At 39.7% G+C, this 144,179-nt stretch overlaps 2 protein-coding genes and 2 long non-coding RNA genes across 5 annotated transcripts; 1 reads left to right on the top strand and 3 right to left on the bottom strand.

Annotated features, from left to right (window-relative positions):
- Nucleotides 1-24,705: 24,705 nt before the first annotated feature.
- On the bottom strand, nucleotides 24,706-41,844 carry LOC133825380 (uncharacterized). The gene is made up of 3 exons (XM_062258333.1): nucleotides 41,397-41,844; nucleotides 25,211-25,388; nucleotides 24,706-25,105 (listed from the first exon to the last, which is right to left on the bottom strand). Exons 1-3 carry the CDS (start codon nucleotides 41,842-41,844, stop codon nucleotides 24,706-24,708), a joined length of 1,026 nt encoding a protein of 341 aa, XP_062114317.1.
- A 26,291-nt stretch (nucleotides 41,845-68,135) lies between these two features.
- LOC133821521 (uncharacterized) lies at nucleotides 68,136-68,604 on the bottom strand. Its single transcript, XR_009887641.1, has 3 exons — nucleotides 68,545-68,604; nucleotides 68,348-68,449; nucleotides 68,136-68,251 (listed from the first exon to the last, which is right to left on the bottom strand). It is a non-coding gene; the product is annotated as an uncharacterized LOC133821521 (long non-coding RNA).
- A 1,215-nt stretch (nucleotides 68,605-69,819) lies between these two features.
- Nucleotides 69,820-70,699, bottom strand: LOC133821520 (uncharacterized). Its single transcript, XM_062253763.1, has 2 exons — nucleotides 70,507-70,699; nucleotides 69,820-70,422 (listed from the first exon to the last, which is right to left on the bottom strand). The coding sequence occupies exons 1-2, from the start codon at nucleotides 70,576-70,578 to the stop codon at nucleotides 69,844-69,846; spliced, it is 651 nt and encodes a 216-aa protein (XP_062109747.1). The 5' UTR covers nucleotides 70,579-70,699; the 3' UTR covers nucleotides 69,820-69,843.
- A 2,595-nt stretch (nucleotides 70,700-73,294) lies between these two features.
- Nucleotides 73,295-74,761, top strand: LOC133823405 (uncharacterized). Of its 2 annotated transcripts, XR_009888302.1 has the most exons (5): nucleotides 73,295-73,444; nucleotides 73,652-73,754; nucleotides 73,914-73,966; nucleotides 74,181-74,221; nucleotides 74,368-74,761. It is a non-coding gene; the product is annotated as an uncharacterized LOC133823405 (long non-coding RNA). The 2 variants fall into 2 exon arrangements; XR_009888303.1 differs by lacking the exons at nucleotides 73,914-73,966; nucleotides 74,181-74,221 and having other exon boundaries at nucleotides 73,297-73,444; nucleotides 74,368-74,650.
- Nucleotides 74,762-144,179: the final 69,418 nt, after the last annotated feature.

Here is a 144,179-nt window from a genome sequence, read left to right as displayed (position 1 = left end):
CATGATGCAATAATGCTGAGAGGAGTTAGGAGGCTTCCGTATGGTAAAAGGTCTCTTGGTTACCTTTTACATGATACTCAACTCCGCGAATGTGGTCTTCTATGTGATGGAGAGACTACGACCGACCACATGTACCCCAAGTAGGAGTCATGGTCCGACATCCCTATCCCTACTCTGTCGAAGTCCAAAAAGAGATCCTTCAATCGACCAGGTTCCTCCTCTAAGAGACAAAAAACAAACTCGGACGAAGACGACACCACTCAAGATGAGTCCATGGCCAAGCAGACATACAAAACCCCTCCACCTCGGGTGAAGGTAATTTCAACACCCGAGCATGATGGTCTCCAACCCTACTCGAACATTCCCCTAACCTTTTAGTATCCTTTAGATATTTTAACTGTAATTTTCTTATTTGGTCGGAGGTAGATCGTATAGTCCATATGTACGTAGTGATCTTGTAGAGAGACAAGTAAAATACACCTCGAAGGAAATTTGGGAGTGGCCAGGTTATCAATTTGGGTCAAATGATTGGAGAGATTTTCCGAGCTCTCTCCTATTCCAATAGAAGAGGAATCGAGTGACCTTGGTATTCCTCCATTAGTAGGAATTCTAAAACTCATTCCCTTTAGAACCACTAATGTCAATGCGAGCTCTAGTGACCAGGGTAGGTCTTTCTAACAACCCAAGACAATTTTACTAACATTTTTTATTATCTGTCAAGTTTCATTCTCTAACCTAATCATTGTTTTGCTATGATTGCATGAGCTGAAATGCAGCCAATGGCCATCTCCATGGCCAACTTACTCAAGAATCCACCCCGAGTTAAAAGTGGAAGAAGGGGTCGAAGCAAAGAAGACACAAGTAAAATGCCTCAACCTCCTCCCAACACCCTTCATATCTCTAGCTCTGGTACTAAGAAGACTACACCCAGGTCGAGTCCTAAAAGGGCAAGGCTCCTAAGGCTACTCCTTTGACAAAGGTCCTCAAAGGCATGGATGCCTCTGTTCCCGAAAGGGTCTTAGTGGTGCCTCATGAAAAGGCTTTTATTCTATCCAACACTACTGAAGACTTCAGAGCAAGGCTAGGGTCCAAGCTCCTCTCCCGATTTGGTCAAACCTTAAGTGGTCTGACTTCTAGGGACTAAGACTTCCTTAGGAGTGAAACCTCATTTTTAGTTCAAAATTAAGCCTTGGACTTCACTTCTATGGTAAAGTATAAGTATATACATACCACCTACATTTTTATATTCATGCATGTCTTGACATATATCTTTTTCCACTTGTATGGTCTGCTCGGAGTCCTCTGATTTTTGGAGCAAATCAATGGCCTCACAGCTGTGAATGAAAACAACATAACTTAAGCAAAGGAGGTTTAATTCAAGGCCAAGTTGGAGGTCAATTCTCTGAAGAATGCATTGGAAGATGCCAAGAACAAAGGCACCTCGCTTACCCAAAAGAATAACCAGCTCGAGGAGGAGAAGAAGACATCCTTTGACCTAATGGACTAGTAGAGGGCTTAGTTTTGAAAAGACCACCTGGCTAAAGAGGATGAATACTCCAAGCTAGCCTGCTACCGAGTCTAGTGCTTTAATCTTGATGAGAACTTCTCTTTCCTAAGAAAAGTTCATGACGCCTTTATTGAAAAATTCAAGGTCCAGCTTGCTGCTAAAGAGGCTTCCTAGACTACAACTGCGGAGGGTAACCCTAATGATGAGCTCAAAGATGAAGTTACATTTGAAGGAAGAGCCACCTCTAAAGGAGGAGCTACTTGGGGGATTCTTCATCATCATCCTTTTCTCATTGGTTTGTTTTTTTTCATCTTTTTTGTTTAAGGCATTGGGCCATCATATAATTAAGGCCCCTGGTGCCAAGACAAATATGCTCGAGTTTATAAGCATTTACTTATCTTTTTATTTATATATATATATCACTGCTTTTATAATAGTTTACTCAAATTTACTAAGTGTTTAAATTTTTTGAGCTCTTATCATTTATGGTAGCTGTTATACTTGCTTAATTCATACAAATACTATTGAGTTCTTTTTTTTTTATATACATTCCTACACTTGTTATTCATTTAGTTTGTATGTATAATTATGCTTGAATTGCATGCCTGTTAAAACAACCATGCCAAACTTAAAACGATGACTACTTAAATTTGCTTTGAACAAAAATTTGCAGTACACATGAAAATGAAATCAGCTCAGTTTATATACATACATTTTGAATTAGTAAACTTTTTATAAGTCTTACACTCGGTTAACACCTAAAGCAGTTCGAGTTGGTACTCTTAAAGTTTTTTAACTTAAAATGTATTAGTATTATTTTTTATGAGCTTGCCAGATTTTACTTATCATTTTTTCTAATTTTTTCGAGCCCATGGTATGGTTATATCCAGTACCATATGTACCCCCCTTAAAATCCTAAGATTGTGATCATATATTGTTTTGTAATGAGGTGCGAGAAAAAAATTATAGAATATATACGAATAGTGCAAGTGATATTTTTATTAATAATAATAAAAAATTACATCACAAATAATAACCATCAATCCTAAAATATTGATAATTAGGTCGTAGATGTTCACTATTCCATGCTCATGGGACAAAATTTCCATTTAGCTGAGCCAACTTATACAAGCCTGGTCGAATTATTGCATCAATGATATCCTTTCCCAATTTGGCGAGAGCACTCCTGCTGATGGATCCTTTGTTGCCAAGAATACTTTCCTTAGCACCAAGTGTCCAACTTCGAATTTCCTTATCTCAAACTCACTTGTAGCTCGTTGTTGATACGAGGCGTTCCTTATTTGGGAGTCTTCTCATTTTTCTTTAAGTAAATCCAAGGCTTCTTCAAGATTTTTGTGGTTTAAACTTTTGTCATAGGCTTTGTGTCGTAAGGTTAAGATTTACACCTCAATTGGTAGCATTGTCTCACTTCCATAGGCAAGCGAGAATGGTGTGTGTCCTCTTGAGTTCCAAGTCGTTGTCCTGTATAGCCACAAAACTTGTGGTAGCTTATCAGGCCACCTTTTTTATTCTTCAAGCTGTTTCTTAATGGAACTTTTCAAGGTCTTATTCACGGCTTTGACCTACCCATTCGCTTGTGGGTGTGCCATAGATGAAAAACTCTTGATTATCCCATTCTTCTCATAGAATTTTGTGAACAACTGGCTATCGAATTGAGTTCCATTGATAGAAACTATCTTTCTTGGGATGTCGTATCGGCATACGATGTTTTTACTACGAAATCCAATACCTTTTTTGAGGTAATAGTAGCGAGTGGCTCTGCTTCGGTCAACTTTGTTCAGTATTCAATTGCAACAAACATATATCTCACTCCTCCTCATCCCATTGGTAATGAGCCTATCAAATCTACTCCCCATACCACAAAGGGCCATGGGGCGGTCATTATATTTAGCTTGGTCGGAGGAGCTCATGGTATGGAAATGAATCTCTAACATTTATATTACAGTGCTTTACATAATTGAAGGCATTGACTTTTAGAGTTGGCAAGAAGTATTCTTGCCTAATGATCTACTTTGAAAGGATATGCTCCTCAGCATTATCTCCACAAAATCCCTCGTCGATTTCTTCAAGGATGTCGCAGTAATGGCATGGAGTAAATCCTTTGGTACAATCTCCCATGAAGAATTGTACATCTTGGGATTTTGTAGCATAATTTTTTAGCCTCGTTCCAGTTTTCGGCTGGGCTTTAGTTATGAGGTAATATAGTATTTGAGTCATCCAGGTCGGTTATGCATTGATCATTTTGACATCAAACAATTCCTGCGGGGTGATACTGGGATGTGGTAGGAATTCCACAAGTACCACATTAAGTGTATCAACTTCCCTAGTTGTTGGGAGACCGGCTAGTGCATCAGCGATCAAGTTTTGCTCTCTTGGAACTTGTTCGATTGTATAATACTCAAACTGCTTGAACATTGATTTGGCTTTCTCTAGGTATGCTACCATTTTTTTCCTCGAGCTTGATATTTTCCTCGTAGTTGATTAACTACGAGTTGAGAATAACTGTAGCAATGTATTGCTTTGGCTTTCAATTCTCAAGCACCTCGAAGCCCAGCTAGTAAAGCTTCATATTATGCTTCATTATTGGAAGCATCAAATCCAAATCTCAACTCATAATGGAACCTATGTTTTTCAGGGGTTATAAGTATAATTCCTGCCCCAAGCCATTATCATTCGATGATCTATCGACATAGAGTTTCGATAGCTCTCGAGCTGGGGTTATCACCTCTTTGTCAGATATACTAGTGAACTCAGCTATGAAATCGGCTAGTGTCTGGCCCTTTATTTTCTTTCTCGAATGGTACGTCATCTCGAAGTGTCTGATCTCAATAGCTCACTTCAATAGCCGACCTGATGCTTCTGGTTTTGCTATCACTTGTCTTAAGGGTTAATCACTGAGAACATGTATGAGATGAGCTACGCATTCACAATGCATAATGAAAGCTTCTCAATTAGTGGATATCAGGATTCAGCTCCTAGTAATATTTTGCTGACATAATAAATTGGTTGTTGTACCATTTTATCTTCCCGAACTAATTCAACACTAATTGCATGCTCGACTATTATGAGATATAGGTACAGGACCTCACCCATGAGAGGTTTAGATAGAATGGGTGGTTCTGTGAGATGTTTCTTTAAGGCTTGCTCGCATTCCTTTGTTCACTCAAACTTGTTGCACCCTCTCAAAAGGTTGAAAAATTTCAATTGTTGGTGGACTTCGAGACGAATCTGCTTAAAGCTTCCATTCGTCTTGTTAAACTCTGAACATCCTTGTGCTTTCAAGGTAAAGGCATATTTATTTGGTTCTTTATTTTGTCAGTATTCTCCTTGATTCCTCGAGCATTCACTATGAATCCGAGGAATTTTCCAGAGGATAATCCAAAGGAGCACTTCTGCGGGTTCAACCTCATATTGTATTTCCTTAGTATAGCGAAACATCCTGCCATGTCGACAACATGGTTAGTGGTGTATTTGGATTTGACTAACATATGTCATCAACATACACCTCTATGTACCATCCTACCTGCTCAGCAAACATTCCGTTTACTAATCTTTGATATGTGGCTCGAGCAATTTGTTAACCCAAATGGCATTACATTGTAGCAACATAACCCTTTATTTGTTGTAAAGCTCATGTGCTCTTGATCCTTGGCATGCATTGCTAACTGGTTATATCCAGAATATGCATCCATAAGGGACATTATATTGTGGCCCGAGGTGGCATCTACGAGCTAATCAATTGGAGGCAAGGGAAAAATGTCCTTTGGGTAGGCCTTATTAAGATCTGAATAATTAATGTAGGTTATCCACTTCCCATTTGGTTTGGGTACTAAAACCGGATTTGTTGTTCTGTCTGGGTAAAACTCTTCTCTTATAAAAGAATTGGCTTTTAACGCATCTACCTCTTCCAATAGTTCTTGCCTCCTCTCGTCATCGACCATACTCCTTTTTTGTTGCTTTGGGGCGAAATTCTTATCCACATCAAGGGCATGGCTTATTATAACCAGGTTGATTCTAATCATGTCTGAATGCGACCGGACGAATACATCCTGGTTATCTTATATGAATCAGGTTAATTTTTATTTCGTATCTTTGGTAAGATTTTTCTCGATCTTTACAATTTTAGTGGGGTCCTTATTATCGAGCTAGACATCTTTGAGTTCTTCTATGTGTCTGAGCATAGCTCGGTCTTCACCCATGAAAGGGTCAATCTCATTTTTGATCTCAAAAACCAATTCCTCAGCTATTTCTTTAATTATGACCAATCCCGAGCTACCAATTGGTCTCCCTTGAGAGTTTAGATTACTTGTTATTATTTCTTTGAGCTGTAATACAAAACCAAAGTTTTAGGCTCTAATTACCAACACCTAATAACAAGGAAATTAAGAAACAATTCTTTTATGAGGCACACGATACCCCTTATTCTATGCACCCGAGTATTTTTTTCTAAAAAATTACCAGGACTTGAAAAAAATCTTTCTTCTTTCCGGGAATGAAGAAGAAGATAGTGAAATATGTGACCCATTGTCTAACTTGATAATAGACCAAGGCAGAACACCAAAGGCCAGCCAGTCTACTACAACCATTAGAGATACCTGAGTGGAAGTCGGATATGCTTACGTGGATTTCATCACAGGTTTACCAACCACTTCCAAAAGGCAGGATGTGATTTGGGTCATCGTGGATAGATTGACCAAATCTGATCATTTATTGCCAAATATGATAACTTATTCTGTGGGTAAGTTAGTGGATATATATATAAGGAGTTGTGAGATTGCACGGAGTACCGATATCTATCATATCTAATGCGATAGACGTTTACATCATCATTTAGGGAAAGAATGCAAGTGGGATTGGGTACAAGGCTAAAGTTTAGCATTACCTTTCACCCTTAAAAGGACGGTCAAAGAGAGCGGACGATTCAGACCCTGGGAGTTATGTTAGGGGTTTATGCACTCAATTTTTAAGGATTGTGGAACAAGAAACTTTCATTGATAGTTTTTGCTTACATAATAGGTATCATGATTTGATCAAGATGGCTCCGTATGAAGTACTCTATGGGAGGAATTATTGATCTCCAATTCAATTAGTATGGAGTCGATGACAGAAATTTTTTGGGATCTGACAAAGTCGATCAAGTCACCAAAGATATCTAGAAGATACGTAAAAGGTTGCAAACTTTGGTTGATCGACAACATAAATATCATTATCGACGAATGAGACCTCTAGCATTTCAGATTGGCGATAAGGTCACTTCCTCTCCCAGTATCTATCCCTTACACACCCAACGAAGGTTCCAAATCCTTGGGTGGTGTCTCATTTTTCGGCTGGTCATTTTCTCTCTAAACACTAATTCTCTCCACCTTCTCTCTAAGAAATCCATGAAGTAACTCACAAGCTTAAGCTTATGTTGCAACAAAAGAGAAACAAGGTGAGTCATATAAGTTCTTTCTCTCCTCTTGGATGAACCCCTATAGAGTTATTCTCTACTATTTTGTCCAGTAAACCCTTATTTCCTCACTTGCATGTAAAGTTCAAGGAGTAGAGAACACTCTAGAGGCATAGAAATCAAAGCGTGTCCATGGAAGCACACTTGAAAGATAATCATTTTAAGCACCAAAAGTTAACTTCCATTTTCTTTCTTTCCATTCCTAAAGCTAGTAGGATATCTTCTTTATGTTGTTTGGAGAGTGTTGAAGGTTTTCAAGAGCTTGAGTAATGGGAATCCAAGGAGTTAGGGCCTAAATCAAACTTTGAGATATCAAAGGTAAGAATTGTGATTTTGATGTGTAGAGAAATTTATAGCGTATAATTTGAGTTGCATGTATTATTTTAGTGTTTAATTCCTTTGATGTAATGTAATAAGGTAGATTATTATTTTAGTTGCATGTAATGTTTGATGATGCATGTAAGTTTTTTGTGATGGTTGGTTGAGGAATCCAAAGATCCTCTAGGGTTTGCACAAAAGGCTTGCTGCAAAAAATTTAGTCTTGACTTCCAAAGGGCCAAGCAAAATCTTGAACGTATTGTCACTTGAACTTGATGTTACCATAGTATTATTTGGAATCAGTAGATGATTTTATTCACTTAAAACATTCAAAAATATTTTGTATTCAAAAGGATATGGTCATTTTAGAAAGATTATGTAATCTTGAAAATTTTCGTATATTCACTTTTAGGTCCAATTTTGGAACATCAAATTCACTAACCAATACAACTTATTTTTATCTGAAATTTTGTAAGAATGTTAATAATATATTTAACATTGACTAGAAAGTTTTGTAAAAAAAATACCAAGGAGTTAGAAAATTATAACTTGTCAAAATTGATGGAAAAGTCTGGATTTTTAAAATTGGCCAGTTTGACCGTCGAGTTTTGGAAAGGTATTTTACTAAGTAAAAATGTTATTTTAAACCTAAAAATTTGGGTGAGAATTATTGATATATTGAAGTGGTAATCTAGAAACTTTGGTAAATAATTACTGAGCAAATTTTAAATTATGGATTACCAAAGTTTTGGCTTTTAAACTAAAAATAAACAAGTTTTACACTTGGAAAAATTTGAGGATTTTGACATTTAAAGTAAGAAACTTGTTGATGATTTATCATAAAAATTTTAGTGACCCAAAATTTACCACTTTAGACATGGTTATGATTAGTTTGGAAATTAAAAAAAAAACTTTTAGCTAATTAATTTATTGAAAAATAAATAGAATCAAACTTATTTTTCTAAATTTAAGCATGGATTTCTAAAAAACATATAATAATCATTTTCTTTGAAGTTGTATTCTTCACTAAGTAAAATTACCTCATTTTTCTAAAAGAGCTAAATTAAATTTTTTTGGACTTAATGAATAATTTTTTTTCTACAAAGGAAATTTTAAGTTTATCTAACTAATCCAACTTAATAAAATGGTTAAATTTTTATTAAGTTTGTCGACCCTTGTGTATTTTAATTCTATTGAAACTTAGACCTTAGAGGTCTATTCAAGAATATTCACTAAAAAATTCGAGCTTAGATACCGAGGCCATAAGGTAGGTCTCCCCGAGATTTATATTAATGGTCTCAGGTCCATGAGTTTATGTTCGATTGTGCCGCTAAACCAAGTAAGGATTTTTAAATCCTTATTAATTGTTAAGGAAGAATTAAGTGCCCATATATATCTAACAAATGACATGTGTATTGTTTGCTAGATTTAAGACACATGCACAAGTATACACATTGTTATAGAAAGTTTACGAGATAGTTATTATTGACGCGGTTTTTCACCAACAGTGTATTAAGAAATAATAAGGCAGATTAGTGCATAATAGTAAACCCTAATGAATAATAATATGAATTCACTCAAGAACACATAACTTTTACGTGGTTCAGTGGTTAAAATCCACCTAGTCCGCGAGTCAGTATTATTGATGCTTCTCTCTATTTTGGCAGAGTTTTGGTATTACAGAATAATGGTCCCTCTTTTCCTGTCCAACATTCGTAGTATTTATAAGGGAATTTCATGGACAGGTTTGAGTAACCGTGTGAGTCAATCACACATTTACATAATAATTACATTTAATACAAATAATTCCCATTTATATTGGGATATGATTTGCTAATACAACAAATAGGTTCTTGCTATCTCGGATAATTCCTGGTCATAAATAAACGTATAAAGGGATCCCGAGTCTCTAGGGATCCACGGGTATGCAATGTGCTAGAATTACCATGAGCTGGATATCTCCTCCAAGCTCGTGCTTCGACAACTATTAAAATTATGAGGTCGCTCTTCACATCCATTGCATCTTTAGTTCAAGATAAACTCAAGACACCTTACACCGCGTATGACCACTATGAATCTCGAGTTGTCCACGTGGATAAAAACAGATATCATTCTTGGCTATTTCTCTGTATATTTATCTGCCAGTTGTACCCGACCTGTGTAACACCCTGCTAATTAGGGTATGTTACCATGTGTGTTTATAATAGTGTGAGACTCGCTAAACGAGTCATTTGGAGTAAAACATGTGATTAAGCCACTAAGGTTTCATGTATTAAAATCTTGGTCAAAAAAATAAACATTTCCATTAAAAGAAAACTTTAGTCTTTACATGGGATCCCAAAAATACAAGTTTAAAAATTTGTTTACAACTCAAGGATTACAAGATAAGTCGACCTAGGCAGCAAAACAGGGTCCAACCCAAGTTCCCCTGCTATACCTCAGCCGTGGCGGTTGAGCAGACTGCATATGTACACATCGCACCTAACGCTCTCCAACTCATGGCTTGCCAAGGTTCTCCTTACCCTTACCTGCACCACAAAGCAGCCGTGAGCTAAAAGACTCAGCAAGAAAACACATTAGCAAATTCAAATGTCCACAGAAAATAACAGCATGCTCAACAGTAATAACTGGAACCAAGCATACACACGTTGTACAAGTAAGTGACCATAGGGTGACACAAGTACGTATCTCACTCCCGTCCATTCCTATGGCATCTGAGCCAGTCAAGTGCATAATGCACTCCATTTCATTCCTTTGGCATCCGAGCCAGTCAAGTGTATAATGTACTCCCTTTCATTTGTTTGGCATCCGCGCTAGTCAAGTGCGTGTTGCACTCCCTTCGTTTGTTTGGCATCCGAGCCAGTCAAGTGCGTGTTGCACTCCAAAGGTGGCCCAACCATGGTGGCCTGCACTCCTCGTGCATAATGCCAATCTCAGCTCATAAGTCGAGTCCTACAAGTCCTTGACTTATAAGTCAAGCCTCACATGCCCCCGACTTGTAAGTCAAAGCTTTAAGACCCTCGACTTGTAAGTTGATGCTTTAAGACCCTCGACTTGTTAGTCGATGCTTTAAGTCCCTCGACTTGTAATTTCTGCTTCGGAGACCCTCGACTTGTAAGTCAAAGCTTTAAGACCTTCGACTTGTAAGTCGAGCTTTGGAGACCCTCGACTTGTAAGTTGAAGCTTTAAGACCCTTGACTTGTAAGTCGAGCATCGGAGACCCTCGACTTGTAATTTGAAGTATTAAGAGCCTTGACTTGTAAGTCAAGCTTCGAAGACCCTCAACTTGTAAGTTGAAGCTTTAAGACCCTCGACTTGTAAGTCGAGCTTTGGAGACCCTCGACTTATAAGCCGAGCCCCTCGGGTCAGTTATGCCTTCGACTAATAAGTTGATCTATAACTAAATATCGTAACAATTCCCTGTGTCACAATCAGATCGACAGGCGCAAAGAGCTAGAAATGGTGGGGTGGAGCGATCGTGGGCTAATTTAGTTTGCCTTCATGGGACAAGAATTGTCTAACCAGTCAAGCATCCCCCATCACCCATAAGATATCTGACACCGCCTCGTTTTGCGCGGGACATTCCTGTTTATGGAAACAGCAGGAGAAATCCTCCTCCATCTGTGCAGGAAATTCCTGCTTATGGGAACAGCATGAGAAATCCTCCTCCGCCTGCCCCTACTTATGTCCTGCGGACCCATGTCAATAGTCCGGATCCTCAGCCTCAACCATGAGCAGTGAGCTTCGCTAATGGAAGTTATTGGACTAGGAGCCATCAAAGTGGCAGGTCCGAAGGCGATCTGAGAAATCACCTGATTTTGGCTCAGAGTCCCCAATTCGATCCACAGCCTGATCTGCGAGATCCTTTAAACTCATAGAGAACAAATTCATCTCAAAACAAAGGAGTTAGTTACACTTGTCACGGAAGAGGTTCTTCCGAGGTATGTGATAACGGGAATGTCCCACAAAACAAATCCCGAACTTGGAGGGACAAAAACCCTCCAAATGCGTAAGATAGGACGAGAGTTGTTGAACAACCCCAGAATGACCAAGGGACCAGGGACCAGGGACCAAACCCTCAAAAGGATAGCCCAGATGGAAGGGCTGATGAAAAGGCTTCTATCGGAAAAAGAGAAAGATGAGTGTGATTTAGAGGATGAGCTCGAGCTTTTCGCCCCGAATATTACGGCAACTATATATCCATAGGGTTTCAGAATGCCGCATTTGTCAAAGTTTGATTGAGATGGAGATCCGTCTAACCACTTGGGGATGTTCAACACCATGATGATGGCCCACAACATCGAGCCTAAGCTAAGATGCATAATATTCACCTCAACTCTGATTGGGCCAGCTAGGCAACGGTTCAAATAGTACAAGAAGCATTCAATCAGCTCGTGGAAGAGCTTTTCCGGTAATTTCAAGAGAGCATTCGGATCTTCTCAAGCAGCTAGGATTAAAGCTGACTCTCTGGAAAATGTAAAGCAACAGCCTGGTGAACCATTGAAAGCATACCTAAGTAGGTTTGTCAATGTTGCTGCACGAGCTAGAGACACCAACGAGAGTTCTAAGCTCTTGGCAATGAGAACGGGAATCCTTGTTGGAGGCGACCTGTGGCAAGAGCTATAGAGGAAAGGAGTTAGTATTGTTGATGAGTTCTTGAACCAAGCTCAAAGGTGGGTTAACCTAGAAGAGGCGCGATCTTTCGTTGCAGGAACCAGCCAAGTCCTTGTCCAGCCCGTTGGAGCGGTAACGGAAGTAGCGGCTACGGCTCAAACCATTGCCCAAAATAACCAAGGGTGGAATAACAAGAGAAAGGGAAATGGTGAGGGTGACTAGAATAGAACAAAGAAAAACAAGTTTGTGGAGAAATTTAAACCGGTCTACACAACATGTACCAATCTCACGGATACTAGAGAACTCATCTTCTTGGAAAATTCTGCTCGCCTTCCATGGAAGAAACCATAATCATTAAGAAATCAATGGGCGAAGAGAGACCCTTCAAAATTCTCTCAATTCCACAATGATATCGATCATAATACTAATGACTGCAGACACCTGAAGGATGAAATCAAGACTCTCATCAGGGCAAGACCTTTGACTCAGTACGCCCAGAATCGAACAACTCCCAGTCAGCCCGTTGGACAAAACACTTCGTCAGCTCCGGAAGTTCCAATGAATCAAAATGGAGCTCAGGTGAATCAGGACAATCCTCCTCCGATAACAGAAGGAGATATAGCCACCATATCGGGAGGACCTCATTTGGCAAGCACGAGCAGAGGTGCCCAAAAGAGGTATATCAATGAGCTGAAATCCCATAATGGAGTCGAGTTTGTCCCGGAGCAATAGTTGTCAAAGCAGCAGCGATTGGAAAAACAACCAATCGGTTTTACAGAGGAAGATGTCAGCCATGTCCAGTTCCCACATAACAATCCTCTAGTGATAATCGTTCAGCTAGACAACTTGAGAGTTAGGAGGATGCTAGTAGATAATGGAAGTTCTATGAATCTACTCTTTAGATCCACCTTAGAAAAAATGGGATTGTCTGTAACCAAGCTGAAGGCCACCTCCGTGATTCTAGATGGGTTTTCTGGTGAATGGTCGGTAGCTATAGGAACAATCGAGTTAGTGGTAACATTGGGCGAAGGTCCACGAACTGTCTCCAAGCTTCTCGAGTTCGTGGTCATCGATTGTCCAGCCGCATACAATGAAATTTTGGGCCGACTTGCGTTGATGGCGTTCGAAGCCATAACCTCTATCCGCCACCTGGCAATCAAATTCCCCTCATTCGTGGGAATATGCACTGTCAGAGGCAATCAACTCGCTGCCAGGGAATGCTATAGCATTTCCTTGAAGGGAAAATCACAACCTGGCAGCAAGCAATGGCCATAAGTGATGGAGGTGAGGAGTCCCCAGAAGTGGAAGTTGCCTCTGGGACAGAAGAACCTCAAGGAACAAAGGATGGAGACATCGCCCCAAATGATGACATCGATCCACGAATAGGCGAGGACAAGTCAGAGCTCCAAGCTGTTGAAGAGCTTGAGAAGGTAAAAATAGATCCCACGAATGCTTCAAGAGTCGCTAAGATTGGAAAAAATCTTGGCGATGATAGGAAAAAGGAGCTGATTAAATTTTCGCAAAGGAATCTAGATGTTTTTGCCTGGTCTCATGAAGACATGGTGGGAATAAGCCCGAGTGTGATCATGCACACCCTAAACTTGGATAAAAGCGTGCCTGGAAAATTCCAAAAACAGAGACGTTTGGGAACAATTCAAGCTGGGGCATTGGAAGAAGAAGTAGCTCGGTTATTAAAGTGCGGGTTCATTCGTGAAGCAAAATACTCGATCTGGGTCGCGAATCCTGTCCTGGTACCAAAGTCGAATGGAAAGTGGCAGACTTGCATTGATTTCTCCGATCTGAACAAAGCTTGTCCTAAGGATTGCTTCTCATTGCCGAGAATTGATCAATTGGTAGATGCCACCGCGGGACACGAACTCATGTCTTTTATGGATGCGTACTCTGGATATAACCAGATCGCGATGAATCCTGCAGACCAGAAGCATACTAGCTTTATGACTCCAACGAATGTATACTGTTATATAGTTATGCCCTTCGGGTTGAAGAACGCTGGGGCTACCTACCAATGGCGAGTTAACAGAATGTTCGTTGATCAGATCAGGAAAAATATGGAAGTGTATGTCGACGATATGCTAGTCAAATCCAAGACTGTCGATAACCATGTTTCCAATCTAAGAGAATGTTTTGAAATCTTAAGTGAATACAAAATGAGGTTAAATCCCCATAAATGGGGGATAGAGGCGAACCCACAAAAAATCAGGTCATTATTAGAGATGCCTTCGCCCAACTCGCATAAAGAAGTTTAGAGCTTGACTGGAAAAGTGGCAGCATTAAACTGATTTATTTCAAAGTCCACTGACAAATGTTTGCCCTTTTACAACTTGCTCAGAGGAAATAAGAAATTTGAATGGATTGAGGAGTGCGAGCTGGCATTCCTCGCCCTAAAGACACATTTGACTGAACCCCCAGTATTGTCTAAGCCTATATCTGGAGAGCCCCTATTCCAATATTTGGTCGTGATAGGAAATGCAGCCAGCGCCGTGTTAGTTCGAGAAGAAGACCGTGCTCAAAAATCGGTGTACTATATAAGCAAAATACTTCTTGGGGCTGAATCACCATATCCACTGATAGAAAAGATAGCATTCTACTTGATATTAGCTTCTAGGAAGCTTAGACCATACTTCCAGTCCCATTCAATCCACGTCATGACCGACCAACCTCTAAGACAGGTTTTGAAAAAACCTGAAGCGTTGGGACGTCTTTTAAAATGGGTAGTAGAACTCAGCCAGTTTGAGATACGATACACACTGCGGACCTTGATCAAAAGCCATGCCCTTGCTGATTTTGTTGCTAAATACACCAGATTTCAAGAGGAGATTTTGAAGGAGCCAGTGTAGGAGTTATGGAAAATATTCGTGGACGGCTCATCTAATGAGAATGGATCTGGAGCTGGGATCATATTGATCTCTCTTGAGGGGCATCAATTCCATACAGCGCTGAGATTCTGATTCGAAGCATCAAACAACAAAGCTGAGTATGAGGCTTTGTTAGTCGGGCTTAGAGTGGCAAAGGAATTGAAAGCAAGGGTTGTCCAGTGTTATAGCGATTCCCAGCTCGTGGTCAATCAAGTGTTGGGGGAATATCAAGCGCGTGGTGCCAAGATGGCAGCTTTCCTAGCTAAGGTGAAGAGAGAGCTATCAGAATTTGAGTACGTTACCGTCGAACAGATCCCTAGCGAGTAGAACACTAATGCTGACGCTTTGGCAAGGTTTTCCATCACCAAGGAAGCTGAGACTTTGAACATAGTACCGGTGGAGGTTTTGGAGAGTCCAAGCGTGGAAGAAAAAATGATAGAGGTCGAGATGATTGACACAAGACCGACCTGGATGACCCCCATAGTGGAATACCTTACAACAAGAAGGCTTCCTTAAGAAAGAAAGGACACGAGAAAGATACTCTATCAAGCTCTTAGATATGTGATAATAGATGGAACGTTATATCGATGTGGTCATTCACTTCCTCTTCTACGGTGTGTTCTGCTTGAGGAGGCTAAAACCATTCTGCAAGAGGTGCATAAAGGCTTTTGTGGAGATCATGCTGGGGGAAAAACCTAGCATTGAAAATATTAAGGCATGGTTCTTTTTGGCCCACTTTAACAAAAGATTCCATCTCCCATGTTCAGAAATGCGACAAATGCAAGTACTTCACCACAGTCTCCCGAGCTACTCCAGTCGAGCTGACGGTGATCTCATCCCTGTGGCCATTTGCAGTATGTGGCATTGACTTAATATGATCCTTGCCTATGGGAAAGGGAGGAGTTTGCTATGCAGTGGTGGCAATTGATTATTTTACGAAGTGGGTAGAAGCCGAGCCTTTGGCAATCATCACTTCAAAGAGAGTCCTGGACTATGTGGTGAAAAACATTGTATGTTGATTTGGGCTCCCTAAAAAGATCATGTCAGATAATGGAACCCAGTTTGACAGTGATCTCTTCACCGATTTCTGTGAAAAGCACGGAGTTATTAAAAGTTTTTCTTCGGTTGCATATCCACGGGCCAATGGACAGGTCGTTGCTGTGAATAAGACTCTAAAGGCGAGCCTTAAGAAAAGGTTAGATGAGGTCAAAGGAGTATGGCCCAAGCTGCTCCCGCAAGTACTTTGGGCATACCGAACTTGCCAGAGGACTTCCACAGGACACACTCCTTTTTCCTTGACTTTCAGAAGTGAGGTCGTCCTTCCCGTCAAAGCAAAGGTAGCCACGCACAGGCTAAGGACATTCAGCCAGGAGCAAAATGATGAGTTGCTTAACGCATCTCTCGACCTAGTTGATGAGAAACGAGAGGATTCACAACTACAGCTCACACATTACCAACAGAAAATCACTCGTTATTGTAATTCCAAGGTCAAAAGATGTAGTTTTGGTTTGGGAAATCTAGTTCTCCGAAGGGTCTTTTTGGTGAACAAGGACCCTAAAGACAACGCTTTAGGTCCACACTGGGAAGGACCCTATCAGATCGTGGAAATTTTGCATGAGGGAACTTTCAAATTAGCTCGGCTTAGTGGAGAAATAGTCCCACGGACCTGGAACGTGATACACTTAAAGAAGTATTATCAATAGTATTACCAACCATCTATGTAAGGCTTAGTTATAAAAGCCATTTAATTAAATAATGAGGGATTTTTATGTAGTTTTTCCTGTTCGTATGGTTTTAAATATTTTTCCATTATAAGGTTATTTATAAATTAGTTCGTGTATTAATATTTGTAAAAGAAACCAAGAAAGTCTTCACATTCTGATTACTTGGGGGGCATATAACCCGAGGTGAATCAGAGCAAGGTTGCAGATTTAATAAATGAAATCTTGGATATAACCAGGTCAAAACTTAGAAGCTTGGAAAATTGATTATCCAACGACTTTCCTAAAAGCTCGAGGTGTCAATAAACCTAGCACAAACTAAGCTTAAATTACTTATTATCCTGGATACAACCAGGTACAAAAATATCATGGATATAACCAGGTCAGAAACTTAGAAGCTTGGAAAATTGATTATCCGACAGCTTTTTAAAAGCACGAGGTGTCAATAAACCTAGCACGAACTAAGCTCAAATTACTTAAAACCCTGGATACAACCAAGGCCAAAACTTAGAAGTTAACAAAAATTGAATATTTGATGGCTTTCGTAAAAGCTCGAGATGTCAATAAACCTAATGCGAACTAAGTTTGAAATATTTAAAACCTGGGATATAACCGGGTCCAAGGCCTGACACATAACAGATACGATATAAATAACAACATTAAATTTGGAAATAACCAAACTCGAAATATCTATCCCGATCTAATGATCGATTCCTAAAATCCTGAATGTGCAAGTATAAGAAAGCATAAACATGAGGGATAATCAAGGAAAAGACAAATAGATTAAAAGTTAGATATATGAATTAAAATTCAAGTTGTCCCGAGGAGAAAAACCTCGAACTAAGCCCAAGGGAAATTGTTTACAAACACATATAAAAAAAAGGAAAGAGAAGTAAAGAAGGCTTCATCAAGCCCCTCCAGGGCATTCTGAGGACGTGACCTCCTCAATCTCCTGCTCGCCCGCAATTGAAGCTTCCCCTGTCTCCGACGACTCTTGCAAGATCCGAGCTTTGAATTTCTCGAGGTATGGATCCCATTGCTCGGGAGCAATGAAAGAGAAGTTGCCATCCTAGTTAAATGCCCTGCAATGATACAACATGTCTTCCATGGCAGACAGTGAGGCCGCTTTCTCTTCTTTAACTGCAGCCTCAGCCTCTAACTACTTTGCTTTGGCCTCAACAACCTCGACCTGAAGAGCAGCCAAGGCTATCTTTGCGGCCTGCTCTCTTTCTTGAGACAACGCAAGGGAAAACTTGGCATCATACTCACCCTTTTGAGCAGCTGCAAAGGCAACTTTGGCAGCCTGCTCGCCTTCTTGAGCAGCAGCCAGGGCGGTCTTGGCAGCTTGGAGCTCAGCCTAGAGTTCATCATTCCTAGCCCTAGCTCAGGCTATACTGCAGTGTTGAGCCAGGGCCGACTGCAAAATAAAGAGACAAGGTAGATGCATACTTGGGCAAAATGAAAAGAAGAAATTCTCTAAGGAACAATATCTTACTGTGATGGCCATCCCCAAGGCTAACTCCAGGACGTTCTCCAAGCTCCGCTCTTCTATCGTCCTCAGATCCCTCAGGTTGGCTTTGTAAACATGCTCCACCATGTGGTTCGCCGTCTCATAGAGGGTCCCCCAAAAGGTATGGAGGATCTTCTCCAAATCCTGAGGATTGACTGGAATGTGCACAGTAGCGGTAGGGACAAGAGGAGCTGGGGGATCAGCTTGTATTACCTGATCCAGAGTAGTCGCAAATCGAGGAGGAGGAGGTGGAGGAGGAATCCTTTTCTCCATCACGGTGGAAGCTGAAGCTGCTGAGCTCGTACGTTTCCCTTTAGCAGGGGATTTGGAGGTGTTTCCTGCTGCAGGATGTGTTTTCATCGTAATCCGGGGCTTCTTTATGACAGGACCCGAGCTGGACTTTCCGCCCTGGAAAGCGGTACTGAGGTTAGGAGCTCCGGATCGATCCATTTCTTCATCTGAAAAAAATAAGAAGGGAATTAATACACAGGTAAAGTCAGGAATTTACATAAAAGAAAAATATGAAAGTCCTACCCTCTGGGCTTGGGGAGGAGTCTATTATCATGACCTTCGACCTTGGGATTACTGGAGGAAAAGGGGAATCTAAGTCTAGAATTTCGTGGATTATGGGAGGTTCAGGCTCAGGTTCAGGTTCTACCTCGGGGCTAGACTCGTCTACATAGTTCCTAAAGCCAGGGGCAAAGGCGCCCTGGAGCAAAGAAGGCCGCGACCTACGATTGGTCCCATACTTCTCAAAAATGGCTGACCTAAAAGTAGAGTTGTTATCTACGACAATAGTACCTCTAGGGTAACTCATATCATGGCACAACACTAAGTGGTCCACGCACTGGAGCAGGGTAATGTTACGTTCTGGATTGGTAGGGTGGCGATGGATGAGCTAGTTTGGGTTAAATCTAACTAGCTTAAAGTCAGCAACAACCTTATCTAATTCTCTATAGGGGTATGGGTTACTTTGGCCGGAAGGGCTGGTTGCTGCCACCATTGCAGCTCATTCTAGGTCAAGACCCCAAGCAGCCTCGGCAGCCTGCCTCTTTCGCACAAGAGGCATCTTCTCGTTCCTTGCCTTCAGTGGCCTCAGAGTCTCCTTTTTGGGGGAGGCGAGAGTTCGTGGACTACCAGAAGGCTAGCCCGTGTCCTAAAGGCCAAAGTCTATCCTTCACCGATCAATTAGCACGCCAGCATCGTGACGTCATTCACAAGCTGGCAATAATCCTTCTCACGAGGTGGGAGCCCGGACAATGTGTCATACTGACCCTTGAGGGTTGCAGACTTCTCCATCCTCGCGAATATGGCTGCACAAAAAATGGTAAACTCAATTAGTATAAACACAAGGAGTGTGTCTACTAAAAAGAAAGAATGACTTTGCGAGCTGAGAAAAGAAAGAAGACTTACGAGGATGGTTGAAATATCGATGCTCACAGTTGAGGAACCCGTTCGACATAAAGAATTGATCCTTATAGTCATTGGGGTGGCTGGGGAGCTCGATAACCGAGGCTGAGTTCGGGAATCTTGTGAGGTAGTAGAATCTGTCACCTCGCCCTCTTTGCTCCGGGTTGACCTTAAGGCAGAAGAAGTAGAGGATATCTGCCAGAGTGGGGACCTCCCTCTAATGCTTTAAAAAGAGGTATTTCAGCCCCGCCAAAAGTTAGTATGAATTTGGGGGGAGCTGAAACGGTGCCAATTTCACATAGTTGAGGAAAGTAGCAAAATATTGTTCTAGGGGAAGGAAGGCCCCCGCCTTTAAGTGTTCGTCACACCAGGCCGTGAAGTAATCCTGGAGGGGTGCACAGCTCCGTTCCCCTTCGAACGGAGGTCGGGCAATGAGGACCCCGAACCCGACCTCTATGTTGTGGCTTAGCATTATTTTATTGACCCTTCCTTGGGTCGTGATCTTGGAGACGATCGTCTCTACCTCGAAGAACACGTTGGGGTCAATCACGATCTCCCTCTCTACCACAGGGCCGAAATGAGGAAGAGGAGATTCAGAGGCGATCTTTTTCCCTTGTTGGTTTGTTGAGTTGACGAGCCAGGTGCATTTTGCTTGGGTACGCTCTTCTTGGGTGCCATTAGATTGCCTAACGAACAAGAATGATGAGTCACTTAGTAGGCGGCCTAAGATTTTGTAAAGGTTATGACATGGATGTATGGGGGAGAATGATATCTATGATATACGAGCTGAGTTAGTCTCAGCCCGTTGCGTGATCCCACGCGCTACCCTATGCTACGCCCCTCGGTTTCCCAACAAGTCCCTGATGTTTAGGGATTCGTGTGTCAGAAAATTCGACCACTACTGTCCTTGGGGCGGTTCAGAAAAAACAAACCACCCAAGAAACGTGTTCCCTAAGCAATCTGATTTTTTAACCCCAACCTTTCATCTTCTATAACTCGAATGGGTATTTCCTAAAATTTTCCATAAATTACCCAAATCTACCCAGAAAATACCCAGTTTCGTGAATGTTATAGTTTTGACAACACAGAAGAAAGAAAATGAATAAAGATTTCGAATAAAAGGTGATGAACTGTGGAAATTGTCTATCCTATTTATACGTAAATAGCATATATCAATTTGAGCCATCCGATTTGGTCAGTACAAGATCCGAGGGCTGTGTTTCAAAGGAAAAAACAACAGCAAAAAGTTGACAAGACAATTATTGCAGTCCTCGAAACCCGATCAGACACCAATTGTATTGTTCCACGTGTCCAATACTCAAGTAGTGGGCAGGCATGATTTATTGATATAGAAGTCTAAAAGTCCCTACTGTGTAGGTCAGAAGATGACTTCATAAACCACGAGCAGGGACTTGGGGGCAAATGTGTATCCCAATTTTAGCACGGGTCTTTCACTCAGATCGTGTGATGCTGGCAAATAAATGCATGGAAGAAATAGCCAAGGAGTCCATGTAATTTCCATATAGAAAGCACAATTTTCATGATGGTTGTACGAGCTAGTGATGCATAAATTGATAAGCGTGAGCTTACATTATTTATAAGGCATGGCCTCCATGATACGAACTCGTCGGTGTGTTCAGCTCGGGGTGAATTGAATATATGGCATGTCCACGAATCCTCGAAGACCCAGATACTTTATATGATCGTTTATGGCCAGCCTGTGATAGTTAATGCCCCAGATATTAGGAGTCTATTTATTTCATGATCAGATCATATCCTAGTATAAATGAGAATATTCCATAATAAATGTAATGAGTACGCAAATCCGTGATTGACTCACGGGGTTACCCAAATCTGTCCAAGGAATTTCTCTATAAATACTGAGAATATTGGACAGGAAAAGGGAGGACTATTCTATAATACCAAAACTCTATCAAAATAGAGAGAGAAAAGCAGTAATAATATAGACTCGTTGACTAGGTGGATTTTAACCACTGAACCACATAAAAAGACTAGTGTTCTTGAGAGTTATTTTCTTACTTCGGTTTACCATCAAGCACTAATTCAACCTTGTTATTTTCTTAATTCACTGTTGGTAAAAAACTGCGTCAACAGAAAGAAAGTACGTAAAAATGAATGAAGAGATAAAGATTGAGAAATCAAAGAACTGAAACTTACACACAGAAGCTGGCGGATATAGAAAAATTGTCGATTGAAGGATCGGTTGCAAGAATGATCTCACAGAGTCGAAAATGCCAAGATTATTTTGTTTGTTCGACTTGGAGAACATATAACAAAGAGGAAGAGAGTTCTGGTTCATTTTCTTCTTTCTAAAAATTGGAATATAAAAGTGAGGAAGATGAAGATGACACGACTATATATATGTCCCAGAGGGAGGTCAAAGGTCGAACAAATCAGGGCCTTTGGTTGGATTTGGTACTTGATCTAACGGACAGGGTGAAAAAATGACAATGGCAGCAAAAAGCTGAGATACAAAAAGACGTGGGCAGATGAAAAGAGTACTTGAGTACACTGATGGCGCAATCCATGGCTGATGGGTGTCCACACTTAAGTGTGGTGGGTGGCTTGGTTTTTGGAGGTAGCAGTTCAAAAGTTTCCTTCTCATAAGATTCGAACTGATACTTTTGAGGGGGTAAAATGTTACACCCTAATTTTGAGAATAGAAATTTTGATCTCAAAAGTTAGGCTCGTAAAGTGTATGCTTGGAATAAGCAGGTTCGTTATAATCGACTTTCATGAAAATATCAAGAACAACCTTGTTGTGCAGTAAGTACGACAACATCGGAATTGGTGACCTCGGAAAATTACGTGGTCTCAGAGTTGTTCCGAGAATATATGTCAAGCTCGAAGCTAAATGACAGTGGTTCAACAATTGTATAAATTCTCCGATTCCTTTCCTGCTATCAGACAAGACGATTCGAGCTCGGGCATTGTGAGCTCGAAAAGGATGTTCTGAACAATGTTGCTTGTCAAAAGTCGAGGCGAACGAAGGTAGCGAGCTCGTGATGGTTGATCGGTCTCGAAGGCGTGTGAATTGAATGTTCAAGGTCGCGAATAGAGTGTGAACATTTTTATCGTTATAAAATCCCTATGTTTAAGTGATTGGTTGTAATTTTTTGTTAAATCCCAAATATCATGGGATTTATACGCGTACGTAGTAACTACACGCATTTAATTACATTTATTTAATTTATTTGTATAATAACTCCCCGAAATATGAGGGGAGATATTTGGTAAACCACTCTATAAATAGTGTGGAGCAATTCATTTGTAAGGATTGGGAAATTTGTATTGGGAAGACTATGTAAAATTGCTTCCAGAAAGCTTTGAGAGAATTCCATAAATTGAATAACACCGACTCGTGGACTAGGCAGATTTTAAGTACTGAACCACATAAAAATCGTGTCTATTATTGGTTGTTCCTCTGGTATTTTGTTTAATTATTCTTCATTTCTAAGTTCATGAATAACGACGTCATCACTAGGGTTTACACAAACTATGGTAACTATCTCCTTACTTTTTTCTTTCTTTCCTTTCTTCTAAAACACCAATTTCATTGTGTAATTTATTTATCCCCCTCTTTTTATTTGCAGCCTTTTCCCACTGCACTCATAAAATCAATCATCCCTAGTTATTTCTTTCATACTATCGGGGATAATTATGATGAGTTTCTTGCTAAGTTCGTTAAAAACTCAGACTCCCCTATTATTAGCTCAAATCCTAACGAGCTTCTAGCTGGCTGAATGTGAGACAATTTTATCAAGATAATCCTCAAACATCTTCCCTTCCCTTGGGGAAAAGAGGTCAAAACAAAGAAAGGACCAACCATTCTTTCCAAAAAGAATGCAAGACTAGTATTTAGTTCTTGAGAGGTCACATATCTAATCTTCTCCTTGAATTTCTAAGAGATTTATTAAGGATCTTCTTGTCGATCCTACCAAAAAGAAGCATAAAATAATCCATCCTCCAGTCGATCCCAAGGTAGTATTTTCTCTAAATCTTCAAAATGGTGTTGCCATTGGTTCAATGGCCCATGTAATACAAATTCTATTTTCCCAGCCTACTGTTCTAATCCCCGCTTCTTCTTTCAAACCAAATAGCCAACATGATCCTTCTACCTATCCTATTATTCTAATCTCTGCTTCTTCTTCAGATTCAGATAACCAAACTGATCCTTCCTTGCTCAATTTACTTATTCATAAAAAAATACCCAAATTTCATCCTTCAGATCTTTACTTAACCATTAAGAGTTCATTTCCTTCTATGACACCCCTGAAACAACTTTCTTGAACTCTTCCTCTTGACCTACCCTAGATGGGTCTTTATTTCCAATCTCATACTAATGCCCAAGCCCTTCAGGTCCTTCCTCTATTTTTCCCTAAAGTTCTAATGCCACTCTTCAACCTTATGTTGAAAGAGATGCACTCTTTCCTTAATACACTATTCCTAAGTACATCCAATCGAACGCTCTAATCACCCAACTGGGTTCTTCTTTCAATTTAAGAAGCATTTCTAACATTCTTTTCTCGGTAAGTACCCTCTAATTTTTTCTGTAAAAAATTTTCTATCACATTATATATGTTTTACTTACTTCATATTGCTCGCAATCCCATACCCATTATGTTATATGCACACGTTCCCAAAGAGAGGTTGACCTTGCCGATCAAGTAACCCAATTATCCTCTGAGCTCTCTGTTTCATCCAAATGTGAGAGTTTAAAAAGGATTTTTGTTCATTCTTTGAAAGGTCAACTGGATGATTGTGTGAAAAAGTCAAAAGAAGTTGAACTTAAATTCTTGGATGTGCAGACTTGTTAGAGCGAGAATGACATCACTTTGAAGAGAAAAAAATGAAGAGGATGTTACTTTGTTGACAACTAATGTTTCTTTATCAAAAATTAATGATGCTTTGTTAGTAGATGTTAACAAGCTAAAAGTGACTACCCCATTAGTTGCTTAACATGTCCAAATCATCCCAAAATATAATTTTTTTATTTTCTCTCTCATCCACATCACTTTTGGCAACTTTTTTCATAAAAATGCTCCCGTGCTAAACCACCCCAAAAGTTGTCAACTATGGTCTCACACATTATTATTTAATATATTATTTTGTAATTATAAATATTGTTACACTAAAATTTTTAAATCCATATATTAATATAAATAAATATTACATGAAATTTAAATTTGACGAAATTTAAAAGAGCTTATAAAATGACATAATCATAATTAATCAATCTAACATAATTAAAAAAAATGTTAATTAAAATGATTTCCAAATTTTGACCATATGTACTTTACTAAGTCCGCGTGAAGATTGTGATGAATGTTTCTATCACGAATTTCAGCATTTCTTTGAAGCATTGTCGAGAAGTCAGAAATAGGTCCATGCAATACTTCAACCATTAGGGTGTCGGCGGGGCTGTCATCATAATTAAAATCAAACAAACTCTCATATGCATCTCTTTCATCCTTGACAATAATGTTGTGCAATATGATGCATGCATACATAATATCTTTGAGAACATCTTTTTGCCAAAAACGTGCTGGTCCTCGTACAATAGCAAAACGAGATTGAAGTACTCCGAATGCTCGCTCAACATCTTTGCGTACCGCTTCTTGGCATCGAGAAAATAATTTTCTTTTCTCTCCTTGAGGCAGTGGGATAGTTTTAACAAATGAACCCCACTCTGGATAGATACCATCTGCTAGATAGTACCCCTTGTTGTATTGTGTGTCATTTATCGTAAATTCAACTCTCGGAGCTTGCCCTTGTAAGATATAAGTGAATAATGGGGATTGATTTAACATGTTGAAATCATTATTCAATCCTGGAACACCAAAAAATGCATGCCATATCCAAAAATCTTGTGACGCAACTACTTCGAGCATGATTGTTGGTCTGTCATGATCACCTCGCGTGAATTGGCCTTTCCATGCAACTAGGCAATTTTTCCATTCCTAGTGCATACAATCAATGCTTCCTAACATGCTTGGAAAACCACGCACCTCCCCCATTTGAAGTAAGCGACGAATGTCCCCAGCATTGGGCCGTCTTAAATATTCGGTCCTAAAAATATCATTCACTCCTCGAACGAAATTGACTAGGACATTCAATAGCAGTGGTTTCACCAATTCAAACATACTCATCAACATAATTGGCAGGCGCTCCATATGCCAATATTCACATAGCAGCGCTGCACTTCTGTAATGGCGAAAGCCCCCTTCTATCGACTGCATCAAACCTCATATGAAAATACTCCGAATGATTTTCTAGAGCTTGCACTATGCGTAGGAATACGTGTCTACGCATTCTAAATCTTCTTCGAAATTGATATTCTGTATACATCGGTTCATCAGAAAAGTAATCATCGAACAAACGTTGGTGTCCTTCTACATGACCCTTCACTACAAGAAAAACTGCATTCCATAGCGTTTTTAAAACGCTGTCTTTAACAAACGATAGCGTTATTACAAACGCTATATTATCCCATGTTATTAAAAGTCTAGACCTTTTCATAGCGTTTTTAAATTGTGATGTAAAAATGCTATTGAAAGATATATAATAGCGTTTTAAAAATATAATTAGATGTCAGTCATAGCGTTTTATGTATGTAGTCATTGATTATGTTAAATTGAAAATACTTACTTTTAATAGCGTTTTTCAAACGTTATGCAGAAATGATGTTGAAAGGTATACAATAGCGTTTTTAAAATGTAATTAGTTATCAACCATAGTGTTTTATGTTTGTAGTATTATTTACTTTTAATAGCGTTTTTAAAACGTTATGTGAAGATATGCAATAGCGTTTTTAAAATGCAATTAATTATAAGTCGTAGCGTTTTATGTTTGTAGTCGTACTTACTGTGAATAGCGTTTTTAAATTGTTATGTAAAGATATACAATAGCGTTTTAAGAATGTAATTAGTTATCAGTCGTAGCGTTTTATGTTTGTAATTATCCTTACTTTTAATAGCATTTTTCAAACGTTATGTAAAGATATGTAATAGCATTTTGAAAATGTAATTAGTAATCAGACATAGCGTTTTTTGTTTGTAATCATCCTTACTTTTAATAGCGTTTCTTTATTGTTATCATTAATCATTTTCCTAACATTTATTAATTGTCATATGAACAATTTCATGGCATAACAAAAACTTTTATATTTTTTTATCTTTTAACATATGAATAATTGCAACAAATGATAAACATATAACACATTAAAAATTATACCTTAACATAAATTCAAATATTCTTAATATGTTCGCTACATAAAGCTAAAATATCAATATCCCAAAAGTACGAGTATATTGCAAGACAAAATACATAAGCAAAAGTTTTAAAACAAACTGATTCATAATTTGTTGATCATGGGCGTCCCTCCAAAATATTACACTTCATTCATTAGTTGTGCACCTGTAAGAGTGAAAAATATATAAAATTAAGAAAACAAATGTAGCCAAAATAGTTGAAAACACATGTTCATTCATTAGTTAATTTTATGCAAAGATACGTACCAAAGATATCTACCAAGAAACAATTGAATTTCATCCATTATGTTCATTTCCTATATATTTTGATGATATAATTAGTTACTACAGCTGATTTGTTGTACTATTTATAAATCATTTTTAAGTTGCATGAAATTTTACCTCATTGTAACTTTATTAGAAGGCCAAGCAACAGTGCAACCAACCGCTTCTTCAATTGTACTCATATGTGATGTTGGTCTCCATAAATATGCAGTAGGTTTCTTAGCAACATCAACCCAAACTCTCATTGCATTAGGCCCAAGACGAAGATGATGCACCTCACATAAAGGATCACTAGAAGATCATCGACCTTCTGCAACAATTTCTCCACTTCCATTCCAATCAAGTAAATTGCAAGCATTGTTTTCAGGAGTGAACTTCAGATTATTAACACTCTGTTACATGATAAAACATATATTTATTTATAGATAATATTGATACTTAAAAAATTAAAAGTGAAATGATAGGTAGTAATTAAAATTGTAGTTACCATAGGAGAAGGCATGTGTGACTCCGCTTCACTTGGTTGAGTAAACCCCTACAAGTTTGAGAATAATTTAGTCATTTATAATTTTCAATGAATAGAGTAAAATAAACAGAAGTCAATTAATTTAATTTACCTGAATGTTTACACTTTTTGCAATAGTATTAATAAGATTCATCATCTCAGACATTTTATTCTTCATCTCACATTGACTTGATTCCAATTGTCAAATATGGTCATCTCTTGCTCTTAGAATAGCTAACTTTGTATTAGTTACTCCCCTCCCATTAGCTAATGATCTACCATTCTTGTCAGGACCAAATATGATAGTGAGAGCATCTTGTACAGTATTCAGTGTTGTGCATGAATCTGGTTTTTCATTTGCAAGAACTTGTAGCTTCTCCTATAAATCATTTCAAGTTGACTGTTAAATAAGTCTATGTGCATACAAATACATATGTTTCTACAAACAAAGGGTAAATTACTTACAATAACTTCAGCAGCTTGTGCATTCACAGGTTCACCATTCTTCTTTGTGTGTGTCTTTAAGAAAGCTTGAACTCTTGTTACAGGTTTTGAGCTTTCCCTACTCTGTATCCAAGTACATTTTTCAGAAAGAGAACATATATTTTCTTATGTTTAGCTACCAAAAATATTTATTAAATTTTTACCATGTCATCCATTGTTCGAGCATATCCTCTCCTGCTGCATGTATGTGGGAGTTGTTTCTTCCTCATCTCTTTAAACTTATTGCTAATCGCCTAAAATAAATAAGAAATGAACCAGCGATTGAACATACAGAATACCAAACACTCCAGCAGTAAAAAAAAAAAAACTAAACCAGTATTCTAGCAATAAAACAGTAAACACAGTACACATAATAGTTTTTCAACAATAAAACAGTAACTATGGCAGCAAAGAAAAGAGTATGTAATAAACACTCCAACAGTAAACACTCCAGCAGTAAAAGAAACATACAGAACCAGTATTCTAGCAATGAAATAGTAAACACAGTACAACTCCTCCTGAACAGGGATGGGATGGTTGGTGGACTGTGAATGGTGATAATAGTGTCTCTTGAATAGCTTTGTCAAATAAATTTAGAAACACATTTTCAAGAAGAGAATTGGAAAAAAATAAATCATTTAAAGTACAAAAGTTTCATGAAAACAGGGCAGCAACTGCTCACATAATTTGAATACAATTAAGCCAATTGTAAATTTGGAATCTGAAATTTGTTTGTGGTTGCAAGAGTTCAAATTTAGAGCATAAAGATATTCTAAAAACTAACCATAATTGTAGTCTCAATGTAGCTCTTGAGGCCAATAGATTTTAACTTTCATATGTGCATATCAAGCCAAGACAATCTAATGTTGCTAAGATTATGCAGAAACTACTAAGGATTTCTACTGCCTTAATTTGATCAGACCTGAAATAGTTTTAATTGACTGATATAGCATAATGCATTGTTCTAGAATAAGAATATTATATACTCCATAACACCAAGAAAAAAATATCTTACTTATCCAATCTCTTGATAAACATTTTCACCTAACCAGATATTGAACTGGGTTTTGTTTTCTCTGTGAAAGCCTTAAAAAAAGAACCTTTATCTGGATCATCAGGACTAAGCCATGACAAAAGAAACTACACCCTTGGTTGACTTGCTCTTTTTGCAACCCAAACTGCCTTCTTGTCCTTATCATTCTTAAACCAGATTCCTATGTACTCATTGCTTGAATCACCAGAACTGAAGAATTCTAGCTCAAACACCCCATTAGAAGAAACCAAGGTTTCATAATTATACAAAGTCTCTCCATTCAGTTTAAGGGTATTTTGTCTGTTATACTTTTACATCAAATTCATTCCTAACAATATTTTCATCGAGTGTAACAAGTTCAAAAATAAAAAAATTAGCATAACAGCCTCTTAAACTATTTGATTTAGTAAATTAGTTCCTAAATTATAAAATATAACAATTAAGTTCCTGAATATGATTATTTTTACTGATTGATTGTATTGCATTACCAAATTGATAAATATGATTGAGCAAAAATACAAAATACATCAAACTATGACATCTTAAACTATAAACCCAAGATCTCTATATTGACCCTTTAGCAATGTCATGCAATCTTTTCCATCAATAATGCGTAAAAAAATTCACATACATAAGACTTAATTACCATTATTTAACGAGATTAGAGACTTAATTACTATATTTTATAATTCATAGACCGATTTGGAAAGAGTTGAAATGCTAAAAACCCATTATACTTAGTATAATGTAATTACATTATTATTATATAGTTTTGGATTGGAGATGCAAATCATATCACTTTCCAAAATAAAAACAACAAGCCATTCATTTGGAGTTTCAACACAAATGAAGATCAATGTTACATTACAGTCCAGTGAGCAAGCAAGGCACACTAGTAGTCTCTACATGTACAGCTAACAGGCAAACTATCTACCACAATATAGGCCAGTCGTTTTCCTACTTCTAAAGGCAAAAAATGAGTTAACCAACGAAAAATTAAACAAATTGTCACTAGTCAGTAATGAAATTATTGACTTGGAGAGAAAAAAAAAAAAAAAAAAAGACCAACGGTGGTAAGTCAATTTCTAACTGCAAAATTTATGCCCTCAAGTAATGCATAACCTGACTTGACTGACCTCATTATATTTATTATACCAACAAAATCCTACCCCCTTCCCAAACACTCCATTCAGTCTCCTTAAAAATGACTAGTAGAGAACAATGGGCTTACCAAGTTAGAATGGTGGTCAATATTGCAGCCTCCTTAAGACTTCATTTTTTGTTTTATGTGGCATATGTTATTAAATATAGATGGTAATGGAAATAGAATATATATTTCCTTGAGGGTTGACAAACTAGAAAAAAAAAAGAGAATATTTAAATGGTAACACTTCTATGGTAAGATTTTTTTTTGCCCCTTGATAAAATTGACTCTGTGTTAATTTATAGGCTAGTGATGCCTATAACCTCTGTGTCATTTCTTCTCTGTAGCCAGACATGTCTTCTTATTGTTTATTCTATTTATGCACTCAAAATTTTCTATATATATTAAATAGAATATATATATTCAGTTCAAGTTTTAAATGACAGTGTAACTATTGCTCAAATATATACATTTATATATATACTCAATTCAATTTTTAAATACAAGGGAAAGCATAACTTAATGTGTACTATAAACAACCTTAGCAGCAAGTGCAAAAGAATAATGAACTTCTTTTGCTAAATACAACTTTAATGAAAATTAAACTTGCTACTGTTTATAGTGAACACCATGATTATAGATACCAAAAGCATTAAAACTATAATTCATCAATATCAGAGATGTAACAGCTAAGTAAGCAATGAGTGTTTTTTTTTTCTCAATCTTTCTCTTGATAATAAACCAAACTGAAATAAGTATGGTACCCAATTTATTTGTAATAAGCAGAATGTATATAATACATATATCGAAATTTTGGTTACCTGAAATTGTTTACTGGTTTTTTCACGCACAAATACTCTCCATTCAGTTTCTGATTTGATATTATCAGGCTTTAATTTTAGTCGTTCTTATTCATTTGGTAGCTCGTTCAGCTTAGTAACTAGCCTGGACTTGGAAGATCTCCACAGGTCTCCCATTACTTTCATACACCAGTCTCGTTCCCAATCTTTGTCCACCTTATACCTTGTCTGCATTCACATTAAATATTAATTTATGAGTATTCACCTAAAATTTTTATCTTTTAACACATGAATAAATATAAGTTTAGAACCTTGATTGTTGACCACAAAATATCTTTCATTGATTTTGGAACCTTTCGCCAATCAGCTATTGTGTATGGTACAAGTTCCCTTACAAGAGGACCTATAAATGATGAAAGACTAACCGAGCCTTCCCCTACAGCTTGCCCTCTTGCATTAAACCTTACAGTAATACGACCATCAGGTTGGAGAGCAATACCTTTCAGCTTTGTTGGGCCTCTTTTTCTTTTGTTTTGAGTGACATGCTCTGTAGAGTTAACTAGAAATTCTTCCTGATTATTATTGAGAGGCACATCTTCTTCATGAGCAATAGATTGGCGATGGGAGGACCTTGTATTAGCAGCAGGAGAACCTTTGGTTGATGGCCTAATCAACCTAGACTTGGGTGACTCGTTCATCATAGTTTCTGAATTCTTTTGTGGAGTGTTAAAATCATCTTCAAAATCATTGTCAACAAAATGGCGCAGAGATCTTCTTGTTTTGTTCAGGTTGTGGAGTGGAGATGTTGCTTGGGTTCTACCTAACGCAGTTGCTCGTTGTGGGGACATGTTTTCATCTTCGTTGTCATCCTCATTTGTTGGATTTATACCAAACGCTGCTTCATAAGATCTTTTAGATGCAGGTGGTGAATCCATTACAACTTTAGTAGAGGATGCAAAACGAAGCTTCGATTTCTTCTTCTCTGCCAACTTTCCAAACTTAGCTGCTAATTGCCTCCTCTTTTCTGCCACAATTGCTTTCAAAGCACCAGGTTGCAAGTGAGCTTGAGTTGAAGGTGATCCAACCTCCTTTTCATTGACTAAACCTCCATCCTTTTCATTGACTAAACTTCCATCCTGCTTCTTTTTTCTAGTCTCCATATTCTACCTGTATAAGATTAAGAGATTAAGAGATTTAGTTAAAAGTAATTTGAAATATGCACTAAATTTGCATCATACAAAAACATGTATTTTAAATATGACAATCACAATGCTCAAGTTAAGGAAACAATTTTTAAAGCAGTTCAAGAAACTTAATAAGTACAATAATAAAAAAAAATCATAAAAAAGTAATGACTATACATTTTATGATTAATAAGAAAATGTTGTACTTTTTAACTTTGAGCAATCGGATTCTCATCATGTTGGTCATCATATATTTCTGATTCGTAGTGTCCTCTTGGTGGAGCCTTTAACACAATATACCAATTTGAATTTTCATTCTCCCTTGCGTAAAATATCTGTTTAGCTTGTGAAGCAAGTATAAATGGTTCTCTAATAAACTCTTTTTGTCCTTGGTGTAGGTTTACAAGAGTATACCAATCAACCTTCTTTACACCCTTGCCAACATGTGCCCAATTGCACCTAAATAAAGGGATATGAAAACTGTAATAGTCCAAGAGTATAATCTGATTAATTAACCCATAATATCCTACAACATCAGCCAATTGTGCATCATCTTTAGCACTAGATCTACACATTGTTGTTGCTTCCATATAAACACCACTATTTTGTGCCCTTCTCTCTACATCCTTAGTATGAAATCGCTGCCCATTAATAACATATCCCTTATAGGATATGACTGCTTTACGAGGACCATGTGCTAATCTTGATAACATAGCATCAAATTCTGCAGTAGAAAACTACAGAAGGAAACATTTTTATCACATAATTTCATCATAATTTTAGATTAATACAAATTAAATAGTGTATTGGCCCATACCTTTTCTTCTAACCACAAGGGAAAAAGCTCAGTATGTTGTTTCCAAAGTAGAGTGTGATTGGTTCTTAAAGTATTGTTATTCTTTTTTAGTTGTTGTAGATGCATCCTATATTTTAAAAAGAAAATTAATCACCATCAATAATTAAGCGACAGTGAAATTAGAAGATAATAAGTTTATCCACTCACTCTAAATATTGCTCTGTGACAGCTAAATTGAATAATACATAGCGATGTGCACTAGCTAGATCCTTATCATTTAGTGTAACAGTTACACCACGATGAAGTGGACGACCTTCAAGTATCACATCACTATCATTATATTCGTTACGTCCAATGAAGGAAACTTCGTCATTAGATTGTTTAAAAAATGATGCACAAAAGCGCATTGACTCATCTGCAATGTAACGTTCAGCAATAGATGCTTCGGGATGTGTAGGTTGCATCACATACCCTTTAAGTAACTTCATATATCTACAAATAAAGAAGGAACCTTCCTCATTAGTTAAGGGAAATTCATGTTATACTATTGAAAGGTTACTAAAAATATTTACCTTTCAAAGTGATACATCCATCGAAATTGAACAGGACCACATAATAACACTTCTCGTCCAAGGTGAACAACTAAATGTACCATAGGGTCGAAGAATGAAGGAGGAAAATATCTTTCAAACATACAAATTGTTTCAACTACTTCTGCTTCCAATTCTATGATTTCTTTTACGTCAACCACATGTTGGCATATTCCATTAAAAAATTTGCTAAGTCTTATAATTGCCTCTCTTGGACCATCCTCCATCAATCCTCGAATGGCCACTACCAGCAATTGTTGCATTAAGACATGGAAATCATGAGACTTAAGCCCCATCAACTTACGTTCCTCAACTACTACACAATTACTAATGTTTGAGCTATAACCATCAGGTAACTTTAAATCAAATAACCTTTGGCAAAACATTGTCTTCTCTGATCTAGAAAGTGTGTAAGATGCTGCTGGAAGTCGTATAATCCCATCTTTCTTCACTGGATGCAAGGCCTTCTTGATACCCAAATCCTTTAAATCCAATCGAGCATTAAGATGATCTTTGGATTTTCCATTCAAGCCCAACAATGTGCTAATAATACTATCACACACATTTTTTTCTATATGCATAACATTCAAATTATGACGAACTAACAAAACCTACAAAGATTAAAGACACATCATCAACAAATTGAAGTTACATTTTATAAGCTTAAACTTTCAATTTTAAATAACTTCAAAATATATTAAACTAACCTCCCAATATGGTAGATTGAAAAATATAGATTTCTTCTTCCACATTCCTTCCACCTTATTATCCCGACTCCTTTTTTTAGGATTCATATTTTTTCCAAAATCGTTGGTAATTTGATTTAGTTCTTCAACAATTTCACTACCACTCAAAACTTTAGGGGGGCCTCTTTCTTCTGTAGCTCCATTGAACCATGCTTTCTTAGACCGATATGGATGATCAAACGGGAGAAATCTCCTAGTATTTTGGTATGAAAAGTTTTTACTATGTTTCAGCCTAGTTGCACATGTATCATTACCACAAATCGGGCAAGCTGTCTTGCCTTTGGTTGTACACCCAGCAAGATTTCCATATGCAGGAAAATCGTTTATTGTCCACAACAACATTGCCTTCAAATTGAAGAAGCTTTTGTCGAATGCATCATAAGTATGCACTCCATTATTCCACAATTTGTTTAAGTCTTCAATAAGAGGCTCCAAATAAATATCAATATCGTTTCCAGGTTGTTTACGACCTGGAATCAATAATGACAAAAATGTATTTTCGTCCCTCATGCACAACCAAGGTGGTAAATTATAGATAACAAGCATCACTGGCCAACAACTATAAGTGGAGCTTAGACTTTTATAGGGGTTAATTCCATAAGCAGCTAGTCCGAGCCTAAGGTTGCGTGGTTCAAGATTAAACTCTGGCCATCTTTCATTAATGGAATCCCAAGCAGGTGTATCCACTGGATGTCGCATCTTCCCATCAATACTTTTATGAGTGAAATGCCACCTTAAGTTTTCAGCCATTTCTTTTGATCTAAACAATCTTTTCAATCGGGGTATTATCGGAAAATACCTCAAAACTTTGGCAGCCTCACCAACTTTAACATTCTTTGTGTGTTTATCAACTTTCCATCTAGAAACACTACACTTAGGACAAACATCCATTTTAGCCTTCTCCTTTCTAAATAAGCAACAATCATTAATACAAGCATCAATCTTTTCATATTTCAAATCGAAATTTCTCAAAAATTTCCTAACTGAGTACATGGAATCAGGAAGTACATTGTTTTTGGGAAACATATCACAAAGGAGTTCTAATAGTCCAGTAAAACTTTTGTCTGTCCAACCATTCAGATTCTTCAACCTATATAAAGCTACAATTGATGAAAGTTTTGTGTATTTCTCACACCCTTCATATAAAGGAGTTTCCGCATCCTCCAACTTCTTTTGAAGATCTTCGTTAACAAATTCATCGTCTTCACCACCTCCACAACCTATATTATTGTCCACATCATCCATGGCAGCAGTCGTGTATAAATCAAATGCATCCATATCATTCGAAACTTCGTCAACTTGAGTATCAATGGGTTGCTCTCCATGGTGAACCCAAATACGATAAGTTGGATCCATTCCGGTTATAACTAAGTGCTCAAAAACATCATCAACACAATGATGATTTAAGTTTCGACACTTCTTACAAGGACAGATAATTTTATTTGGAAAACCATAATTTCTTTCTACCATTTTCACAAAGTCCCATGCCGCATCCGTGTACTCTTTTGTAGCTCTACATATTTTTAAAAAAAAAAGAGATTAACCTTAATATATTTTCTTAGGCCTTCAATATTACTTGAAATTTAAAGTTATTTTTGAAATAATACCTGTTTAGTTTCACCCAATTTTTGTTCAACATTTTCTTCACTTAGCTGCTATCTAAGCTAGCTATATAAGTCCTAGTCTTCTTCATAATCAAAAAAAAAAAAAAAATCAGATCAAGAGAAAAAAGGACAAAGATATTTAGTTGTTTATAAATTTATTTATATGTGAGGAGTGTGACATATATAGGCAAAGATACTTTGCCTTATAGGATTCATACTTTATCAATTGTTCAATAAAGAATATGAGATCAAGTTCGAAACTGGAGTAGAGACAAAGATCACAGTGATCTTTGTTCTTCAACCAATATAATTCTTGTGTTGGTTTCATTATTTCTTTTCTTCTTCTCTATTTAGTTTTCTGGGCTATATTCATTTTGGTTCACTTCTGTTTTTACTAACATTACATTCTGCACTCTACACATTTATTTAAATGTGCCATTGAATATGTTGTTCTAGTTTTGAGAAAGAGTTTCCTTTTAACTACTGACTTTGTTATTTGATCATGAGTATAACATTTAGAACAAGAGATAATACCAATACAAACAATAAATTTAGTTCAAGTTTGATTTAAACAGAATAACAAAAAAATAAGATCATTCAATCTCTATAAGCATATAAGCCCATTAAGGATTAAACCTGATGCTCTACAGAAATGTCTTCTCTCTCTCTCTTTAACCTAAGGTAGAAATGTCTTCTCTCTTTATCCGAAGGAAAAGTACCTGCAACAATGCACAATATGTTTCAATAGGATTAAAAAAAATATGAGGAACAAGTTTGAGAGAATACAATAATGAGCAAAGGAGAGAGTTATTGTGCAAACATTAAAATAATTAATAGACAAACGAAACAAAATATCTTGAATGGAAATGAAAATTAGTTTCACTTTCTTATATTTAATATAACTTGTAAATACTATAGATAAGAAAATGAAATTCAAGACAAATCAACCAAAGACAACAAGTAGCTAACATTCTTTCAATACATATAAATACACAGATATAATAAACCCAACAACTATTTTTTTTAGGAAGACTAGTAGATGTTAGAATTGTAGAACACTCAACAAAAATGCATAAACATTAATATCCTAATATTTAAGCTACAATTAGAACAAGTTTTATCTTTCTTTCTTTCTCTACAAAAAGAAGAAATTAATTAAAATATCTAAAGAATATTCTATTGATTGTTTTTGCATATACAACAGTGACAAAAAAAAATTGTAATAGTATTGGGAGGGAGGGAATGAGCTTGTGAATATTCTTGTTCTTGATGTTGATATAGTTTGAGTGACATGAAAACATGCATGCACAGACACATTTTGTGCATTGATATCAAGTGAAACTATCCATAAACATAACACTTACTTTTTGGCAAGTCCACCTGTTGTTTATGTTCGTGGAGTGAATCCTGAATAACTGAAATCGACGAAACAAATACGCATCGAGCCTGTGCATCAATATTCAGGATTAGTACAACAGAATAAATGATCATTTAAGCTTGTTAAGGCATAAAGGACAGTTACGAACTAGTATGAACAAAAAACGCCAAGTACAGAAACACTATACCAACTTCAACACCAGCAAAAACACTCTCCAGAAATTCAGAACCCGTGTAAATTACTTTTATTGTACTCTTGTGGTCCTAAAATGATTGAAACAGAACTCATATAAACTGCTTTTATCATTAGGCAAAACTGATAAGATCTTCCTGCTTCAAACAATTGCTAACCCAGTAATTCAGAGAAAAAAACAGCAATAAAATCCAGACCAATCAACCCAGAATTCAATTCCAGCAAGAAAACAGTAAAGAGAGAGAGAAACAATTTAGTGCCCATCAAGTGTTCTTGTATCAAAGTTGGTAGATAACTTTAAGATGGAAGTACAACCTTAAGTTTTCTGAATCCAATCATAGTTTTGATTTGTTTTCTTTAATTAGTACCATATAATTCACTCCAAGTAGAATGAAATAGCTCACTTTACCTTTATATTTGGATATTAAATAGAACTCATCATAGAGTATATGACAAAAATAGAGCAAACTCATATAAGAAAGTAGATAATATGCCAATATTGTTTTAGTTAGTTTACATACAAAGTATTGGCTTATAAATGTATAAATCAAAATCAAAAGAACAAAAAACAAGTAAAATATTTTTCAACAGCCCAGAAATTGTCTATTTGATAAAAAATAATTGAGAACAAATAAATAATCCCATCATTTCATCACGAGAGAAACCTCTAAGAAACCAACTCCACCAAAAATTGACTTAATTTCATTTCACCTACGAGAATCTCAGCTCAGTACATTATTAAAATTTCTTGAAAACCCAAATGCTGATATACATAAATTAGATTAATCAAAACATAGATATGGAAATTAAAGAGTAACATTAGATACCTGATAGAGATGAAATGCGGAGAACCAACGAAGAGAATTTAGGGGGTGAAGTTTTCTTTCTTTCTTTCCTTTCCGTTTTTCCTTTCCTTTTTTCCTGAGAATTCAGGGGAAAAAAAAAAGAGTATGAAGAGCAAGCACTGTATTTGGGTTGAAGATCGACAAGTAAAAGAGGCCAATTTTTCTTTTTTTTTTGAGCAAAGCCAACTCAAAAGATGCTTGGGAGACAAATCATTAGGGCACAATTGGAAAAAACTTGAAAAGGAAGTTGAAATTTTCAGGGAGAGAATTGAAGACATGGAAATGAAGAGAGAGCAAAGCAATGAGATTTTGTCTAAATGCTTGGAGTCTCTTTCATCAGCAAATGTGAGCTTGGAAAGGATCATAAAAAATGTGGCTGTAGAAAAAATTGATGATGATGATGATGGCAAGTTCATTAAAGGCATAGAAAAGAGTGATTCAATGCGTTTAGAATTGGAATTGACTGAAGAGCTATTGGTAGTTACAAGACTTGCTTCTGAGGCTGAAGAGAAGGTGAATGAGTACAAAGAATTGAGGAAGAAGGAGAAGAGGGAGTTGGAGAATAGTGTGGTGAGTTTGACAGAGGAGAATAGAGATACCAACAGTTTGCTGAGAGCAGCCTTGTTGGAGAAGGAAGCTGTGGAGAAGAGGTTGAAGGTGAATAGCGAGCAGAAGAGAGTTGCCCTTTTGCAGATTGCGGAGCGAGGTTTGCAGAGAGTTGGTTTTGGGTTTATGATGGGAAGTGGGAACATTGAGCAATCACTAGAGAGTTTTTCAGGAACCAAGTCAGATAGCAGTGAGTGTGAAGAGGATGCAATATTTCGTAACTGTTTTTATTCGTATCTATTAGATTTTGCTGATTTTTGGTTTGTATTCTACAATTGACTTAATTGGGTAGTTAATAAAATTTATATAGATCTGGCTCCCCATTCCCCATGGTCTGTCTCACCAAATCATACATAAGAGAATTTTGGTTCAGAATTTTCTTATATGATCACCACGCCCCATGCTTCTTATTGATTTATTTTATTGGGTCTAAAATCTGGACTTGATTTCGAAATTCTGACAGGATGATTTACTTATTTGTATGTAAACTCATACTCTGACGTAGAAAATAGGTGAATTTTTACTTTTTAAATTTTAGGTGGATTGGAGATCTAGACATATATGTAATTAAGATAGTGGGGTTGTTGAAAATATATAGAAGTTTCCAGGATTTTGATGAGGTATAAGGGTGTGGCTCTTCTAGTAATTGTGAATTTTAGCTGTGGGTTCATTTCAAATTTTATAGAAATTACTTGACCTGTGCGTTGTGGTGCCTAGTTGAGCTTGTTAGTGATATAAGGTTGTAACTTTTCTATCCTCTCCACGAATAAAAGCCTGGTATGTATGTACTAAGATTACCTTACTTTAGTTGATTAAGAATGGCCAACACCAATTTCATTATTAGCTTGAAACTGGAACTAGATGATTGACCTTTGAGAATCGGAGAAATGTTAAAACTATCTAATTACTGTCATTTTGAAATTTTCTTATTAGGCATCAACTGTGGAGAGGATAATGAAGAATTTACGGCTTGAGATAACTAAGTTGAGGCGATCTTTGGAAGAATCTAGGTATACCCTTTACCATTCAATTACTAAAGAGAAAACTACAACATTTTTAAAAACAATTCTATCTGTTCACATCTTTCTATGCCCCTTGGAGTTTCTTTTTGGTGTTTTCTATTACTTAACATCAGCACTATGCCCAGGTCAGACACCGATTGCAGAGTCTTACAGAGAAACAAGCTCAAATTATTGAAGAAAACAAGTTATACATCAAGGAGTTAGAGGAAAGAGAGAGAATTGTTTTTAAAAATGAATTTAATGTATACAATTAGAAGAAACAAAAATGCATGCACTTACTTGCTTGGTAGAGGTGTACTTCGGAGCTGCTTGATTAATTGAGAGAGAGTGATCGGACGGGAGAGGCACCGACTGAGAGAACCGAGAGAGACCCTTGGCTGTGCTGACTGAGAGAACCGAGATGCGGGTGGGAGAGGCGCTGGGTTCGTCTGGGTTCCTCTGAGAGAGATTCACAGTGAGCGGGTGGGAGAGGCACTGGGTTCGTCGGCGCTGGGTTCGTCTGGGTTCCTCTGAGAGAGATTCACAGTGAGCGGGTGGGAGAGGCACTGGGTTCGTCTGGGTTCCTCTGAGAGAGAGATTCACAGTGAGTGGGTGGGAGAGGCGGGTTCGTCTGGGTTCCTCTGAGAGAGAGATGGATTATGCTATGGAGTGAAAATGGAGAAAATGGGAGAGACGGGTAACGTGGGAAGAGAGAGAGAGACGGGAATGAGGGAGGGGAAATGGGTTTTTCTTTGTCTTTTCCTTTTTCAATTAAGCTGCTTTGACCAAAAAAAAGAAAAACAATAAGCGCCAATGAAATAATACTCCCGCCAATTAATGAACAGTGTGCTGTATAGATTATGTAACTTTTTAATAGCGTTTTTTTAATAATGTCCAAATGCAATGCTATTAATGAAGCTTTATCTTGTAGTGCTTATCAATGTGGGCTCTCTTTCTTCCTTGTCTTGTTGAGCTACCCCCATCCATGAGCACTTTGAAATATTGAGCATCATGATCATCAGTACACTCTGCAATTATGATATCCTCTATACTCATATTGTCGTGCGGATTCGAAGAATTTGGCGAATCCATTGTCGAACTTAGAGTATATGATATTTGGGAATGAAAGATGAATGAGAGAGTAAAATGAAGGATTGAATGGAGAGTTGAGTAAAAGGAAGATTAAAATTTGGTATTTATAGACATGGTGACATATATATGTAGCTGTTAAAATGTAGCCGTTAAAATATAGCCGCTAAAATAAATGATAATTTATTTAAATAAAATAAAATGCATAATAATGCGGTTGTAAAATTACATAGCAATTACAACTTCAGGATATTATTCTTAATATAAGTACACAAGTTTTCATGATCTTTCTTTTGTTCAGGAGTCATATGCGACGTGTCCATGATGAGATAATCCATGTATTTTGTCATCCTATTATCTTCTGCCTCTTTCTCTTTTATCGCCACAAATTTCTCCAATGCAGATGATTTCCGTTCACTAATCTCTATAAATCTAGTATGTGTGTCTTTTTTTTCCTTCCCTTTACTCTTTGCTGCCTTTTGGCCAGTAGGGCGCACTTCACGTACTTCATCATCACTGATGTCTGCATTGGAAGAAGAAGTAAATGCCCCTGATTCTGACACCTTTTTTCTCTTACCACCTTTTGGTTGGTACATTGTATTCCATTTCGGCTCATCCTTTAGCAATCTCCAACAGTCCACAAGCAGAAAATTTGAGTTGCTATTTTCAGATTTGTACAATTGATGTGCATTCTCAAGAATTTGCTCATCAGACCAACCACTTTGACGTGCATGTTGTACTCGTTTATAACACCCATTGAAACGCGCCCCCTTTTGATTCATCTTCGTTCCAATGATCTTTGCATTGCCTTCCTGTTCTTTCTTGCTCGCCTTTTTGGTTGGTGTTGTAGTATTCTGCAATGACATCCTTAGATGTATTAAGCCATCCACTTATCAGAAGTATAGTGGCTTCCTTGCTCCATTTGACTTTACCTTTATGCCTTGATTCATCTTCATTGTGTAGAACTACATTTTACAACCCTTCAACACCATGTTCAAGTTGGGTTTCAGAGACAAATGTCGATGATGTTTCACGATTCAAATCAATACTAGACTTTTCCATACTTGGCATGTAATTTCTTGAAACCATTCTGGGTTGGTGTAGGGAAGGCATATGAAAGACATGGTAATGAATTTGTTGGTGTGAAGAATGGAGCTTGTTGGGGCGTCTCAAAAGAGCCAAAATTTTGGAAAGGGGAGGAGGATATGAGATAATTTTGAGAATTTGGAAAACTTTGATTAAATTGAGAATATTGAAAATTTAAATTTTGGGGATTAGTAGAGGGAGTATTTTGAAAATTTTGATTAAAATGAGAAGATTGAAAATTTGGATTTCGGGGGTTGGTATGTGGAGAATTTTGAAAATCCATTGGTAAAAAAAAAATTGTGATATTGATAATTTTGAAGAAGAACATATGAAATGGTGTGAAAATTGAATGAAATATATGAGTATTTATAGAAGAAAAAAATTGTGTGATAAAAGAAACCAGCGATAAATAAAATAGGGTCACAATTTGGATTTTTTTTTACAAAGATGTAACGTTACATTATATATATATATATATGTATATATATATATGTGTGTGTGTGTGTGTGTGTGCGCGTGCATAATTAAAAAAAAAAAAAGTGAAAACCTAAAAGTGACAATATCTGCTTCAATTTTGAAAGCGATGACTCCTCTCCAATTTTGAGACTCTCATCTATCAAGTATCCTATCAGAAAGTCAACAAGCCACACATCTTTGCCATCAAGCACTACAGTCGCTCTTGAGTAGAAAGATTGGTCAAAAGAATGAACGAATCTATTCAGCTGAAGTCAAATCAACCAAGTTTGAGGCCTACTACTGCCACGCCCATGAGGTAATTCCACAAGCAATTCCTAGACTCTCTTTCTTGCTTCTGTTCTATCTTTTACTCCCTACTTTTATGTTATTTTAATTATTCTTTGCGCCGTAAGGAAGAGGAGCTAGAGAGTACTAAAATTAGTCTTCAAGAATGCTTGAATATAGAGAAGCCCTTTGTTGCCTTTATGAAGTATCAACATGCAAAGTCGCATCATCATTCAAGACCTTGGTAGTCCCATTGACTGGGACCTCAATTTTGACATGTATAGTGAAGAGATGAATTTCGTCAAGGGCGATTATGACGAAGACAAGTACTTAGCTGACCTTAACCTTCCTCCAACTACTTTCCTAGCTAGAGAACTAATATTGCTAAACATGAAGGAGACTTTTTTGGCGCTCTTGTCATTATCCCCGAAGGAGATTCGTTAGACGTAAGATAATAATCCAATTCCTCTAAATATGTCCCATTTGACCCTCCTAAATTTGACTTTTCTATATGATCTAATAGAAATTTTGAAAGCACTTCTCGCGATCTCTCTGCCTCTCATCCTCCTTTAGTCTCTATTGACCAAGCAGTTCAGTCAAATAGTCGTATCTCCGATCTTCTAGCTTCTTCTACCAATCCAGCTCATGAAGACATCAACGATCAAACCATCTTGGATCCAAAGGGCCTTCATGTTGACCCTAAGGAATTTTTTGTTGCCTCTGACTCTTCTTGAATTTTTACTTGTATTTAACTTATAATTTTATTTAGAAACTTCTCTTTATATGTTTATGGTAGACTCTTCTTTTGGTCGATCTGTAGTATTATACCAAAGAACTTCCTCTTACATTTCCTTCAATGACTCTATCATCTCATATACACTTTTCGATATAGTAATCTCTTCACCTCCATTCTTACTTTGCTAAAAGTTTTGATAAGATTCAGATTAATCATTTTGTTCTTCTCATTCAACAAATTTTACCCTTGAAATTTTGTTGGATAAATTTTTTCTTCATCCCTACACTTTTCTTTTCTCGGTTTCATTTCTTTCTTTTTGCTTAAAACCTACATCAACTGTTGGAACTTATAATATATAATAGCATGAATTATTAAAAAATAGAAAAAGTGCTTTAATGACTCCCTAGAAGAAGAGTCTCACATTGGTTTAGAATACTCTCTTGTAAGGGTATATAGAGTGTGGACTTCAGCCTTGGGGTTGTGCCCCAAGGGGTACCCACTTTTCTGGGAGAGGGAGGAGTCACACAAAGGCTCACCTGACCACCACACGCGCGCGCCGCCGCCGTCCGACCGAGCCGAGTTGGTTGGTTGGTGTGCACCTTATTATTTTTTCTAAAAAAATTATTTATTAAATATTTTTTTTATTTAATAAAAACGTTGGTAAACTGAAGACTTAATCTCTTCAGATCGGATTAATAAAAAAAACGTCTTTATTCCCGTTAATTAAGATCGGATTTTTTCTTTAAAAAGAGCGATTACTTTTCAGAACGATATATCTCTTTTCAGAAAAAATAACTCTCTTTACGATTAAAAATCCGAGCAGTAGTATCATTAAGGGTGTGGCATACGACGGTTCTCTATAGTGCAGTGGAGGTCCGATCACAGTTTAGACTGGGCTGTTTTATCCTGGGGACGACGGGGCTGATAGTCTGCTTGCACGAATTCTGGGCAGTGCCGCGAACGTCTTAAAGAAAGCGACCTAGTCCGCGACTCAACCCAGATAATCATTCGGTAATTTCGTTCCTTTTTATTTCTGCAGCAACTTAGTACAACAATTTTAAGACGTTTAGTTTCTGCCATGACTACCGATGATAACTCTGATGTTGTTGACATTAACAAACCATTTCGTTTTGAGGGTAACCACTTTAAAAGATGGAAACAGAAGATGTTATTTTTCCTCACAATCAAAAAGGTTAACACAGCTCTCACTACTGATAAGCCTACTGCATCTGAAAAGGATGACAACGATGAAAAAGAGAAACAAACTAAGGCTTTAGATGCTTGGGTCGAAAATGATTTTTTATGCAAAAATTTCATTCTCAATGGTTTATCTGATGACTTGTATGACTATTATAATTCTGACCAAAATGCTAAGGAAATCTGGGACGCACTGCAAAAGAAGTATGACACTGAGGAGGCTGGAACCAAGAAGTACGCTATCAGTCGCTACCTCAAATTTCAGATGACCGATGACAAGTCAGTGGAAGCCCAATCTCATGAACTTCAGAAAATCGCTCATGAAATAATTTCTGAAGGTATGTCTTTAGATGAACAATTTCAAGTTGCTGTGATTATTGACAAACTGCCCCCTGCGTGGAAAGATTTTAAAAAATTTCTCAGGCATAAAACAAAAGAATTTTCACTAGAAAGTCTGATCACTCGCCTTCGTATTGAGGAGGAAGATCGTAAACAGGACCAGAAAGAAGAAGTGCTTGTTGTATCCAGCAACAACAACACTAACAAAAGGTCCACTGCAGTTCTGAAACCCAATGGGAAAAATTTCAAGAATCAGAATCGAAATCAGAATTCAAACCGCAACAATCAACCTCGGAACAATAATCAGAATTGGAACCATCAAAGGAACCAAAACAGACAGTAGCAAAACCCCCCTAATAATAAGAATGAACCTGCTCCATTTCTGTGCTTTGTTTGCAACAGACCAGGTCATATTGCACGCAAGTGCAGGAACAGGCCAAGCTCTGCTCCGCAGGCTAACCTGACAACTGAAGAGCCTTTCACGGCTATGATATCTGAGATCAACCTTGTTGGTGGATCAGAAGGGTGGTGGGTAGACACTGGAGCTTCTCGCCATGTTTGCTATGATCGGAATATGTTTAAGACACTGCTGCTACTGAGGATAAGAAAGTGTTGCTGGGAGATTCGCACACTACAATTGTTGCTGGTATTGGAGATGTGGAATTAAAGTTTACCTCTGGAAGAACTGTGATTCTTAAGGAAGTCATGCACACTCCAGAGATGAGAAAGAATCTGGTCTCGGGCTACCTTCTCAACAACGCGGGGTTTACACAGACTATAGGGGTTGATTTGTTTACTTTAACTAAGAATGGGATATTTGTAGGGAAAGGGTATGCAACTGAGGGAATGTTTAATTGAATGTTGATGTCAATAAAGTGAATGCTTCTGCTTATATGTTGTGTAGTATTAATACTTGGCATGCTAGACTCTGTCACGTTAACAAGCACATAATCAAGAATATGAGTAGTTTAGGGTTAATTCCTAAATTATCTTTAAATGATTTTGAAAAATGTGACTATTGTAGCCAAGCTAAGATCACAAAAACACCCCATAAATCTGTGACTAGAGAATCTAAGCCTCTAGATTTAATTCATTCTGATATCTGTGAACTTGATGGGACGTTGACCAGAAATGGAAAACGTTATTTTATCACTTTTATTGATGACTGCTCTGATTTTACATATGTGTACTTGATGAAAAATAAAAGTGATGCTCTTGATATGTTTAAATCTTTTGTGACTGAAATTGAAAATCAATTTAATAGAAAGATAAAGAGATTTCGTAGTGATAGAGGCACTGAATATGATTCGAGCATTTTTGTTGATTTTTATAACTCACATGGAATTATACATGAAAGAACTGCACCATACTCACCTGAAATGAATGGCAAAGCCGAAAGGAAGAATAGAACACTTACTGAATCAATTGTTGCTATTTTGCTTAATTTTGGTGCTGCATCTTTTTGGTGGGGAGAAATATTATTAACTGTTTGCTATGTGCTTAATAGAGTTCCAAAATCAAAAAGCAAAATTTCTCCTTATGAGATCTTGAAAAATAAACAACCAAACATCTCTTATTTTAAAACTTGGGGTTGTTTAGCATATGTTAGAATTCCTGATCCTAAAAGGATAAAATTGGCTAGTAGAGCATATGAATGTGTGTTTATTGGCTATGCTGTTAATAGTAAAGCATATCGATTTTTTGATTTGAAAGACCATGTTATTTTGGAATCAAATGATGCTGATTTTTATGAACATAGATTTCCATTTAAATTGAGAAATAGTGGGGGTGCGTCATCTAGTAACATGCCTATGATTAGGGACATTGAGCATCATGAGGGGAATGAAACTGAACCTAGAAGAAGTAAAAGAGCTAGAGTCTCTAAAGACTTTGGTTCTGATTTTTGTGCGTATACTTTAGAGGAGGATCCTTCGAACCTCCAAGAAGCTATGACCTCATTAGATGCTGACCTGTGGCAAGAAGCCATTAATGATGAAATGGACTCTCTTGAGTCTAACAAAACCTGGCATTTAGTTGATTTACCTCCAGGATGTAAGACTATAGGTTGCAAATGGATTCTGAAAAAGAAATTGAAACCTGATGGTACTGTTGATAAGTACAGGGCACGTCTTGTTGCCAAAGGTTTTAGACAGAGAGAAAATGTAGATTTCTTTGACACATACTCACCTGTCACAAGGATAACATCTATTCGTGTGCTTATTGCTTTAGCTTCTTTACATGATCTTGTTGTGCACCAAATGGATGTTAAAACTGCTTTTTTAAATGGTGAATTAGAAGAAGAGATTTACATGGACCAACCTGAGGGATTTGTGATCCATGGTCAAGAACATAAAGTGTGCAAATTAGATAAATCTTTGTATGGTTTGAAACAAGCACCTAAGCAATGGCATGAAAAGTTTGACAATCTAGTTATCTCACATGGTTTTAAAGTGAATGAAAGTGACAAATGCATTTATTATAAATCTGAGAATGACATTTGCACCATCATATGTTTATATGTAGATGACTTGCTTATTTTTGGTTCGAACTTACATGTCATAAATGATGTAAAATCTGTGCTATGTGAAAACTTTGACATGAAAGATCTAGGAGAAGCGAATGTGATCCTTGGTATAAAGATCACTAGGTCTGAAAAGGGAATTTCTTTGGATCAATCTCATTACATTGAGAAGATTTTAAAGAAATACAATTACTTTAACTGTAAACCTGCGTGTACACCCTATGATCCCAGTGTAAAGCTATTTAAGAACACTGGTGATGGTGTAAGACAAACAGAGTATGCGAGCATCATTGGTAGTCTTAGGTATGCCACTGATTGTACTAGACCCGACATTGCCTATGTTGTGGGACTACTGTTCAGGTTTACTAGTAGACCTAGTGTTGAGCATTGGCATGCTATAGAAAGGGTCATGAGGTGCCTTAAGAGAACTATGAACCTTGGATTGCATTATCAAAAGTTTCCCGCTGTCCTTGAAGGATATAGCGATGCTGACTGGAACACCTTGTCAGATGACTCCAAGGCAACCAGCGGCTATATTTTTAGCATAGCTGGTGGAGCTGTTTCATGGAAGTCTAAAAAACAGACTATTCTGGCTCAATCTACAATGGAGTCAGAAATGATAGCACTAGCTACTGCTAGTGAAGAAGCAGGATGGTTGAGAGGCCTGCTAGCTGAGATCCTTTTATGGGAAAAACCGATACCAGCTGTGTTGATCCATTGTGATAGTACCGCGGCTATTGCAAAAGTTCAGAACCGTTATTACAACGGTAAAAGACGTCAAATACGACGTAAGCGCAGTGCTGTTAGAGAGTTCCTCTCTACTGGAGCTATGAGAATGGATCATATACGCACTGATGAAAATTTAGCTGATCCTTTGACGAAAGGATTAGCTAGAGAGAAAGTTCTTAAAACATCAAAAGGAATGGGACTATTGCCCTTAGAATGATGAATCACACATGATGGTAACCCGACCTATAGACTGGAGATCCCAAGAAATAGGTTCAATGGGTAATAACAAGTTATGATGTGATATGAGACAGATCATGCTATTACTTAAAGTTAACTTGAAGCATGAATTCCTGAAGCGACATAAGGATGAGTTAATCGAAACTCTTAATGAGATCTATACTCTATGTGGAGTGGAGTACCGAGCTACAGGAGTACTCTTGATAGACTCACCTACGTGAATGTGGAAGTGGGGCCGCTTCCTATGAAATTTTAGGGCAAATTTCTAGAGCGTTCACTATACTGGGATAGACGTGCATGGCCATTAAAGCACGGGCTTTTGGACTACACCCTAGAAAGATTGTGGGTGGTGCAATGTTAGAGTTAGAGATAGAGTTCAAGACTACGTGTCACTCTAGTATATCCTAAATTGCATTCACTATGCAAAGGTTCAAGTCGAAAGATACCTTTGTTTATGCTCAATCTTATTGTTCTTAGGTTACTGCTCGATGAAAAATATTTTTTAAATAATTCAAGTGGGGGATTGTTGGAACTTATAATATATAATAGTATGAATTATTAAAAAATAGAAAAGGTGCTTTAATGAGTCCCTAGAGGAAGAGTCCCACATTGGTTTAGAATACTCTCTTGTAAGGGTATATAGAGTGTGGACTTCAGCCTTGGGGTTGTGCCCCAAGGGGTACCCACTTTTGTGGGAGAGGGAGGAGTCACACAAAGGCTCACCTGACCACCACACATGCGCTCCGCCGCCGTTCGTCTGGTTGGTGTGGTGTGCACCTTATTATTTTTTCTAAAAAAATTATTTATTAAATATTTTTTTTATTTAATAAAAACGTTGGTAAACTGAAGACTTAATCTCTTCAGATCGGATTAATAAAAAAAACGTCTTTATTCCCGTTAATTAAGATCGGATTTTTTCTTTAAAAAGAGCGATTACTTTTCAGAACGATATATCTCTTTTCAGAAAAAACAACTCTCTTTACGATTAAAAATCCGAGCAGTAGTATCATTAAGGGTGTGGTATACGACGGTTCTCTATAGTGCAGTGGAGGTCCGATCACAGTTTAGACTGGACTGTTTTATCCTGGGGACGACGGGGCTGATAGTCTGCTTGCACGAAATCTGGGCAGTGCCGCGAACATCTTAAAGAAAGCGACCTAGTCCGCGACTCAACCCAGATAATCATTCGGTAATTTCGTTCCTTTTTATTTCTGCAGCAACTTAGTACAACATCAACCGCTCAACCTTTTCTCGGTCAATTAGCAAATATGCTTCTGTCAAATCATATTATGATCTTTCGATCCTTCTGAATTGACAATATTGTTTAAAATCTTTATTAATCTTTCAATCATCTTTATCAATAAAATATTTTTCGATCGTCCACATTTGACTTTACTAATAACATTTTGAATAGAATCTTACATTGATCCTTCGTTCTTCTTCAATTTGATTTTATTTACCATTGTTATCCAGATTTCCGGATAGCGTTTAGATGGATAGCCTCGGGGAAGAAAAATTATCAAAGTCTTTCACGAAAGATGACCAGAGCTCGCGGATGGATAGAAAGGCTTCGCCTCTCCCGTTTAGTGTCCAGCATACTCTTTCAAGCAACCGCAACCCGGAAGCTCGTCAATTCTCCCGGACTCCCGAAGGGATATCCTTCGGGGAAGGTCCTTCCAGGAGAAGCTCTTCAGGTTACCTTCGCGGATACAGTTCCGTGCCTCGCACGAAAGAAGACCAAGCGGTCGAGTCATGGAGGAGGCATAGTTGAAATGATACTCACCTGACACAGGATCCCGCCTGACACGCCCGACAGGTCGAGGCCGCACACATCCCAGCACGCCTAAAAGTACCATTTCGCCTACTGTTCCGCTGACAGCCTGGAAAAGACAGCTGCCTTTTTACATTCCCCATGTTTTCATGTAAATATACCCACGTAGAGCCTGGTAGCCGTGCGACTACGGTAATTGTATCCCCTATTTATGGCTGGTGTAATTAAGACCCAGGGGAGCAGAGTAAAACCCTAATCCAAAACTCTAGCTATAAAGACCTCCTCATTTTACAATAGAAGGGGGGCGAACAGATAACATAGCAAGAACTCTGCCAAAATCTCTGGAGCTTCGTCTTCTTCTAGAGAACCCGAGAGAAACCCTGTGAGTTTGTGAGGTTCTTGTACACCAGCCCTTTTACTGTAATTCTCTACAAGTATAATAACATCGACTCGTGGACTAGGGCTCGTTAACGCCTGAACCACGTAAAAAACCTATTTGTCTATTTATATTTCTGCACTTCTACAGTTCTTATCTTTTTATTATTTTGTTTGTATTCGTTTCCGAAAAACACGGTAAACATTTTGGTGCTTTCATTGAGAGTTGTAGGGAGTTGTTAGTCAGCTCTTTTTCTGTGTACGTTTTTTGTATTCACTCCGTACTGAAAAGATGGTGACTACGAGAAAATCCGCGGTTGAAAAGAATGCTAGGGTCAACCCCGATACTATGATGGAAGATGCGGTACAAAACAAACCCTCGGCAGCCCAGACCGAAGGAGAAAGTACCCACGACTCGGACTACCAAGGTGAAGACCCGACATCCCGCCAGGATCGGGTCAGTACTGAAGATACGACATACTTAGAAGACGAAGAAGAGTATGTCCGAGACGGTTACTACAAAGACGGCTACTACTACGAGAAGGATCCAGAACTGGTCCAAGTAGCCGAAGAACTGGTGGCCACTAAGGCCAAGCTTGTTGAGCAGGAGCGCGCCTTCGAAAAAGTGCAGCGCATGATGGAGCGCCTCCAAAGCAAGTTCGGAGATCTAGGCGACTCGGACGAGGACGCCTCTGTTTTAGGTGGTGCTGATGCCACCATGCCGGATCCAGCCGCTGCTGGACCATCCAAAGCCGCCCCTAACAAGGGCAAAGAAAAAGTAGGGGAGCCTGTGTGCACTAACGCCCCTGCACCTCCTAAAGACGTGAATCACCAGGCCGACTGCCCCCCCCCCCCCGGCGCGCAGAAGGTCTCTGGCGCTCCTAAGCCCAGACGTCCTTCAGCCCCAAGGGGGCACTCTGTGCCTAAAGGGCCCGGTGTTAAGGCACCCAGGCCTAGGGGAAGGAACAACCGCCCCAGTGATTCCGTCAACCAGGACGGTCGGGCTGCAGACACGCACTCCGAAGATAGCTGGTCCACGGTGGACCTAAGGAGAAGGTTGGAGGCCAAGTATGAAAAGGCCAAAGGAGAAAAGGCCCGGCCTCGCGGGGATGACCTGCGAAATCATCTCAACGACAAGCTCCGGGGACGTGACCTCCCGGAGAGCGATACAAAGAGGCTCGAGGAACAGATCGCTGGCTTGACCAAGCTGGTCCGGAAGCAAAGTGGGGCCCTGTCAGACTCTGAGGAGGAAGACCCGGAACCATGTATTCGGAGGATCGCGGAAACTTCCCTCCCGGAGAACTTCAAAATGCCTCATATAGAATTATATGAGGGGAGGACAGACCCGCGCACCCATCTAGCTAAATACAACAAGATGATGCAAGTGGCGCGCGTCAGTGAGGATGCCAAATGCATGTGCTTCTCACTCACCCTTACCAAGTCCGCGGAGGACTGGTGGAAAATATTAGCTCCTGGATCCATCCACAGTTGGAAGGAGCTACAGTCCGCATTCAGGAGGCAGTTCATTGCTGCCCGGGACCACGACATGGAGGTTGGTTCCTTAACCAACATCAAGCAGCTACCCAATGAGAGCCTCAAAGCTTTCATTCAAAGAATGATGGAAGCTGCTGCTAAGACCAAGGTCAGCGATGACATGAAGCTGATCGCCCTTCAATCGGGGCTTACCGTCGGCTCCCTGCTATGGGGAGAAATGCAAAGGAGACGAGCAGAAACTCTGTCCGAATTCATATCAAAAGCTCAGGGAATCATCAACCTTGAGGATGCCTACCAACAGGCCTTTGGAGTTCCCCCAGCTCCGACGCCCTCCGTGACTGCGCCGAGCTTTGCTTCGCAAGCTCCCGCACCAGCCCTCACGCTTCCAGGAGCCCAGTTCACTCCAAGCGTGTATGGGCCTTCCGCGTCTGCTCAGATGCCGAGTCAAACCCATTTCTCTGGGTACGGAGCTGTACAAACCGGATATAGTATCGCTCCCGCCCCGTCGCAACCGCAAGCGGAAGGCCCAGAACAAAATCTGAGCCAATCGCGGAATAAACGAGGCGGAAGAAACTCCAACCGGGGGGACCATTCAAAGAAACCCTGGAAGAACTATGAGCCCAAGTTCACGGAGTACACCAGTTTGATAGACTCACGAGAGAATGTCTATCGAGCGACCTGTAATATGGTCAACTACAGGAAGCCCCCGAAAGTGTCTCACGGAGGAAGGCGCCCGCGAGACTCCAATAAGAGGTGTGAGTTCCACGGAGACGTGGGGCACACCACAAACGAATGCCTTCAGCTGAAGGATGAGATCGAGTCCCTGGCAAGAGCGGGACACCTCGATCAATGGGTGAGGATACCCATAATCTATCCCGGACAGGGAGTAGTTCACGGAGCTGCATACTCTCCGGGACAGAGGGGGACCGCTAGCGCTCCTGGAGCCGGTCACCCCTAAGCTCCTGGATCTCAGTTCCCAGCGCTTCCTACTCTGACCTCTCTGGCACCCATTGCCATGTTGACTCCAGGACCCGGAAAACCATATCCTCCTGGCCTTGCTCCGCCACCCGTTGACGGACATGTGGCCACCATTTCCGGAGGACCGCACCTTGCCGGAAGCACCCGCAACTCCCAGAAAAGGTACTTGAGGGAGTTAGAACACACCGGGGAGATGTGCGCCTTGGTTCAGTCACCTGCTCAGCGTCCCCGAATGATGGATCTTCCCATCACCTTCACGGAAGATGACGCCCGACATGTGCACTTCCCCCACAACGATCCCCTCGTCGTGGAAGCCCAGATCGCCAATAAGAAGGTGTCATAGATCCTAGTCGATAATGGAAGCTCCGTAAACATCCTCTTCAAAGCTACCTTCCACACGATCGGATTAACCGAGACAGATCTGATCTCATGCCCCATCCATCTTCAGGGGTTCAATGGGGATGCACTCATGCCCTTAGGCAAAATTCAACTTCCAGTCACCCTCAGAGGAGACAGCGACGCTTGTGCCTTCAAGCACTGCACATTCGTGGTGGTCGACTACCCCACAGCGTATAATGCCATCCTAGGCCGACCGGTCCTAATCAATGTTGGGGCCATAACCTTGATACGCCACTTATGCTTGAAGTTTCCATACAACAACGGGCGTATCGGCACCCTCCGGGGAGACCAACGAAGTGCACGAAGCTGTTATAACGTCTCCGTCCGATCCGTCTACACGGTCCAGGAGGCGATTGTTGCCGCACCTTTGGCAGAGGATTTACCAGAGACTGGGGGTGCCCAAGGGGCATACGTTGACGAACTCGACCCTAGAGTGGGGGTCGAGAGGGCGATAGAGCTGATGGAGGAAGTTGAAGAGGTGATCCTCAACTCGGAAGATCCCACCAAAGTCATTCAGGTGGGGAAAAACCTTCCATCGGCCATTCGAGAAAAGATCGTGGCCACTGTGAAGAATAATCAGGATATCCTGGCATGGTGCCACACTGATATGACGGGGATTAATCCTAATGTTGCGTGCCACGCACTCAACATAGACCCATCTGCAACTCCAGTTTGCCAAAAGAGGAGGCCGTTAGACCCAGTAAGGGCCGAAGCAGTCAAAGATGAAGTGGACAAGCTGATGTCCATAGGCTTTCTCCAGGAGTCACTCTATCCCGTGTGGTTGGCCAATCCGGTTCTGGTCCCAAAACCCGATGGGTCCTGGAGAATGTGTATTGACTTCACGGACCTGAACAAAGCCTGCCCAAAAGACTGTTTCCCTCTTCCGCGAATCGATCAGATGGTAGACGCTACTTCCGGGTATGAACTCTTATCCTTCATGGATGCATACTCCGGATACAACCAGATCAAGATGCATGTCGTGGACCAGGAACACACCAGCTTCCTCACGGACAAGGGTGTCTACTGTTACGTGGTCATGCCTTTCGGTTTGAAGAATGCTGGGGCGACATACCAGCGTCTAGTAAACAAGATGTTCAAGGATCAGCTGGGGAGGAACATGGAGGTGTATGTAGACGACATGTTGGTGAAATCCAAGACCTCCGGAGACCACAGTGACGACCTTGAGGAAGCTTTCGCCGTGATCCGAAAGTACGGAATGAAACTGAATCCGAAGAAATGTACTTTCGGGGTCTCGTCTGGGAAGTTCCTCGGTTTCATTGTCAACTCCGGCGGAGTGGAGGCCAACCCTGAGAAAATTAAAGCGTTCATAGATATGCCTTCTCCCCGAAAGCATAAGGATGTCCAAAGCGTTACCGGAAGGATAGCTGCTCTCAGCCGCTTCGTATCTAAGGCCACTGACAAATGTGTCCCCTTCTTCAATGTGTTGCGAGGAAACAAGAGGTTCGAGTGGACCCCCGAATGCGAAGCAGCCTTCCAACACCTCAAGGAACATCTAACTCGAGCTCCCATTCTGTCCAAACCTGTCGGAGGAGAGGCGTTGCTCTTGTACTTAGCTGTGACAAAGCATGCCGTAAGTGCCGCTCTCGTCCGGGAAGACGGCCGTCTCCAACTCCCTGTGTATTACATGAGCAAGAGGTTACTGGACGCCGAGTCCAGATATACAATGATCGAAAAACTCTCCCTCTGCTTGCTAATCGCTTCGCGGAAGCTAAGGCCCTATTTCCAGGCGCACACCATCAGAGTACTCACCAATCACCCTCTCCGGCAAGTCCTGCAGAAGCCCGAGGCTTCTGGCAGGTTACTTAAATGGGCCATGGAACTGAGCCCGTTTGACATCCACTACCAGCCACGTGTTTCCATAAAAGGTCAAGCTCTCACGGACTTTATTGTGGAATGCTCAGGAATGAATGACCTCCCGGAAGATCCTGTCCCGGAACTTCCCACATGGAAGGTCTATGTAGACGGAGCCTCAAATGAAAAAGGAGCTGGAGCAAGGGTTATCCTAATTTCTCCCCAAGGACATCAGCTCCAGAGCGCCATCCGTTTCACGTTCCCAGCATCCAACAACGAGGCAGAACACGAAGCCATGCTAGCTGGATTACAACTGGCCAGAGAAGTCGGAGCCCAAAAAATCGAAGTATACAGCGACTCCCTACTTGTGGTAAACCAAATATCCGGAGAATACCAGACGAAAGGCGAAAAAATGGCTGCCTACGTGTCTCTCTCTCGCGGCCTCCTGCAGCATTTCAAAGGCTACCAAATCCGCCAGGTCCCCCGGGCCCAGAATTCACTCGCGGACACATTGGCCAAGCTTGCAACAGACCCGGAGATTGAACAATATGGCCTAGTGCCCATCGGGCACTTAGAAGCACCTAGTACTGAGACACAGAGGGTAAATGCCATCATCGACCATTCCCATTCCTGGATAGGACCCATCCTCAGATTTCTCACCACCGGAGAGCTCCCCACTGATAAAGCTGACGCAAGAAAGCTCCAATATCAAGCTCCCCGATACGTGATTATGGATGGAAAGCTTTACCGCAGGGGGTTGTCCATACCCTTCCTTAGGTGTGTTGTCGGAACCGAAATCAGCACCATCATCCATGAGATTCACGGAGGCTTCTGTGGCGACCATACCTCCGGGCTGAGCCTCTCCAAAAAGATCCTTCGTCAAGGATACTTCTGGCCCACCATGAAGAAGGATTGTATGGATTATGTCAGAAAGTGTGAGCAGTGCCAGAGGTACGCCAAGGTTCCGCGAGCGCCGCCTATAGAAATTACCTTAATGACCAGCCCCTGGCCGTTCGCCGTTTGGGGCATTGACCTAGTAGGTTCCCTTCCAACTGGAAAGGGTGGAGTGAAGTATGCCATAGTCGCGGTAGACTACTTCACCAAATGGGCTGAAGATGAACCTATGAACACGGTCACGTCTAAGAAAGCACTGGACTTTGTCATCAAGAATATAGTGTGTCATTTCGGGCTTCCACAAAAAATTGTGTCCGACAACGGGAAGCAATTTGATAGTGAGCATTTCACGGACTTCTGTGCTTCGCATGGAATCATCAAAAGCTTTTTCGCAGTCGCCAGACCTCAAGCTAATGGACAAGTGGAAGCAGTGAACAAAATTTTAAAGACCACGTTGAAGAAAAAACTCCAAGCATGCAAGGCTCACTGGCCGGAAGAGCTTCCGCGAGTACTGTGGGCCTATCGCACAACAGAGAGAACTTCGACGGGGCACACACCTTATTCCATGACCTTCGGTTGCGAGGCTGTCATCCCAGTAGAAACTATGATCCCCTCTCACAGGCAGGACACCTACGACCCTACCTGGAACCACGCCCTTCTCCAGGAGTCCCTGGACATGATTGAAGAGCTCCGGGAGCAGTCACAGGTCCCACTCAAAATGTACCAAGGCAAGATAGCCCGACACTTCAACACAAGAGTCAAGAGCCGTACATTCGAGGTTGGAGACCTTGTCCTACGGAGAGTATTTCCTGCTACGCAGGATTCGGTAGTGGGAGTCCTCGGACCCAACTGGGAAGGCCCCTATGAAGTCCACGAAAAAGTGGGCCATGGGACGTATCACTTAAAGAGACTCGATGGATCTAAAGTCCCGCGCACCTGGAACGCGGAGCACCTCCGCCGTTACTATCAGTAAGCCCCAGACTATCTAGTCGAAGGTCCTTAGTGGACGTAGCAAAAATGTAAAATATGGAGATAGACCTCCCAGCTGTAAAACACATGCCTAACAGGCTAATTTAATAAAACACGGAGAGTTTCACTCCGCTTTTACTGCATTTTTTATCCCTTTGTTCCAAGCTGCGTTTTAACAAGTGACCACGCGGTCCGGACCCCACGCTCACTTGGGGGGGTATACATGGCTAAGGCATAGCCATACGCCCCTTGAACAAAACATAAAGAGAACACCACTTATGTGCTAGCATTGTGTTTGAAATTTTAAATTGTTAAGCTTAGGTTAATTTGTTGCCATGAACATATTTGCATTACGTGTCATGTGTGCATTATGTGATTATGTGAAAATTGCCATGAAAATATCTGCCATTATGCATCATGAAAATTATCTCCTGTGTAGCCCAGCGATGAACAGGACTGGAGGTTGGGGCACATTCAGAGAGCTACGCCGAAACACCCCCAACTTCCTGACAAGTCCTTCGCAGAATACTCCGTGACCGCTGAAAGCTTTGCTTCGCAAGCTTCAGCTCCGGGTCTCATAAAGTAATGCATGGCAAGATCCGCGACCGCTGAGACCTTTGCTTCGCAAGCTCCAGCTCTGGGTCCCGCAAGGCGAGAGATGGTAAGATACGCGACCGCTGTAAGCTTTGCTTCGTAGGCTTCAGCTCCGGGTCTCACAAAATAATGCATGGCGAGCTCCTCGACCACTGCAAACTTCGCTTCGCAAGCTTCAGCTCTGGGAGCAAATATAATCGATCCCCCAATTACAGCAGGCCTTGCTTCGCAAAGCCCCTACTCCAGGATCGCACATGGTAGGCGTGATGATTTCCCCGACCGCAACGAACCTTGCCTCGCAAGGCTTCATGCCAAGTCCCTGAAGTCGGCCACCGTGAGGTCCACAATAACAGTTAGTTTTGCTTCGCAAAGATCTAGCCCTAAGTTTAGCGACGCTCACCAAAAGAGCTCCCAATCCGGCGCTATCCCGCGGAATCGTATTAAGTGTTTGCCTCGCAAGCTTTGTAAAGATCGCGATGGGGAGATGGAACGGGTCACTTTAGACATCCCAACGAATGGTATAACTACAAGTCCCAGGATTGGCTATTTACCTTAGGAAAGCTGAGTACGATGAAAGAGGGAGTCTGGCCGTTGGAACCAAGAACCCTCCGTAACCTAGAAACTACGTGGGAAAAGACATAAGTCGTTGGAGCTTTAAGTTAGAAATGCATAGGTTCTGGCCGTTGGAACCAAAACCTCATGCGCCCCTACAGCAGTTTCTACCGTATAAAAGTCTCTACCCTAAGCACAAAATTAAACAAGGAACTCAGCAGAAAAGGAAAGAAGAATTCTACAATTATTACAATGAAGGCCCTGCGGACCGGATATCTGTAATGTTCCCGCAATTAAAAAAGAGTACAGGGACCTTCGCCCCAAAGGAAAATAAAAAAAAATTTACACAAAGAATAAGACCCCTTCAAGCACTGGGGGTGGCAGCAGCTTCCACGACCGGGGTCTCGGAGACAGCGGTTTCGACTGGGGCTGGCGGAGTCAGCTCATTGGAAGGTGGAACTTCCTCACTGGCAGGTTCAGAGGTCCCCGCCTCTTCGGGATCTTCTGCCTCGAGGGCTCCAGCAGGTTCGTCAATGTTATAAGTCTGGACGAACACCTCTGGGCTTTGATCCCACGCCTGTATCTTTTCCCTCATGGCGGCGGCGTCCTCTCCCAGTTAGCCTACTACCTCCGGGTTTATTTTCCAAAGTTGGTGCATGAGGACCACGTGGGATAGATTAATCGTTCTATTCAGCACCACCTTGGCATCTTCCTTCTCCTTCAAGCGCTCTGCCTCAGAGGTCGCCAGCTTTGCCTCCGCGACAACCAATTGAGCCCTCAGTTTTTCCAGCTCGGCCTTGGATGCATCCCGCTCTCCCTTAAGGGAATCAATCTCCTTGCGCTGCACCTTATTTTGATCCAGTAAGGATTGCTTCTCGGTCACATGCCCCCTAATAGTGAATTGCAAGGCTCCAATCTGTTTATCCTTCTCAGCGAGCCCCAACTCCTGCATAGACACGAGATCCTTGCTCCTCTTGTGATCTTGCTCCTCCTCGTGCAGCTTATTCTGAAGAGTGGCATATTCCTCGTTCTGCTTAAGGAGGAGATTATTTTTCGAGTGCAAGCGGGCATCCAGGGTATCCTTCTCCTCCCTGGCCTGGGATAGCACTTCCTGGAGCTTGGAGTTCTTGGCCTTCAAGTCATCCGACCATTGCTTGAACTCATTCTCCGCGCTGGCCCTGTACTCTTGATATTTGGCAAGATATTTCTTGTCCGCCTCTTCTTCAGCCGTGCGCCGGGCCTGGTTAATCTTCTCCACAGCCTCCCCCTTTATGCTCTCGACCTGTTGGGTCAGTTTCTGCTTCTCCGCCTCCAAGGCCTGGCGAGCCACCTGGCTCTCCTCCAACTGAACCAGAACTGCACCCACCTCCCGGAACGAGCGTTCCGCGATGAGAGAGGCCTGCGAGGGAAGACAACAGAATGAGTTAAGCAGAACCAAATGTACTAAGACAAATGATCCCAGAACACAACAACTGACAGCTTACCCCTGAAAGTTGCTGCTTTACGGCGTGTGTCAGCAACAGCGGGTCCTTACTACTACTGATGGCCCATTTCTCAGAATTAAGCTCGCACAAGCTCAGGGCCATGTCCTCCATCATCTCCGCTTCGAACGGTGCCAATGCGCGTCCGAGCCTAGGCACCAGCCTCTTCTCCAAGGCTGGGTCATCCAAAACCACTACAGCCGGGTGAAGGGATCTCACCCCTTCTGCCAGCTCAGCTCTCTTCACGGCAGACAGGTTGTCTGCCCTTCCCTGAGTAACAGCCTTCTCGGCCTCCAACCGCCTCTTCAAAAAATTATCAGCCCGTCTTACACCCTCCAGGAGGGCAGCGGGGAAACGGGTTGGTTTCTGAGGGAAGTGGAATTTCAGGCCAGGCTGAGGAAGGCTTGTTTGTTGAGAAAGTGGAAGAGAAAGAGCAGAAGGAGACCCCGAAATGGTGGACTCCCTCTGGACTGGAGGAGGAGGTAGACGGGGTATTAGGGACGGTAGCGAAGACACTACCGCCCCGGTTTGGTGTTGCTGCTGATGTTGCTGTTGTTTTTGCTGCTGCTGTGGCGATGTTGATTGTCTTTGTTGTTGTTGTTGTTGCTGCTGCTGCTTTTGCTGTTGGGGTTGTGTTTTCTGCTGGGTGGTGGTAGTCTGGAGGGGACTGCGCGCAGCCCTGAGGTCTCCATCACCTCCGGGAGAAGAATGTCTAAGGTGTTTCTTCTTGTCGCCCTCAGCCTCTCCTCCGGGGCGCTTGCTCACCCCGGCCATCTTCGCGGGGAAGACAGGACCTTCCCCCTCGCTGCTACTACTCGAGACCACCATGTTCTCGGAAGGCCCCTCGACAGGAGGCTTCTCCACCACGGGCACGATTACCCTCTCCACCACCAGAGACCCTTGCGCCTCGCCACTTGTTTTCTTGGGTGTGACAGCTTTACCTCCCCTACCAGCTCCGGCCTTTCGTCCTTTCCCCTTGGGCGGGTCTTGGCTGGTGGTGGCCTTCTTGATAAGTGAGGTAGCTCTCCCCAACATCTTTGCCTCGGGATGTTCTGCAAGAAATGTACGAAGCAAGATTAACCAACCAGCAAGCGATGTGAAACAAGATAAGCAGAAAACAAAACAATCCACAACATAAAAGCACAAGCAAGTCCACCAGCAAGGAACAAGAAACGAAAAAGAAAAGTTCGAGAAGGACGACCATGCACGAGAAACGTGGATGGCCTTCCCCGAGCAAAACAAGACACCGCTTCCTGCTCCAGGAAGCTCCCGTACTCCTTGAAGTCCGGGAATGACATGCTGAGGGAAGAAGGGTCAACCATGGTGACACCTTCTGGCAGACTACCGTCACTCAAACACCCGAGGAGCTCATCTACCCTATCACAATATCTGTCGAAGGGTATCCTACGCGGATCTAGCCTAAGGAAACGGGGATCGAACCCCATCTGAGAAGTTCGGGAAACCTCAGATAGGCTGGGGGTGTGGATCAATCGAAAGCTAGTCTTACCTTTCCCGGAGGTACCAGCTCCCGGAGTCCCTTCATTGGGGTAAGCTGCGGCGTGGCGAGCCTCGATTTCTTCTTCCTCCGACTGGGGGTCGGGGAACCTCTCCGCCCAACTGGGGGATAAATTATTCTCGTCCCGGGCCGCCTGGCAGATCACCTTGGACAGCTCCAGGGCAATCTGCTCCCGGATGTTAGCTGACACCTGACTTTGCCCCCTGCCACTCACTGGCTCAATATTTTGGAAAGAGGAGAGTAGCCCATACTCCCTCAAAGATTCGATGGTCACAAGTCCTTCCACCTTCAGCTCTTCCTCCGAGAGCCCCTCGTAGAAGTTTGACCTCCTTATCATCTCCGCACAGCGAGGTGTCCGCGGGACGGCTTCTGCAAAATCCAAACATGAGTGTTAGAGATCCTCCCGGAAGGCAGACCAAACGTGAAGAAACAAAGTTAGAAAAGAAAGGAAGGAGCACTTACCAGGGACTTTGAAGTCCAAAGACAGAGCTGGCACCCTCTTCAATGGGAAGCCAGTCGTTAGGAACCAGTACTCCCGGAGATCTGGAACCCTCGCGGTTTGACATGTGGGACACATCACGTCCGGATACCTCTCCAGCCTATAAAACCCCACCTTGTCTGCATGACCTCTCATGGGCTGAGACTTCAGCCCATAGAAGTATAGCACCTCCTCCGGGGTAGGGGCCTCCAGGTCCCGGGACTTGCAAAAGATATACCACCCCGCTAGAAGCTTGTAGCTGGGGGGAATCAACTGGAAGGGGGCAATCCCCACCTTCACGCAGAAGTTGGCAAAATAACTTCTTAGGGGCAAATGTGCCCCACACACTATGTGTGCCCAACTTCAGGCACCAAACCCTTCGTGACTCTGGCTGGCAGACTCACCCAGCACCGACAGGCGGTGCCACATCAGGCCTGGGATGTTCTTCAGGCCTGCCTCTGAGGAATACAGCTCCAGCATGCCGTAGTTCATGAACAGGTTCGGCTTCTGGTCCATCTCCCAGATGGAACTGTTGATAGTCGGTGGGCTAGCCGCGACCACCTTAGATTTTGCTTTCCCCTTTGCACCAGCAACAGGGGAACCTTGCTCCTGGGTAGTTTCAGCCTCTACCGCAGCGATGACTTGTTCCTTTGAGGTGTTCGTCACTGAACAAAAGAAACAAAGAAGAAAACACTCCAAGCAGTCAGCACCCTTGTCATACCCTAACGGTATTAAAGGCGTCGGGGAGACCCTCCCCGAAAACTGCTTGGAGAGGCTCCCACCGAGCTTGCCGAGGGTTTGGCACCATGCCACCCGGAGGACAGCAAGGAACCAGGTTCAAACTTCGAGCCTAAGCCCGCCGAGAGAAGTGTTTTCCCAGGGGAAAACACCCCAAAGGCATTCACGCTTATGCCCTAAAATAACAAACCAGAACAGCACAAGCAGACGGGAAACAACTTTCCAAAAGCAAATCGTCAAAGCATGCAAAGAAATGACTTATTGACTCACACCAGTCACATGCCTATCGAAGCCCTATTCACGCATGCATAAAGATGACCCCGGCAGAAAACTCAACCCTAACAACTACCAACAATATGAGGTTTAGAAGGAAAAAGCAAAGTAAAAATACTTACTGGTATTCGAGTAGTTGAAGATTGAGGGAGTAATCGGGTCACTGCACCGCACGAACACATGAAGTAAAGGCTGCAAAGACAAGCAACGATTCAAACCTAGAACTTCGGCAATCAAACCTACTGCCAAATCGCAAGAAAAGTCTCTGGATTCCTTACCAAAAGAAGTGGTGAATTCGAAGGAAAGGAAGCTTGGAAGCTTGAGAGTTCAAAGATTTGGGAATCTGAGAATCTGAAAGCTCGAGAATTTGAAAGCGTAAAGAGGAAGAAAGGTCCGTTCCCTTGTTTTTATAGCAGGAACGAAATCATTTCGAATTCCACAAATGGACGGTCCCGATCTTCCCATACCGCATGCATTAAATCCAACGGTCGGGGATGAAGTGCCGGTCCCATTTAAGACTCCTCGGATGGGAATAAAGTATTTATTTCCCATCATTATACCATCTCGGGCCCAGTGCACCATTAAATACCGTCAAATCACTACTTAGACGCCTGACGCACGCACACTCAGCCAGTCGCCTCACGCACACGTCTTGGTCACAGAGCCATTCCCTGCATGACGCGTGGCCCTTGCCACACTTGAGTACTTGAGCTCAAACAGAAGAAATTTCCTTTTTTTTTGTACTGACACTCAGGCGGGAAAAAGGAACCCTTCCAGGAACACAGGAGGTGACCCCTCGCCTACTCTAGAGACCAGAACACCCGGAGGACTGTACAAGCTCCCGGACCTCTTAAGCCCCGTGACCTTGGGGGGTAAATGTTATCCAGATTTCCGGATAGCGTTTAGATGGATAGCCTCGGGGAAGCAGAATTATCAAAGTCTTTCACGAAAGATGACCAGAGCTCGCGGATGGACAGAAAGGCTTCACCTCTCCCGTTTAGTGTCCAGCATACTCTTTCAAGCAACCGCGACCCGGAAGCTCGTCAATTCTCCTGGACTCCCGAAGGGATATCCTTCGGGGAAGGTCCTTCCAGGAGAAGCTCTTCAGGTTACCTTCGCGGATACAGTTCCGTGCCTCGCACAAAAGAAGACCAAGCGGTCGAGTCATGGAGGAGGCATAGTTGAAATGATACTCACCTGACACAGGATCCCGCCTGACACGCCCGATAGGTCGAGACCGCACACATCCCAGCACGCCTAAAAGTACCATTTCGCCTACTGTTCCGCTGACAGCCTGGAAAAGACAGCTGCCTTTTTACATTCCCCATGTTTTCATGTAAATATACCCACGTAGAGCCTGGTAGCCATGCGACTACGATAATTGTATCCCCTATTTATGGCTGGTGTAATTAAGACCCAGGGGAGCAGAGTAAAACCCTAATCCAAAACTCTAGCTATAAAGACCTCCTCATTTTACAATAGAAGGGGGGCGAACAGATAACATAGCAAGAACTCTGCCAAAATCTCTGGAGCTTCGTCTTCTTCTAGAGAACCCGAGAGAAACCCTGTGAGTTTGTGAGGTTCTTGTACACCAGCCCTTTTACTGTAATTCTCTACAAGTATAATAACATCGACTCGTGGACTAGGGCTCATTAACGCCTGAACCACGTAAAAAACCTATTTGTCTATTTATATTTCTCCACTTCTACAGTTCTTATCTTTTTATTATTTTGTTTGTATTCGTTTCCGAAAAACTCGGTAAACAACCATCATTTCGAATAAAATCATATATCAATTTCATGATCCTCTTTAATTGATTTTATTATTTTCACTTCGAATAAAATCATACATCAGTCTTGATCCTATTCAATTGATTTTATTTTCATTATTTTGAATAAAATCACACATCGATCTTCTGATCTTCTTCATTTGATTTTATTATCGTCATTTTAAACAAAATCATACATCGATCTATCGACCCTCTTCAATTAATTTTATTATCATTGTTTTGAACATAATCATATATAGATCTTCTTATCCTCTTAAATTGATTTTATTAACATCATTTTGAATCAAATCATACATTGATCTTCCAATCCACTTCAATTGATTTTATTAACATAATTTTTTTATTAAAATCATACCTCGATCTTGCAATCCTTTTCAATTGGTCTTATAAACATCATTTTGAATAAAATCATATGTCGATCTTCCGATCCTCTATAATAGACTGTAGTTATGATTTAATCAATCCACTTATTTTCAGTAACACGATTTTCTACTTTGTTCTTTTCATGACATACTGATTAATTTTTCTTCATGCGAGTACTTCTTCATTTAATATGACTAATGAAGCATATTAACACATCAAAGAATTTTATGTATTTATCAATCAAGCATACATACTCAATTATTTTATGTACTCTATCATTTTCATGAAAAATAAATTACATTTTGTTTCCCTATCTCAGCAACTCTACTTTATCATTCATGAAGCAATTCGCTAAGTACTTATGAAGTAATGGTACTTACAGTAGGCCTCAGCTTTTTCTGGATCTGGTGCATTACCATACAACATTTCTTTGCTTGGCTCTGATAACACTTACGGTCATTCGGGTCCCATCCAACAATTGATATCACATCATTTGATGCAGAGTGGTGATTGATCCTTGCATCTGATGTATCATCTTTGTCTGATTATCGCGTTATATCTTGATAAGGCATATACAATGAAAAAATCCATATCAAGTGTTCAATTTGCTTTTATTACTGTTAGTCGCACCACTCCTTTCAGATTAACTCGGTCACTGTGAAAAGTCAACATCGGGATTGTAGATAGCCTCAAATGCCTAGGGTCAAGACCCATATTTTGATATGCATCCCAAAATAAGATCTCAGCCCCACTATCTCCATCAATCAGTACATGTCCAAGTCGGCAGTTTGCCACTTACAAATTCACTACTAGAGGGTCTTCATGTGGCAGATCTACTTTGCGAAGATCATCTTCAATGAAGATAATCGGAGCAGCTAGAAAAATATCTCTCAGTCGGTGAGATAAAATTTACCTCGTCTGATTTTCCTAGGCGATGTTTGGCTCTACCGATCAATGAACCATGGCGAATTATTTTGAAGTTGGTCCTTTTTCTCTTCCTGATCGTTCTTTTTCAAGCATTTGAATTTTTTTACACACTGCATTACGTCCACCATCATCTCCACGATTAACTTCTTGCACATGTAGGCACGGTACCAGATATTTCTAGTTCGCATGGTCCAATCATTTACCCCAAAATAATAAAACTAGATAAGTCACTAGTATAGTTTCCTATCTATGATTCTGCTATTTGGATTTACTCAAATAATTTTACTGGAATATTGAAGGAATCTCCAGGGTGGGTAGAAAGAATAAGTACAGCTTTTACTATTTTGTTAATGTACAAACTAACAAATACTATATATAATTTGATCGATGAATCATTTTTCAACATTTTCTATCTTTTTCATTCTTCATCGTAAGTGCTTCAGATATTTATATAGTGCTTCATTTTTACATCTAACTCTGATATCGTTTTGAAAGTTTCCTTCATCTTGTCCAGAATCCTGATCAAATATTCATCAGAATCTGGTAGCTCATCCTCCCGCATTTGGCGCATCATCACTTCTTCTCTTACCCTTTGCTCGTAAAATTCTTCTTCCAACACATTAGCACATCCCGACCTTCACTCATATGTCATAGCTTTTAATTCGTGTTTTCCCTATAAATTTTTCATCTCCAAAGATCAAGAAAGCAACAAAGAAAAATGACCACTACTACAAAAATGGGATTTCCCGACAGTTTTTAACTGTCGCTATTGAGCAACGACGACAGTCGAATAACTGTCGTATTTGCCTATGCCAGCATAGGATAGCTACGCGTGACAGTTATTAGGTGTCGTCATTGCTGGCTACGCCGACAGTTATTAGGTGTCGTTGTTGCTGGCTACGCCGATAGTTATTAGGTGTCGTTGTTGCTGGCTACGCCGACAGTTATTAGGTGTCGCCGTTGCTGGCTATGCCGACAGTTATTAGGTGTCGCCGTTGCTGGCTACGCCGACAGTTATTAGGTGTCGCCGTTGCTGGCTACGCCGACAGTTATTAGGTGTCGCCGTTGCTGGCTAGGCCGACAGTTATTAGGTGTCGCTGTTGCTGGCAACGCCGACAGTTAATAGGTGTCGCCGTTGCTGGCTACGCCGACAGTTAATAGGTGTCGCCGTTGCTGGAAACGCCGACAGTTATTATGTGTTGGGATTGGTTGTCTATGGTGACAGTTTGTAACTATCGCAAAGTTTCCACACCAGAGGACATTGCAAATATGTTGTCAATGCCCCCTGGTTTCAAAATCAACGTAGCAATTGCAGTAAAAGAATGCACATCAAAGATTAAATTAAATTAACATTAGTAACATTAACTTTACATTTGATTAGTTATAACACTTTCTAAGTAAAAGAAATACATAGTTCCAAAAAAGTTTGTCATAAAATGAGTATTTAGCGCAATATACACCTCAAAAAGCTAAATTAACTACATATAATTTGTTAGATTGATTCTGTATTTGATTAGTTCTAACAATTTCTAATAAAAGAAATAAAAAGTTCAAAAAATGATTAAATCGAGTGTGGCGTGCTGCCCTTTGGCACACCCACATGGGGCCATTTTGTTAATGAGCATGCCTTGGTGCTTGATCATTAGTCAAGTCTTGCACCAAGCAACCTCATGGGATAGGGTAGTGGCAGTTTTGTAATATTGCATATGTCTCCCAGACAAAAATCATATATGTTCCTGGGAAGACTTTATTTCCCTAGAAGGCTCCTTAGGGGGAGGTGACCTGGTGACTTAGGGAAGCACCATGGCCATCAACAGATAGGGGCCAAAGCTGTGTACTCCCTTGCCCTATCAAGGCTATATATTAATGAAATAACATTTATCCATACTTGCCCCTGTATGCTTCCTTGTTGCTTATGTGTTGCTTGTTTGTTTGCTTCGTTGGGCCACTGCGTGCCATTTGCCTTGTTGTGTGCTTTGTGTTGTGTGGACGTTCCTAGGAATGACTTGCTGTGTGCTTGCTCATACTTCGTTATTGCCCGTTGCATGTCCGAGATGTGTATGTGGCTAACCGCTGAGTTTGTTTGCCTGTAGGTGTGTGTTGTAGGCTGACTTGCTAGCTTGAAGAGTCTGCAAGTGCCGCACGTTCCGTCTATTTGGAAATCTCCTCACATAGGTACTAAGCAAGCATGCCATCATTTAGCGAGTTGCGGTAGAATATATTTTGCCCACTCTTCTTGAACTTCATTAAGTTCTGCGTCAGTATATGGTAAATCTGAATTGAACTGCAAATAATTTAAATTATAAGTTACATGTCAAATATATATGAAATTAAAATATAACTTTATTAAAGTTAAAAGGTAAACACATTTAATTATTACATTATTCGATAGATATGCTCTGGTTCTTCGTTGTGAAATGAGATCCCTAGCATACTTCATGCAGTAGATACCGCACTCTGTGGTTTTTGGTTGTTGTCGGCACTGTTAACATAGACAAATGTAAAAATATATTACATATACTTGTTAGTATACTTATAATTTAAATCTTATGTTTTATAAAGCTGAATGTTACTTACTTTTGGACTATAATACTTTAGACTTACAACTCTTTTTCCTTTTTCTGTATCATATAGCGTGAAAGCTCTATACATAATAAAAGTTTTTTAATTAGCAAACAAGTACTATTATAAAGATAATATACTTTAAGGAATGAAACTTATATAAACTTACAGCCTAACTATATTTTTAATCTCAATGCGTAATTGAAGGTTAATGGGATCCAAGAACGCCACTGAATGTGAGTGAGGTTGAAATAGCAATAACATCCAATGTTCACTAGAAATCAAACAATCAAATATTTAGAAGATGACTATATGAACTTAACATTTCAAAACTCAATATAAACTTACTTGTTATTCCAGGGACAAATAAGGAACTGCTTCTCGCCCATTTGAATGAATCGGTCTTTAAGTGCTTGGGCATGCTTATTCTCATGACCTACACTAACTTCACCTGGATGCTGAAATGCGTACAAATGATCCAACCCATTGGTATGTAGTATATCATCCAACAAACTAGAAATTAATCATATTTAATTATAAAAGACATGCATATAATTCAAACTTTAAATTATAAAAGACATGAATATATACCTCAAATACAATATCATTGGAGTTTGCCCAATATTGTCCATATTGCACAATTGCGTCACATCATCCTTGAAAAGCGTAGCAATCGTGTTGTATCCAAAAACATGCGATGGGATATTAATCTTCTTGTGGTAGTCATTATCCCATGGTGATCAAACTTCAATAAAGAGGTCAAATTGCTTGACATAGATGCCGAATCATTGTGAGTGATTGACACTACCTCCTGTGTCAATGGCTCTACACGCGGAAGCTTTGGGGGCTGTGGATGTTGAGTGGAAGGTATCATTGCCTCAATATCTTCTTGCTTTCTCTTCTGCTTATGACCCAAGGAAAAGTTAAAATAAAATAAATTTCAAAATAATAGAAGTTAGGCGATAAAAACTTATAGACATTACCTGTCCCTGCTCACTTTCGTCGATAATAAGATGTTTATGCCATGCTACTGGTACCCCAACTGCTTGACCTACCAAAGTAATCCCTGCATTCAAATTAGGAAATTGTAGCCTAGCCATCTCATCGTGGGCTACCTCAACGACTACACGAGCAACTTCTTTAGGCATCTTTTTTCCATGGATATCTGTACTATCAGTCTTAAGGATGTGTCTCGATGCAACTATGTTGTCTCTCGTTTTGATAGCAAGCTTGCATTTAATATGCTGCGTTAGAAAGAAATAATTAATATAGTACAATAGTGAAATTATTAAGCATTAACATTTGCTAAGTTGATTATGGTAATAAGAATACCTCATGCATAGTTGGTGGAACTTGTGGTTCTGGTGGAGTAATCATTGGTTGAACATGTGGTGGTGGTGGTGGTGGTGCTAGTATTGGTGGAACAAGCACTTGTTGAACATGTGGTGCTAGTGGTGGTGGTGGTGGTGCTAGTACTGGTGGAACAACCTCTTGTTCAACATATGGTGCTAGTGGTGGTGGTGGTGGTGATACATTAGAGGCTGCTCTTCCCACACAAGAACCAGATGCATGCGATGACTCACCGATATTGCTATGTGTCGATCTAAATTGCTCCATCAATTGATTTAATTTCTCCTCAGTTCGACGGTTCCTCTCATCAGATTGTCGAAGTTGCTCTTCCATCCTATTAATGCGGCTATCTTCTGAAGTAGATACTTCGAGCTGACTTTTTCTCTTAGGCTTTGGTGTTTTAAACAATTGTGTAGGGGTGACACCTTTAGGCATCCCCCTAACACGTCCAGAATGCTCAGGGGTGCCCAAAGCCAATGTTAGGACATCTTTGGATCCTTCCACCACCAAAGTTCCTTCTGCTACCTTTTGTTTGTAGTCAACCTATATACAAAATCAAATTAGTTAATAATTAATACGAACTTCCATTTAAAAATGTTAATAGTAAAGAAGTAAAATTATACTCACAATCTTCTCCTTAATTGATGCTACATCCTCAGTTGACTCTCCTTTTTTATCCTTTCTTATCCTTAACCACATATCAGCTCTATCAAAATCTGTTAGTTCGTGGCCTAATTCTGCTTCAAGTTGTTGCTCTATCTGTTTGTAACCACCCCGTCCTGTGCGGTGATTGTATTTGTTCTGTGCCCGTGCACCTTGTTTCTTTTTTCTTAGCTACAGCCCACTGAGGAGATAATCTCTTAGCAACGAATCCTTCCCAATCATCTTGTTTGATCCAGTTACTCCATGCATCTGGTGGATGGGCAAGGAGTTCAGGAGCTTTTTCTTTGTACTTTTCAACTTTATTTTTTGTTAGCCATCTCTTTCAATCTCTCCATCGGTCCCCGACTTCACTCAAAACTTTAGCTTTAGATGTGGCCTGTACATCGAATGACTCCTACATAAATATAAAAAATAATTAATCAATTAATAAACAACTATATATGTTCATTCATATACAAGTTAATAAAATTTAAAAACTTACATTAATTTCCTTCCAAATTAGCTCTTTAGTTTCATTTGGGACCAACCTCCAGTCATCGATATTCAAAGGAATGTGACAACATGCCAACACTCCAATACGACTTGCCATCTTTATTGCCCTCTTTCAGGCGATAAGTACAGGTGATAAGTACCATAAAACTTTTGCAGGAACTCCTACCCTAACCTCACCAGAATTCTTTTTCTTCTACCATCTTAACTCACCACAAGTGGGACATGCATTTGCATCAACCAATCTTTTTCGATATAGGATGCAATCGTTAGGACAAGCATGAATTTTTTCGTATTGCATGCCTAACGAACGCAATGTCTTCTTTCCCTCATAAAACGACAATGGCATTTCATTATTTTTGGGTAATAACTCTCCTAGAAAGGAAAGTATATTCGTAAAGCTCTTATCACTCAACCCATGTTTGATTTTTATATTATACAACCTAAGAAGTGTTGACAGTTTAGTGAACTTATTACAACCAGGGTAAATGGGTTTCTCAGCATCCTCTAACATGGATTGAAATTTCACTGGATCAAAATCTGATTCAAATTGTGCGTCACCTATCATTTCTGCAATGTCATCTCTCTCATCATCATTCACATAATCACAATTATTCTTCTTAGATGGAGATTCTCTACTAAATGTGATTTTTTTCTCCAGGCATAAACCACATCTTATAACTTTGATCTATTCCATACTTAAATAAGTGACCCTTTATCTCAGTAATTTTCATTCTTTGAATATTACCACACTTAATACAAGGGCAACAAATGTTATTAGGATCTTTAGCATTTCTTGTGCAAAACTCTAAGAAATGCTCAACTCCATCCTTATATTTCACTGATAATCTATCCGCCGACATCCATTCTTTATCGATTGCCATTATTTTGTCTAAAAATGTACACACAAAAAAATCTATTTTCAGAACAATGTTCAATCCTAAAAAAAAAAAAAAAGTGTACAGAGAATCTGTAATAGATATAAATATTCAAGAAAAACAAAAGTTTAATTTTTTGTGTAAAAATTAAAAAATATATATTTAAGGACAATAGAGTAAGTAAATCAGTTTGAAGATTCATTGCAGAGGTTTGAAAGCTTGAAGTAGTCAAAATATATGACTACTTGAGCTTTGAATATAAATGAAATTGAAACGTTAATCTTTCATAATCTAAATCATTCATACAATTTTTTTATGATTTAAAACGGACAGTAACCTAACCATCTGTCAATATCAATACAAATAATTCAATCAATTCAAACAACAAACAATTTTTCTTCCTTATATCTCCCCCAGCACACAATTATATAGATATCACAGAACCTACTTCACTAAGACATGCAAGTTCTCAATCTTCCGTTATCACCGCAGCACACAATTATAATCCCAGAACCTACTTCACTATGGATGAATATTTAAGATATTCAAACTCCTCTAACATACACTTGTATAATTTTAAAAAGAATAAAAGAATATACCTCTGAATATGTTTAAACAATTAGAATCCATATTAATAAGTTTTAACAATTAAAATATACCTGAGATGATCTATTTGAACTTTAGATTGCTTTCTGAAGCAAAATTCTGAGATCAAGAGTTTTATCCCGAAGAGCCTTTTTAAAAACATGAAATAAAATAAATAACAGAGTAATAAGTTTATGTTTAAATCCCTGTCAACATTAACTTTCTAGAATAATAATACTAAGCTACCAAGCTAAGTGAGATGATATATTTATATAATAGCTACCAAGCTAAGTGAGATGATGATATATTTATATAATAGCTACAAAACAATAATAATAATCAGAATATATATATATATATATTTAAGAGCCAGAGAACCATGTGCTTCTTCATTCCAAAACACAAATATGGATATAAGAAGAAGAAGTACTATATTTCAATGGTTTGGGGCCCTATTTCTCTTGCTTTCACTACTTCGTGATCACCTTATTCACTCAAGTCCCACCACCACCACGCCTTAAGTATTTCAACCTTATTATTATTATTATTATTATAACTTTTCTTTTCTCTTTTTCTTTCATAATAAAGTGTTATATTTCAGGTTTACAATGTTTACAATTAGAACATGTTACAATCAGTTAAATATCAACTGGTCATTCATTAGCTTTAGTGTAAGTGTTAGTTGAGTGTTAGGTAGGGTACTTTAATTAATTACTATATTAAAGAAAGAAAAATTGAAAGAGGGTAATAAATAGTTGGGTTTCTTAAGCTTAAAATATATCAAAAGTTACTATAAAATAATCAAAACCCGATACCGTTTCACCTTATCTCCCTCTCTCTCTCTCTCTCTCTCTCTCTCTCTCTCTCTCTTGTCTTCATCATCTACGGCCAACCATGGCCACCATAGATGAGCTCAGTGAATCAAGTTCTATCTTTTCCTGATGCCAAAGGTAAGGTCAAATTTTTCTTACTTCCAACTTCCTGTAATATTATGATGCACCAAGGCAGATCAGGACCTTTCCTGCAAATTATTATGTTAGCTTTGGTATTAGCACATGTGATCTCTTGTACTATTATATATGAGCTCACGCAATGTATGAGGATATTACTCTAATTCAGTCTTCTCTCTCTCTTTCTTTATTTATTTATGGTACCAGAGCCACAATAAGAAGTAAAAAAAAAGATTCAAATGCTTTGTCTATTTCACCAGGCTGGCTACACCAGATGAGAAGTCTAGAAGTTGGGAATATGGCTCTACTGGTAAAATGTTTCTCTGTTTCTTTTCCATGTCTCACACTCTATTTGTGTAACTATATTTTCTTCATCTCACGCCCCTATGCTTTGTTTTTTGTTTTTTGTTTTTGTTTGATATTCCTTTCAAGCATTTGTTCTATGTTTTCATTGTTGCCCTTGTTGCAGGTACTACTACTACTACTACTATGCTACCTTTACTTATTTGTCTGTACATAAAAGTGAGTTTTTTGGGTTCTCTTATATATTAAAGTTGAAGAGCCAATCATTGATGTGTCTTTTGGATCAGTTTTCACATTATTCAATTCATTAACACTAAGTTTGATAAGTGTATCTTTCTTTTGATTATCTACAATTGTGTACCTAGTAGGCTGGTTATAATATTATGCTCTATCTTTGTTTCGTTTTGTTTATATTTTTGGTTAAATTTTACAGACTTGCCGATTGCAACTCTTTTCCATTTCATGTATTTCATGGTGAGTATGTGTTTTGGTAAATCCAATAAATTATACAAGTGCTTAATTCTAATTTTTTAACCATATCACTCATGCTTCACCTGACTCGTACAGTTTATAGATATTCAAATTCAAATGATATCTTTTATATTAAAATCTTTCTGCAGGTAAGGGATTTTTCAGCAACAAGCAGCTAGATCAGACAGCAAACAACATCAAAGGTATACTAACCACCTAGAAACTACTCCAGGAGCAAAAACTAAAGATGATAAAATAATGGACATGAAGACTTGAAGATGGAGAGCTAATGATAAAATAATTCAATTACATGAAAATGTCTCCCATCCAATTTTTCATACTTCTAATTATTGAACAATAGTTGTTTTTTAAAAAAAAAAATTAAGTAAAAGTTGCATAAAGAGACATCTTATGCATATATAACCATTAGAATTGCCTTGTTTTGTCAAGGAAAATAATATTTGTGATGTCAAATGCTAACAGGATTATATCATTTCTTAATTTAGACGATCAAATACATGGCCTTAGTCATCATGTTATTAATATAGCCACATTTGTATGCCCTGGCTTGGATTCCTGCTGTACAGTAAAAAATTAAAAATAAACTAATAAAACCATATAACAAATTCCTATAACTTCACAAATAAAGCATGTCTAAATAATACAAAATTTGCATTCATGCTATCAGAATTATAAAAACCACAATCAACAACAATATTAATATATTATAAAATAAACTAAAATGGAATGGTGCTACGCCCTTAATTTACAAGCATATTCGATATATTTTAAGGGCAAGCAAAGAAAAAAAAATAGTAATAACAAACAAAGCTATACCCACGAATACAACCCATACTAGAAGACAAGATATATATGTATATATATAGAGAGAGAGAGAGAGTGAGAGAGAGACTGTGGGGTGTGGCTGGTTTCTGGCTGCACAGACAGAACCTTTCGGCTGGTGGGTGAGAGCCAGTGAGGCGGTGCCGGCGGCTGAGAGGCTGGTTCGGCGTCGACGACGTCATGGTGGGCTGGCTGGTGGAGGGACCTTTCGGCTGGAAGCTAGAGGAACTATTTCGGCTGGAAGAAAGAAAGAAGAAGAGGGAAAAATTAAGGTTATTTGGGGGGAAAAAATTTTACCAGCCAATTTTTTTTAATGGGCAATGCCGACACCTATAAGCTGTCGTTATTGCCTCCAATAGCGACAGCTTATAGGTGTCGGCATTGCCCCTTATAAAAAATTCTCTTTCCCAACAATGACACATTTTAACTGTCGGTATTGCTCAAATACGTTTTAATAAAAAAATAATTAAACATATATAAATATTAATAAAAAAAATCATAACTAATAAATTTATATATTAAATTTTTTTACAATATTTTTCCAATTAATAAAAAAAATCTTTTTTAACTAATACAAATTTTATAAATGTGTTAAAGAATAATATAGTTAATTTAATTTATAAATGTGTTAAAGAATAATAAATTTAAATTTTGATATAAAAATTATTACATAAATACAAAAAATAATAATATAAAAAATTTAGAAACAAAAAAATCTAGTTTTAAAAGTTTTTAATAATTTTTATAAATATATATTTACATAATTTAGTTTTTTTTTTAAATTATACCATTCATTAAATTTTTTACAATATTTTTCCAATTAATAAAAAACAACTCTTTTTTAACTAATACAAATTTTATAAATGTGTTAAAGAATAATATAGTTAATAATATAATTAATTTTATAAATATGTTAAAGAATAATAAATTTAAATTTTGATATAAAAATTATTATATAAATACAAAAAATAATAATATGAAAAATTTATAAACAAAAAAATCTAGTTTTAAAAGTTTTTAATAATTTTTATAAATATATATATTTACATAATTTAGTTTATTTTTAAAATTATACTCTTCATTAAATTTTTTACAATATTTTTCCAATTAATAAAAAACAACTCTTTTTTAACTAATACAAATTTTATAAATGTGTTAAAAAATAATATAATTAATTTTATAAATATGTTAAAGAATAATAAATTTAAATTTTGATATAAAATTTATTTAAAAATAACAATATGAAAAAATTATAAACAAAAAAATCTAGTTTTAAAAGTTTTTAATAATTTTTATAAATATATATATATTTACATAATTTAGTTATATTTTTAAAATTATACTTTTCATTAATTATAATTTTTTATTTGAATTTTTGGCGACATTTTATGACTGTCGGCATTGGAATTTTATTAACTGTCGGCGTTGGGGTCAATAGCGACACCTATTAACTGTCGGCATTGGTCTCGAATTAACTGTCGGCGTTGAGCTCAATAGCGACACATTTTAACTGTCGGCATTGGTCTAGAATTAACTGTCGGCGTTGGGGTCAATAGCGACACATTTTAACTGTCGGCATTGATCTCGAATTAACTGTCGGCGTTGAGGTCAATAGCGACACATTTTACATGTCGGCATTGGTCTCGAATTAACTGTCGGCGTTGGGGTCAATAACGACAGTCAAAAGCAACGGTGACAGTTATTAGCTGTCGGCGTTAGTCTCTATGCCTACAGTTTTTAACTGTCGGTGTAGAGTCCCGCTAAGCAACTACGACAGTCAACAGAGTTGACTGTCGTAGTTGGGTGTCGGGAAAGCCCAATTTTGTAGTAGTGGACTAAATCTTTCCATAGATAGTACCAATTGTTTAATCATAAAAAATCACAAGATATCTAGATCAATGTTTTCAAATTAGCGTGGATGATTGATCTAGATCACTTGGTTTAATAAAGTATTTCTCCTTGGTAAATCCACCAAGTCTTGCAAGATGACAAAAACCTCCTAGAGGTATCTGCACAGAGGCACTCTGACACTCAAGTCAGCAGAGATTCTTTCTCTAAAATCTCGTAAGAAAAAGTATGTATGTGTGAAATGAATTCAAGGTCCCTTTTTCAAGGCCCATTGGGTGTTATTTATAGAAAATAAGGCAGGTTAAGTTTAAAGAAAGACTTATCATGATTGGTCCACATCAGTGTCCCAAAAGCGACAAATAATTAACTTTGATTGGCTAGATCCAGCACAATCCAACCCAATATAGTTTAACTCGATCATCCCTTAGAGAGATTAAATGAGGTTCCAATCTTCATTTCCACCTATCCTTTTACTATCTGTCAATTATTAGCTTTCCACAACATTTTTTCATCAAAAATAAGTATTTAAATGTTTTAATTTTATATTTAAATAACAACAATTAATTTAGTTCATATAATATTTAGACCTTTTTTTTAGTTTAATTTAAGTTTATATTAGGTATACTTTTAGTTAGTTTATGTCTAATGTTTATATAATGATTTTTGCTTTTTTTTGTTGATATAATTTAGGTTTATCTTAGGTATATTTTTGGTATACTTTGAGAATATGTTGGATATACTTTTTTTTGTGATTTTTCTATGGTTGATTTTTAGTTATTTTATTAGCAAATGTGTAGTTATTCTAAGGTATATTTTAAGTTTACTTTTAGCCTAATTTAGTATGCAATGAGTTGATATCTAGTTGATTTTTAGTTGTCAACACAAATTAAGTACATATGGCAAGAAGCCTAACTAACAAACGAAGACAAGCATAAAGTATGTAATCCACTTGCATACCATTAGGTATGCTCACAAAATAGGACTACTACTAGAAAATGAAAGACACTAATAAATTGAACAAAAGCTAAAGCACAACACACTACTCATTTTTCGTTTAGTTATCAAAATATGGTGATGGAGGAGCTGGATTTGATTAGTGCATAACATGTTCTATTGCTTCAACATAAAATAATGTTATTGACCTTTGATATATTATTATTCATATGATTAACGTGCAGCACACATGCCTACTCCTTTTATTCTTATGATTAGTTTAGTATATTTGTGTTTTAAAAAAATTTGGTAATTTTTTCCTTCTTTACTTTTAGTGATTTTTTAGTATTTTTTGGGCACATGTTTAGTTTTTATTATGTATATTGTGGGTTGATTGCTAGTTGATTTCTAATTGAATATATTTTTAATTTATCTTTGATATGTATTGGGTATGTTTTTATTTTATTTTGGGTATAAATATTTTTAAAAATAATCTTGTATTTTTTGGTAATTTTTCCATGTTGATTTTTAGTTTATTTTCGGTATGTGTTTAGTTTTTCTAGAGTATATTTTGAGTTTATTTTTTGCATGTTTCAATATAGAGTGGGCTTGATGTTTATTTGATATGTAGATACTTTTTTTAATTTCCATTGACGGTGAGTACTCGTCAACGATGTTAGGTTGAAAAACTTAAAGCATTGTAAGAAAATGAATGAATTAGAATGAATGTAGAAAGAATTCAAAGAAGAAAAATGCAGAACAACAATGGAGCAAGAAGTTATATAATTCTTAATAACCTAAGTATACAATGAATCCCCCCCCCCCCCCCCCTTCATGCTTAAGGGGTGAAGATATATTGATAATGGAGCTTTAATGGCTCATGATACATGGTGGTCCCTCGGGAGAAAGTAATACATTGCATGTTGCAGGTGATCATGGTGCAGTGATAGTGGTGCTGGAGGAGTGGTGGTCGGCCCCTGTGCTAGTCTTTGTACTATTGCGTACCAATGCTACTTGCCTGATAAGGATGTCAAGGGTGTGGTAGTGGAGGTGCCACCACATACCATCATTGTACTACCACCACTTGTCTTGCGTGGATGTTGTGCCTATACTCCGGCTCTTCTTGGTTTGTACGTACATTCCCTACCTATATGTGTACCACATACCTAATGGATGTTCTCACCTTTCCAATATAGCCCTTTTGTAAAATATGCTTCTACTAGTAAGGGTATTAAGTTAATCTGACTTGGGTCAGGGTATTATGGTAAATTGTATGTTCTTATATGTTTAATTATACAAACTATGATATGCATGATTTATGGTGTTTGTTTATTTTTTTGTTTTCCGTCAGGAAATCCACGCACATTAGTTTCTTCAAGTATTAGGGGCCAAAGTGCGATAGAAATTGAATTATGGGGGTCAAATTAGAATTATGGATTTTGTGATAGAAAGTGTAATTATGAGAAATTAAAACTATTAGTTTTGGATGGAAATTACAATAAAGAGCTAATTAAGTAATTATTAAGGAAAAGTTAGAGGTTCGGGATAGCAGTGTAATTTGGGTTTTACACGATTTAAATCAAATTAATAAAATAATAGGTTTAGATGTCGTAGGAAAATTTTCAGACATCTGGGTTAGCGATATACAAAAAGAAGGCAGGCCAAGAACAATCCTCTCGTTCTTGATGTGAGTCTCGAAGCCTAAGATGTTGGAGGAGATCATCAATCTGAGTTATTGAAGGGCTAGGAGATCTCATAAATGACAAGGATCTAAGTTTATGTGGCTGGAGTTTGTTCTGTAAGTGTTCAAACCTTCTCTTTAAAGTTTTTGTCAGATCTAGGTTTTCAAGTTTTGAGACTATTTTAATTGTTTATGCGATTATGAATGTTTACCTTAGGTTTATGATTGATAATATCTGGGTTCCAAGGGTTAGAAACATGTTAGGATATCTGATTGGATGGTGTTAAATATGGTGAATGAATTGTATCTTTATTCAATAGAATAATATGTATTTATATACAAAATTAGAGAGACTAAATAGGAAACTAACTAAATACAATTAACTCTAATTTCTACAACTAATATACAGCTAATACAGCTAATATATTCTAACACTCCCCCTCAAGCTGGAGCATAAATGTTAATCATGCCCAGCTTGTTACAAAGATAATCAACCCGCACCCCATTCAAAGCCTTTGTAAAAATATCTCTTAATTGTTCTCCAGTCTTCACATATCCTGTGGAGATCAGGCCTTATTGAATTTTCTCACGAACAAAATGACAATCAATCTCAATGTGCTTAGTTCGCTCGTGGAACACAGGATTTGAGGCAATATGAAGAGCAGCTTGATTATCACACCACAATTTTGTTGGAACTGAAGTCTTAAACCCGAATTCAGTCAAAAGCTGATAAATCCATACTATCTCACACACAGACTGTGCCATAGCTCTATATTCTAATTCTGCACTAGATTTAGACACAACATTTTTCTTCTTACTCTTCCAAGAGATTAGATTGCCCCCAACAAAGACACAATAACCTGAAGTGGATCGTCTATCTACCTTGGAGCCTGCCTAATCTGCATCAGAGAAACACTCAATCTGGGTGTGTCCATGATCCTTGTAAACAATACCTCGTCCTGGTGCTCCTTTCAAGTAACACAAAATTTGCTCTAATGCTTCCCAATGATGAATTGTTGGAGAAGACATAAACTGACTAACAACACTAACTGAGAATGCAATATCTGGACGAGTCACAGTTAGATAATTCAACTTTCCAACCAATCTGCGATATTTCTCAGGATCTTCAAATGGTTCCCCATCATGTGTAAGATGCACAGCTGGATTCATTGGAGTACTACAAGGTTTTGCTCCCAATTTTCCTGTCTTAGTTAACAAATCAAGTACATACTTCCTTTGAGACAGAAAAATACCTTGTTTACTCCGAGTAACTTCAACTCCCAAGAAATACTTGAGCACCCCTAAATCCTTCGTGTGAAACTGGGTATGAATGAAAGATTTAAGGGATGAGATGCCTCTAGTATCATTTCCAGTAATAACGATGTCATCCACATACACAACTAATAAAATGATACCAGCAGTTGATCTTTTATAAAACACAGAATGATCTGACTTACTTTTCAACAAGCCAAATTTCTCAATAGCCTGACTAAATTTACCAAACCAAGCACGAGGACTTTGTTTCAACCCATATAAAGATTTGCAAAGATGACAAACTCGCCCTAACTCCCCCTGAGCAACAAACCCAGGAGGTTGCTCCATATACACTTCTTCCTCAAGATCCCCATGAAGAAAAGCATTTTTAATAACAAGCTGATGCAAAGGCCAATGATGAGTAGCTGCCATGGAAATGAACAGTGGAACAGATGAGAGTCCTGCTAGAAAGGTCATGATAGGCATCTGCTCTCGCTGGTGCTGTTGAACCTTCACATCAGGACTAAATGGCAACAACACATTAAGCTCTTCGTATGTCCTCTTAAATGTCATAAAGTAGTTCATAAGAGACTGATCTTGTTTCTCCGCGCGATAAAAGGCTTTGCGAACATCATACATACGCGATAGATTGTCTTTTCCAGAATACAAAACCTCCAAGTAATCCATTAGTTCTTTAACCAATTCACAATGATTAATTAAACTAATTACCTCATTATCAATAGAATTTTGAATTTGAAGAAACAAGCGAGCATCCTCACGTAGCCACATTTTTCTTGAATCGTCTTTTTCTTTGGGAGGATCATCAGTCAAGTGATCATCTTGTTTCTCCGTGCGATAAAAGGCTTTGCAAACATCATACATATGCGATAGATTGTCTTTTCCAGAATACAAAAGCTCCAAGTAATCCATTAGTTCTTTAACCAATTCACAATGATTAATTAAACTAATTACCTCATTATCAATAGAATTTCGAATTTGAAGAAACAAGCGAGCATCCTCACGTAGCCACACTTTTCTTGAATCGTATTTTTCTTTGGGAGGATCATCAGTCAAGTGATCATCCTTATCAATACTCCTTAGATAAATTCGAATCATCTTACTCCATTCCAAATAATTCGAACCAATCAATTTATGGTCCATGATTTTAGACATCACGGGAACCACATCAGAAATAACTAGTGGTTTTGGATCTGATTTCATCTCTGCCATAACCTCAAAAACAAATATCGGAAGAGACAAGACAGAATCGAACAACGAAGAACAAGTAAAGAACACCCAGACACGAAGAAGTGAGAAATACCAAACTACAACCTGAGACAGATGCGAGTAGGCTCAAGAGGAGCCGAGAAACGAACCGGAGATGATTCGCCGTCGAAATCCCCGTCACACGTGCCTCCATGCACCGATGCGTGGGATAGCTGGCAGAAGGAACAAGCGGCGCGTGAGACACACGCGCGAGGAATCCAGCGAACGGACTTTGGCGTTTGGCAGATCGGCGGCTAGGCAATCTTTCTAAGTGGGCGATGAGAAAAAATGATCGCTCTAAATATGGTTTCCGAAAAAGAACCCTAATTGAAAAACCCAAATTTTTGATGAACCCTAATTGAAAACTCCAATTTGTAATGAACCCTAATTTCGAACTTCGAATTCCCAATCCCAAAATCAGCTCTGATGCCATGTTAAATATGGTGAATGAATTGTATCTTTATTCAATAGAATAGTATGTATTTATATACAAAATTAGAGAGACTAAATAGGAAACTAACTAAATACAATTAACTCTAATTTCTACAACTAATATTCAACTAATATATTCTAACAGATGGTTTGGGGTTGAAATTTTACGATTGGGGTCGATTCCTAAGTTTAAAAACTGCATCTGTGATTTCCAGAAAAAGAGCCTAGCATGACCGCGCCCAGCCTTGGCATGACCGCGCGACCTGAATGTATAGCCCTGGCACAACCACACCATTTTCCCAAAAACACATATTTTGGGGATTTTAATGCACCTTTAGATGTAGTAGAGTTTTAAGACTTTCTGGAGGGTATTGTGGGGATGACTTAGCTTTAAAAGGGAATAAGAGTGTATCTTAATATGGTTTGGTTTGGTTGGATTTTAAGCTTTGATGTTATGTGTCATGTTTAGGCTCGCTAAGGATACTTGAAGAGATGCGTTAGGGTGTGATCGGCTAATTGTTCTCGGATAGCATGTACACAGGGTGTACGCTTCACGTACTTTATGGTAGCAACTGTTTTATATGATATGCTTATGCTAATGTATGAATATGATAGTGTATAATTATGTTTAATAGCGTACACGTAATTGTGGTTTTATGTGTTTTGTGTGTATATGTGATAACTGCATGACATGCTTACGTTTTAAAATGTGTGTTTACGTTACAAAACTACATGCTTACGTTATACGACACTTGTCCAACTCAACTTGGGCTATGTTATTTCATGATTTATGTTAAATTTATTTCTATTGTTATTAATTTGAACTCCTGGTTCAGGTATGGGGTTGTGCCCTACATAGCTCTTCTTTCTGGGCTTTGGCTCATGGGTACTTTGTGCTGTTGGTAAAGGCAAAGTTGGAGAGCTTTGGTGGATGGTGTATATGTCAAGGGTTTAACGACCATAAGGGATCGGGCCTACTTATTGGAAAATTTATCAAGTATTTTTATAATGATGTTTTAAGTTTTATTGTTTGGAATTAAAGTTTGTTTATTTTACTCTATTTATGATAACTAAGAAACTCTGGAGTTTCATTCTTTTAAACGTTTGGTTTGTAATTACGATGGATTTTCTATAAATAAAAGAGTATTTTTTTATCTCAAAATCAATTATGGTAATAGTGAGTCAACATTTCAAGAAATTAGGGCATTAAAATTGGTATCAGATAAATGGTTTTGTTTCTTGTAGACTATCCTAACATGTACTCTCGTTGTTGAAGACAAGCTCGACTTATTGCACTGTAAGCCTTGTTTGAGTTATTTTGGTTATGTGACTATTTGCCTTACGTGTTTTAGTGCCTTATCTACATGTATAAACTAGCTAGTATGGTTTGTGTGCTTAGAGCCCCTAAGGTTCATTTGAACAAGACTTGACGAAGAAAGCTAGCAAGAAGGATAAGGAAGGTATGAAGGATAAGGATGCAACATTTTGCATAGTAGAGCATCAAAAAGTTAGTGGACCATTGTGTGACGATCAATCAACACATTTAAGATGTTTTATGGGAAGGAGGAATATTAAGCCGTAAGAAGAAGTACAAAGTATTTAGAGATACGATTTCCTTAAGAAGGATGCAGGAAGAACTTCAAGTGATATGGACGCATGTACAAGATAGAGCTCTAGAAGGTGGTAACATAATTGTACACTTATGTCCTTCGCAAGACAACAAGGGTTCACAATGGCTAACGAACCATTTGATCAAAGAATTTCTATAGAGTTGTTTGATAAGCTCAAAGTTCTTTTCCTATGCATAGAATGTGGTTGTAGACTTTTCGTTGTATACGAATTGGTTTTAGTTGATTTATCTCTTTATTTTGGTTTGTGAACTTCTGTGCATGATGGATGTATCAAGATATTTTTGGCTTTATGAATAAATGGAGATTATTTGTTTGATGGATTAAAAGTATGTTTTGGTTCCTGATTTGGAAAAGTTGCACTAAGATACACTGTTGGTTTCAGGAACGAACTGAAATCATGCCTCCTAGAAGATCAGTAAGAAGAAATGCTGGGGTTAACATCAACCTCGACAATCCACATGTTGTGAAACCTAGTAAGCGAGCTAACCACAATGGCAACCCTCCACTAGTTGATGGGGGAAGTAGGTGTGAAGAAGATCCTCATACTTCTTACCAAAGGCTGGAGGCGTAGTTTATGGCCATGCAAGAAGAATTTAGAAAATAGACTGGAGAATTGAGGGAACTGAGACAGTTGAAGGAGCAACAAGCTCAACCAGCACCATTAGTCAGAGATATTCAACAAACTATAGCACCGATAGTAGTTATTCCTGAAGTTGGCAATCATCGAAATCCATTGTATGAAAAGTTCAGGAAGCAACAACCTCCAATATTTGAAGGGAGCGCTGATCCATGGAAGGCGAAGCAATGGATGAGTATGATGGGGTCAATTATGGACTTCATGTGAGTTGAGGGAAATGATAGGGTAGCCTGTGCAACTCACATGTTGAGAGATGACGCGAGATTTTGGTGGGAAGTGATCTCCCAGGAAATAGATGTTACTGCAATGATCTAGGTAGAGTTTCAGCAAGCATTTAATGACAAGTACTACAATTTTGCAGTACAAACGTCAAAGGTTGATGAATTTGCTACCTTGACCTAGGGAAATATGATGGTGATAGAGTACGCATTAATGTTTAACAGACTTGCCAAGTTTATAGCAAACTTAGTACTAACCAATGCAGCCAGAGTAGACCAGTTCATTCGAGGCTTGAAGCCTATGATAGTCAGAGACATGGAGATTGTATTAGTAGGGGGAAACAATACATATGCTCAGGTTCTGGAAAAGGCCCTCACTGCTGAGAGAATGGAACACATAATCTAGAAGGAATGTGCTGCTAAGAGAGAGGCAAGAAATAATGCCTCCCAAGGTCATAACTCTAATGATCAGAAAAGGAAGGGAAGTGATCGGGCAGGGCAGTCAAGCCAGGATAAAAGGGCAAAGGATAACAAGGGAAACAATCACATTGTGAACAAGGAATGGGTATGGTATCCAGAGTGCGAAAAGTGTAAAAAGCGCCACCAAGGTGAATGTCAGGAAAATGCATGTTACGGTTGTGGTAAGGAAGGACATATCAAGAGGAACTGCCCACAAAAGAGTCAAGAAGGGGTAAAAAAACTACATAGAAAGGACGATAATTTGCTTCCAGCACGTTTGTTCGCTCTCACCAAGCCTCAAGCAGAAGCAAGCACTTTTGTGGTCTCAAGTCATATTTTTATCGCTAGAATGGATTGTCATGTTTTAATTGATTCAGGTACCACTCATTCATTTGTTTCTAAGAGAATAGTGGATAGATTTAATAGACCTTATGAGATGCATGCTAAGGGGTTTGGGACCATGTTACCAATGGGGGAGGTGATAACATCTAGGAAGTGGTTTAGAGCTTTGCTTTTGAGGGTGGATGGAAGGGAGCTATTTGTAGATCTAATTAAGCTCGATATGACTAATTTTGATGTGATCCTTGGGATGGATTGGCTTACGAAGTACAACGCTACCATCGATAGTAAGAAGAAAATGGTGGTTTTTAAGCCTGATAGAGAGAAGCCATTTGTGTTCGTGGGGACAGCAACGGGACTAAAAATTCCAATCATTTCAGCGTTAGAAGCTGGGAAGATGTTACAACATGGATGCATGAGATTCTTGGCTAGTGTGGTTAACACAACAGAAACGAGAATGCAAAGATCTAAAGACACGAGGATAGTACATGATTACTTGGATGTATTTCCGAAAGATTTACCAGGATTGCCACCATAACGAGAAATTGAGTTCACGATTGAACTATCATCGGAAACAACACCAATATCAAAAGTACCATATAGGATGGCGCTCGTTGAATTGAAGGAGTTAAAGGTTCAGCTGCAGGAACTACTTGATCTAGGTTTCATTAGGCGAAGTTACTCACCATGGGGAGCACCTGTGTTTTTCGTAAAGAAGAAAGACGAATCAATGCAGATATGCATTGATTATAGGGAACTTAATAAAGTCGCCATCAAGAACAAATACCCTTTGCCAATGATAGTTGTAACGCCCTACAACCCTAGAGCTGTTACCATGTGATTTTAAAATGTGATATTAGCTCACTAATCGAGGTTTGTGACTGAAAAATGTGATTAAATCAGAATAAAGACTCATTTAGCGAAAATTCAGTATAAAAGGTTTAGACATCCATTAAAGTTATAAAAGTGATACATTGGGATCCCAAAATACTATTTCAAACTATAGTAACAACTCAAAAGTTAGAGTACGGTCGACCTAAGTAACAAAATCAAACATCCACAACTTGTCCCTCAAAACAACCCTAGTCGTGGGGGCCAAGTAGGCAAAACATGTACACGCCGCTCCATGCCCTCAAACTCATGCTTGGTCGGCCTTTCCTTTGCTCTTACCTGCACCATAGAGCACTCATGAGCCAAGGCCCAGCAAGAAAACTAACGCACATAGCATATAACAATTCATTCCAGTAAATGCATAACTTTAAACAGATAACAAACTATTCACATAACGGTCTATGCCGACCTAGGTGCATTACCAGGCATTAGGTTAATGGTCTTCACTGAACGGGTGAGTTCAACACCCTAGATGGCCATGCCATGGCGGCCTACATTCACCATGCTTGTTGCCGTTCGGCCAGCATTCACCATGCTTGTCGCCGTTCCCGGCCTTCGTCGATCCCGGCCTTCGTTGATCAATCATAATCACACAAACATAGCACAACAATTATAAGCACTCACACATAGCATTAAACACATATATTCAGGCCATTCCCTACACCGAGAATGGAAGAGAAGAACGTGAGACAGAGAAGAGTGCTAAGAGAGTGTTTGTTTTCTGGTTAGTTTTAGAGTCCTAGGCCAAGCCTTTCCTTAGAAAAAGACTAAACTACCCTTAAGTTAATCCTCAGTCATTTAATGCCTCAAAAGGCAATCCCGTCATTTTCTACATCCCGATAATTCCTCAAGTATTCCTATAAATCCCCAATTAACCCCGACATACTTAAATATCCACTAAATTGCTACTCGTTACCCGGTAAATCCCGAACACATACTATGTTCCCAAAATACCCCTAGGCCCGCCTCGAGCCGGGTATTCAACCTCGCTGTGACTATTAAGCTAATCTGCTCCCTAGGACTGTCTTAGACCACACATCTCAATTATATCTCCAAAATATTGTGGTCTCAAGTACAACACACACACATAATCACATTTATGCCCTCAACGGACCAAAATTACAAATATGCCCTTATTAACGAAAACGGGCCCACATGCCTATTTAATTCACCTAAAGATGCATTTCTAATCATATAATCATTTAATCCAAGTAATCACATACTGATGCACATATATTGCAATTAACCACGTAATAACATAATTAAATCAATTATTGCCCTCCCAGCACGCTAATCAAGGCACTAAGCCTTATTAGCATATTTGGGTCGTTACAACCATCCCCTCCTTACATAAATTTTGTCCTCGAAATTTACTTGAATAGCTCGAGATATCGATCCTGCATATCAGACTCAAGCTCCCAAGTTGCCTCTTCTATCTTGTTGTTTCTCAACAGCACTTTCACCAAGTCAATGGTCTTGTTTCGCAATAATTTATCTTGTCGGTCTAGAATCTGAACCGGCGTCTCCTCATAAGACAACTCTTGATCCAACTCTTGGTTTTCATAACTCAGCATATGTGTAGAATCTGATACGTACTTCTGGAGCATGGACACATGAAATACGTTGTGAACCCCTGATAAAGCTAGAGGCATAGCCAATCTGTAAGCTACCTCTCCAACCCGTTCCAGAATCTCAAAGGGGCCAACAAACCTAGGACATAACTTAGTTTTCACTCCAAATCGTTTCACTACTCTCAAAGGAGAAACTCTGAGAAACACATGATCACCAACTTGAAACTCTACACTTCTGCGTTTCAAGTCTAGGTAACTCTTCTGTATACTTTGGGGGGCGAGCATCCGAGCTCTAATCTTCTCAATTGCCTCATTAGTCCTCTGAACGGCCTCAGGGCCTAAGCATTTTCTCTCACCCGTCTCATCCCAATCAATGGCGATCTAAACTTCCTCCCATACAACATTTCATACAGAGCCACTCTGATAGTGGCCTGATAGTTGTTATTATAAGAAAACTCAATCAGAGGGAGATACTTACTCCATGATCCCCCAAAGTCCAGCACAGGCCCGTAACATATCCTTCAGTATCTGAATCGTCCTCTCAAACTATCCATCCATCTAAGGATGATAGGCGATACTGAACCGCAATTATGTGCCCATAGCCCTTTGTAGGTTTTCCCAAAACTTAGAGGTGAAGGTTAGGTCCCTATCGGGCACTATCGACCTCGGAACCCCATGGAGTCGCACAATTTCCTTTACATACAACTCAACGTACTGCTCCACTGTATAAGTCGTTCTAATAGCCAAAAAGTGGGCTGATTTGGTGTACCTATCCACAATCACCCACACAGAATCATGTTGCCCCAATGTCTTCGGCAATCCAACCACAAAGTCCATGGTTATATCCTCCCACTTCCATTCTGGAATCCCTAAAGGCTACAACAACCCTGCTGGCCTTTGATGTTCAACATTTACCTGCTGATAGGATAAACACTTGGCTACATAATCCACTACGTCCTTCTTCATCCCTGACCACCAATACAGAGTCCTTAAGTCTTGGTACATCTTCGTCGTACCCGACTGTAGAGAATAGGGAGTAGTATGAGACTCATCCAGAATCTCTCGTCTGATATCGGACTCCATCGAAATGCAAATCCGACCTTTATACCTCAGCAAATCAATATAAGAAATAGAAAAGTCTCTAGCCACTCCGGCTAAGACATCCTCCCTGTGTTTCCTCAACTGTAGATCCTCCTTCTGCGCTTCCCTAATCCTCTCAAGGAGTGTGGACTGAAGAGTGATATTGGCTAGCTGACCAACTACCAATTCAATTCTCGCTCTGGTCATCTCTTCAGCTAACTGAATAACTGCCCTGGGCCCCTCCGACTCAATGCATCCGCCACCACATTGGCCTTTCCTGGGTGGTACAAGATCTGGCAATCGTAGTCCTTCACTTACTCCAGCCAATGCCTTTGACGCATATTCAGATCCTTCTGAGTAAAGAAATACTTTAAACTTTTATGGTCGGTGTATATTTCGCACTTCTCTACATACAAATAATGCCTCCATACCTTCAGTGCAAATACCACCGCTGCCAATTCCAGATCGTGAGTGGGATACCTCTGCTCATACTCCTTTAACATTCTAGATGCGTAGGCTATCACCTTCCTAGCTTGCATCAATACACACCCCAAACCCTATCTCGAACTTTCGCAGTAGACTACAAATTTTTCCATGTCTAATGGAAGACTCAATACCGGAGTGGTGATCAGTCATCGCTTCAACTCCTTGAAACTGTTCTCACATCTATTCACATAGAGACGTTACCATGTGATTTTAAAATGTGCTACTAGCTCGCTAATCAAGGTTTTAGACTGAAAAGTGTGATTAAATCGAAATAAAGACTCATTTAGTGAAAATTAAGTATAAAAGGTTTGGACATCCATTACAGTCATAAAAATGATACATTGGGATCCCAAAATACTGTTTCAAAATATAGTTACAACAAAAACGTTAGAGTACAATCGACAAAATCAAACATTCACAACGTGTCCCTCAAAACAACCCCAGTCGTGGGGGCTAGGTAGGCTAAACATGTACGCTCTGCTCTATGCCCTCCAACTCATGCTTAGTCGGCCCTTCCTTTTCCCTTACCTACACCATAGAGCACCCGTGTGCCAAGCCCCAGCAAGAAAACTCACACACATAACATATAACAATTCATTCCAGCAAATGCATAACTTTAAACAGATAACAGACTATTCACATAATGGCCTATGCCAACCCAGGTGCATTACCAAGCACTGGGTTCACGGTCTTCACCGAATGGGTGAGTTCAACACCCTAGATGGCCATGCCATGGCGGCTTGCATTCAGCATGCTTGTTGCCATTTAGCCTACATTCAGCATCCTTGTCATCATTCCCAGCCTTCGCCGCTCAGTCATAATCACACAAACATAGCACAACAATTATAAGCACTCACACATAGAATTAGACACAGATATTCAGGCCATGCCCTGCTCTACGGGCACAAACAGTTTTCTTACCTGTGTCCCGAGCTGACTGACTAGTGCGATCCCGAGCATGATCCTCTAAACTTGAGCCTTGGCTGTAAAACCTAGTGACAATGCAATAATAATAAACACCCATCAAGCCCTAAACCAATTAAGAACTTCATATTAATATTCTAGCCCCCGAGACCTCGAATTATACTAAACCTAGTAGTAGAATCCTTCCTGAGCCCTTAAAATTGAATCCTCAAGCTTAAATCCCTATTTTGGCCATTATTCCTTATTTGAGTCGCGGCCCAGCCCCTTAGGGCCGCGGCCCACTACAAGTTAGAGAGCCTTGGGGCTCTCTTCTTGGGGACACGGACTGCGGCGTGCCTTAGTCTGTGCCATGGCACCTGGATGGTTTCAGAGGCTCCCAAGCCTCCTGAGTTCATACGGGCCACTGCTCGGGCCTGCGAACCCAGTTTTTCCCTTCGTTTTCACAGCTAAATCCACAAAAATCTACCCAATTCAATACTTAACCCAAAATTCAGTCCAGAGTTCATATGAAAGCAATATCAACAGTATTAATATCCCAAAAACTGTCTCATAATCTCATTAAAACTCAAAATTAGACCTAAGGTTTAAACATAAATAAATCCTCTAAATCACAGCTGAAACTACCAATAATGTAGAACAAATCATTACCTTAATCACAATTTCGGGCCCTGAGTTGATCCTCAAGTAAATCCAAGCTTCAATCCATGGATTTTCTGGCCAATTCCTCAAGAGCTCTAAAAATCCCCCAAAGCACCGAGAAGGGAAGAGAAGAACCTGAGACAGAGAAGAGTGCTAAGAGAGTGTTTGTTTTATGGTTATTTCTAGAGTCCTAGCCAAGCCTATCCTTATAAAAAGACCAAACTACCCCTAAGTTAATCCTTAGTCATTTAATGCCTCCAAGGGCAATCATGTCATTTTCCACATCCCACTAATTCCTCGAGTATTCCTATAAATTCCCAATTAACCCCGACATACTTAAATAATCGTTAAATAGCTACCCATTACCCAGTAAATCCCAAACACATACTATGTTCCCAAAATACCCCTAGGCCTGCCCCGAGTTGAGTATTTGACCCCGTTGTGACTATTCTGCTAACTCGCTCCCTAGGACCGTATCTGACCACACATCTCAATTATATCTCCACAATACTGTGGTCTCAAGCACAACACACACACACATGTAATCACATTTATGCCTTCATTGGGCCAAAATTACAAATATGCCCTTATTAATGAAAATGGGCCCACACCCATATTTAGTTCACCTAAACATGCATTTGTAATCATATAACCATTTAATCCAAGTAATCACATACTAATACACGTATATCACAATTAACCATGTAATAACATAATTAAATCAATTATTGCCCTCCTAGCACGCTAAACAAGGCACTAAGCCTTATTAGCAGATTTGGGTTGTTACAATAGTCGATCTTTTTTATCAACTCCAAGGAAAGGCAGTGTTCTCAAAGATAGACTTGAGGTCGGGATACCACCAGTTATGGGTGAAGGAAGGGGACATTCCGAAGACAGCATTCCATACTAGGTACGACCATTATGAATTTTTGGTGATGTCTTTTGGACATACCAATGCCCCTGCGAAATTTATAGATCTAATGAACAAAGTCTTCAAGGACTACTTGGATAAGTTCGTGATAGTATTTATAAATGATATTCTAATCTATTCGCGAACTGAAAAGGATACAAGAGTCTCGGAAGGCGTCACTGCTTGGCGCGCGAGGCCCGAGACGATGGGGGTCGGGAGGCGCCATCCGTGGAGCGATACAAGAGTCTCACAAGGTTCTGTTATTTGGTGTGCAAGGCACGAGACGATGGGGGTCGCGAGGCACCATCCGTGGCGTGAGGTGCCTTCCATGTCACGAGACAAGGGTTTGGTGAGGCGCCGCTACTTGGTGCTTGAGGCACGAGATGATGGGGGTGGTGAGGCGTCTTGGTGCCAGATGGGGACCTCATGAGGTGCGGTGCCTTTGCGTGAGTTGCTCGGACCTCCAAGCGCATGATGCTTTGGCTCGAGGTGGGGTCTCACGTGGCACCTAGGAGTGTTATGAGCCTTGGTTTCTTCAATGAGGTTGGGACCTCGTGGGGCACCTGGGTCTGCTTGCCGAGACTATAGATCTTGTGAGGCCTATAGGCACAAGCCCGATTGCATGAATAAATTACTTGTTCCAATTTAATTTGACAAGGAGTTGAACATTTTTTCCTTGGCGGATTTTTGGCATCCACACTTGTGCCCCAGTCCATAAGGAGGCCTACGCGTTCTTGTAGACTCTTTTTGTGCCATATTTATGACATGTAAGGTACGAGTGTGTTTCTTTGTTTTTGAGATATGAAAATTCACACCACATAAGTGGTGATCCTAATGACTCCTTTGAAGTATAATTAAAGCCAATCATTCCTTGATACAATTCCCCTAGTTATCATTTGTGTACATAGCATCGAGCCGTACAAAGGAGCTTGAGGCACACTACCCAGAGAGGCCCAAGAAGTAGGATCTAGCCAAGGTGAGCCCTTGTGTGGTGCTCCTAAGATGTTGTCTTGGGTGGTTTGCATGCATCCAGCACTTGTCAGATTTCAGAGTGGAGAGTGTTTTAACAATTCTTTCTGGTGGTCTTTTGGTCTTGTTGGCTTCCTCTTTATTTTCAGAGCAGAAGGACGATTCGACCATGAATTCTACCAATGCTTGCTCGTTGATTGATACCATTATAACAATCTTCATATAATTTAGGGCCTACGGAGGACTTGCCATAGGGGTAACCACTGAGTTCTTCGATGGAGTGGCATGAAGGAATGGCCTTAATTTTTGAGAGGTTGTTCTGGGTGCAATGGCTAACTTCTCCATTTCATGGCTGCGAGTCTCAACGTCTATGAGGAGCTTGCTGACATAAGAACCTGGTTATTGGTGCTTATTTTACGCTTTCACCAGTGCTGCATGTAAGGCATGTTCAAATACGGTCAACTGGAGTTACAAATTTTGCCATTTCTTTGGCTTGGTTGGAAGTAGTGCTTGTTCTAGGTGTTCCTTCCACAAGGTGAAGGCTCTTTTGCATTCTACATTCCTGGCAAACCTTTTGTTTCCCTTTTAGGATGTTGAATAAAGGGTGGAACTTATCTCTGGACTTCATGATGAATTGACATGGGGTCACTACACTTCTGCTTATGGGAGAGGCATATCAATGTATCTCATATTTGGAGGTTGCCTTTTGTCTCTTGGACATATATTTGATAGGAAGCTTTCCCACATGGGGCTCGAAGTGTGGTGAGGTGGTGGACTTCCTTCTTATGGAGAGTAATCATTGTATATATTGAACTTTGTGGTCTTATGTACTGAAAAACTATGTGTATATGTGTGCGAAAGTTACGCATGGGTTCCTCACGTAAGGGTCTCGTGTGCTGGGGTGATGAGACATCCTTGAGACAACACCCATATAAGAAGCATCTCGATGTGGACTCTCTTATCATGCTCTTCCTAGGTAGGTTCTTGACATTCATCTTGCCTAATTGTCTTGCGAGGTGCGATCTCAAGGTGTGGCCTCGCACAACGACCGTTTGAGGTGAGGTGTTGCGACATGACTTTAGGGGCTTATCAAGGTAACATTGAGTTGTGACTTCTAGAAAAAAGGCCTTGTATGTTCTCATGTAGACCCTTAGCATAAGCCCCTCGCATACAGGTTTCGCGTAGTGTATCTATCACGTAGAGGTCTCTTGCATGGGGTATCTCTTATGACATGGGTCTCGAAGAATGTGAGTCTTGTTTTCTTTGGTCTGGGACTTTGAGAATTCATGTTTTCTTTTGTATGGGACTTTGAGAAGCCCTTCTCTTTTTTTTTTATTAGTTAGGAACTTCTGCATGTCCTTATGGACATAGTGCCAGTAGTCTTATTGGTGCACCATGACTATTTTTATAAGGACATGTTAACCCTTTGGGTATTTTCCATGCTTTAATAATTTTTGTGTGCGATTATTATTTTGTTCGAGAAGCATCTTTCTCTTTATTAGGAATATTATTATGTTTGTGAGTGTCTCTCTTAAGACCATTTTTGGCTAAACGACTTGGCGGCCGCTCTAGGCTTATTGGTGGACATCATTCTTGAGGCCTTGCCCCTCACGGAGGAAGTTCTAAGGTAGAAGCCCTTATTAGGAGGTCATCCTTGGGGAACCTTTTTACTCCCTTAATATCCATAAGGTTAGCTAATCCTTATGGATTCAAGAGATGCCTTGCAAGGTTTTTGTTTTTGTTTTTTTTATGTATCCTATCTTGCACCCCTAAGTGGTTGGCGAGATTTATTCCATCGAGCACTTTGGTCATTTTTCTCTCAATATAAATTTTGACAAATTCAATTGGCAATGGGTTTACATGAGTTAGATAAGCACTTGTATAATGAATAAATATAATATGCAAGATAGAAAACATATTCATTGATAAAGAGTATAATAGAAGGACACGTATGGAAATATTGCATCTACTACATTATGAGGGCAACTGGGTGACCTCTTTGATTCGTAACTACTTAGGTGGTAATGACATAGAAAAAACTAACTGCATATACTCTTGCACTAGGACTGTAGGTCTTACTAATAATATTTCTTGAGATGCTCTTCATTACATGCCCGAGTTACAACGTTGTCATCCAGGCATGCTAACTTGTAGATGTTAAGAGGTATTACTTGGGCGACCTGGTAGTGTCCCTCCTAGTTTCCCCCAATACACCTACCCCTCGAATCTCGAGTTTTGGGGAGGACGTTCCTCAACACTAGGTCTTCTACTCTAAATGTCTGCTCTCCCACTCTAGAGTTGTAGTATCATGCGACTCGCTGTTGGTATGTTGCCAACTTCAGTTGTGCCTTCTCCCTTTTTTCTTCCAGCAGTCCAAATTTTCAGCTATTGCCATATGGTTAGCTTGATCCTCGTATGCTTGTACCCTAAAGGATTTTATCTTCATCTCCACTGGGAGCACAACCTTGCACCCATACGCTAAGGAGAAAGGGTTTCTCCAACGGTAGAGTGTGGCGTGGTTCTGTAGACCCAAAGTACATTGGGTAGCTCATCAACCCAAGCTCCCTTCAACTTTTCTAATTTAGTCTTTAAGTTCTTCTTGAGGACCTTGCTGATGGCCTCCACATGCCATTTGGCATGGGGGTGTACCACGGCCGAGAATCTTCACTTTATGTATTTATCCTTACAATAAGCATTGAATAAACCTCCTTCAAACTAAGTGTCATTGTCAGATAATAATTTGTAAGGCACTCTATATCTACAGATGATGAAGTTATTGACAAAGGAGATGATCTGCTTGGCCATGATGTTGGTTAGAGGTTCTGCCTCGACCCACTTGGTGAAGTAGTCCACCTCCACCACTGCGTACTTCGCTCCTCATCTCCTCGAGGGTAGTTCACCATTCAGTTCTATCCCTCACACTGCAAAAGGCCAGGGGCTAGTAATGCTAACAAGCTTATTTGGGGGTTGCCTGGGAATGTTTGCATGTCTTTGGCACTTGTCACACCTGTGTGCGAAGTCGGTGGCATCTTTTTCCATGGTGGCCAGTAATACCCCTGTCTCATTGCTTTCCTTGCCATAAATTGCCTATATGCATGGTTTCTAGATTCACCTTTATGTATCTCATAGAGAATTTTCAGGGCCTCTCCTTCACTGATGCATCGTAGGATGGGACAGAGAATCCCTCTTGTACAATATTTCATCCACCGGGGTGTATCGAGTAACTTTGTATGCCATCTTGGGGCCCTTCGCTTAGTACTCGCACTTCACCTGAAACACCACTAGTTGTGAGTCGCTAAAACGTGCAAATGTGTTACCTTCAGTTCTTTGTCCAAACACAATCCAGAAAGAAGTGCCTCATGCTCTGTCTCGTTGTTTGAGGCTTCAAATCCAAATCTTATCGCACAATACATCTTGTGCCCCTAGGTCTAGTCATAACTATACCAGCTCATGCCCCTCCTTCATTGGAAGCCCTGTCTACATGAAGGCTCCACTCCTCGAACTCTCATTCTTATTCCTTCTTAGCTGGTTCATCTACTCCCATCTCATTTTTTTCACTGGGGCGATAAGTGAATTCGACTATGAAGTCCGTGAGCACCCTCCCATTCGATGGAAACTCTCGAAGTATATGTGATATCAAATTGACTTAGCTTAATTGACCGTTTTAGTAGCCTTCCTGAGGTCTCAGGTTTGTACAAGACTTGCCTCAAGGGGTTGTTGGTGAGTACCTCGATGGCGTGGGCATTAAAGTAGGGTCTCATTTTCCTTGAGGCTATCACTAGGGCATAGGTCAACTTCTCTATCTCTGTGTATCGAGTTTCTGCATCTACCGGGCGCTTGCTGATGTAATATACGAATTGCTAGTGCTTTTTCTCTCCCTTGACTAGAGCACCGTTTATGGCGTGCTCATATACAGCTAGATACAGGAATAACCTCTCTCCCTTTCCGAGTTTGGCCAGTAGGGGTGGTTGCCTGAGGTGCTCCTTCATCTTGGTGAAGGCTTCCTTGCATTCTTCATCTCAAGCAAAATTTTTGTTTCCCTTTAAGATGTTGAAAAAGGGGATGCACTTGTCAGTGAATCTTGAAATGAAACTATTGAGTGCTACTATCCTTCATGTTAGATATTGCACCTCATTCTTGCTCTTAGGATGACTCATCTCTATCAGGGCTCTAGTTTTGTTAGGGTCAGCCTCTATGCCCCTAGAATTAACAATGTAGCCCATAAATTTTCCTGATGAGACCCCAAAGGTGCACTTGAGTGGGTTCAACTTCATTCGATACTATTTGTAACGACCCAAATTTTCTAATAAGGCTTAGGGCCTTGATTAGTGTGTCTGGACGGCAATAAGTGAATTATTGATATAATATGTGAATTTATGTGAATATGTGATAGAGGTGCATGTTTAGTTGAATTGAATATGCATGTGGGCCCCGTTTGGATATTATGGGTATGTTTGTGATTTAAGCCCGTTGAGGACATGAATGTGATAAAAGTGATATGGTTGTGATATATCTGTGTAGCACGACCCGAGACAGTCCTAGGGAGCCATTAGTCAGAAAGTCACAACGGGGTTGAGAATCCAACTCAGGGCGAATCGAGGGGTATACGGGGTATGAGATATTTTATGGGGTTTTCAGGTTTTGGAAATAAATATTTGGAGATATATTTGAGGTTAGAATGTCTAGGAGGGAATATTAGGAAAATTTACCGTTTTGCCGTCGGGGGACGTTTTTGGTATCCCGAGCTTCGAGGTGACCTTATAGACTTAAGTTGAATAAAACAAAACCTAGAATCATTTAGAACTCCCTAAACCGACCCACTCTCTCATCCCTCACTCTGTTTTCTCTTCTACACTTGAAGGCATAGTGATATTTTGGAGGAAAACCAGCCAAGAGCAAAGGAATTGGAGCTAAGTTTGGGAGACTCCAACCAGAAATCTAAGGCTTGGAGCTTAGGGAGCTGAGTTGAGGATTCAATTCTGTACAAGGTAAGCTTTCTAATATGTTGAATTATGTTGATTGCATTTGGATTTTATTGATATTGGGTGTTGGGATTTAGACATGCATGGTTTGGATTCTAGGACTGGTTTTGATTGCTTGATGGGTGTGGGAATTGGTTCTTGAGTTTGTTGGTATGTTTAAGTTGCATGAATATGAATTTTAGGTTTAATTCTAAGGTTGGGGGTGATTTTGGTTGAGATATGTGGGGTTTGGCTCGAAGGAAATGCAAGGAAAGTGGTGTTTTTCTGAATTTGGAGGCGAGGGTCGTGGCCCGTGTGCACATGAGGCCTCGAGAGGCCATGGAGTTCGAGGCGTGCCGCAACGCTTGGCCAAGCATTCCGCGGCCCGTGTGCTCTTCCAGGGAGGTATCTAGCCTCTGTTTTAAGGCTAGCCGTGGTGCTTGTGGGGTGGGTTGCGGCCCTAGTTCAAGGTGCAGGGATTCTAGTGGGATTTGACTTGGGAACCTAATTATTATGACTCGGGATGGATTTTATCACCCGGATTGATAGAATTTAAGATTCTGGAGACTAGAATTATGACTCAAAGCCATTTAATGGGTTAGAACTTGATGGATGAATATTGTTAATGCGTTGTGATTAGGGCGTTGGCGAGGCTCGGACTAGGGAACTTTGCTCGGGATATCGGTGCTTTGAAAGCTCATAACACGGGTAAGAAAACTACTGTTCCATATAGCTTATGTTGCAGGGCTCGGCCCTATATGATTGTGTTGCGGGGCATGGCCCTTTGACTAAATTTATGTGTGTTCTAATATCTGTTTAGTATATTATGAGTATATGTTAATGATGGAACGGCGATGGCCGGGAACGGCGAAGGCCGAGAACGGCAAGGGGCCAGGTGCAGCATTTAGCATGCAGAGTGCAAGTTGCTAGGGTGAGACCCCAAGGGATACCTGGGATATCCTTACGGTTTAGATCGTGAACCCAGGGCCTGGTAAAGTGCCTGGGACGGCATGGCCATACTTGTATGACCTGGTGTTGGCTTGAGTTTATATTAAATGTCTGATATGCGTTTATCATCTGCTTGTGTGGGTTTTCTTGCTGGGCTTCGGCTCACGGGTGCTCTATGGTGCAGGTAAAGACAAAGGGAGAATCGATCAACCTTGAGTATGGCGAGCGGGATGAGTGGCGCATACATGTCTGGTGTGTCTGGCTGCCACGGCTAGGGGTGTTTTGGAAGATGCTTGTACAAAACCTGAATTTTGTCGTTTAGTCGACTTTAACTAAATTTTGAATTGTAAATATTTCTAAACAGTGATTTTGGGATCCCAAACGTTATATGTCTTATAATTTCCAATGAAAGGTTTATTTGCAAGTTTATAACTCTGATTATGTTTTAATTACACTTTTGAACTAAAACCTCGATTAGCGAGTTAGTTGCACATTTTAAACTCACTTAGTAACGACTCTAAGGCAGTTGGGCGTTACAACTTGGTATCAGAGCGAGCCAAGGTTTATGGTTTCTGGAGAATGACCGAACATGTACGCTCGCTGTCAGTTGCAAGCTCGACTCAAGAGTGGTTGGTATGATTCACCATTATGTTGAAATATGTGTTTAAATGTCTTGTTTACCTGCTTATTTGATATAAAGCATGATGAATGATTTAATGTATGCATGATGTTAGGGCATGGCCCGTTGTGCGTTATATGTTATTTGAGTTTATGTGGATTGTTGCATATGGTTGACTGATATGATTGGGAGGTGGTTTTGGATGTTATTATTATGCCTGATGAGCGGCGTCATTGGTTGAAGACATATTTGTTGAGATGCCTCGTCAATCATCTAGACTCCGCGGCAGTCGGGCCGAGGATGATAACCAGGGTCAGGACCCTCCACCTGCCCCACAGAATTGGCAACAGATGTTTTCCGAGATGGAAGCAAGGCTGCAACGAACAGAGGAAGAACTTCACCAGCTGAGGCAGCTGGCCCCTCCACAGGTTACAGGGTTGCCGATTCAGCAGGTTATGGCACCAGCGCCAGTTCAACCTGTTGTGGAGAATAAATGGGAGCCTTTGTATGAGAGGTTCAGGAAACAACATCCTCCCACCTTTGAGGGTGGACCAGACCCACTGCGGGCAGAGCAGTGGATGAATATGATCTCCTCTATTCTAGATTTCATGAGGGTTGAGGGGAACGAAAGGGTAGCTTGTGCAAGCTACATGTTTAGAGAAGATGCCCGCATCTGGTGGGATGTAGTGGTTCAAAGGAGGAATATGACAGTTATGACTTGGGAAGAATTTAGAAGTATCTTTAATGAGAAATATTACAGTGTGGCAGTCCGAGCTGCGAAGGTTGATGAGTTTATCAACCTAACTCAGAACCGGATGACCGTGACAGAGTATGCTCTGAAGTTCAATCGTTTGGCGAAGTTTGCGCCAGACCTAGTGCCGACAGATGCGGCAAGAAGGGATAGGTTTGTACGGGGATTGAATGTTATGATCGCTCGTGATGTGAAGATCGCTTTGGATCCAGGGACTACTACCTACGCTCAGGTGGTAGACAAGGCCCTTACATTCGAGGGGGCCGAGGACCAGATTTGGAGAGAGAGCACTGTTAGGTGCGATGCCAGGAGGACAGTGCCTCCTTTTATTGGATCCAGCTGGGGTAGTGGCTCTGGAGAGTAGAAGAGAAAGGCCCCAGATTCCTTTGTTCCTCCCAGTTTTGATAGGAGGGCACGAGGTGGTCTTAGTGGCCGTCAGGGCGGAAGTGACAATTGGAGGAGTTTCTCAGTGTGTCCTCGGTGCAGACGATGACATCAGGGTGAGTGCAGGATTAGGGCCTGCTTTATCTGTGGGAGCGCCAATCATTTGAAGAAGGACTGCCCACAAGACAGGAAGGAGGAGCCAAAGCAGGGCGATAGTCTCACTCCCGCCAGGGTGTTATCTTTGACTCAGACTGAGGCAGAGGCTAGCCCCTCAGTTGTGGCAGGTCAGATCTCTAATGCTGGTTCTTCTTATACTGCATTGTTTGATTCAGGGGCTACCCATTCGTTTGTGTCTACTAGAGTGATAGATCATCTATGTAGACCTAGTGTTCTGTATGCTAGGGGTTTCCAGACTTTATTGCCGACTGGGGAACTAGTAGTCTCTAGGAGGGGGATTAGAGCTTTACCAGTAGAGGTAGATGGTAGGGAATTGTTTGCTGATTTGATTGAGCTTGTGATGGATGACTTTGATGTGATCCTAGGGATGGATTGGTTATCAAAGTATGAGGCAACAATTGACTGTAAGCACATGATGGTGACTTTTGAACCAGAAGGGGAGGTACCCTTTGTATTTGTGGGAACAGCTAGTGGACCATGGGTACCTATGATTTCGACATTAAAGGCTAGGGACCTGATGTAGGGAGGTTGCATAGGATTCCTAGCGAGTGTTGTGGATACCTCTAAGGTTGTGTCGGTTGGACCAGGGGAGACCGGATTGGTATGCGAGTTCCCAGATTTATTTCCAGCAGATCTGCCAGGGCTACCGCCGCAGTGGGAAATTGATTTTGTTATAGAGTTGATAACAAGAGTGGAGCCAGTATCTAGGACACCTTATAGAATGGCTCCAGCAAAGTTGAAGGAGTTGAAGATTCAGTTGCAGGAGCTACTGGACTTGGGGTTCATCAAATCGAGTTTCTCGCCATGGGGTTTAACTCTAAGGTTGGGGGTGATTTTGGTTGAGATATGTGGGGTTTGGCTCAAAGGAAATGCAAGGAAAGTGGTGTTTTTCTAGGTTTGGAGGCGAGGGTCGCGGCCCTAGGAGGGGCATGTCGCGGCCCATGTGCACGCGAGGCCTTGGGAGGCCATGGAGTTCGAGGCGCACCGCAGTGCTTGGCCAAGCATCCTGTGGCCCGTGTGCTCTTCCAGGGAGGTGTCTAGCCTCTGTTTTGAGGCTAGCCGCGACGCTTGTGGAGTGGGCCGCGGCCCTAGTTCAAGGTGCAGGGATTCTAGTGGGATTTGACTTGGGAACCTAATTGTTAGGGCTCGGGATGGATTTTATCACCCGGATTGATAGAATTCAAGATTCTGGAGACTAGAATTATGACTCAAAGCCATTTAATGGGTTAGAACTTGATGGATGAATATTGTTAATGCGTTGTGATTAGGGCGTTGGCGAGGCTCGGACTAGGGAACTGTGCTCGGGATATCGGTGCTTTGAAAGCTCAGGACACAGGTAAGAAAACTAGTGTTCCGTAGAGCTTGTGTTGCAGGGCTCGACCCTATATGATTGTGTTGCGGGGCATGGCCCTTTGACTGAATTTATGTGTGTTCTAATATCTGTTTAGTATATTATGAGTATATGTTAATGATGGAACGGCGATGGCCAGGAACGGCAATGGCCGAGAACGGCAAGGGGCCGGGTGCAGCATTTAGCACGCGGAGTGCGAGTTGCTAGGGTGAGACCCCAAGGGATACCTGGGATATCCTTACGGTTTAGACCGCGAACCTAGGGCCTGGTAAAGCGCCTGGGATGGCATGGCCGTACTTGTATGACCTGGTGTTGGCTTGAGTTTATATTAAATGTCTAATATGCGTTTATCATCTGCTTGTGTAGGTTTTCTTGCTGGGCTTCGACTCACGGGTGCTCTATGGTGTAGGTAAAGGCAAAGGGAGAATCGATCAACCTTGAGTATGGTGAGCGGGATGAGCGGCGCGTACATGTCCAGTCTGTCTGGCTGCCACGGCCAGGGGTGTTTTGGAAGATGCTTGTACAATACCTGAATTTTGTCGTTTAGTCGACTCTAACTAAATTTTGAATTGTAAATATTTCTAAACAGTGATTTTGGGATCCCAAACATTATATGTCTTATCATTTCCAATGAAATGTTTATTTGCAAGTTTATAACTCTGATTATGTTTTAATTACACTTTTGTCCTAAAACCTCGATTAGCTAGTTAGTTGCACATTTTAAACTCACTTAGTAACGACTCTAAGGCAGTAGGGCGTTACACTTTCGGAGTGTGTCGAACATCTCGCCGAGATCCTAGGTTCTTTAGCTTTCTTGGCTTTACCAACATGTCATCTACATATACTTCCATATTGCTTCTTATTTTATTAGAAAACATCCTATTCACGAACCTTTGATAGGTTTCGCCTGCATTCTTCAACCCAAAGGGCTTCACCCTATAGTAATAGAGTCCTTTGTCCATTATGAAGGAAGTGTGCTCCTCATCAGCAAGATTCATGGGTATTTGGTTGTATCCTGAATAGGCATCCATGAATTTGACTAGTTCATGACCGGTTGTTGCATCAACCAATTGATCTATCCTTGGGAGTGGGAAGTTGTCATTGGGACATGCCTTATTGAGGTTTGTGAAATCAACACAAATTCTCCACTTCCCATTCAGCTTTAGGTCTAGCATGGGATTTGAGACCCGCACTGGGAAGAATTCCTTGTGGATTTTTTTTCAATTTATCGACCTTCTCTTTTAGGCTTGCACATCTTTCAGGATCAAGTGCTCGCCTCTTCTGTCTCACAGGCTTCGCCTCAGGGTCTATGTTCAAGTGGTGACACATGACGAAGGGATCTATCCCTATCTTGTCTTCATGACTCCAAGTGAATACATCGAGGTTGTTCTTCAAGAACTTCACTAGCCTCTCCATGATGTCTTCTCGAAGACTCCTCCCAACCTTCAATGTCCTTAATGGTTCTTTAGTCGCAACAATCTATTCCAATTCTTCCTCGGTGACTCAAGGGTCTAATTCTTGTGGGTTTGGTTCCTCATTTATCACCATCGCCATGGGTTCTCGTGGCTTGGCGGTTCTCTTAAGAGAGGTAATGTAACACTCTATTCCATCTCTTTGCTATCCCTTCAAGCTTTCCACTCCTCCTTATGTGGGGAATTTAATGGACATGTGATAAATGGAGGCCACTGCTTTCAATTCTCTCAAGAAAAGTCTCCCTAATATCCTATTAAAATTTGAGGCACAATCAACTACGACGAAATTTGACATAACAGTGGTTTGCCTGAGTTGCTCCACCATGCTGAGGGCTAACTTGATCACTCCCAAAGGTTGTATCGAGTCCCCAGTGAATCCATATAGGGAGGTGATGCATGGTTTCAGGTTCCTCATGCCCAAGACAATATTCTCTAAGGCGAGGCAATACAAGATGTCGACAGAACTACCATTGTCCACTAGGAGCTCGGTGCACTCTCATGTTGGCTAGCTAGATGGTCAGCACCAAACAATTGCTAGGAGGGAAGTGCATGCCTCGAGTGTCTTCTTCTATGAAATTCATCGAATCGTTTTCCCCTTTAAAGGTTTTTGGGGTACATTTTTCTAAGCTCATCGTGAAAGGAGGTGGGCTTCGCCTGGCCTCATGGGCGTATCGATCTCTTCCTTTTCTCGAATAACCTCTAAATCCAAGGCCTCCAAATATTGTTCTATCTTCCCCTTGTACTTCTAGGGCGCGTTCTTGAGCTCATGGCAAGGCTGGCCTATCCTCTAGTCTCGGATTCTCCCTTATACCATACATGCCCAGGTGCCCCCTATGTATGAGCTCCTCAATTTTCCCTTTGAAATGGGTACACTCTATCATGGTGTGGCCTATATCCTTGTGGTATTGGCAACATTTGCTAGGGTCCCTTTTGGATCATAACCTCTTCATCGACAAAGGTCTCTTGAATTGGACCTGATTTTCGTTCATGAGGAAGATGTGTTCCCTGGTATCTGTCAGGATTGTATAGAAGGTATATGGCGCATGCCTGGGTTCACCTCCACGTTTGTGCTTCCTCTGCTGGTCATCTTTTAGTCCTTCGTATGCTCTTTTCTTTTTTGCACACGACGAGACATCATGGGCAAAGGGTTTGGACAGGGGCTCACTTCTTTCTGCCTTGAGGTTCTCATGAGCATCTAAGAAAGAGAGTTTCCTTGAAACCAAAGGTCGAAGTAGGTCGAGGTTCTCATGTAAGGGAGACGTGCTCTGCTGGTGACACCTACCTTGGAGAGTAAGGCAGGGCCTCGTCAGCAAAGCATGTATATTCAAAGGGGGCGAGACTACACGACTCGTGACAAGGTTCTCGCGAGGCGCCACTGCTTGGCGCGCGAGGCACAAGATGATAGGGGTTTCGAGGCACTTGCTCCTCCAGCGAGGCAGGGACCTCGTGAGGCGCACAGGTGTGTAGTGCCTTTGTGTGAGGCACTCAGACCTCCAAGCGTACGGTGCTTTAGCTCGAGGCACTCGAACTTCCAGCGAGGTGGGGTCTCACGTGGCACCTAGGAGTGTCGTGAGTCTGGGTTTCTTTAACAAGGTTGGGACCTCGTGGGGCACCTAAGAGTATAGGTCTTGTGAGGCCTACAGACCCGAGCCCAATTGTATGAATAAATGACTTATTGCCATTTAATTCAACAAGGAGTTGGACATTTTTCCTTGGCTGATTTTTGGCATCTACGGTTTCTTTTTTGACATCATATTTGTAATTAAAAAACTTTGAAAATCATATTTTTGAGAACTTAAGGTTGTATTTTAAAAAATAAAAATTAAAGACCATAAAAATGTAAAAAATATAAAATGTATATTTATGAAAGAAAAAAAACCATAACAATTAATTTTCTTGATATATAGAATTTAGTGATAACATATTTCCTCTTATTTACGCAAATTTCAAATTTATGTACATATTACATGTATTATTATAAAGAGATCTTTTTAAAAATATGGTATTTTAAAAGTTATATATATATATATATATATTAATATGGCTTTTCCATACAACATAATTTAAAATTTAATAAAAAATGCCATAATTAATATGGTGTCTTTTGAAATTAAGTAGTTTTAATTTTTTCTATAATCTCACAGTGCTAACTTTCTAATCATAATATTCTTTCAAAAGCAAGAAACAAAATTCTAGAAACCCCAACCGATTTGAAAGTTATGTGATGGCCTCTGTATCTTCGGCCGGTTTTTTACTCCTTCGTCACCGCAATCAATTCTTTTGGCCATAGCCTTCACTTCCGCCGACCAGCTAGAAGAAGCAAAGCTCGACCATCATATTTTACAAAATAAAAATAATAATAATCATCATCATATATGACTGATCTTGACTGTGATTTATGAGCTTAATCGATAATTTCTATTTTTGTTGTGACAAAAATCTCTGCAAAATTCATCAATGGTCATCACATAACCTAAATGAAACAAGGACGATAGTCAAATCCAATGTAATATATATTGGTAATGGATCTTTTTTTTTTTTTTTTTTGTAAGGTATAGGTAATAGATCTTAAAAACTCATGAATCGTGAATTTTAAACTGAAAATCTAAAAAATCTGGTTACTACAAAAGCTAGGTTACTACAAAAACTGGATACATGGAATTGTGACCAGTTACATTGTTTTGCCCAATTTTTAAGCTTGAATGACTTATTAATGCATAAATTCGATTTGATTCAAAACTTTAATACAAACAAAACCCCAACACACACGTGGAAACGTATTACATCAATAAAACAAACGATCTTGAAACTAATCACATTATTATGCCTTATTTAAATTTTTTTATGGATTATTATTAATTGTTTTTTAAAGGGATAATTACATCTCCTACGATAATATAAAAAAAAATTTGTTTTATACGGTACCTTTAATAAATTATAAAAATACGGCTTTCCCCACTTATAAATTAAAAAAATACGGCTCTCCCCACCCACCTGTGTATATATATATATTTACCTTTGTTTTATTTTTTTTGTCTTAATTTTTAATAAGAATTTAAGCATATCAATTAATATAATAATAAAAATAATAATAATTATAGTTACTACCTTCAATAAAATAAAGTAGATTAATTTATTTTTATTTAAAATAAATATATTTATTAATATTAAAGTTAATATTTATACAATTACTCAAAAAATAAATAAATATTTATACAAATTACAATATGCTGTTAATTAAAATTAATATTAATAACTATATGTTATAATATATAGTTAAAGATAATCACAATATTATTATTCTTTATAAAAATATTATATATATTTTTTAAATCATAACTAGTCAAGTCTCAACACTCAATGTTAAACCAAAATCATAATCTAATCCAAGTTTCAAGTTTTGTTACAAAAATATATTTAAAGTTAAAAAATTAGTTTTGTAAATCTTTGTAATAATCATGTTAAATAAATTTATAAATATTTATGTAAATGTGAGTTACAAAAATAAATTTTTTAGTTGTGAAATTAGTTTTGTAAATTGTTGTTACAAAAATATAAAACTTGTTTTTAAAAAAATATTGTATTTCACCACTATATTCAATAAAGTGTTTTATAAATAATGAATATTTTAAATTTATATTTTTAAGTTGTATAGCATAAATATGATGGTTCATGTAATTTTTTGGTACAATATTGTAACAATATGAAAAAGTATAATAATTTTATGTATATTTTGTTTATGATTTCTTAACTATAAAATATTTTCGTAAATATTAGTTACAAAAATATATTTCTTAGTTGTAAAACTAGACTTGTAAACTATTGTTACAAAAATAAAAAATTTAGTTACGAATTTGTTTGTAAGTTTTATCTAAAAAAAAAAAATCTACAATTCTATAACTGATTTTGTAAATATTATTTACAAACACATAACAGATATTTACAAGTTCGTAACATATATTTACTAGTTTGTAAACGTTGATCACAAGAAATTGTATTTTACAGCTTTTATTTATGATTTTACCACTCCGTATTTACAATTTTGTCATTCCGTGTTTTTATCCAAAAATTCCGTATTTTTGTAATGTACCGTATTTTTCAGATTTTTTTTAACTTTTAGTGCATTTTTGTAGATTTCCCTTTTTTAAAATGGTTACAAATATGGTCCGATTATACATGCTGATTTTTTATTGCATAAATTTGCTCTTCAAGAATACAAATTATATCAATACACTGTAAGACACATATAAAATCAAATTTAGAAATCAAAACGTAATTAGTGACACAAAAACTGATTTATGTCTATATTTTCCTATTTTTGTTTTTCTTTTTTAAATGGATTTTTTTAGATTAATGCTTCATCATGGAGGTATATGGATATATTTCAATGAATATATGGACTATACTCTTGCTATTATATATTGCTTCCTCTTAATTGCTCATTTACTAATGTGGTAGAGCTGATAAAGAACGAAATACAAGCAAACGGTTGCATAGAAATCAACAAAGAGCAAAAGAAAGTCAACCAATATTTTTTTTTATATTTTAACTTGCCAATATTATTCATATATGAAACACTAAAATATTGAACTCAACGACGAGGAATTAGAGATTCAATATCTGTGTAGCACATGATAGTAAAACGTTCTCCTTTTCAATTTCCATGGTTCTGATTTAATTAATTATTGTAACAAGTTACAATAAGTTGAAAAACAAATTTACAAAGGAATGTGGATTAATGAATATGTTGGCTTCACACTTGCTGTTTATTTCTTCCTATCAAATGCACATTCTCTAATCAAATAGAATTGATTAAGAATGATATATAAGCAAAAGGCTCAAAACAGGGTTCGGAGGCCATGGAGATGAACTAAGAAAAAATTTGTAGCTGCAGCTAAAGTTTACACAGTTCAGGAGTTTGAGTACCATATGAAATAGGTGGACAAACTTCATATCCGTATAAGACCTTATTTGCAAAGTATACCAAGTTTTGGCAACATAGATACACGTTGATGACGTCAAATAAAGCGTAGTAAACTGTGCAAACAAAGCAAGAATAGGCTTCCTTCCAATAACTACCTTGGTAGAAGAACTAAGAAACATGTTACAAAAATGGGTATGGAAAAATGGAAATAAAGCACATGGATCATTCATGGAAGTAGCGACAACAACTGAAACAGAAATGAGGACCAATGTTGTTCGATGCCTTAAATTTGAGGTAACAATCATCCTACACAATAATAAATCTTATTGTTTATTAATTTAATGCATAAAAATAGCTAAAACCAGTTACAATCGAAGGTAGAAAAATCAGGCTAAGAAATGAAAATTTTGTGTAACCGGTTACAGACATCAAAGCAAAAAAAAAAAAAAAATCAAAGATTAAGCAAAACCAATTTTTTCAGTTTCAAAGTTGTAATAAGTTACAAATATATAAAAAGTTAATAAACACAATATAGTAACCGGTTAATATCTAGCTAGCTTTACCATTTTAGAGCTAGCTAGCTTTTCCATTTTAGAATTGTAACTAGTTACGTTTGCTAAATATTATAAACCAACAAAATAACTGGTCGCCAGTTTCTTCATTTTCAAAGTTGTAATCTGTTACTATTTACTAGAAGCTAACAAACATAATACATTAACTAGTTACAAGTTAATCAAATTTAAAGTGATAACCATTTACTAGTCTACTAAATCTTAGAAAATAACATAGTAACTGGTTATCAAATTTTTAGTTTAAAAAAGGTAGCTAGTTACTAACATACTAAAAATTGATAAGCATAATATTGTAACCAATTATCACTATGATATTGAGAAAATGGCAACCAGCTACTCTGTCATAACCAGTTACACAAGAAGAAGAAGTGCATTAATTGTTGATTATTTAAATAATTAAGTAGTAAATTTATATATCTAAGTCATGGCTAAAGAAACCATCCAACAACCTACTTATGTAAGTAGACACACATATATATATATATAGGCCAAGGATAAGATATAATTAACTATACAGTGTAGTCATTATATCAAATACACAAAACGATGTATCAAATAGACAAAATTATGTATTTAATAAAAAAATTATAATTTCGGTTGATCTTATTTCAACAATTGAGATTATTAACTACACGTATAGTTAACAATACAATTTCCTTGTCCAATATATATATATATATATATACATATCTTATGTACAAAAGTGTGTAGATAACGGAAATTCTTGTTTTTAACAGTTTTTTTATTTTTTTCCGTTAACTTTAACGAATTATTCTTATATTTAACATAATATTCTTATATTTAACGGTATGACTTAAACTTAAATAAAATTTAATAAATAAATAATAAAATAAATTAAAATATCATATTTTTTTAGATATTGACTTAATCTTAAATAAAATTAAATAAATAAATTAAAATAAGATATTTTTGAGATATTTTATAATGATAATTATTTAAAAATAATAAAATCATACGATTTATAACTTAGATTTAAATTTCACGTATTAGAATAATATCACATTAAACATATAATATAATATAATCTACTATCAACTTGCAACAAACTTAACTTTAAAATCTACGTATAATATTAATATTATATTAAACACATAATATATAATCTTTTGTTGTCACTGTCAAATTAAAAAACCAGAACAAATATAAACTTAAACAAAAATTAATTAATTAATCAAAATAGTTTATGCATGTATACTACTCTACACCATGGCTTTTTCTATTTTTATTTTATTTCTATTATTAATAATTTATTTTTAAATATTATTGTAATTTATATACATATGTCATGTAGTTATGTAAATATATATCTATGTCAATGTTGTATTTAGATGTTATATATGTAGAGAATATTGATATAAATATTATAGAACTATAATTCATTCTATTATATATATATTTAAAAAAAATAACGAATTTTTATTAAAATTATAGACAATATTTTGCCTTATTTTTTAAAATACATTTATGTCATACATTATATTAAACATCTTTTATTTATTTTTATGATATTTCTTATTTATAATTTATATGATAATAAAAATAAATACATTTTTGAATAAGCATATTAACAACTTTAAAATTAAGCAAGCGTGCATTACACGTTGCTTCTACCAAGTATATATATATATATATCTTCTATATAAAAACTGTGTAGATAACGAAAAAAATTTGTTTCAATGATTTTTATTTTTTTCGTTAACTTTAACGAAATATTCTTATATTTAACGGTAGATTATAAACATGACTTAAACTTTGATAAAATTAAATAAATAAATAATTAAAAAATTAAAATATCATATTTTACAATGATAATTATTTAAAAATAATATAATCATATGTTTTATAACTTAAATATGTTGTCCATATTTTTCACCTCCAACACATGGCAACCCCAGTGACTGGCTTAGAGGTTCATAGACATCATCAGGGCATGTTACTGCCCGAGACCTCTAGTCAGAGCAAGGGTACTCCTAGGTGAGACTGCCTTTGACAGTGGGTCGTGGGTGCCTTAGTAGAATACTTCCCGAGGTTCGTCCTTGGAGCTGGAGGTTCTCCAGCTCAGGCAATTAAGGCAAAGGCTCTTGTCCCCCAGTCGTCTCCTAGGTCTGAGGCTCTGGTTCTCGGACCTAAGATAAGGCGCAATGTGTCAGCAAATGTTGGTTTTCAGGGCCAGAGGATCGTCTGACAACTTTTATGGGCGGTCCATCAACAGTGTTGTCGAGTGCATGACTCGATAATTTGCACACCCACTACGTCGTCTGACATGGAGGTACTTATAGCACGCCCTAACAGTACCTGAGGCATGTTCCCTATAAAGTAGGTGCTTTTCTGCAGTGGGCCCTACAGATCTCGCTTGGGCTGTGGTCTCTATTCAATGCAACCCAATGCATTGAATTGGTATTAATCCCCCAATAATGGGAAGAACGTGTGTTAATTACATATGATTAGTATTGATGACCACAACCTCTATAAATAGGGCTGAAAGTCTCATTGTAAAGGGTTGGGTTTTTAAGAAAAAAGACCTTGTACTCAGAGCAATCTAAACACTGCCTGAGAATATACCATTGTAGCTTGCCCTCACAAGTTTCCAATCCTCTTAATACCAGAGACTCGTGGACTAGGGTTCTTTTATAACGTGAACCACGTAAAAATCCTTGTGTTCTATTCGCTGATTTATTTAATCTCTCTTCTTACGATTGATAGAAAAAAAGGCAGTCAACATTTTGGTGCTTTTATTGAGAGTTTGAAGAAAGCATTTGAAACACTCACAACCATGGTAATGACACGAAGAAATGTTATAGATGACGTGATCCCTCCTATCGGAGTTGAAGGAGGAGAACTCAATCGGCAACCACCTTAGGACGTGCCTCAGATGATGGAGGACTACAACGAATACGCTGAGTATGATAGTGAAGATAATGGTGCTGACCAGGGGTATTATGAAGAAGATACCTTTAGCCCATGAGCGCAGAAGAAACATCGGAGGTGGTGGTGATCCATGAGCAGGTGGCCACCCAACAACAAAAGGTTGATACTTAAGATGGTAATATCGCAACCCTACAGAAGATGGTACTTGCCATGAAGGTCACTCTTGTAGCCCAGGGGCTGCAAGTGGACCCCAATGACAACGTACCTGTTGGGCACACAACTAGCGCCAGTTATGGACGTTCTTATGGTGGTCATGGCACTCAGACTCGCACCATGTGCCAGTTATGTCATTGCCCTGGTCATCTAGCAAACAAGTGCTACCACCGATATGCCATTTCCTTTAATGGCTCTGCTCCACCTACTATCTCCTCAGCTCCACCTACTTCGCATTCAACTAGAACTTAGCAAGCTTTGTTTGCCTTGCCCAATACTCTCCCTGACTAGGCTTGGTATTTGGACAGTGGTGCCTCCAATCACATCACAAATGATTGTCCCTCTCTCACTACCCGATCTAAGTACAGAGGTAAAAATCATCTCATTATTGGGAATGGTGAGTCTCTTCCTATCACTCATGTTGGTTCCATATTAGTTAATACTTTAGAAATTTGGGCTCCCTTTCCCTTACCAATATCCTTGTTGTTCCTAAAATCACAAAAAATTTGATCAGTGTTCATAATCTACTTTCTGAAAATAATGCTTACATTGAGTTTTTTCCTGAATGTTGTTTTGTCAAGGACTTCACTTTGAAGAAGGTGCTCCTTCAGGGGAAAATGCATGAAGGCCTCTACTATTTCCATCTTCAGTTTTCATCTAGTTCTTCTCCACAAACTTCCCAAGCTTCTGTCTTTCCAGCTGCTACTTTTCTGTCTTGTGTCTCACCTAAGTTTAGTCTTGTCTCCCATGTTAGTCCTGGAGTCAGTCCAAGTTTCCTATGGCACATGCGCCTAGGTCACCCTTCTCTCAATGTAATGAAAATAGTTTCAATGAATGCTCAACAAAATATTTCAGTTTTTCGTGACTATTGCACTGCTTATTCAATTGGGAAATCTCATTACCTTCATTATGGTCACTCCACACACCACACTTCTTCAATATTAGAACTAATACACACTGATGTTTTGGGTCCTTCCCCTCTCCCTTCCCATGATGGCTTTCATTATTATGTCCATTTTCTTGATCATCACACCAAATTCACTTGGATTTTTCCCATGCGACTCAAGTCCAAAGTAAAATCCATTTTTCTCAGCTTTCAAAAATTAGTTGAAAGAAAATTTGACAAAAAAATCAAATCTGTCCAATCCGACTGGGGTGATGAATACCGCAGTCTTGCTCCTTTCTTCCATAGTATTGGCATTCATTTTCGTCATCCATATCCTCATGATCACCCACAAAATGGCATTGCTGAACGCAAACATCGTCATATAGTCGAGATGGGTCTCACTCTTCTCTCCCAAGCTCATATGCCCACCACTTTCTGGCGGAAAGCTTTCTGCGCTGCCACTTATCTTATCACTTACTTCCTACTCCAACTCTTGATCACAAGTCTCCTTTTGAGTCTCTGTTTCACTCACCCCCTAATTACTCCAACTTACAAGTTTTTGGCTCTCTTTGCTTCCCTCATCTCCGTGCATATAATGCTCATAAGCTAGATTTTCGTTCCCGTCCATGTGTTTTCATAGGGTACAGCCCCAATCACAAATGATATCTATGTCTAAGTTCTAATAATCATGTCTATATTGCTCAAAGTGTGTTTTTTCATGAGACTGAGTTTCCCTTCTCTATAGGTAATTTTCTTAGTTCATCTCTGTCGTCCACACCCTCTACCACCTCTGCTCAATGGTTCAACATACCTGTTGAAGTTCCGTTCTCCTCCACCTTTCCTCAGTCTACTACAGGTTCTCATGCTTTTCCCCTGAAGCAGCACCTCCCTCATCGGGTTCTTCAAGTAAGTATCCTTCCCCCCTTCAGCATCATACTCCCATTTCCCCCACCAGCTCTACCAGTCCTAATACCCTCTCATCTCCTTCTCCTCCTACAAACTCATCTCCCACCACCCGTCCCCTCGTTGTTGACCTTCCCATTTCCACTCATCAACCCACAAACCATCCCTCCCTACACCCCATGATCACTCGATCCAAATCGGGTATTTACAAGCCCAAATTACATAACTACACAGCTCTCTTGTCTTCTGTATTAACCAATGATGTTGAACCAACTTCCACCGCCCAAGCTCTCACCATTTCGAAGTGGCATGCTGAAATGGTCTCTAAATATCAAGCTCTCATGAAATCTAATACCTGGTCTCTTGTCCTCGCTACTTCAAACATGAACATCGTTGCCAACAAATGGGTTTTTCGCATTAAGCATAATGTGGACGGCTCCGTTCAGTGCTACAAAGCGCGTCTTGTTGCAAAAGGATTTCAACAAGTGCTTGACATTGATTTTTTTGAGACATATAGCCCTGTAGTTAAACCATCTACCATTCGGTTCATTCTCACCCTTGCTGTTACTAACCATTGGGACATTCAACAGGTCGACAGCAATAACGCATTTCTAAATGGCACTCTTTCTGAGCTGGTATACATGCAACAACCTGCTGGTTTTGTTGATCCTCACCAACCACTGTCTGTCTGCAAGCTAAATCGTGCCTTATACGGCTTAAAACAGGCCCCTCGTGCTTGGTTTGGCACTCTTCACAACACCTTGTTCACTCCTGGTTTTTAGAACTCTATTGCCGACTCCTCCTTGTTCATTTACAAGCATGGTTCTGCTATCTTATATTTGTTTGTCTATGTCGACGACATTCTCTTGACTGGTAGTCATCAATCTGAAGTTACCAAAGTTATTGCTGCTCTCGATGATAAATTTGCTCTCAAAATTCTTGGTTCTATCACCTACTTTCTTGGTTTTGAGATAGTGAGGGGCAACAAGAGTTACATCTATCTCAAACCAAATACACATTGGATCTACTTAGATGAAGCAACATGCCAAATTGCAAACTAGCTCCTACACCAATGTGGCAAGGGGAAAAAATATCTCTTCAAGAGAGCGACCCATTTGAAAACACCACTCTATTTCAGAGTGTTATTGGAGGTCTTCAATATCTTACTCTAAGAAGGCCTGATATTTCCTTTTCAGTCAATAAACTAAGCCAATTTATGCACGCTCCTACTCAGAATCATTGGTCTGCTTGCAAAAGAATCTTGAGATACATTAAGGGGACCATTGGCCATGGGTTAGTGTTCAAACCAGCTCAACAATTAAGTTTGGAAGTATTGTGTGACTCAGATTGGGCAGGGTCACTCGATGATTGTAGGTCTACAAATCGGTATGCAGTCTATCTTGGAGGAAATCTGATTTCTTAGTGTTCAAGAAAACAAAAGGCAATTGCAAGATCAAGTACAGAAGCTGAGTATCGTGCTCTAGCACAAAGCACAACTGAAATTTCTTGGCTTAAATCCTTATGCACCGAGGTTGGAGTCAAGACTCAAGGAGTGCCTATCATCTGGTGTGACAATTCAGGGGCAAAACAATTAGCTAACAATCCTGTTTTTCATGCCAGAACCAAACACATAGAGTTGGATGCTCATTTTGTGAGGGACAAAGTTAAAAACAAAGAATTGGAAATCAGATACATTCCAACAGATCATCAAAAACTTGATATACTGACCAAGGCCCTCTCCATATCACAACATACATTTCTCAAGGACAAGTTGCATGTGGTGTCAACTCCCCAGATCAGCTTGAGGGGGCGTGTTGAGAAAGGTGGTGAATTGCCATACACACCAAATTAGAAATCCAAGCGTGAGGACGACTGATGGCACCACAATACAAATAAACTTTTATGTTATAGAATTATTCCTTCCTTTTATAGTTTTCCTTTTGCAAAGTTTTATCTGTACAACCTTTATACAACTGTCATAACAGATTTTGTTTTTACTCTATATTCCAGAGTTTTCCTCAATGTAATATAAATACAATTGGCACTGCTATTTTTTTACTGAGCAGGGAAAAGCAATAGTAATCAATAGTTTCTTTTTAGCTTTATATTTTTTTATATTTTTCAAACTCAGGAGAACGCTAGCCTGTTGGGAGAGGCCCATCAGATCTCCAAGATAATCTCAATGCTCAGAGATGAGACAACCCGGCTCAGAGTGTCAACCGGGATCGTGACCCACTCCGCGCGGAGTTAGAGTGTCAGGATGGCTAGGCAGCAAGGCCATGAATTTGACTCAGAGGATGAAGAGGTGGAGCCATGTGCCCCTCACCTTGTTGAGGCCCCGCTACCACTAGGCTTCAAAATGTCGTCCATACCGCCCTATGACGATGGTTGGGATTCCACGAACCACCTGTCTAAGTTCAACTGGTTAATGTCAGTGCATTGTGTCTCTGACGATGCCAAGTGTCATGTGTTCCTGATCACCCTGAGGGGGCCAGCAGATGAATGGTTCAAAAATCTCTAACATGGGTCCATTCAATCATGGCACCAATTATCATCCGTCTTCCAAAGACAATTCATAGGAGTTCGGAAGGTAATCTTTGAGGTCAAGGGCTAACATAAAGCAAGGGTCCTTCGAGACCCTCAAGGCCTACATCAAGCGCTTCAAGGAGGAAGCAGCGAGAACCAAAAGGGTCGATGATGGCCAGTAGTTGATGGCGTTACAAGTTGGCATCCGCGCAGGGTCCCCTCTTTGGGATGATCTCCAACGAAGGGGAAGTCGACGTCTCAACGACTTCATTCGTCGAGCACAAGAATACATCAGCTGGGAGTATGCCCAAATCGGGGCATTCAGAGCATCCGCCATTTTCCCTACATCAGTCGCGTCTGGCCCAGTGGCTTTAGGGATCCAATATTCCTCCTATGTTTCTATCCAATAGAACTCGGGGGGAGTCCAACCCAGCTAGAGTGCCACACCTTCAAGTTATAGCATCATGTCCGCTCCTAGATTTGGTATGGCTCCGGCAGGGTTCGTGACAATCATCTATACAGGGCTCATGGCCCCATAATCATTTATTTAGACTTGCCTAGATGTATGAGTAGGGATATTACTGCTAGGCATGCTTATTATGATTTAGTGACAAGTTATTACCTGTTTATGAGCATGTTGAGTTTTCTTGCTGAGCCTCGGCTCACAGGTGCTATGTGGTGTAGGTAAAGGCAAAAGAAATATGGACCATCCTTAAGTTGGAGAGCATAGATGATAATGTGTACATCTGGGACTACTCGACCACCACAGCCGAGTGTTATAAGAGGAACTAGGGTTAAATCCTATTTGGCTGCTTAGGTCGGCTGGTTGTAAATCTTTTGTTGTAATTAACCTTTAAAATATATTTTTGGATCCCAATGTATACAGTAAACATTTTAGTGAAACGTTGTATCTTTTACCAAAAATTTTAACCCTAAACCGTTAATCATATTTAGCTGCACAATTATGGCCAAATGACTCGTTTAGCGAGTTTAGCACTGTTTAAAATGCACAACGTAATGGTCCCAAGGTAGTAGGGTGTTACAAAAAATATCTGGTATAGTTAAAAATTTAAATTCCTTGAAAAATAACTTATATTTTTAGGAATTCAAATTCCTTGAAAAATATCTTATATTTTTAGGAATTCAAATTCCTTGAAAAATATCTTATATTTTTAGGAATTAATATCCTTGAAAAATATATTATATTTTTAGGACTTCAAATTTTCTTGAAAAATATACTAGATTTTTAGGAAATTAATTTTCCTTGAAAAATATAATTATTTTTAGGAATTACAATTATCCTTGAAATCATAGGTAATAAAAGTACTACTTAATGTCTTGAGGGACTTTGTTGTTAAAGTACTGCTACAGTATGTTTCTCGAGCCAAATCAAGTTTACGGTAATGTTGAACACAATACAATAAACTTAGGGGGGGGGGGGGGGGGGGCAAATGTTATCCCTCAAAAACCTAGGGATGACATGGCGAATGAAAAGCGACACGTGGCATCACAAATCAGGAAAAAATGACGAAGTATTGAAAAAAGACTGATGAGCAAAAACGATAGGTCCAGGACCTATAGAGAAATCGACCAGGCCAAAAACCCCTAGGGGTGGTCGGCCTGACCCGAACCCCTAGGGGTCGTCGGCCTGACCTGCTCAAGAGCCACATGGGTGGTCGGCCCACCCTATTCTTCATAGGGTGGTCGGCCTAAACTCCCAAATACACATCGCTGGATAAAGTTCACGCTCGTTCAAGCTAAAGTCAACAGGCCTAGCACCCAGAAGGTCATCAGGCCTAGCACCCAAGCTCTAAAGGGTCATCGGGCCTAGCATCTAAGTCTCATAGACCAACCAAGACTTAGCGTTTTCCCGAAGGTTTCAATCGTATCGTCAACCATGATCCAGATAAAAAACGAGAAGACCCACGATCTCATAATCATGGGGAGGTAGACACATATCTCCACTACCCAATAATCATGTACCAAACCATGATCCCATCATTATTGATCATGTAACAACCCCTGGGTACTATAAATAAAGGACCCGTTGATTCATAAAAGGGACTTCTTCTTTTTTGATCATTCTGGGAACGAGTTTGAGAGAGACATTTTCTGGAGAGAAATTCTGGGAAAATTAGTAACGAGTGAATACTTCGGTTCATCCGTGTAATTTTCTATCGAGAGATTCAATACCAAAGACTAAGTGGATTAGGTTATTACTGTTCATCATAATAGGGCTGAACCACTATAAAATCTCTGTGTATTTATTTAAGATATTTGTACTTTGTCGTATATTATTTTTATTTCGTTCAAAATGTGTCGTATACAGTACATACAATCGTTGTCCAATTTCAGAGGTCAACATGGGTCACTTCAGCAGCTTGGGTAGCGCGGAGATGCTCGTTAAAGAGGATTCTATACTTCTCGCACTCTCCAGTGAAATCCAAGATCATGTCTTGGTTGTGATACCAAGGCATGTAGAAGACATCCTCGGCGATAGTCTCGATCTCTCTTTCAAGCTTCTCCACCTAACATTGAGTAGACCTGTTCAACTCCATGGGTTGGAGGGCCTTCCTCTCTGCTAGCTTAGCCCGATCGATGGCCTCCTTAGCCTGCTCCTGAAGTTGGGAGCTCTCCAGGACCACTTGGGTGACCTTAGTTGTGGCTTTCTTAGCTTCCTCCTGGGCCCATTGCATGCCCTCAATGGATGCCTTCATCTCCTCTTTGGCCTGCTGCATGTCCTCACCAGCCTTCTGGACAGCTTCCTCAAGCTACCAAGAGCATTTTCGTTCGGCTTCGAGGGTATCCTTGGCCCGGGAAAGTTCTTCCCAATGGCCTTTCAATATCTCCTTAAGGGAGGAAATTTTGTCCTAGGACTTCTAGAGTGCGTATTATTTCTCCATCATAATGTCTCCCAGGTGCTAGCAGGCCAAGGCGGACTACAAAACAAAAAGTAAGAGAGAGGGAAAGTGTTAGCCTAATAAAATCTTGTTGAGTTGAATTCAAGCACGAGAATGATTAACTTACCAGGATAGAGGCGTACCGACATGAGGCCACGAGAGAAGCCTCGTTACTATTGTTGAGGTGGGAGAAGCTTCGGACAATCAACTCACACATGGTGGAGCTGACCCCTAGAGGTACTCGGCGGCGAGAGGAGTAATGATCTCCCCTAGCTTGGCGAAGAACAAAGTCTCCAGCTTGGCCCGAACAATTGGAGGGATAACAGGCCTCTCTTGGGGTGGCTTAAGTTGATGAAGGGCCTTGGCTGTCTTGTGCAAGGCTTTGTTGCCTTCTTCCAGCCTTGCTTCAAAGTATTGAAGCATCTTCTCATACAAATCCAGCAAGGCCCCCTCATACTTCTTGGGGTACACAAGGAGATAGATTTGGGGTGGCACTGCCTCCTGCTCCGAGTCTTGAACTGACCCTTGGTCCAATTCTGGGACCTCCTCCTGCCTTGGCTCTTGAACCGCCTCGCCTGTCCCGAGCGAGGAAGGGATCTCCACTACTGGGGGCAAGTCGACTGTAGGGACCTCCGTAGAAGGAGTGGTGACTCTCTGCCTCTTGGCCGGAGGAGAGGGTTCAAGTTGCTCCCAAGGATGCGATGACCCCTCTCCTGCCAAGGAGCTGGGAGCGCTCCTAACCTTAGCACAAACCGGGCAATGTTTGCCAATCCCATCTGAGCAGCAGGAACAAATTAAATAGTTAGCGTACATTCTACACAACAGGGAAATGCAATAATATAAGTTACTCAAAGGCCCACCGTGAGTTGAGCCTCGGTGCAAACAGTGAGGGTGTATTATCCTACTCCTAACCTCACAACTAATGTTGGTACCATATTGGCAAAATCAACTCGAGTTGAAAGACGTCACTCGGTCTAGAGGTACGAAGCCCCGAGAAGTTGATTGCGTCCTTGGGCTGTAGAGATACACGTCTATTAAATCTATATAATCCTAGAATTCTTCCCTAGTCCAACACCGATGTGAAATTTGACCGTAATGGAAGAGGACTGTAGAAGCCCAAACGTGCTCGGGACTTATCCTATCACCTACTCGGGAAGCATGAGTCAGAGCAAACTGATGAAGTTAATAGAGCTTCGTCACTTCTACCGAGAATATTTTCGAGTTACTAGCCCACCATGGGATGAAGTTATCTAGCAAACTGATGTGTCGGCCCGCAAGCTCCAATGAAAGGAGTTGTTAAGCTCCGACTGATAAAGACTTGGAGTCGCGAGAACATACGAGATGGGGAATAATTTCCCCTAAAGGAATATTTACGGAGCTTCCTGGACTAAGCTGGCATCGCCCCATTCCATCTCCAAACCAACTCGTACAGAGTCCTGACCGCTCTGAGGTCATTATACCATGAGATGAAGTGTGGGAGGGACCCTCGGGGCATGAGATTCTATATCTCTTATGCCTCAAAATCTATCCCTCCCGAGCTCATGGCGGGGATGGCTTATACTACCTCTCGAGCTATCCAAAGGTTAAGTAGTTATTTGAGGATATTCACAATTATCCTCCAAACTTCAAAACCATATTCTTTGGGTCATATAGCCTTGCTCGTTCTTGATTTTACTCCTTCCAGCGTATTGTAAGTTTCTCGCCATGGTCTTTTTCAATTCTTTTTTCTTTTTTATCTTCGAGCTTCAAATGCTCACTCAAACCTTTCCTGCAACCAACTATCACCGACGACGACCAACGAAGGCCATGAAATATCACAAGGAGGAAATTCTCAAGCTTCCTCACGGTCAGGAAGAGGCCTCACCAATCTCAGCGGACGAAGGTAAAGTAGTGTTAGACCTGTCCAAGTGGTCTCCCACTCTTCTTAGGCAGGAGCCTAATGTAGTTGTTGTTTTTAACTACCCTATGAATGATTTCATGGTCTAGTTTGGGGTAGATCTTAATGTCCATAGATTTGATAGTAGGGTAGGGAAGTACCAGACTATGTATAGTCTAAACGAAATTTGGGATGAGATTGTTGTCCAGTATGGGACCAACGATTATAGGGATTTAACGAGACTGTCTCCCACATATAGAGAGGGAACCACCCTAGAGTCATCAAAAGATAGAGGGATTTCCTTGTCCCCGAGCTCAAGCTCGTCAAAATACTCTAGTTAGGTTTTTTTCTCACTTAGAAGTCTCATCATACACTGTAACATATAATCTCGTAATGTTTTATTATTCCTTTTTTCAAATAAGATGAATTTGGACTTGGACAACCTCCTCAACAAACCTGTTTCCTCAAGAGCAAAAAAACACCATCGGGCGTCTCAAAAGGGGGGCCTCCCTTCCAGGCTCACTAAGAAGTCCGATCTGCCCCCATCGGTCTCGAAGCATTCCAACTTGGCCAAGATCACCGACCCTACAACACTTTTGGAAGTCGTGGCCCCTCCTCTTGCGGGTCAACAAAAGCAAGCTTGTCTTGCCCAGCCTTCTATCCAAGACCACCACCTCACTGTCACGACCTACGTGCCAAAGTTTATGGTCGATAGTGCTGCCGGTACTTCTGGGGTTCAGATTGGTGGTGATGCATTTACTCGTGTGGGCTCCCTAGTGGGGAGAGTTATTTTCTAAGAATTCATAAGCGCCCTGTTTCTGTGCCAACTCTTTATTTCTCTATTTCTAACCTCAGTTTTTAATTGCAGGCCTTCTTAACCTTCGTTCAACATAATTTTATCCTAAATCGTGAGGTTGCAAAAAGCAAGGTGCACGCCCAAGAGGCCAGAGTTGCACAGCTCAAGGCCGAGCACGATCTTAAAAAGGCTCGGATGGAGCCAGAAGCGACCCGGAGGAAGGTGGAGGCTAGAGATACGGAAAGTAAGATGGTCCAGGAGCTGGCTATGTATCGAATCCATGCCAACAATCCCGACCTCGACACCAACTTTCTGCCCGCCAAGGAGACTGAGTTTGCTACCAAATGGAAAGCTCGGGTGGAGGAAGAAGAGGCCAGGCTCGATGATGTAGAGGCGGCGGAGGTCGCCGACCATGCCATGGTTGTGGTTGATGGAGTTGCTAATCCTTAAAGTCTAACTCATGGGTTGCGACCCATTTTTGTTTCCCTTGTAATTATATATATACTGTTATCCCAAACATTGACATATCTGACGTGCCATCAAGCTTGGACACGTGGAGTAGACTGGGCAGATCCCCCGACAGGCTGATCAGTATATACTTGCATGGTATACGGCAAGTTATTGCTTGACATACTATCACCAGAGGCTCGGCTGCTCGGTATGATGGAAAGCCAAACCTGGTCAGCGAAAATAAGTTATGCTCTCCATTAGAAGTTTGCAAGAATTGCCTAGAGACCCCCAGAGGATGCCTAATAGCCCTAAAAACTCAGTCAAGGCTCCTAAAGAATAGGATAGAAACCACTTACGAGAAGGTAGGGATATTTCCCTGTCAGTTATGCTTAGTCGCAACCCTTGGGCGAGAGGTACAAGTATAAACACAAACTCTCCATCACAGTGGTGGGGTTAACAAAAATAGCTTACCGACTAGCACCAGAAAACATACCGGGCAGCCCGGCTTGATACTTAACAGCGATTCAGCCATTCTGTATTGTCTTTCACACCTAGAAATCTACTTGTATTCACTGGTTATCTTGTGTAAAACCTTAAGATCAATACAAATTTAAGAGGAAGTTGATCATTACAATTTCTTGGGGCGAAACCTCTATAATTCTGGTATTGTTTGCCATTTATTGCTCATAGTTATTAGGATTTTGACTTATTTATGGTTCATTGATTATCCAATTGAAAGCTCTCTAATTAATTAATTGAACTCTACGTTAGTTGACCAAAAAACCAGTCAACATTTTGGCGCATTCATTGAGAGCCCAAGACAATCACATTCAGATACCATTGCTACAAGGATGGTATTCTCAACTAGAAGGTCAAGCCAAGAGCCTCCAGAGACCGAGGTTGAAACCTCTCACCAAGTTCCATCGATGAGTAATTTGAATGGGAAAAGAGGTAATTTGCCGCCCAGGAACCCATCTGGTGTCGGGGGGCAAACCGTTGGGCCCACTGCACCGAGATGTGGAGCTGCTGCCTCTGCTAGAATCATCCATGCAGGAACGTCGGGTGGAGTTACTGGAAGGGGTACCAACTAGCTAGGACAAATAGTTAAAGGACCTAGACGATATTAGCCCCAGGTAGATATCGAAGGACTTGACCTCAAAATTGTGCATATAAGGGAGGTCATGGGTAAGATGCAAGATCAGCTTGCCACCATAAACCAGGGGTGAGCTACTGCTCAGGAGGCCCTTAATGAGGCTTTCGAAAAATAAAGGAGAGATTTCCAAGAATGGATGGATCGACATTCTCAGGAGGTGCATGACTGTTAGGAAGACATGGAGTGCCAAACTAGGGAGCTGCTGAATCCATCCACAATCATATACAACAACAACAGACACAGGGTGTGGGGATTGCAACTGGAACAACTACCCACAACCAAGAATGTCCTCCTTTATTAAGTTTTAGTGATAGAGTCATGAATTGACCAGAGGCTCAACCTCAGAATGGGAATAAGGGTCCGACCAGGAGTCACAGAATTGGTCAGGGCGCCCAAAGCAACAACAATAGGCGACCCTTAACAACTGATGAACAAGTCCTTCCAAGGAACTACATGGGACAGGACCAACCAGGAAACATTCGGCTGAGATCTTAGGGTAGTGGCCGTGACAGTATTCCTGGTGCTGCGGGACAGGATGGCAACCCCCGGGCACCAGCGCCGAATAGGAGTGGTCAGCCCCAAAACTACCAGCAATAGCCTTGTTGGTATAGACAGCACCAAGAATACAATCCAAGTTCCCAAAGGAAGGAGCCAGAAGTTATTAGTGCATACAGACCCCATTATGTTGATGGGTATGACCATGATGATGCAGCGAGCCAAGTTCGCCAGCAATACAATTAGAGACAATAGAATAATTAGGGTAAGAGAGGTAACTACCCCGAAGGACCGTTTGTCCCACAAGGGCAAGATATCTGGAACAACCAACCACCCTGAGGTGGAGGGTTTCAGGGAGTACCTCCAATACCAAGCCGAGCAGACAGCCAGAATGCTAGGGGCATGCGTCGGCCAAACTCCATTTTCAACCGAATGAGTCCCATGGAAGTTGCAGAACTTCGAGATGCTTTTAATTGTAGTTGGGAAAGTTGGGATTCGAACAACATAGCTCCACCTGAACCTGTCCGGGATTTGAGAATGGATGAGGTCCGCAATGCAGCACAGCTGTAGACCCTAACATCCTGGCCTAATTGGATTTGTTAACCCGACTGGTAAAGGACTTGACAGCCCCCAAGTTAACAGATATTGAAATGGAGAGGCAGAGAGGTTCCCCATTTTCATAATGTATTACTCAGCTGCCTATACCTGTCAAATTAAAGATGCCGACATGGAAGATGTACATTGGGTGGGTGACCCAGTATCCCACATGCACAACTTCAAACTGCAAACTGTTCTCCAGGGGGTTCGGGATGATGCTAGGTGCAGGATCTTCCCGACCACCCTATTAGAAATCGCCCAGTAGTGGTTCTTCAAGCTAAAACCAGGGTCAATTACATCATGGGATGGATTTGTATGCATATTTTATTTCCACCTACTTGTTCACCATCTTGAGCTAGTTGTGAGCATAACTAAGCAACAAGAAGCCCTACAACATTAATGGAGAGAAGTCAGAAAAATTAGCAAAGAGGAGAAATATGTCTCTCTGCTTTTCCCAAAGGGGTGTGCAACTTCTTGGGGGTGGGGGTCTTCTCGAGGGCCTTTTCTGCCTGCTTTGTGGTCTCAGCAGGGGGGTTAGTGTTTTAGCGTTTAGCTGAGGAGTCTTTCCAGCATAATTATCAGTTTGTCTGTAGGAAAAATTCTTAATGAAAGTAGATAACATATCTACAAAACAAAAACAAGTGGTCAAAAAGTAGAACGAGCAGGGTCAAAATATGCAGAAACAAACAAGCAGACTATAAATTAGTGCAAATAGGCGATGTCAGATGACCCTCTATCGCTCCCTCCAAGTACCCAGTGGCCCCAAGTCGGGTGTCCTCATCACTCTTTGGCAAGTCGAGATCCATATGCTCAACTAGGATCTATTTCCCTTTTCTGTGTTAGGGGAAATGTTTAGCTTGAGGAGTACTCTGCTCAGTGGTCTCTCTGATAGAGATGTCGCCAAACTCCGGGTGTGGTGCGCAATGCACGGTCCAGCAAGAGGTACAATAGTGTTTTTCTATTTCTTGCTGGGGGCATTTTGCTGGACGATTGATTTCTTGATGGTTCTTTGTTGGGTGAATGGTTGCTGGGTGTGCTGCCCTTACCCTTTGCCTTAATGTTAGGATAGAGCCCAGCACCAACAAGCCTCTCCTCATAGGTCAGGGTGACCATGTCTTTGCGACTTGCTTCCATAGCAACCAGCTTTTGAGCTTGTTCCTCCATTTCTTTAGTAGGCACCGGACAGCTGAAAGGGTCATTGCACTGAAAAGAAAGGTGGTTGGTGTTGTACCCTAAAATTAGCACGAGTTCAATTACTCAGCTCGAGTACAGTTGGCATATGAATATGTGGAAAAATAGCCAAATAGAATATCTGGCTAACAATGATGTGAATAGCTCGAGTTTGGGGGCTGGACAGCACTATACACTGGTTATTATTAGACCGCCTTTCAGGATAAAAAGTAAGTTTGAGACTTATAATAACCAAATCCAACTTTGGGCGCTCTAAACTTACTACGAGCTAGGGTTCAAATAGTCGTTGAACACGAGCTCAAGTGAGATATTCAGCTCGTGGAAACTTGGGCAGAACACATACTAGGATCCCAAGAGATTTAGAGACTCCTTATACACTCATTAATGCCCAGGCTGTATCACATTTCGATCATTGATTATCTGAGATAGCAGGAGTATATTCCATTATGTTATCAAATCATATCCCAATGAAATTGGGAATAATCTATATTATATAGATACCTTATTTATTCATGCAGTTTATTCACGCGAATACCCAAACCTTTCCATGAAATTCCCCTATAAATACTAGGAATATTGGACAGGAAAAGGGGAGCCATTTTTGTATTATCGAAACTCTGCAGAAATAGAGAGAGAAAAGTAATAAAATTTGACTCGTGGACTAGGTGGATTTGAAGAACTGAGCCACGTAAAAGTTGTGCATTTTTGAGAGAGTGTTTACTATTTCATTATGGTTTATAATCTAGCACTAATCTACCCATTTAATTTCTCAATACATTGTTGGTGAAAAATCGCGTCAACAGTTTGGTGCTATCATTGAGAGTTAATTAGTGCATCACAAGTTTCAGTCGACTTTCATCATGACGCTCACTTGATCGATGCATGATAATGATATGGAACAGCCTAGTGGGTAGGAGGCCCATCATACCGCTATTTCCATTGAAAAAGGCCCAGATGTTTAGCAACGTCCGAGAAAGCAACTGGTGGGTCAGGACGACACTAGGAGATCAGCGTTACTACCACCAAATCCTAATCCAGGATACTTGACTGCCGTCGAGATGGAAAATTCCAAGTTAAGGAGACATCTCGCTAGGGAAAACAGGCAGATTAAGGAGGTCTTGGCTCGCTTACCCCCACTTGCAACTGACGTTAATGTCGGAAAGAGGCAAAGTGGATCTCATAAGTCCCACATGAATAACTAGTCTAAACCGAGTCATTCTGTCAGAACCACCACTCTGAGCTCTACGCCTTTAGGGCGAAACCACCACAATGCTCAGCTCACTAATCATCACAGGGGTCATCATCAGCATGTTAGTTGTGTTGGGAATTGTGCCCTGAAAGCATATGTAATAGACATTGTTTTAAGAAATAAATAAATAAATTGAATATTTTATGGACTATATTATTCTGTGATAATATTAAGTAAATATCAGAAAAATTCCTAAGTTCATATATGTGATCTAAACCACGTATTGGTACAGGAGGATTGTGTTGAGATAAATGAACTTGAATAGTTCGTAGTAAAATAAAGTTATGGAATCTTTAGATTAATTACTGCAAGTACGGTCTACTAATATTATGAATACACGTGATCTAGATCTGGATCACTAGTGTAGTATGACACTTTAGTGGAGGTACTTTATATATTAGAAAATATATAGAACTGGACCAAATATGTTTATTAATACTTAGTTAAATACCGTTTCGAATTATTAATTAAATATATCATTTGATGATCATAAACAAATAGATCTTAATTCTAAAGTTACTATGAACTCCTGTTTATGTTATATGAGTTCTTTGATTCACTCATTAGGGTCTGTCAGAATGATCAGGCTAGAAACTTTTGTTTTGGAAACTCATTAATGTAAATGGCTAGGGACATAGTATATAGATATGGAATCTATACCTTCTCATAAGAGATTGAATAATGGTTCTCTTAAGGGTTGACTTTTGGGACTTAAAAGGTTATTGAACTCAAATTCATAATTTAGTTATGAATTTACCTTCACTAGTAAAGTCAATGGTACTTAAGGAAACAATTTAAAAGGGTAAAACATTAATTTTATTCCCGATTAATTATGAACCATTATTAGATGATTAATTTGTATGTAATGATTATGTCAATGGACACTTTATTATTATAAAGTACTCAGTAAATGAAATGTCTATAATTACAAGAGTACAGTCTCATATTTATAGTGGAGTAATCATGAGATTAATAAATTAAGATTATTTAATTCAAGAGTTTAATTAATAATCTCAAATTTATTGGAGCTTGGAATTATAGGTCCATGCGTCCCCACAGCGGCTCTATCAACATTATTCAAGGCAAGAGTTGATATAAAGGGAAAAATGGTGAAAAAACATATTTAAGAAGAAAATTGTTCTTCGAGCCAAATATGCAATTATGTGATAATAGTGATTGATTAATTAATTACAAATTAGTTGTAATTAACAAATTTAACTAATAATTAATTTTCAAAATTATATTAAATAATTAATTAATTATAATTTTTGAAATTATAATAAAATTAATATTTAATTTTTGAAATCAATATTAAATAAAATTGGTTGTAATAAAGTAGTAAAATTAATTAAATATCTTTATTTGGGAGATAATAATCTGATAAGTTCAAATTATATTTGAATTTAAAAGATTAATATTTATTCAAATAATTAATTATATTTGATAATTAGTTAAAAAGATAATTAATTCAAATTTGAATTAATTATCAGGTTGTTGGATTTTATTAGTTTCAATAAATAATTAAATAATTGTGAAAAAATCAAATATCCCTAAAATATAGGGTGCTACACCACATACACAGTCCTTGGACTATGTGTGGCATGAGCCACATATTTTTCAGGGATAGATTTTTCACTTTTATTTATTTAAATAATTAATTAATGGAAAAATCAAAAGTTAGTTTTTTTATATTTTCATTAATGAGATAATTAATTAATTAAAAGATAAATTGTAAATTGGTTATAGATTTATTTTTTAAATTTAAATATTTTTATTTAAGTTAGACTTATCATAAAATAAATGAGACTCTTTTATTTGCTCTAAAGAAAAGAACGATACTTTTCTATCTCTCCCTGAAAAAGATACAGAACTAATCTTAGTCATATTCTCTTGATCTCATGTGTTGAGTACATCAAGTTGAATCGGAAATTTACCATCCTTTATTCTCTAAGTGCCCACACACTTCTTGAGGTGTAGAGAACGTTGTGGAAGATCTTGGTGTGTGTACTTGGGAGCAGCTTGGATAGGAAGTTCGCTCAAATTACGAAAAGATAGCAAGGACACTTGATAGGAATCAAGAGGTATGTTTTCTATTCTTTTCTTGCTTATGATTAATTTATGTATATTGATGGATCCACATATTTAAAGGTAGTTTAAATATGTTACAATTTTTTGTGTAGTACACTGGGCCAACCCACCACCATTCTGCTGCGTATTAGGAAACACGTTCCTAACAAGTTGGTCGTTCAGGATTGCGACGCCAAACTCTCTGCCTTCTTCACAGATTCCCAGAAATGCCCATAACATCCCGCGGGAGGGGTGGGGACAGGCCCACGAAGCCAAAATGCTCCAGAAAATCCCTCTGGGCCACGACCAAAACCCCACGCATAGAGAACTAGGGACATTGACATAGAACAAGGCAGGCTAATTTAGTCCGTCTTGATGAAATGAGGATAGCCTCGCCAATAAGGCATCCTCCATCACCTATTAGACATCCAACACCACCTCGCCCTCAACGAGATGTTCCAGCTCGTGGGAACAGTAGGAGAAATCCTCCCCTGTCCGTAAATACTCACACCCCACGAATGCGTGCTGAGAATCCAAGTCCTCGATCTCAAACGCGAGTAGTGTGTTTCGCAAACGAAAGTTATTGGATGGAGAGCTAGCGTGGAGGCAGGTCCAAGAGTGACCTGAGGAATCACTTGAGTTCAATATAAAGTCCTCAGTATGATCCACAACCCGACCTATGCGATCATTTGAACTCACAGAGAAGGTATCCAGCTCGGGATGAGGATGTTAGCTATACTCAGCATGAGGGAGGTCCCTCAATTGTACATGACAATGGGAATGTCCCACATAGCCAAGATCGAACTTGGAGGGAAAACAACCCATCAAACGTGTATAATAGGATGCGAGTTGTTGAACAGCTCCCAGCTGACCTAGGGAACAGGGACTGAACCCTTGAAAGACTTGCTCTGATGGAAGAGCAAATGAAAAGACTCTTTTCTGAGAAGGAAAAGGACGATTGCGACTCAGAGGAGGAGCTCAAACCTTTTCCTCCAAACATTGCAGTGGCAACATATCCTATTAACTTTAGGATGCCACACATGCTGACGTTTGATGGAAACATAGATATGTCTAATCACCTCAGAATGTTTAACACCATGATGATGGCCCACAATGTCGGGTTCAATCTAAGATGTATCTTGTTTCCTGTAACTGTAATGCCCCAAATTTCCTAATAAAGTTTAGGACCATGATTAGGAGGCCGGGAGGGCCATAATTGATTATTATGCTATTAAATGATTATATGCATGTTTAGATGTATTAAATATGCATGAGAACCCATTTCTGATTAATCAGGTAATTTTCATATTTTTGCCATTTCGGGCATATTTGGCATATATGTGATATGTGTGTGGTGCTTTATTATTATTTGGTTACGCTAGGGTTACTCAGCACAAGATGATCCTAGGAGGTAAGCTAGTGGGAAAGTCACAACGGGATTTATTCTTGACTCGAAGTGAGTCAAGGGGTATCTAATACATTACCGGATTATTGGGTAATGGGAATAATTATTTGATGATAAATTGGGAGTTAGTAAGATCAGGGGGAAATTCTGGAGGTTTTGAATATTTTGCCCCAGGGGACGTTTTCGAGACCCCGAGCGTTACGATTTGTTTGAGGCTACTTAAGCTTGAAGTAACCTGTAATGAAATAAATGAATGTTCAGTAAGTTGTCTCTCCCTCAAAGTTCCATTTTTGTCTCTCGATCGCATTTTCGAAGGAAACTTGAGTTCTAGGACTCAGATTCAAGCAAGGATCGAGGCATAGCGATCCTAGGGAAGATTAGAAGCTTATTAGCAGGAGGATTTAGTTAGGAAACAACTTAATCGAAGGTAATTCAAGTTTTAAGTTTTTAAAGTTTTTAAGCTTGAAATGGACTTTGTGTTTTGATGAGTTTTTGATTGATTTAAGACTTGGATTTTGTTGGTTTTGGATCATGGGGATGTTTGGGAACTTTGATTTTTGAGTTTGGATAGGTTTTTGGAAGGTTTTAAAATGGTAAAATCGGGGAAAAATGGCTGGTTCGTGGTTGGTTTGTAGGGCTAGTCGTCATTCCAGGAAGCAACCATAGTGACGTGGGGCATTACAAATGGTATGGCTTGGTGCCATTTGTGGCCAAAGTGATGTTTTGATTATGGGAACTCAAATCTTAGGCCTCGGGATCGTTCTTACTACCCGGTTTAGTGGGATTTGATTTCCCGGAGGCTAGGTCTTGGTTCCGAGATTGGATTTTAGAACTTGAACTCATTGGATCACTGTTTATGGTTGTGACTAGGTTATCACTAGGGGCTTGGAATCAATATCGTGCTTGTGGCTCATTTATTCGTAACCTGTGCTTGGACCTAAGGTAAGAAAATTGCACCCCATATGTGACATGCATGGTTATTATTGAGGCATGTCGAGTGTTTAAATGTGATGCATGTAATGCACGAGAAACATGTGATTAAGGCATGCCATGAATGTTGAATATAAGATTGATCAAAGCTTGAGTCTCTGTGTTTGTGCATGATCATAAATATGCTAGCATCTGTTAAGTAAGCATGCTGAATGCCCTACATTTGGATATTTAACATATGGTATATGCCTGGTAGCATTGCTTACTTGTGCGTGGCACTAACTAACTAGTCAGATTTGGCAATGGTGTCAGTATTAACAGTGAGGCTTTGACTCATTAGTCAAGTTCACCAGTGGTACTGAGCACTGGTCACCTGGTATTGTCTCATAAATCAAGAACGGTCTTAGCGTGTTTAACGCAAGCCGATAGAATATTAGATCTAATCGACATCTGAATTGAATGACTCAAATGAGCATTAATGATGGACCGACCTTAAGTTCGATGAAAACTAAAAATGCTTGTCTAGTCTAAAGGCTAGTTATGTAGAGCTAGAACCAGAAAGGCTAAGGTGACCTACACGTCACATGGCTAGGAGGGTATGGGACCTCAGAGTGTGAATCATTAGTCACCTATACAGGGTGTGACTCATTAGTCATCCACACAGAGATAGACTCATTAGTCTTCTATACAGAGTGTGACTCATTAGTCACCTATACAAAGATGGACTCATTAGTCATCTGCACACAGATAGACTCATTAGTCTTCTATATAGAGTGTGACTTATTAGTCGCCTATATAGAGTGTGACTCATTAGTCATCTATTCAGAGTGTGACTCATTATTCACTTATGCAGGGTGTGACTCATTAGTCTCCCACCCCGAGGTTGACTTACTAGTCGTCTACCTCAGAGTGAGAGACTTACTAGTCATTTTCTCAGTGTGCATGACACCATAAACATTTACTTGTACCTGCTTGCATGTGTGATTAAGGCTATTATTGCTAGGCATGCACATTATGATTTGATGACATGTTATTACTGTCCATGAGCATATTGAGTTTTCTTGCTGGGCTTCGGTTCACGTGTGCTATGTGGTGCAAGTAAAGAAAAAAAAAGCTGGACCATCCTTGAGTTGGAGAGCTTAGGTGACGATGTGTACATATGCGGCTGCTCGACTGCCACGGCCGAGGGTTGAAAGAGAAACTAGGGTTAAACCCTATTTTGCCGCTTAGATCGACTGGTTGTAAATATTTTCTTGTAATTAACCTTTAAATTATATTTTTGGGATCCCAATGTATATAGTAAATGTTCTAGTGAAACGTTATATCTTAACCAAATTTTTAATCCTAAACCGCTAATCATACTTAGTTACACGATTATGGCCAAATGACTCGATTAGCGAGTTTAGGGCGTTACAATTTGGTATCAGAGCGAGCCAAGGTTTATGGTTCCTGAGGACAAGCTGGGCATGTACACTCATCAATGAAGATAGCTTCACTAAAGGGACGATAACTATTTTTGCAGTTATGTAATTAACTGCTTAAATAGAATGTAAATGCTTTACCTGCACATTGTATTACGGAGCATGAGATTTTGATAGAGCCTGGCTCTTGACTATATGATTACATTTCTCAGTGAATATATATATATATATATGAATGTGATCATATGATTACCTGCTGCATGAATATATAATTGTGATATTTGCATGCTGGAGTTGGAGGCATGGTGTGAATGTTGGAAGAGCAGGGATTATGATTGATGTATGAATGCCATGGGCATGTTTTTTTTGCACTGCATTGATTAGTGAATGTGGTGTTGTAAGATTGTTCCCATTGAGGAAACTCTTGATATGCTCATCATATTCAATGGGTCATGTTATTAACTGCAGATTCAATCAGCAGGTTTGTATCCACGGCAGATAATGAAGCCTGGTGGTGGTTATTCAGAGGCTGGGAGTTATAGCCAGGGTTTTAGTTCATCATCTGCTCCTATGAATTTCCAGCAAATGTTTTCAAATTTGCAATCAAGATTGCAGAGGCATGAGGAAGAGATTAGGTGTTTAAGGCAACAACAGAATCTATTGGGGAACACCTCTTCCTTTCTATGCTAGGAGTGGCACCAGTTTTGGCTCAGTCTAGGGTTGAGAGCAAATGGGAATTTCTCTGTGGAAGATTCCAGGAGTATTACCCTCCAGTGTTTTAGGGAGGCCTAGATCCTTTTAGAGCTGAGCAATGGATGGGCATGATCAGTTCCATTTTTGACAGTATGGGGTGGTAGGTCATGATAGGGTGATCTGTGTGACATATGTATTGCAGGATGATGCCCGGACATGGTGGGAGGTAGTATCCTAGACACGAGACATAGCTGTGATGGATTGGAAAGAATTTAGGCAGCTGTTCAATGAGAGATATTGTTGTGACACAACCAAGACTGTTAAGATGAATGAGTTTCTGAATCTCGTTCAGGGAAATGCAATAATAGCCCAGTATATTAATAGATTTGATGAATTGGCCAAGTTCGTAGTTGACATGGTACCCTCAGATGCAGCTCGAAAGAAAAATTTATTCAGGGATTGAATCTCGGAATAGCTCGGGGCATTAGAGTTGCCCCAGTGCGTGAAAGCTCTACCTACACTCTGGTGGTAGGGAAGGCTCTTGTTGTTGAGAGCTCATGAAATCAGATTGGGCTGAAAAGTGCTGGAGAGCACGAAGCTCAAGCAATGATGCCTCCATTTATTGGAGCAAGCAAAAGTAAGAACTAGAGGACTTATCCAATGTGTGCTCTGTGGAAGAGGTGTCATTTGAAGGGGTGCCGACCAAAAACATGTTTCTTATGTGGAATGGTTGGGCATATAAATAGGAATTTCCCAAGTCGAGAGATAGAGGAGCAAAAGGGGATGGACAACTCATCTCCAGCTCGAGTGTTCAATCTGAGGCAGTCAGAGTCAAAGACTGAGACTGAGACTGAGGCTGGTTCCTCAAGGATGGCAGGTTAGCTTTCTAGTTTTGATGTTGTATCGTGCTGACTGGTTTTGGTGCCATGTTATTCCTTTGCTTGTTGCATCTAGAGAATCATAAAGTTGTTATGCAGATCACATGGTTATGTTGTGATGGGAAAGTAATACTGTATTGGTGAGTTAAGAGATGATTTGGATTATATGAAAAGGACTTATCAGTGGTTTTGATAAAGCTGGTTATGACTGTTTTTGGTATGATCTGGGGTATGGATTGGTTAAGTAATTGTTGGGCAATGTTAAATGGCAAGGAAAGGATGGTAATCCTTGGGATTAACAGTTGAAAGCCTTGTGACAGTTGGCACTGTGCATGGATTTGGTATGCTTATGATATATGTATTGAGAGCTAGAGTTTTATTGTAGGGGGTGCATAGAACTCTTAGCTAGTGTGGTGGACACCACTTAGATTGTGCCAGTGGGACCAGGACAGACTGGATTAGTCTGTGAGTATCTGGATGGGTTTCTAGGGGATTTTCCAGGGTTGTGTTTGCATAAAAAGGATAGAATGGTGATTGGATTGGTGTCAGGGATGGAATCAGATTTACGACACTGTTTTCAACGGCTTCAGCAAAATTGTAAGACCCAAGGGATTCAGTTATTGGATAAGATGGTATTCTCCAAGGGGGATCTTTGATCTGGTTAGTACCAGCTAGAGATCAGGGAAAATGATATACAGAAGACTGTTTTTTTATATATATATATATATCGAATAAGGGCACTGGGAGTGTTGAGTATATTTTGAGGATTTGGTTAATGCCAAAATTGCTTATGCAACTTGTTGGTTAAAGGATCTGAGCAGAACTAGAGTAGAGTTTCTGGTGGGCTAGGTTGTCAGTTTTATGCTTGAGAATACTATCTCATAAAGGATTAAAAAGGAAAAATGATTAAGTGAACCACAGATAGGAAAGATTGAGTGGAAAGTCTTAGCTGGATAAGCTAAGGATTGTGCAGTGTCAAGTATGAGTTTATTGTGGTGTAAAGACCGAATTTGGAATCTGATGGACACTGAGATTAATTGGGAGATTCTGGATGAATCTTGTGCTACTCTTGTTTACCCTTCGTTCAGGCATCATGTACTAGAGTTTGAAAGCTTTATGGTGGTGGCCTGGGATGGAGAAGGACATAATGGTATACGTGGTAAAGTTCTTAACCTGTTAGTGGTTAAGACAGAGTTTCAGAAATCAGTGGGGCCATTGTAGCCTTTGAGTACTTTATAATGGAAATAAGAAAGCATCGCGATGGGTTTCGTGGTGGGATTTCCCAGGTTAGTGGGCCAGCGTGATTTGGATTGGGTCATTATGGGCTAGTATTTCAAGTGAGTTCATTTCTATCAGTAAGGACAAGTAATGCAGCTGATCAGTTTTAAAACCTCTTTGTGAAAGAGGTAGTGTGCCTTCATGGAATTCAAGGTCTATCTTATCAGATGAAGACTCTATTATTATTATCTCTAGATCCTGGAGGGATTAAGGAAGGCGAAGAGTATATAGATTGGATTCAGTACAGTTGATTATCGTCAGACTGATGGTAAATCAGAGAGAGGAGAGAGAGTTATCCAGTATTGGCAGGTACCTTATGAGATGAGGTATGTTTGAGAATGTTTATCACCCGTTCATTGGAATGAGATGGGTGAGATGTTTATTCTGGATCTTGAGGTAGTTCAGGGGACCATTGAGATTATTAGAGATTAAAGCTTGGATGCTCATTTCTCAGAATAAATGGAAAAGTTTTACTGAATTGAAAAGTAGGAACATGGAGTTTCAAATAGAAGATTGTGTTTTCCATAAAGTATCACCATGATAAGGGGTGAGGAGATAGGGGCAAGTTGAGCCCTAGAGTAGTATAACAGTTTAAGACATGGATAGGACTGGTCAGGTTGACTTTGGATCGGCCTTATCATTGGCACTGTCAGTTGTACACAGTGTATTATGTATTTCCATGCCGAGGACATGGGTTAAAAGAAACTCATAAGTTGAATGGTGAGAATCTGGGGATTTGAGGCTAAGTTATCCTGTAAGGAGTACCTAGTTCAGATTTTAACATAAAGAATAAGGTTCTGAGGAACAAAGTTATACATTGGGTTAAGGTAAGTTGCAAAAACAGTGAGGTTGAGGGAACGACCTGGGAATTTGGGATCAGTTGTGCGGAATTGATATTTCAGGCAGTTCAGATAAATTTCGAGGACGAAATTTCTGTAAGGAGGGGATAGTTGTAATGTCCCAAAATTCCTAATAAGGTTTAGGACCTTGATTAGGAGTTCGGGAGGGTCATAGTTGATTTATTATGATATTAAATGATTATATGCATGTTTAGCTGTATTAAATATGCATGAGAACCCATTTTTGATTAATTGGGTGATTTTCATATTTTTGCCATTTCGGGCATATTTAGCATAGATGTGATATGTGTGTGGTGCTTTATTATTATTTGGTTATGCTAGGGTTACTTAGCACGAGACAATCCTAGGAGGTAATCTTGTGGGAAAGTCACAACGGGAATTATTCTTGACTCGGAGTGAGTCAAGGGGTATCTAGCACATTACCGAGTTATTGGGTAATAGGAATAAGTATTTGATGATAAATTGGGAGTTAGTAAGATCAGGGGGAAATTCTTGAGGTTTTGACTATTTTTCCCACGGGGAAGTTTTCGGGACCCCGAGCATTAGGATTTGTTTGAGGCTACTTAAGGTTGAAGTAACCTGTTAAGAAATAAAAGGAACATTCACTAAGTTCTATCTCCCTTAAAGTTCCATTTTTGTCTCCCAATCACATTTTCGAAAGAAACTTTAGTTCTAGGACTCAGATTCAAGTGACGATCGAGGCATAACGATCATAGGGAAGATTAGAAGCTTGTTATCTTGAGGACTTAGTTGGGAACAACTTAATCGGAGGCAATTCAAGTTTTAAGTTTTTAAAGTTTTTATGCTTGAATCGGACTTTGTGTTTTGATGAGTGTTTGATTGATTTGAGACTTGGGTTTTGGATCATGGGGATGTTTGGGAACTTTGATTTTTCAGTTTTGAGATGTTTGGATAGGTTTTTGGAAGCTTTTAAAATGGTAAAATTAGGGGAAAATGGTTGGTTCATGGTTGGTTTGTAGGGCTAGTCGTCATTCCAGGAAGCAATCATAATGACGTGGGGCTTTACAGTAACGTTGATCGGACCTGCCATGCAGTGGTTTAAGCTCGTGGAAGAAGTTTTTCTTCGAGTTTATAAGAGCGTTCTGAGCCTTGCAGGCAGCTCATGTTGAAGCTGATTCATTGGCGAACGTCAAGCAACAACCTGGCGAGACACTGAAAGCATACCTGAGCAGATTTTCAAATATTGTTGCACGAGCTAGGGACACTGATGACAACTCCAAGCTCATGGCAATGAGAACGGGAATCCTCATGGGGGGGGGGGGGGCGGACCTGTGGCCCGAGCTCAGGAATGGATAAACCTGGAGAAGGAATGAGCTTTTATCATGGGAACCAGTCAGACCCCTGTCCAACCCATTAGAGCGGTAATGGATGTTGCAGCTACGGCTCAAGCCGTTACCCATGATAACCAAGGGGGGAATAACAAAAGGAAGGGGAATGGTGAGGGCGACCAGAACGGGATGAAGAAGAACACATCTGTGGAGAAGGTCAAGCCCATTTACGCCACCTATACCGACTTGACAGACACCCAAGAGCGTATCTTTCTGGAAAATTCAAACCACCTCCCATGGAAGAAGCTAGAACCTTTAAGGCACCAAAGGACGAAGATAGATCCTTCACAAAATTTCCTATTCCAAAATGACATCAGTCATAGTACTGATGATTGCCGATAGCTGAACGATGAAATCGAGACTCTCATTCGAGCTAGACCATTGGCCTAGTACGCTCGAAATCAGGTAGTCCCCAATCAAATTGCAGGGACGAATTCTCAGTCAGTGCCAGAAACTCTGACAGGCCAATCTGGAGCTCAGACAAAACATGTCGATCATCCCCCAATAGTAGGAGGAGATATAACCACTATTACTAAAGGACCTCATTTGGCGGGCACGAGTAGCGGAGCCCGAAAAAGGTATATCAATGAGTAGAAGGCTCCTAACGGAGTAGAGTTTGTCCCGGAGCAGCAGTTATCGAAGTAACAACAGTTGGAAAAACAACCAATCATTTTTACGGAGGAAGATGCTAGCCACGTCCAATTCCAACACAATGATCTGCTGGTGGTAACTGTGCAACTCGCCAACCAAAGGGTACAGAGAATACTAGTGGATAACGAGAGTTTCATAAATTTACTTTTTAGGTCCACCTTGGAAAAAATGGGATTGTTTGTATCCGATTTGAAGGTGACCTCAATGACTCTGTACGAGTTTTCAAGTGAAGGAACAACGACCATAGGGACAATCAGACTAGTGGTGACACTAGGAGAAGAGGCATGACTTGTCTCCAAAATACTTGAGTTCATAATAATTGATTGTTCGACCGCATACAATTCAATTTTGGGCTGACCTGCGTTGATGGCATTCAAAGCCGTAACTTCAATTCGATATCTAGCAATGAAATTCCCCTCAACTTCGAGGATATGCATAGTCAAAGGAGACAGCTCACTGGTAGAGAATGCTATAGCATTTCTATGAAGGGAAAGTCACAACCCGAGCAGCAAGCAATGGTCATAAGTGAGGGAGGTGAGGAGTCCCAGGAAATAGTAGTCACTTGTGGGATAGAAGAACCTCAAGAAGAAGGTGGTGAGTTCGCCTAACGCGATGACATAGATCCGCGGGTAAGCAAAGATAGGTCTGAGCTCAAAGCCATAGAAGAGCGAAGTAAACTTCAACCCGAAAGAATCTTCAAGGGTTGTAAAAATTGGGAAAAATCTTGAAGAAAAAATAAAGAAGGAGATGGTCGATTTTTTTTGGAAGAACCTGAATGTTTTCTCCTGGTCGCATGAGGATATGGTGGGAATTAGTCCATGTATAATAATGCACACCTTAAACTTGGACAAGAGCGTGCTTGCAAAATCATAAAATCGAAGGCTTTTGGGGACAATACGAGCAGAAGCATTAAAAGAAGAAGTAACTCACCTATTGAAATGAAAATTTATCAAGGAAGCAAAATACCCGATCTGAGTTGCTTACCCCGTGCTAGTTCCGAAGCCAAATGGAAAATGGAGAACTTGGATCGACTTCTTCAACCTCAACAAGGCTTGTCCTAAGGACTATTTCCCACTACCAAGGATTGACACTTTGGTAGACGCCACAGCATGTCATGAGCTCATGTCTTTCATGGACGCATATTCTGGATATAACCAGATCACAATGAACCTTGTAGACCAAGAGCATACTAGTTTCATGATCGAACATAACGTATATTGTTACAAAGTTATGCCTTTCGGACTAAAAAATGCGGGGGCTACATACCAACGGTTGGTCAACAAAATGTTTGCTAACCAGATCAGGAGAAAGATGGAGGTGTATGTCGATGACATGCTCGTCAAGTGAGAGACTCCCAATAACCATGTATCCGACCTGGAAGAATGCTTTGGTACCTTGAGAAAGTATGACATGAAGTTGAATCCCTAGAAATGCACTTTCGGGGTGGCATCTACAAAGTTTCTTGGGTTCATAGTCGACACAATGGGGATAGAGGCAAATTCGGAAAAAATCAGGTCGTTGTTAGAAATGGCTTCACCCACGTCGCGTAAGGAAGTTCAAAGCCTAATTGGAAGGGTGGCAATCCACTGACAAGTGTTTGCCATTTTACAACTTGCTCAGGGGAATTTTTTTTTTTATTGTACCGAAGAATGTGAACAGACAGTTCACGATCTAAAATCACATCTAGCTGAACCCCTATACTATCCAAACTGACGTATGGAGAATCTCTATTTCTTTACCTAGTCGTGATAGAAAATTCAGTCAATACTGTGTTAGTTCGAGAAGAAGACCGAACGCAGAAACCAGTATATTATTTAAGCAAGAGGCTTCTCAGAGCTGAATCACGGTACCCATTGATAGAGAAGCCAACATTCTGTCTAATTTTGGCTTCGAGAAAGCTCAAGCCATATTTCCAGTCTCATTCTATTCGAGTCTAAACCGACCAACGTTTAAGGCAGGTATTGCAAAATCCTGAAACGTCGGGAAGTCTCTTAAAATGGGCCATCGAACTTAGCCAATTTGACATATTATACATACCACGAACAACAATCAAGAGTCAAGCCCTTGTTGATTTTATGGATGAGTGCACTAGTTTTCAAGACGTGCTCATGAGGAAACCAGTGCAGGAATTATGGAAAATCTTCGTTGATGGATCGTCAAACGAGAATGGATCAAGAGCTGGGATAATCTCAATCTCATCTGAAGGACATCGGTTCCATACAACTCTTAGATTCAGGTTTGAAGCATCCAACAGTGAAGCAGAGTATGAGGCTCTATTTGCAGGGCTAAGGGTGGCGAAAGAGCTGAAGGTGAAAGCCATTCATTGCTATAGTGATTCCTAGCTCGTGATAAATCAGATATTGGGAGAGTATCAAGCTCGAGGCATCAAGATGGCGGCCTACCTGGCCAAGGTAAAGGGGGAATTATTTGAATTCGAGTTTAACTCTATTCAACAGATACCCCACGAGCATAACTCTGACGCTGATGCTACGGCTCGACTTGCTACCACCAAAGAGGCTAAAACCTTGAATGTAGTTCCCGTGGAGTTCGTGGAAAGCCCAAGTGTAATGGGAGAAATGGTGGAGATCATGATGATTGACATAAGACCAACCTGGATGACTCCTATAATAGAATATCTCATGACTGGAAAGCTATCTGATGAAAGGAAAGACGCGAGAAAACTGCATTATATGGACCACGCTATGTAAAGTTGAGGGAATCCTATATCGGTGAGGTCATTCGTTGCCCCTCTTGCGGTGTGTTTTGCTCGAAGATGCCAAAACCATCTTACAAGAAATACATGAAGGATTTTGTGGAGATCACCCTGGAGGGCAAAACCTCGCACTAAAGGTGCTGAAGCAGGTCTATTTTTGGCCCACTTTAACGAAGGACCCGATGTCATATGTTCAGAAGTGTGATAAACACCAGGTCAAATAAGGGATTCAATTTGGTATGGTCCTTCCTAATTAGGCACGAGCACACTTGCCGAGGGGCATTGTGTGGCCAAGAACATGCATTGAAGCACCAAATCGCCCAATCCAAATTTTCTGTCTCAAACCCTCTTGTTGAAGTATCTTGTAGCTTTGCTGGTATGCAGTGTTCTTAAGTTGAACTTCGTCTCGTATTTCTTCAATTAGTTCTAGAGCTTCTTCAAGCTCGGAATGGTTTGAGGTCTGGTCTTATGCCTTGAATCTAATTGTTGGGATTTCGACCTCAATTGGCAGCATAGCTTCGCAACCGTAAGCTAAGGAGAAGGGAGTATGTCCTATTGAGGTCCGAGATTTCATTATGGAGGCCCATAGGACTTGTGGTAATTCTTCTGGTAATTTCCTTAAGCCTCTTCAAGCCTTTTCTTAATATAGTTCTTCAGAGTCTTGTTCACTGCTTTAACCTGGCCATTTGCTTATGGATGGGCTATTGAGGAAAAACTTTTAATCATCCCATTCTTTTCGCAGAATTGTGTAAATAGTTCAGTATCGAACTGGGTTCCGTTGTCTGATTCTATTTTCCTCGCTACCCCATATAAGCAAATTATATTCTTAACCACGAAGTCTTGAACTTTTTTTGAGGTAATAGTGGCCAGAGGTTCGACCTCAATCCACTTCGTAAAGTAATCAACATCAAGTACAACATATTTTACTTCCCCTTTTCCCATTGATAGGGAACCTATGAGGTCGATTCCCCATATCGAAAATGGTCACAAGAAGTTCATCATGGTGAGCTTGGTTGGTGGAGGTAGTGGGATTAAAGTGAACTGCTGACATTTGTCACAGTGCCTGATGTATTCGAACGATTCCGCTTTAACTGTAGGCCAAAATTATCCTTGCCTAATCAACTTTTTTGATAGAATATGCCTGCCAGTGTGGTCTCCACAAAATCCTTGTTAGATTTCTTCTAAAAAAAATTTAGCTTTGGGTGGAGTTACACACCTAAGCAATGGCATAGAATATCCCCTTCTGTACAATTTTCCTTCCAAGATAATGTACCTTGGTATCTTGTACATTATTTTTCTAGCCTCGTTCCGGTCTGCTAGGACGCTCCTAATTTCAAGGTAGTCAATTATGGGAGTCATCCAGGTTGGCTGCAAATCAATCATGTTGACTTCATCTTCTTTAGGCTCGACTATGATTGGGACCGGTAGGAACTCGACCAGCACCACCATGAGCGTATCAACTTCATTAATTGTGGTGAGCCCAGCTAAAGCTTCTGCGTTTGAGTTTTGCTCCTGGAAAACTTGTTCAATGGCGTAGAACTCGAATTGCCCGATCGTTGCTTTGACCTTCTCCAAGTAAGCTGCCAATTTGATTCCTCGAGCCTAGTATTCTCCTAAAACGTGGTTGACAACCAACCGGGAATCACTATAGCAGTGGATGGCTTTTGCATTAAGCTCGAAAGATATTCGAACTCCTGCTAGTACTTCTTCGTATTCAGCTTCGTTATACGATGCCTTGAAGCCAAACCATAAGGCTGAGTGAAAATGATTTCCTGTCGGAATGATTAAGATAATTCCTGCCCCCGACCAGCTCTCATTCGAGGACTCATCGACGTAAATTCTACACAGCTCGCGAGCTGGGGCTAGGACTTCCTCGTTGGTGATTCTCGTACATTCAACTATGAAATTCACTAGGGATTTTCCTTTGATTGTCGTTCTTGGGTGGTATGTGATCTCGAATTGTCTGAGCTCGACCACCCATTTTAACAGTCTTCTAGATGACTTAGGTTTTGACAACACGTGTCTCAATGGCTAATCAATCAATACGTGTACAAGATGCACCTGGAAGTTAGGTCAGAGTTTTGAGATGCATGAATCAAACATAAGGCTAGCTTTTACATTAAGGGATATCTCAACTCTGCCCCTAGTAAACAGGTTTTTGTACCTTCTTATCCTCCCGAAAAAGTATTGCGCTGAATGCATGCTCGGTTGTGGCGAGGTATAAATACAATATTTCCCCTATGATTGGTCTTGATAAGATTGGTGGTTCAACGAGGTGATTTTTGAGGGCTTGAAAGGTGAGCTCGCTGATAACTCTAAAAAATAGAGTTATTTTACCACTTTTTATGTGCTAATTGTTGCTTAATTCTTGAGTTTTTAATTGATTTATTAAGTTTTTAAGTAATTTTGAATTTATTAGGTT

The sequence above is a fragment of the Humulus lupulus genome, chromosome 3, assembly GCF_963169125.1.
Source record: "Humulus lupulus chromosome 3, drHumLupu1.1, whole genome shotgun sequence".
NCBI lineage: Eukaryota > Viridiplantae > Streptophyta > Magnoliopsida > Rosales > Cannabaceae > Humulus > Humulus lupulus.
The sequence above is the reverse complement of the archived record's forward strand: the minus strand, read 5'-3'. Positions and strand labels throughout refer to the sequence as shown.

Excerpts from the sequence above, each read along its gene's own strand:
- LOC133825380 (XM_062258333.1), bottom strand. The coding sequence starts at position 41,844 with ATGTCATTGCAGAATACTACAACACCAACCAAAAAGGCGAGCAAGAAA. Across the intron at positions 25,389-41,396 it reads TACTAGATTTATAGAGATTA|TTGCATGGAAAGGCCAATTC; the intron begins GTGAACGGAAAT and ends AAAATTGCCTAG. Across the intron at positions 25,106-25,210 it reads TATATCTTACAAGGGCAAGC|GCCTCAAGGAGAGAAAAGAA; the intron begins TCCGAGAGTTGA and ends AACTATCCCACT.
- LOC133821520 (XM_062253763.1), bottom strand. The coding sequence starts at position 70,578 with ATGTGGTTAAGGATAAGAAAGGATAAAAAAGGAGAGTCAACTGAGGAT. Across the intron at positions 70,423-70,506 it reads CATCAATTAAGGAGAAGATT|GTTGACTACAAACAAAAGGT; the intron begins GTGAGTATAATT and ends TTTTGTATATAG.